The sequence below is a fragment of the Zingiber officinale genome, chromosome 8B (genome assembly GCF_018446385.1).
Source record: "Zingiber officinale cultivar Zhangliang chromosome 8B, Zo_v1.1, whole genome shotgun sequence".
Classification (NCBI taxonomy): Eukaryota; Viridiplantae; Streptophyta; class Magnoliopsida; order Zingiberales; family Zingiberaceae; genus Zingiber; species Zingiber officinale.
The window spans coordinates 112,352,481-112,496,659 of record NC_056001.1 but is presented as its reverse complement, the minus strand read 5'-3'; the positions used below and the strand labels follow the sequence as shown (position 1 = coordinate 112,496,659).

Sequence of the window (144,179 nt, the reverse complement as noted above, 5' to 3'; positions counted from 1 at the left end):
AGAATTTGCATCAAGAGTATTCCATATCTCAGAGAGAATTTCTTCAGTTATATGATCATCCCTGATAAATATATTACAAACTATTTTAGTAAATTTGCAACTACATAATCTATTGCTGTAGTTAAATTGTAATTTTGCTCAAACTAGGAAGGGTCTGATGTAAAAATAAAGTTTTAACCACATAACACTTTATCGATATCAGGCCCTTTTATAGCATATACTTCTTGTAAACTAGGACCACCACTGACTAAACTCTAAACCAAAAATAAATAATTTTTAGTCTAACTTAACTATCAACGTCAGAAACTAACATGACTTAAATCGATTAAGTCTTCTATTACAGCATAATTCAGGTGTTGTTGAATATTATTCCCCCCCCCCCCCCCCCCCACACAACCAAAATTAACCATAACAACAATTTTTGCCGCCACCCTTCCCACCAATACTGTCATTTTTATTTACCATCAATACCCTAATTTACAGTAAAAAAAATCAATACATACATGTCTAAATCTTTAAATATGTGCTTCTACTAATTTCCCTCTTGCAAGAAGTTTGTCCTTCTCGGCTGATGTTCTTAACTTAATTTGTCCTTGGTCTCCTCTAGCAACTCTTACGCCATTATGCCATAAACCTAATTGGTCTATTGCAATCCCGCCAACCAGCACCAGCAGTAATGGCAAGCACAGGGTTCATATTTTTTCAAGTTTATAACACCACTCAGAGGGATGGAGGGAGAGAGACGGTGACAAGACGTGCATCCGAACCATAAATTATTTTTCAATTCTATTTTCGGCTTGGATGCTTGAAAAAATGTGTTTGAAAAAGGTGGTTGCCAGGTTATCCAGAGGGGTAATCTGGGAATAGATTTTGGTAAACTGCGCCTTTTGGTAAATACCAAATGTTGATACGCCTTTTGGTAAATACATTAAACCTAGTACGCCTTTTGGTAAATTGCTGAAGTTTTTTAGATTAATTAATTTTTTATTAATAAATATTTTTTTACTGAAATATCATAATGTAGTTATTTCATTTAGAAAATATATTTTGATATTTTTAACCTTATTGATAAAATAAATTATGTTGAACCCCGTGGTAGTTTTGATGTGATCAACCAAGTTTAGGTTAGGTCCTGTTTGTCTGATCCCTGTGTCTAAGTGTGCAGGAACTTAGGAGTGTAGGTAGTCGAGCAGAAGACGCAGCTGGCGAGAAGGACGGCAAGGGAAGGGAGCCGACGGGCTTGGTGCGTCCGAAGGACGGGAGAGCTGCGGAAGAGTACTCCGGTGGGCGAGAAGAGCGTGCGCGATGTTCGAGGGATATAAAGTCGGGATGGAAGACTGCTCGAGGAGAAGGCCGGGAACTGGGTTCGGGTGAGCCCTATTCTAGATGGTCGAAATCACGCAAAGCAAGCCGAACCAGAGCAAGTCAACTGGAAGTTGACTTGTCAAAGGTTCGGTCGACCGAACACTTTTATCGGTCGACCGAACCCCTTTGCATCAGAGGACAGCCATTGGTGACACGTCAGCATCACATCAGTCAGCGGTGAAGTGATCGGTCGACCGAACCTCCTGATCGATCGACTGAACCCAAGATAACCCGACACCAAGTTGAGCAAGATCATCGGGCCAAGTCAGAGAAGCTAATCGGTCGACCGAACCTCCTGATCGGTCGACCGAACCGGAGATAAACCAGAGACTTGGTAGAGCAACTTGATCGGGCCAGCTCAGGGAGAGACGTTGAAGGATCGGTCGACCGAATACTGAGATCGGTCGACCGAACGCATGCTCGATCCACAGAGACTGCACCTGGACAAAAGACTGGGCAGGTATAGCAGGTTCGGTCGACCGAACCTGGGGATTAGTCGACCGATCCCTCTCGAGTCAAACCTAATCCCGAAGGATCAAGTTATCTGATAAGCTCTAAAACCCCTATATAAAGGGGTCTCGGGTAGCTATTGAAGACAACGAATTAGAACGAAAACCAACTCTTGTAATATCATTCTTTGCAACTTTAGTGCTTTCAAAGTGTAAAAGGCTTCTCCGCCTTCAGAGAAGGAGTTTCTTACTGCGCTTTTCATCACCCTGGATTAACAGCCCTCTTGGTTGTAACCAGGTTAAAATTCTGTCTCTCTTTTTCTTTTATTGTTATTATAGTTGCATTAATTTAGAGTTGAAAGCTTTGAGGAGGGTATAGTTTTAACTTGCAGGCAATTCACCCCCTCTTACCGGCCCCCGCTGCACCAACAAATTATTATCTTCTCATTCTCATTATCTTATCATTGGCTCTTATAGTTATAACTCAATTGTACCATGGCTCAAATATAGCTTGGTTCTAACCTAAATAGAATCATCACAAACACGAGCACGATTTGAGCCAAGTTATGCTTGCCTAAGTAGCTTTTGGGAAAAGGGACTCAATTATTTTGGGGCACAATTAATTGACATCTATATCTATTTATATGATAACTAAAATAAGTCCCCACGGGGTGTTTAGGATGGTAAATTTATTATAATAGAGCAAATGTCCAATTCTCGATAGACGATGCATGTTTTTGAAAAAAAAAAATCATCTCTAATCATTTGACGATCGACTATGCTATAAGTTAATCTCATGATTTACCTTCTTTTGTAACCTGGGAACGAATAGTAAGAAACACCTAAGATGAACGTAATCATCTTTTACTATAATTACTACCCTGATAAATGAAATAAATATATCACGTGTTAAAAAGGGTTAATTTTCAAGATCGACCTATATTGGATATAGTATTAGATCAGAATAGATGCCCAAAATAAATATACATGTATTTACACATTCGGGAAACTTCTGTCAAGTTCCCTTCTCCAGAAATACTATGATTCTTAGTCATCCACACATTCCGTATCATGAATGTTATTGATGCGGAGGTAAGTACAAATCCACATGGCAGGCTCTTGATTGGGTCAATATAGAAGCCACGTAGAACAATGTCAGATTTACTCAACATGGGAGTCACATGGTAAAATACAATCTTCCGACTTCTCGGGTCCCAATCTACCGAGTTCTTGATCGCCCTACTGTCGACTTCCCGTGTCTTAACTCCTAAATTGTCAAGTTCCTAACTTTGAGTTGGTCCAACTTCCTGATTGGCCGAGTGCCTATTTGGTCTGATCTCACCAACTTGTCGAGCCTTCCAAGTTCTTGACTTGTTGAGTGAAAGTGTTGGTTAGTCCTGGGAAAACGTACCGGTTCCACTGTACAAAATTTTTGTACAAGTGTCGAACCTTTCCTTAAATAACCTATTGTGTTCTTTAGAAATTAAATTAGGAATCGCAGACGGAACTTAACATCATTGATTCCAAATTTAACTTATCTGTTCTTAATGGTTTAGATTTGAATCGCAAGCGGAACTTAACACTATTGATTCAAATCCACCTACGTTATTAATTTCATTAAATATTAATTTCCAAAATTGGCTTCCAGGACTGCATGGCGAGGCACATGGCCTTCTTAGATATGGGAGCAACCACCACCGCCTAGGCAAAGCCTTTTAAGGAAAGGTAATATTTAATTTTCTTAAATAACTCTAGGTTAACCAAAAGGAACAATCGAATCACAAATTCGAAAAAGAAGAAAACACAAACTCGAAAAACTAATTCGATAAACTAGATCTAATTGCCTCTTGTATTTAGAATTCTTACAAAGAAAATAACTAGTATGATGCGGAAGAAAATTACTAGTTATACCTTCTCTTTGTAAGCTAATGACCTCGAGATCTTCTGCCGTATTCCTCGCCTCTCCTTGGACGTCGTGTTGGTGACGAACCTCCAAGATGATCACCACCTAAAAGAGCTTCTCCTCCTTGCAATATTCGGCCGCCACCACCACAATAGAAAAGAGAGCAAAGGGAGAAGAGAGGGAGAGAGGGGCCGGCCACCAAGAGAGTCTCCAAGCCAAAGAATAAGAGTTGTATCTCATGAAGCCTCCTCACCCCTTCTTTTATATTACTAGCCCAAGGCAAATAAGGGAAGAAATAAAAGTCTTCCTCTAATTTTTCCTTTTCCCTTTTAATTTTTCCTTTTCTTTCCTCTTGATTGAATCAATCGCCAAAATTAATTGGATGATGATTTTTCTTTTTTTATTGGCCGGCCACATTGCTTGGGCACCAAGCAAGGGGTGGCCGACCCCTATAAGAGGAAGGAAATAATTTTTATAAAAAAATTACAAGAAGAAATCTTCTTATAAAATTTACAAGCTCTCTTTCCTAAAGTATAAGTTAAAAAAGGAAAGTTCTTAAAAATAAAACCATGCTTTAAAATTTAAAACTTCTCTTATAAAATTTCCTTTTTTAACATGATGATAGAAAATTTTAATTTTAAAACTTATCTCCCCTTTTTTTTCTTAAACCATGAGGATGGTTAAAAAAGGAAAGTTTTAAAACTCTTAAAACTCTCTATTAAAACATGTGGCAAAATTCAAATAAGGAAAGTTTTTAAAATTAAAATCTCTCTTTTAAAACTTATAGTTTTATTCAAAGAGAAGATTTTAAAAATTCAAAACAACCCTCCTATTTGAATTATTCTTGGCCGGCCCCTACAAGCTTGGTCACCAAGCAATAGGGTCGGCCCCTATAAGAGGATGTGGCCGGCCATTGCTTGGTCACCAAGCAATAGTCCGGTCCCCTTCTTGGACACCAAGAAGAGTCTTACATTTGGATGGACTTGAGGCTATAATGAGGCTACGACAGGGATCTAGAGGAGAAATTGGTTTTGACCTTCCGATGATCTTGAGTATTCCATGTTCGCCCCGAACACACAACTCAAGTTCATCGATAATAACTCATTCCACTAGAGAGTTATTATCGCACTACCGCACCAATCCCAAATTACATAATGGGCTCCTTTTTATTATGAGTGTGTTAGTCTCCCTGTGTTTAAGATTACGAATGTCTACTAATTAAGTAAGTTACTGACAACTCACTTAATTAATATCTAGCTCCAAGAGTAGTACCACTCAACTTCATTGTCATGTCAGACTAAGTTCACCTGCAGGGTTTAACATGACAATCCTTATGAGCTCCTCTTGGGGACATTCTCAACCTAGATAACTAGGACACAGATTCCTTCTATAATCAACAATACACACTATAAGTAATATCATTTCCCAACTTATCGGGCATATTTATTTATCAAGCTAAACCTCACCCTTTGATAAATCAAAGAAATAAATATTAAATATATGTGCTTGTTATTATATTAGGATTAAGAACACACACTTCCATAATAACTAAGGTCTTTAGTTCTTTTATAAAGTCAGTACAAAAAAAACTTACCTAAAGTGATCCTACTCAATACACTTAGAGTGTACCAGTGTAATTTATTAATCAAGATAAATTAATACTTAATTACACTACGACTATTCCGATGGTTTGTTCTTTTCCATCTTAGTCGTGAGCAACTGTTTATAATTTATAGAAAACTGATAACATGATCTTCTGAGTGTGACACCACACTCCATGTTATCTACTATATAAATTAATTGAACAATTACATTTAACAAATAAATGTAGATATTGACCAATGTGATTCTTTTATTTTAAAATAAATATTTACAAAGTTAAGTTTTTAAGTATACACTCTAACAGAAAGGGCATGGTCACATGGAGGTTATTACAACAACCTTGAATAGGATGCATCCTTTGTTCTTCTCTCCAACATGTATGCCCTTCAAGTTCATTTCCTATATTTGGGAGGGAGGCTCTAAGGCATATTTAATCATGATCATTCTATCTCTTGTCATCTACTTTACTTTATCATTTTCTCCGTTTATTTCTCTGCTTTATATTATTTGAGGCTCCATAATAACTTAGGCATTAGAATTACCTCATCAAGGTGGGGTAACTCTTGGTAAGTCCTCTGATGACTAAGATTTGATCACATCTCGCTTGAAGTTGATTTGAAGAATTTGACTAGATTCAACCAAAGTTAATAGAAAAAAATTCCATGAGATTTGATCCACCCCTAGTCCCTCAGTAATGCTATCTCAAGGCTTGGATAGACAGATCTCCTAGTGCATATAAAATCATCATTTGATCCTCCAACACTCCTTTGTAGACAGACATATGAAAAATAACTACCTGGCCTATCTATAGAAAGTGATCAGTTTGTTTTCAAGATAGTTCAATCAGTCTCTAATTGGGAGGCTGCCTCCTCAAACCTCCAAATGGTAATTTAAAGGACTTAAAATATCTACATTGGTTATCTTATTCACAAATTTTATCTTAAATTTTAAATAGAATAGTTAAAAAAATTTCATTAATTACCTTATCCATTTCCTAAATTTTAAATTTATAAATAGTATTTATTTAAATTTAGAGAATAGATTTCATTCCCTAACTATTATAGAAGAGAGAGAAAGAATAGTGAATCTAATATTAGTGAAAAATGGATACTTTAAGTAACTTTTTTACCTTAAATTATATATTTTGAATAAAAAAACTAATAAGGATACTCTGAGTTGTAGGTAAGTCTTACATTTGTACTGGAAAATTAATTTTTTAAAATTTGTTATAAATTATAAATGTTTTGAGTAGAATATTGATATTTTTATTTAAAAAATATTTTGAAACAAATTATTATATGTTTTAAAAAATATCTGGCTTTAAAGATTGGCTCTATCGAGGAAAAAAAAATCTTTTAGTAAAAATAATTAAGTAGATGTTTGTGTCAAATCAATTATAGTTTAAGTCAAATTATATCATTCAATTAATTTGAACAATATATATAATCTTTTTAAAATTAAATTTCCATTCGCTTGACCTGAGTCCACTTCAAAAGCAAAGTTTGATCAATTGAGAAAAGTCAGTGTAACATTTGAGAACAAAATTACAAAAAAAGAAAAAGAGGGGGGGGGGGGAGTCTCATTAGGGGAGGAAAAACAAACAAAACATATAAAATTGTGATTGAGATATTAAGTTGGGACATCTTACCCTCTTTATAATTACATGTTTTCGATAGTCAACAGATGGAGCATACAAAATATAGCAGTTGTTTGTTGTAGTTGACTGTTAGTGTATTATCAATCTATTGATATGCAATTTGGGAATTTATAAAAGGTAATTACATGATTAAGTAAATTATCATAGAAAATATAACATATCAATTTGATTTGTAAAAGTAGAGCATGATATTAAATAAATAGGCGAGTCAGCCCGCAACGGGGATTGCGGGTTAGGCGAGTCAGTCTATAAATTTATCAAAAAATTTAAAAAAATAGAAAAAAGTTAAAAAAATTTAAATTTGAATTATGGTTTAGACAAGTCAAAACCTAGGAGCTCATTGAGTTTTTCATTTAAGTTTTAAATTTTGAAGAAGAAAAAATTCTCAACTCGTAAGTCATTCTAAGCCTATCACAAGTTGACCCATCTAAGCCTGTGGCCCATATGGATGGACCGTCTTGATCCATATTAAAATAGATTGATAAAATTTTAATTCATTTATTTAAATTATTTAATGGAACGGGTCAATCCAACGTACTCAACAGTCCTACACCTCTTGACAATAATTTACAGTTAACTAAAGATCTAAAATAAATCTTTTATAACACCACTTTATCCATTTCAGAAATTCATAAAAAGAAATTTAAAAATTTGAAAAACAAATATTAAAACTTTGTAAACACATTCGTTATATGCCATTTAAAGTTTAAAATTTAAACTTTTGATGAAATAATATTTTTAATTTAATTTGTGAAATTAACCAAATTTATAAAAGTTTTTAAAAATATACCAAAATGTGTTAAACCATTTATTTTGCATTTTTTAAGTCTGAAAACATTAACTATCTTTCAAAACTTATATTTGATTTTCAAATAAATTTTTAATCATGGAGTAAAAATGAAGTTGTCATCTTAGCATCAGAGTGACCTCATACTCTATGAAATATGATAAATCATGGAGCCATTTGTTCTAGTACAACAAATTAGGCTATAATCATCCAAGATCTATTAGAATAATCATCCACCAATTAGGCTATAAATTTTTAATATGATTATGAAATCAAGTATCCATTTATCAATATGTTGGTGTTTTCTATGATTAGTTAATAATTTTGTATGATGTACACCAATTTCAAGCCTCCCTTCTCCTTCTCCCTTGAATTCCCCTATTCGTCTCTCACATTTTCCTTCTCCTTCTCCCTTGCATTTTAGCCGCATACTACGGTTGTTCTTTCTTCGTCTTCCTTTATTTTTTCTTCCTTTCCCATAGATTCCTTTTCCTTTTCCTTTCCCTAGAGATTTTTTTCTACTTCGAATTCTTTCCTTCGCCATTCCATTGTTAGTAGTAAACATAAAATAGAGACTAAAGAAATACAGATATCAAATTTGCACGAACTGCCAGCCTTGAGATCAATACATGCGCAATTCCCAAAGGGAGAGCAGGTTTTAGAATGACAAATTGTAGATTGCTTTAAGCCAGATACGTGCTTTAAATCTCAACGTCAGACAGATAAGTGCTTTAAATCTATTCATTGCTAAAGTAAACTAAGCAAATGCATGGATTTCTTTCTTCTATGATGATGAGATTCATCGGAAACTAAATTACAAAAATCAAGTAGATGGTTGTCATTATCCATTACAAACAATCAAATGCCGGAGAAAACAAAAGATAATGCTGGTAAATAGCAATCCTGTAGCTTTGGCATGACAAATGAGTCAAATATGTGTGGGTTCTCTCAGCTTTGCCGAAATGAGATTTTGAGACAATGGTAGCAATATACTCGACCTGGGATAGATGGGCTGAGTTTGTCAGCTTATTAAACGAATGTACTAATCGCCAAAGTTTGTTTCAACGTAAGAAATAATTGGCATAAAATTATGCCGTGGCCACTCGCGTATCGTCATGGTCATCAATATTGAGTGCTTCTAGCAGCTTAGGCCAGGATTCGTGGAGTCCCCCTGGCAAATCAAACTCCAACAGCTTGCTTTGCAAACGGTAGAACTCTTCAACTGGCTGACTCTGCAGAATATAACCCAGTTGCGTAAGCTGTGCTAAATTTTCATAAAAACAAGCAGACAAATTTCTCAAGGTTTTTATTCCCCTACAACTAAAGGAAAATTGAACCGTCTAAACTTCATATGGAACTATATCTATACAAACTCAAAATGAACATCTAAAAATAGAATAAATAGAAGAGGTAATTGAGATGTTGTACTCATTAATAAGTTACAGGAAGGACATAATTGGGTACATGCGTATCAAATTACAGAAAAATAGATCAGGGAATTGAAATGTCACTATAGGTTTTTTTTTTATTTAACTTAGTTTAAAGGTAAAGAATATGTTTTGCATCAATGCAAATGTTAGAATTTGTAAAAGAATACGACATTTGTTTTCAGAAATTTTTTAGGCTTACCAACATAGAGGAACATAAAGAAAGAGAATGATTACCATTTCGTTGTAGACATGCAGTCTTTTCTTTACCACTTCTTCAGTATCATCAGCACGAGTTATCAGCTTCGACATGCATTTGGCAGGGGGAAGGAGAGGTGCCATACTCATTGCAGGCCTACCATTCTCTGCCTTAGCATTGATAGAGGCCACATTAAAATTCCCACCGCACTCGCTACATGTTCTTCTTCCAAGACACTTGTCAAGCAACACATCTTCTCTGAGCTTTAGATTCACAACCAGATCTACGTCAGTCACACCATCCAGAATTTCCTGACAACAGAGGAACACAGAAAGATGATTTCTTCAGCTATGAAGCAGAAAATTTAACCTGGCAGTAAAATGGTGCAACATGCCTATACTGCCAACTGCTGCAAGAAAAGCAAATCAGTGCATCTGAAAGAACCATAAGCACATAGCATATCAACAGTGTGTGCTAGGACAACTCAGCTCCTATCTGTTAATATTATCAAGCACAACAATGTTTATGAAGAACATTGATGACTTTACAAGTTAGCTTATAGGTCACTTTTCCAGTTATCTATGGGTACCAACATACAGCCTAGAAACTTCAAGTTAAACGGTGATTCAGTGGAAAATACAGGTTTTCATTCTTGTACATTTCTATCCCTGCAAATAATGAATAACATTTCACATAAGGCAAATTGGAAAAGTCTGTTACTCTGTGTGTGGGAGCCCTTTTAATTGCGGGGGAAAGCTTCTGTTCATTAAAAAATTTATGACTTGAACACAAATCTGGATTAACATTTGTAAAGAAAAGAACTCTATTCCAATATTAGAGTTCATCTCTCCAGGAAAGCTTATGGAAACCTTTATGGAGTTTGACATGAATTTTCAGATTTTTAGCGTTGATACCAAAAAGACAAGGCCGTGGCCATATCTCATAAGAAAGAAGGCTACACACTATTTATTAAAAGTAAAAAAAATAAGTATTAAATGACTGTTTCTAAAATTAAAAAATAATAAATAAAAAGTTAAAGCAGTAACAGTTTATTTAATAAATGAAACATAAAGAAGATTAATGAAGAAAACTTATATATAATAAAAATATATTGTTATAAAATAATAAGAAAGTTTGTAATGAATGTCTAATCTCAGTGACTTTTCATGTATCCTCTTTATTAATTTATATTATATCATTACATGAGAAACTTTTTCTCCTTTACTTTTCAACACATTTTGCCATATCTCTCTCTCTATGCATGTTGAAAAAAAAAATGTAAGATGAAAGGAAAAATAAAATCTCTTACATTACTCTCTCATCTTTCCGTCTCAATTTCTTTGCTAGTGTTGATTGTTTTATAACACCCGTGATGCTCTAACTTGTTCTTCAAAGAGATTTAGATTAAAAAAAAGTATTTTATTGTGACTCCAATGCCTTTTGCTTATTTCTCTGTGCTAATTAGTTAGCTTTCTATATTGCCTTGCTAATAATCTGATTATATGGTGTAGAAGTTTTCTTTTTCGTGCCAAACTTTTATGCCAGTTGACATTTTGGACAAGAATTATTTTTCATGGGTATTTAATGCTAATGAGCTTGGAGAAACAATCAAAGATGTAAATCAAGAGTCCTTGCAAACCCATGCCAAAGCAAACATTTTTCTCAGCCCTTTTTATCACCTCCACAAGGATTTGAAACTTAAGTATTTGTCATTGAAAGCTCCACTCAAATTATGGAAGAATTTAGAGGAAAGATATAACCAACAAAAAAAGACAATCCTATAGAGTATTTGTTAGTGAAAGATCCACTCAAATTATGGAAGAATATAGAGGAAAGATATAACCAACAAAAAACAATAATTCTTCCAACAGCTCATAATCGATAGGCGATTATAATTTAATCATATTTAGAATAAGTTCTCAATTGAAATTGTGTGGTGAAAATATTATTGATTCTAATTTGTTAGAGAAAACATACCTGTAGTAGCAATATCAAGAGAGAGGTTTTAGGATGTTCTGAATTCAATTTCATGCTTAAAGTAGCTGAACAAAATGATAAGTTGATGAAAAATCATAAGTCTCGACCTACTAGTACTATTCCATTTCTTGAAGTGTGAATGTGACAAATTATGATAATACAAGAACACAATCGCAGTTCTGAACATGATCCAGGAAAGAATTGCTATCGCAATAATCATGGTGGTTGATATAATTCATCTTACCACCAGAAGTGGACTAACTATGAAGTGAAACAACATAAAAGTGGATCAAGTAAGCACTCAATAAATATATATTCCAGATGTAGGATGAAAGGACATTAGTTGCATCCCTACCGTACGTTAAAACATCTTGTCAACTGTTATCAAGATTCTAAGGAAAAAAAAAGAAAAATATTAAGGTAATTTTTTATATTTGATAGAAATGTAAAATAATCCTTTAAAGAGTCTTAAGAATTTGACACATCTAGATGTTGATTTTTTTAAAAAATTCTCATTCAGCTGAATGGTTAGAAATATAGTTGATGTCATAAGTTTTATTTGTAATAATTTGTTGATTTTTTATATAAAACTGTGTTATTTCATAATTACATCGTGAGAATTAGTAGCTTTTATGACATATTTATGTAACTTTGCTAGACTTTATTTATTATTCTTTATTTATGAAAAAAGAAATATTTATGAATGTTGTTTAGTTATTCAATACTAAGTGATTTTTATTGATTCATCTTTGATTATCCTTAGTGACTTTTGGTGTTTTCTTATTCAGATTACAAATAAACAAAAGTTTATATCATCTTATAATTGCTTTGAGATAGATACATATTTATTTATTTTAATGTTTATGCCCGTGTCTAACATATGGATGTTGTTAAGTCGGTTGGATTAAAAATCCAAGATGAGGATATGTACCTTGCACATAATGCAATAGTGCACACTATACTAAAAAACATTTTCATGATATATTTGTTAGTGCAATTGGCCCTGGTCAAGGTTAACCATAGTATTGATTGAGTTTCGATATTTGAATAATATGTTTGATGCTTAATATGTTTTGGATGAGTCAAGTAGGTCAAGATTAGCTCAATAATTGGATAGTTGAGAGTGGACGAAGTTCAAATGGATCAACGTCAATCAACTATTTGGCAATATGGAGACTTCAATAAAGAGTTAGCAAAGAAAAAGACCAAGTGGGTAAAAGTCTAACAAGGAATTAGTAAAGAAAAAGACCAAATAGGTCAAGTGGGTTAAGATTGACTAAAAACTTGGCAATGGAGAAGTTCATAATTGTTGGCAATGGAACTCCAGAGGAGTCAAGGTGGGTTTAATGTTTGATGGTTGATGGAAGTGTAGACGGGACAAAGTGGACTATCTAACAGTTGATGCTACGTCTATGCAAGTCATAGAGGACTGAATGTTTGACAATAATGAAAGTATAAGTAGGTTATGGAGGATCAAAATAGAAAGTGATGAAGTGAAAACAACTAAAGGAGGATCAAATGTTTGGCAAAAACAACTAAAGGAGGATCAAATGTTTGGCAAGTGATGAAGTACTAAAAGAGTGAACTTTAGGTAGTAGAAGTTCTAGTGAGTCAAGGGTGAGCAAGTGGAAGCTCTAATAGATCTAGGTCAGTTGGATATTAGGCAACAAATGAAGACATGGTCTTTAGACATTGGAAGTTCTAAAGATGAAGAGTCTTTTGGCAAAGAAAGTCCTGATAGATTTAGGTCAACTAGATACTAAGAAAGGATGAAGTCGTGGTAAGTCGAGATTGGCTTGTACTAGGCAAATGAAGTCTCAGAGACACAGGATCTCTTGGCACCAAGGTTGAAATTAGAGTGTTAGTCGACTGGTAAAAAGAAGCAATTGACTGATGAACTCTAAACTGCAAAGTTGTGGTTTGGTCGAGTTCGGGGTTACAACAATCTACTAATATGGATTTGCAGTCAATTGATCATACAATCAATTGATGGAACAGTCCAGTCAATTAAAGAATTTAAAACTATAAAGTCGTGGTTTGGTTGAATTAGTGATTTCAAACAATGAACTAAAGTGAGAGCAGTTACAATCAACTAGACAATAGTCAACTCAAGTTAATTGCCAACAAACATAATGTTTGCTTAGTCAACTACGTGGTCAACTCTGATAGAAATGTTTTTGTTCAGGTACTAGTCGATTGGTCAGTGTTGACTGGTGTGGTGCATCATCAGTTGACTAGCAATGGTAATATCAATCAACGATGCCACACCAAGGAGTCATTGAGTGGATAAAGTTGAAGAATGTTTGAATTCTGAGTCACTACAGTGAAGCAGTCGATTCCAATAGCTTTCAAACTCAGCTAGAAGTCTATAAAAACTTGTTTTATGGAGGGTTTTCGGCTAATGTTCTTGGAAGTTCTTTAGGCAAGCAATCCAAAGCTATTAAAAGACAAAGCAAAGCAAGATCTCATTTGTGTAAAATTTATTTACTTATATAATTTTCGTGCTTGTATTTTTGTATCTTCTTTGTATTGCTATAAGTGTTATTATAAGAGATTTCTCCGCTCCCAAATGGTATCCGAAGAATAGAAAAAATAACAACGATTCCGTGAGTAGATAGTGATCTACTGATGGATCATAGACTGTGGAATAGGAACCGAGAGTTCTAAACCATGTAAAAGCTAGTTTGTATATCTTTTTATGTTTTTATTTTTTATTTGTATTTCTGTTGCACACTAACATCTCGTAGACAAGCACAATCGAACGAAACAATGAAAATCAACAAATGATTATTCCTCCCCCCTTGCCACATTACTAGTCCCAACAATATTTTTTCCATTTAAATATAAAACAAGGAAAAATAATGTTAAATTTATACTGACATATAAATTTAATTGAAGGCTCTCGAAGAGTATATATTAACTAAATGGCCAAAATGTATAGCAAATGATGTGTTTTCCCCCTCTAAGTTGAATAGAAATTTATTAAATTTCAAAGATATTCATCTTAATAGATATTATTTAGACACAAAATGTGTGAAGCATTGAATATTTATATGTTTATGTTATAATTATAACAACAATCAAACCTTTATCCCACTAAATGAGGTCGTCTATATAGATTCTCCTACACCATTGGACTTGATCTTCTACTATATCATCTATATTTAAATGAATTTTATTATATTTTATCATTGCTAACCAAGCCTTTTTTGGTCTTCCTTTTCCTCGATTAATCTATGTATTTGTCACAATCTCATATCACCTAATTGGAGTATTTATTGATCACCTAAGTGCATATCCACACTATCTTAAATGCATCTAAGATTTTTCCCTCAATATATGCTATCCCAACTTTCTCTTTAGTATTTGCATTTCTTATCCTATCCATCCTCATATATCCGCACATCCACCTTAACATCCTCATCTCTAACTCATTTTCTACTCATATAATTGTTTCATAGCCCAATATTCAGCTCCATATGACATAGCAAGTCTATCCGTTATTTTATAGAACTTTTCTCTAACTTTTAGAGGTACCTTATGATCACAAAGAACACTTGATGCCCTCCTCTATTCCAAACTTCCTACTTGTAACTAAAGTATCTCTATCAATGCCTTTCATCCTTTTGTAAAAAGGACCCTAGATACAAAACTTTTAGTTATAGGTAATGCATCATCTCATATCCTAGCAATTGTCTTTCTACATCTATTAAAAAGGGCATGTATGACGCTCCCACCAATACAAGATCCTGAAGAAGGGTCGGACCACATTGGTCTATTTTACACAATCTCATCTTGTATTGCAAGAGGCCATTTCTTCCACTTGAAGCCATGACCTCTAGGTCATACGATGACAACTTTACCATTGCGCCAAGGCTCCCCTTCATCTTGCTATATCTATTACTAAATTAAAATTTTATATATTCAGTCTTTACTCTATTAAGCCTAAAACCTTTAATTTTCAAGTTTAAACATTTACTTTTTCAGGAATCTTATTGACCAAAACAATATATCTGTAAACAATATATACCATGGTAATTTATCTTAGATGTATCCAATGAGTTCATTTATAATTAGTATAAAAAATATAGATTTAGAACTAATCCTTAATGTAACATATGATTCGATTAATTTAACTGAAGTCTTCACTCTTGTCATTACATCATCATACATATACTTAATTGTCTCTATAAATTCTATGTTAAAAGTTTTTTAAAAAAAAAATCCACATAATTGCCCTTGGGGTTGTCATAATCTTTTTTCTAAGTTAATGAATATTGTGTAAGTTTTGCTTCTTTTCTCGATGCTTTCTAAGAAGATGTATAGCTATTATCGTCTACCTTTCAAGCATGAATCCAAATTAATTTTTGATCTCCTTCCTTAATTTTTTTCTATCACTTTTTCTCAAAGTTTCATGGTATGACTCGTTAGCTTAATGCCCATATAATTCACACAATTTTGTATATCTCCTTTGTTTTTATATAAGAGACTAAAGTACTTAGTAATCAATATTTTATTCATTTTCAATATCATATTGAATAACTTAGTAAGTCATTCAATACCCTACTTCTCTAGACACTTCTATATCTCTATTGGAATACCATCAAGTCCAATCGTTTTTTCATTTTTCATCCCATTCAATACATGTTTGCCTTTTGAAATTTAAATCCCCCCCCCCCCCAAAAAAATAATAATTAAATTTTTATACTCCGACTTGTTTAGAAACAGTCTCTTGCAATAGCTAGGATAAGGCTACGTAGAATAGGCCCTTCCCTGGGACTGTGTATTGGCGGGAGCTTCGTGCACTAGCTGTCCTTTTTTTCTATACTTCGACCTACTTAAATTTCCTTAGCTAAGTTGGTCACCTAACCCTTCACTAAAAATTTGATGAAAATATTGATTCCATTGCTCCTTTATTTCCTTCTTTACTAGTATTATATTAGATTCATCTTTATCATCTTTAATACAACAATATCATCTCTTCCGTTAAAATCCTCAATGTCAAATTGCATACCCTCCCTCAAGCAGCTCTTTGTCATTGCCCATGACCAAGTTGCAGCTCCACCACCTCTTCTCGAACAAATACAGCAACTCCACCCATGACCTTGCAATTTACTTTCCATCTAAGAACAAATCCCATCTTCCCAATACACATTCCCCATTCCTCAAAGAGATGAAAGGATCATCACTAACCAAGTCCAATCCATAAAACATGTCATCACTCAACACATAGGTTGATCCTGAGAAAAAACAACCACCTCTCTCCGCCTCTCTTATCCCGAGAGCAAGTGTAGGAGCCTTTAGTAAATGTGAATTACCTCCTCTAGTTATTTTGTCCACTTAGGGGATACCCTCATTTCTTAAGAAAAGAAAGAAACAAAAAATGGTGACAAGGTTGAGGTGTAGAGGTATATATAGAGTCATGGCCTTAACAACGTGTGAGCTTATTTGGGTTAAGCACCAAATAATCTAGATAGGATACGCTCTAATAAAGCTCATGAAGATCTATTGTGATAATCAAATGCAACATATAAAGCCTCATATCATATAGTTCATGAGAGAACAAGGCATATAAATATTGATTGTCACGTAATTAAAGAGAAAGTGTTGTCTAATGAAATCTTCCCTTTATTAGTTCTAACAATAAATTAGTAAATTTGTTTGCAAAATTGCTAAAAGGTATAGAGTTGAATATATTTGAAACAAATCGAGTTTTTATAATACAAATGAACTACCTTGAGATGGAGTGCTATAAATTCATACATATGTAGTTGGTAAGGATTTTATTTATGATAAGTCTGATTCATTAATAATACAAATATTATTATACGTAGGGGACTAATTACGGCATTGATTGGGAATATTTTTCCTTTCATAAAAATTATTGTGATTTGATAACATTCATAGTGACACTTTAACATGAGGCAAAAAAGAAAAGAGAACTCATAATTTCATGTCTTTATGTCGTAGAAAGCAACATCAAGATGAAGTTGTTAGAGTTTTCCCCATATTTTTTATTTATCACATTTTTAAGCATATTTTTCCTCCATTTTTTACTTTAATTTTATCGGCAAACACATTTTGATAAAACTCACTCACTTTTTTCCTCTTGTCTCACCTTTCTTTTTCACATCCTAAAGTTTCCATGCTCATCCATGTAATCATAATATATGAGACAACACACAAGCAAGGTATCAACCTAGACAAGACATTCTTTGAAGTTCTTACCTCTTAGGATACAATCCATCACCTATGTTCTCACAATATCGATGAATTGACTAACTTCTCTCTATCACTACCAGACCACTTGATCTCTTTTACGGATTCTCCATAAGCTTATGTTGTATTCCATGGCAATCTAGAAATATCTTGACCTTGTTGTAGAAGAGGTATGCCTTATAGTGATAGAGGCAAACATCCTTGGAGATCCACTTATTTGAGGGCAGCTTGTTAGACTTGAATCTCCACCACACTATAGGGAAGTCACAATGACACGAAAGGAGGTTTTAGGTATGGTCCTCTAATGGACTACAATAAAGGATATTGGGGAAGGAGGAACATTTTGAAGGGGAATAGATTGAATGATAAGAGGATATGTCATTTCCGTTGTTTCTCTCACAACAAATGAAATCCTTCAATTTTGATATTGTATCTATCATTGCAATGTTATCCTTACTAGAAAGGAGAGCATTACATTCGAGTGCATATACCCAATATAATACTTGATGAAATTCCCATGTGGAACTAAACTGATATGGCATCTTTTCTTTTTCCTCTTTCCTCAAATTCTATATATGTTTCACATGGTATAATTTGTCTTGGAGTCTTGCTCGATATCTAAGTTTTTCAATAGCCTTATTATGTTAGGGAATTGCAACTTGGTTTGGTAGTCTCAAATCGGCTAACCTTCTTTTTTTAAAATCAAATTAGCAGTCGATCATCAATCTGATCATGCCCGTGGTTGGCAAAGGTTCATATTTTTCCTCAATGGAATATGCTTTTAGTATCTTAAATTGCACAACATAAAGCACCAACAGGTATCACAATCCTGTGCAGTTTACACCAAGTTTCCATCTCTAAAGGGAATCAACTCCATGCTAAAGAAGAGACAACAATGATTCAAGAGATAGATTGTGTGAAGGATCAACTCTTTGAAACAAATCTTCAATCTATCCACATAAGAGAAAACAAGCCCAGAGGACCTTAATTAACTTTAGTGTCCAAATTGGTATCTAGGACCAAACTTTGTCAATGAACTGACCAGTCAATTTGTTCTTATCCTTCAAAAGTCAGGAGGTCAAGTATAGTAAAACATAATCAATTTAACAGTTAAGACCAATTCTTGCCCACTGTATATGACGGTGTGTTAAGAGTGTAAAAGTTTAGACTTAGTCCTTTCCTAATACCTCTAAAATTTAGGGATAAATAGTCAATCACATTTAACAGTTCCATTAGAAAAAATATGCAAAAGCTCTAATGATTATATATAAAGGAGCATGATCTAGAGGTGTACTAACTATAAAGTCTTGTGAACTACTTACTGCTTGCTTAACTGTGCGTGGAAAACCATCGAGAATAAATCCTGATTCACCCTTTGCTGCGCCGCTTTCAAGGCGTTTTGACAGTAAATTAATAATGATCTTATCAGAAACCAATTTTCCTTGGTTAACAATTTCAGCAAGCTGCAGGTGAAGAGAAAAGATTCACAATCATACAAAAACAAAATAAAAAGGTACCATATTTGTCAATTATGACAGTATCTCCAAAAGATGTAACTTAAACTCTTCAGACAGTTGCCTAAAAAGAGATCTTGAAAAGAAAAAAAGTTCCCTATTCCACATAGATTCCTGACTAAAGTACTTGCATTTGATTAACAAATATGCCTTGTGCAATTTATGATATCAGCATGGACAAGATCACCAGTTTCTTTGGCTTAAACAACCACCACTCAAAGGGCTTTCATCCACCAAGAAATAAATGGGAAGATTACCTGATTAGAGAGGGGTCCGGAGGAGGCAAGCTCCTCGCGGACGAGATCGCCAGTGGCAATATGGGGGACGCCAAGGAGCTGAGAAAGGCGACTAGCGAAGGTGCCTTTCCCAACTCCAGGACATCCGAGGAACACCCACTGAACGTTCCGATCCTCTCGTCTCCGCGGCGTCGGATCTGGGCCACTGCTGGCAGACAACCCAGCTGAGAAATGGCCAACTGGCTCCTCGGTGAGGACGGAGAACCCTCTCTTACCTGCCGAGAAGGAAAGAGATGATCCAAGGACGGCGGATCTGAGGAGACGATTGAGTGCCGCCATGGAGGAGGGATGAAACAGCAGCGGCGGCGCACAGCAGAATAGCAGGGAGAGAGAGAGATATTCCTCCGTAATATACCGAGGCGCCGAGGGATCGAGTGAAGCACGTGACATGACATGTGGTTAGACGGTCCAACACGTTAACATACGGTTTAATTGGCTTAATTAATCGACTAGTTAAGGGACACAAAGAGCCTTCTTAATTTCTCATATATTTAACTGATCGGGTTGCACTTTGTATAAATTTCTTTATTAGACTGCTGATGTTAAATTGATGGATAAGTTTTTTTTGTTAATTTATCCTGTAGATAAAAGATTTATATAGGATGAAATTCATCGTCTCTAAATTAATCAGTACAAATTAAATATCTAATGTAAAATAAAAGAAATCAACTCTGAGACAATGGTACAGTGCCAGATTGCATCATTAATTTTTGAGTTGTGATATGCTCAAGGAAAAAACTCAAAGAAAATTTCAAGGATAGACACATACATTCATGGTCCACTATTTCATTTTTTGTGTGCCACATCACTTTATGTGTTTATCCTTGAATTTTTCCTTGAGATTTTTTCCTTGAGCAAATCATTTCTCTTAATTTTTTAGGCATCTAACATCAAAATTTGATTTTTTTAGGCATCTAAACATCGAATCCAAATTCCGATGAATTAATTAATAAATTTTTCTTTACGATAGATCTAAGAACATTGGACTAATAAGCTATTCAATACGAGTGCTTCCTAATCCGATTACCTCAAAAATTAGTCTGATTGATACGAGTGCTGCCTAATTCAGTCATCCCAAAAATTAGTTAGGATAAATTGAATACCTGATGCTAACTAAAATTATCTTGACGGATATAACATAGTTGGTATTCAGATGACAAACTTATTATATTGGATTGGACATGATTGATTTCGAGGAATTTCGTCATCTTAAAATATGTCCTTCCACTTAAGAGGTTGTGTATCCTGATTTATTTGCATATATTTTGTTTTAGAATCGATAATATTGGACCGTGGGATGAGTGAAATTAATTTTTATTAGAATTTTTTTAAAAAAAAAAAAAAGTCTCAACATGATGCGATGGTAAATGGTGGAGTGGTATATCCACGTAACAAGTGTTTAATTCTCCTGCAAAGCTTTCGAATCTTGGTTATCTATCACGATCCATTTATGTTTTTCGAATTTATCTGATGGCTTATCCATAGCAGCATGTCTGTAGCGTCAGTCCATCTCAAAATAAAATCACATTTTAAAAATTAAATACCTACTACTACTAATATTATTATTATTATTATTATTATTATTATTATTATTAATAAACAATCTCACGAGTGATGCGTGACGTGTTTAAGCATTGGGTACTTCTTCATCTTTCCATTCTTTGTGTCACGTCCCAGGAGAATCTTTATCAGATAAAAATTTGATAGCATCTCTCCTGTACGAATGATAATCTGAAGTATTACTATATACAAAATATACATCAGCCACATACGCCTAGAATATATACACAACCATGCAATTTATACCATCAGCCCACTCGGCTGGAACAAAATAAACACAACCACGCAGTTTAATAAGCCTACACGACTGAAAGTAAACATGCACGACGGAAAACACAGAGAAAACCCACAATCCACAACCAAAGTTTACTAGCCAATTAGGCTTACACAACCACAAGAGCGCGGAAGCAAAACACCACAAATCAAACTCCAAACACAAACTAATTCATACCATACCAAAATCGATGTATACTAAAAATACACGTAAAGCGAAAATAAAACCGATATAACGCAGGACCCAGAACTGGCAGCCAGCATCTCTCCAAGCATCCATGACTCATCTACCAGTTACCTGACGAAAGAAAAATCAATTTGCGAGGTGGTGAGTATTGGAACTCACCGGGTAAAGGCAAGATAGTGCATGAACAAATAAACCAATAGAAAATGCTAAAAGGAATACAGTCTCATAAGAAAAATAGCAGATACTAAAATAGAACCATAATAAATGCTCATACCTGAAATTATATCCTAGGCTAGGTATAGAAGGTTAGAAATGGCACAAATTTGCTACAATACTGCTCATAACTACAGAGGTAATAAGCAAGGCATATACAAATTTCCAATGAATAAACCAATGTCTAAACCTCTACACTGAGAGTATATCTTAACACAAGTAAGCATATCAACATATGTGAACAACAGTAGTAAGCAATAACAACATATATAAACAGCAATAGCCAAACCAAGTATAATAACAGCGTATGCACGGATGGTCACTCCCGCTCACCTCTCCGCACCATGACCCCTGTATGGTCGAGAGGTCGGGTCAGTGACAGACTGTGCACTACTCCAGCTACCACTCTCTTGAGTGGACGAGGGGCAGTTGCATAGTAGCTAACTAGCTATATCTGCGATGGGGGTCCCTGCTGCTCGTAACTCCAGCTACCACTACCTATGAGTGGCCGAGTGCGGCACGACATCAACTCCAGCTACCACTCTCTCGAGTGGCCAAGGATGCGGCGCTAGTCAACGACTCTCTCGACCGTAAGGGAGAATTGATTGTTGACATGCATGTCATGACATGATGCGTCAAATGCAATAATCATCATATAAATATAAGCAAAATTTAGGTATGCTACATGAAGCCAGCATGCTCAATATAGTACATAAATAATCAACAGTCAAAGCATACAAGCATGATATCTAATATCTGCTACTTATCATGGACAACAACAAGAGACTGTATAGATATGGAAACGAATATCTCAAAGATCACGTGGAAGTATCAAGCACAGGAAAAATAAGAGTGGAGTCAAGGTAAAGCACTCCTTATCCAAAATGGTTCATGCACCAAGGTCAAAGTACTAAAAGAAAATAAAGCAAGAAGTACCCGCCTTTATACGTAGATCGTGTCACGTAGTCTCGCGTCGAGACGCTTGTCTCGAATCAACGTCCTGCAAATAATATGATATATATATGATTTAGTTAGCCACACATACAACAACTAGCTAAACCCCAAAACTCAATCCTAATTCGATTAGGTAATTGTTTAATTTCACCTAATAATCCAAATCCAATCAATAAGCTTATCTTTAATCCACCAATTAATTCAAGATATACTCAAATTCACATATCACAATAGAATAATCCAACGCATCAACTACTAAGCATTATGAATCCAACGTGCGAAATTCTTCCACATAATCAATCCCTAACCACCACATCTGATAATCCAACCAACCACCAATCCAAAATCCCTAATCCAGTATCAACATGGATTCAACAATACATGCTAATATATCTAAACAAGAACAAAAACCCCTACAATCCATAGAAAACCTAATTGCGTAACATACTAACGAATCCAATAGAAATAACTCATTGGAACATCATTTACCTTGAGGTTTGGCAGCAATTTAGCAGCTCACCTCCCAACAATCCACTGTCCGAAAGTTACAAAACTCTACAACCAATTTCTTTCAAAAATAAATCTAGAATTCAATCATACAGCAAAGGATTTGCTGAAACTCTAATTCACAGTACAAAACTCAGCTCATCAACCCTCCTTGCCCGGAATACCACTACTGTGAGGAGAAGACCAAAGCCCGGAGCTAGGGCACGGCATGGTGGATCCAAGCCAGCGATGCAGAGGAAGGTCGGGGCTAGGGCTAGGATCTCCCTTTCTAATCGGAAATCCGCTCACACGAAGCAGCGTTCCGAAGTGCAAAAGCACCGACGTTGGAACTAAGGCACGGTTCAGAGAGATCGAGCTCCAGAGCTCGGGAGAAGAGAGGAGGAAGAGGAGGCAGCGTCGGGCGTGGGTGAGGAAGAAGAGAACAGGCCCGGGCGACGTCGGGCTTAGGGCACGGGAACGAGAACTCACAGGAGATTGTAGTCGGCGGGTTTTGGGGAGAAGAGTTCATGAGAGGGAGAGGGCTCGGGGACGAAGGAGGCACGGCGCCGTGTGGAGAAGAAGGTGTCGGGTAGGCAATTTAGAGGTTGGAGGGCTTTTATAAAAAACTTAGGTTTAGTGCAATTAAACCCTAAGTTGATTCCTTAATCAACTCCTACATCCGGATATTTCTAACAGGCTTTTATTGGGCTCATTAGTGCATTCCCTCTAAATGAGTCATACGAGCTCCGATTAATTCCAGAAAAATTTCTAAAAATTCCAATAAGATTATTTGTCAAATAACCCTATTTTTAATTATTATTTTGTTGTCGTATTTTATATTCTCCCCCACTAATAAAAAATTAGTCTCCAAATTTACTACTAACTCAGGAATCCTCATCTAAGAATGACAACCAAATAACAAACCCATATACTAGTCCATCATAGTGTCATGATCAAATCCTTAACCGAAAAGGATGCTTCTGTGGGTTATGGACTCATCTTGCTTCCACTGCGCCATTCTGATATTCTACCTTCACTTGTTGACACACAGAGAATCAGACTTCAAAGTTCACAATGTCATCCTCTGCATTTTCCCTTTCCATAATTGCTATATATACAGGGAGCCTTAGACCTATGAAAGAGTAAGTCGGTCTCCTACCGATCAAGCTAATAAGAGTAAATCAGTCCTCTACTAACCAAACCAACACGAGTAAATCGATACTCTATGCATCGGGTCCATAAAAATATCTAGGGCACTGTAAACCTAAATAGCAATATCAAGGACTCCTCATGTCCGTACAACAAACATACCTAAAAATAAGATCACTGGCACAAAGTCTGTAATCTAATCTTCAACTAAAATCACCAACTCCATAAATATCAAGGCATTATACTCTTTAAGTTACTATCAACACCAAAGACTAAATAATAAACCATCAAGTCTAATATCCATTAATAGATCATCAAAAGACAACATATCACCATTTCTGATCTAACCAATGACTGACCACAAATCATACATGGTATAAACACATGGTACAAACAACTAAACAAGTACACATGGTATAAACAACTAACCAAGTACTAATAAACATGTATGATAACAATTTACAAACATACCTCATATAGCTTGGAGAAGTCTTGTCGCTGCCTGATCCCAAAACTCAAAAGTCACATCGAGGAACCAAATTACAAAGGGAAAATAAAACAACCGAAATACCAAAAATAGGCATCATAAAACTGTTAGAGTGTATACTGAAAGCCTAAGCTTTTGTAGATATTTATTTTAAATAAAGAATCACATTTGATCAAATTATCTACATTTATTTGTAGTTGTTCAATTGATTTATATTGTAGATAACATAGTATGTGGTGTCACATACAGAAGATAATGTTATCAGTACCTTATAAATTATAAACAGTAGCTCACGACCAAGATGGAAAGGAACAAACCATTGGAAGGTCGTAGTGTAATTAGGTATTAGTTTATCTTAACTATATAATTGCACTAGTACACTTAGAGTGTATTGAGTAGGACCATTAGATGTCGTTTCTTTTATACTGACTTTATAAAGGAACAAAAACCTCAGTTATTATGGAAGTGTGTGCTCTTAATCCTAATATAATAACAAGTACATATATTTGATATTTATTTCTTTAATTTATCAATGGGTGAGATTTAGTTTGATAAATCAATAAGCCTGATAAGTTGGGAAATGATATCACTTATAGTGTGTGTTGTTGATTATAAAAGGAAACTGTGTCCTAGAAATCTAGGTTGAGAATGTCCCCAAGAGGAGCTCATAAGGATTGTCATGTTAAACCCTGCAGGTGGACTTAGTCCGACATGATAATAAGGTTGAGTGGTACTACTCTTGGACTAAGATATTAATTAAGTGAGTTGTCAATAATTCATTTAATTAGTGGGCATTCATTATCTTAAACACAGGGAGACTAACACACTCATAATAAGAAGGAGCCCAAAAATGTAATTTGAGATTGGTGCGGTAGTTCAATAATAGTTCTCTAGTGGAATGAATTATTATTGATAAAATTAAGTTATGTGTTCGGGGCGAACATGGGATGCTTAATTTTATCGGGAGACCAAAACCAATTCCTCCTCTCGGTCCCTATCGTAGCCTCTTAATTATAGAGTACTATACCCACCAATACCCACCTTCACACCCATCTAAAGGGGACCGGCCAAGCCTTGCTTGGAGCCCAATCAAGGGGCTGACCAAACCATGTTTAGATAGGATTGGTGTGGCCGGCCCAAGCATGGGTTCAACCTATGTGTGGCCGGCCATTAAAAATAGAAAAGGAATTTTAATTTAAAAATTTTTCTTATATGGAATACATGATTTAAAAGAGAGTTTAAAAATTAAAATATTTCCTTTTATAAGATTCTACAAAAAATTAAGAAAAGAGTTAAATCTCTTTCCTTATTTGTAGATTAAAAGGTTGATTTTAATTTTGGTAAAAACTTTCCTTATCATCCACATGTTGAAAAGATAAATTTTAAAATTATAGAAATTTCCTTTTATAGCATCAACCATGAAGGGATTATTAAAGAGAATTTTTTTAAAAAAAATTTCCGGAAGCAAATTAGGAAGCTTTAATTTTTCTAGCGAAAAATTTCCTAGTTTGCTTGCCTTGATGTGGCCGGCCATATGCATTAAGAAAAGGATTTTAATTTTAATTAATTAAAATTTTCCTTTTCAATGGCAAAAGAATTAAGGAAGGTTTTATTAAATTTTCCTTATTTGCTAAGGCTAAGGATTATAAAAGAGGGAAAAGGGTTTGGGTGCCTTCATGAGACACAACCTCTATTCTATTTTCTCCCTTTTTTCTTCCTTGGTGTGGTCGGCCCCTTCAAGTTCTCTCCTCTCCTTGGTGTGGCCGAACCTCTCATCCTTCTTGGAGATCAAGTGGTGCTCGGATCTTAGCTTGGAGAAGAAGGAGAGAAAGCTTGCATCCCTTGGAGCTTGGTTGGTGGAAAAAGTTTTTCATCCTTTGGAGGTTTTGTGCTTGGCCGAAACTTGAAGGAAGGAGAAGAAGGTGCTAGGTGGTTCTCGTCTCGGAAGATCGTTGCTCATACAACGTCCGAGATTAGAAGAGGAATACGGTAGAAGATCAAGAGATCATTATTCACAAAGAAAGGTATAACTAATAATAGTTTTCCGCATCATGTTAGTTTTGTTTCTTTGTAAAAATACCAAATACAAGAGACATGTGATTCTAGTTTTTCGAATTAGTTTTCAAAGTTGTGTTCTTTTATTTTTTCTTTTCCTTGTGATTTGATTGTTCTTAGTGGTTAACCTAGGGTTACTATGGGAAGGTTAAATATTTAATTTTCTTAAAAGGCTTTGTCTAGTCGGTAGTGGTTGCTCTCATATCCAAGAAGACCAAGTACCTCATCATGTAGTATTGGAAGCCGATTTTGGAAATAGATATTTAATTATCTTCGTGACCTAAGTGATTTGGATCGAACGTGTTAAGTTCCGTAGAAGATCCAAGTCTAAACCTAAAAGAACAAATAAGTTAAACTTAGGATCAAACGTGTTAAGTTCCGCAGGCGATCCAAGTTTAATTTAAAAGAACACATGGTAGCTAGGAAAAGGTTCAGACCTTTGTACAAAATTTTTGTACAGTGGAACTGTTAGGTTTTCTGAGTAGCAACCAACAAAAACATCGCTCTGATACCACTAAATTGGTATCAGATTAACTCAAAAATCGTAAATCGAAACAAGATCGAAATCCCAAAAACACAAAACCCACCATTTGACTCGAACCATGCTCTGATACCATAAAATTGGTATCAGATTAACTCGAACAAAATCGTAAATCGAAACTGAGTCGAAATCTCAAAACACAAAAATAGGCTTCGCAAAACCTGAGCTCTGATACCACTAAATTGGTATCAGATTAACTCGAAACTCCCAAAATGCAAAAACAATATACATCGAAAACCTACTCTGATACCAAAATTTGGTATCAGATTAACTCAAAAATCATAAATCAAAATAAGATCGAAGCTGCTCTGATACCACTAAATTGTCACGCCCCAAAGGAGTCCTTTCTAGACAAAAATCCGACAACATCTCCCCTGTACGGGTGACAATCTGAAGCATTACTACATACAAAATATACATCAGCCACATACGGCTGGAATATATACACAACCACGCAGTTTATACCATCAGCCACTCGGCTGGAACAAAATAAACACAACCACGCAGTTTAATAAGCCTACACGACTGAAAGTAAACATGCACAGCGGAAAACACAGAGAAAACCCACAATCCACAACCAAAGTTTACTAGCCAATTAGGCTTACACAACCACAAGAGCGCGGAAGCAAAACACCACGAATCAAACTCCAAACACAAACTAATTCATACCATACCAAAATCGCTGTATACTAAAAATACAAGTAAAGCGAAAATAAAACCAATATAACGCAGGACCCAGGACTGACCGTCGACATCTCTCCAAGCATCCATGACTCATCTACCTATTACCTGGCGAAAGAAAAATTAATTTATGAGGTGGAGAGTATTGGAACTCACCGGGTAAAGGCAAGATAGTGCATGAACAAATAAACTAATAGAGAATGCCAAAAGGAATACAGTCTCATAAGAAGAATAGCATATACTAAAATAGAACCATAATAAATACTTATACCTGAAACTATATCCTAGGCTAAGTATAGAAGGTCAGAAATGACACAAATTTGCTACAGTACTGCTCATAACTACAGAGGTAATAAGCAAGGCATATACAAATTTCCAATGAATAAACCAATGTCTAAACCTCTACACTGAGAGTATATCTTAACACAAGTAAGCATATCAGCATATGTGAACAACAGCAGTAAGCAATAACAACATATATAAACAGCAGCAGCCAAAGCAAGTATAATAACAGTGTATGCACGGATGGTCACTCCCGCCCACCTCTCCGCACCATGACCCCTGTATGGTCGAGAGGCCGGGTCAGTGACAGACTGTGCACTACTCCAGCTACCACTCTCTTGAGTGGCCGAGGGGATAGTTGCATAGTAGCTAACTAGCTACATCTGCGATGGGGGTCCCTGCTGCTCGTAACTCCAGCTACCACTACCTATGAGTGGCCGAGTGCGGCACGACAGGACAAGCGACATCAACTCCAGCTACCACTCTCTCGAGTGGCCAAGGATGCGGCGCTAGTCAACGACTCTCTCGACCGTAAGGGAGAATTGGTTGTTGACATGCATGTCATGACATGATGCGTCAAATGCAACAATCATCATACAAATATAAGCAAAATTTAGGTATGCTACATGAAGCCAACATGCTCAATATAGTACATAAATAATCAACAGTCAAAGCATACAAGCATGATATCTAATATCTGCTACTTATCATGGACAACAACAAGAGACTGTATAGATATGGAAACGAATATCTCAAAGATCACGTGGAAGTATCAAGCACAGGAAAAATAAGAGTGGAGTCAAGGTAAAGCACTTCTTATCCAAAATGGTTCATGCACCAAGGTCAAAGTACTAAAAGAAAATAAAGCAAGAAGTACCCGCCTTTATACGTAGATCGTGTCACGTAGTCTCGCGTCGAGACGCTTGTCTCGAATCAACGTCCTGCAAATAATATGATATATATATGATTTAGTTAGCCACACATACAACAACTAGCTAAACCCCAAAACTCAATCCTAATTCGATTAGGTAATTGTTTAATTTCACCTAATAATCCAAATCCAATCAATAAGCTTATCTTTAATCCACCAATTAATTCAAGATATACTCAAATTCACATATCACAATAGAATAATCCAACGCATCAACTACTAAGCATTATGAATCCAACGTGTGAAATTCTTCCACATAATCAATCCCTAACCACCACATCTAATAATCCAACCAACCACCAATCCAAAATCCCTAATCCAGTATCAACATGGATTCAACAATACATGCTAATATATCTAAACAAGAACAAAAACCCCTACAATCCATAGAAAACCTAATTGCGTAACATACTAACGAATCCAATAGAAATAACTCATTGGAACATCATTTACTTTGAGGTTTGACAGCAATCCAGCAGCTCACCTCCCAACAATCCACTGTCCGAAAGCTACAAAACTCTACAACCAATTTCTTTCAAAAATAAATCTAGAATTCAATCATACAGCAAAGGATTTGCTGAAACTCTAATTCACAGTACAAAACTCAGCTCATCAACCCTCCTTGCCGGGAATACCACTACTGTGAGGAGAAGACCAAAGCCCGGAGCTAGGGCACGGCACGGTGGATCCAAGCCAGCGATGCAGAGGAAGGTCGGGGCTAGGGCTAGGGCTAGGATCTCCCTTTCTGATCGGAAATCCGCTCACACGAAGCAGCGTTCCGAAGGGCAAAGCATCGGCGTTGGAACTAAGGCACGGTTCAGAGAGATCGAGCTCCAGAGCTCGGGAGAAGAGAGGAGGAAGAGGAGGCAGCGTCGGGCGTGGGTGAGGAAGAAGAGAACAGGCCCGGGCGACGTCGGGCTTAGGGCACGGGAACGAAAACTCGCTGGAGATTGTAGTCGGCGGGTTTTGGGGAGAAGAGTTCGTGAGAGGGAGAGGGCTCGGGACGAAGGAGGCACGGCGCCGTGTGGAGAAGAAGGTGTCGGGTAGGCAATTTAGAGGTTGGAGGGCTTTTATAAAAAACTTAGGTTTAGTGCAATTAAACCCTAAGTTGATTCCTTAATCAACTCCTACATCCGGATATTTCTAACAGACTTTTATCGGGTTCATTAGTGCATCCCCTCTAAATGCATCATACGAGCTTCGATTAATTCCAGAAAAATTTCTAAAAATTCCAATAATATTATTTGTCAAATAACCCTATTTTTAATTATTATTTTGTTGACGTATTTTATACTTTGGGTAATTATGGTGTCTAAATCTAGATACAATACATTTATTCTTCTTCTTTGTATCAACACTATTTTTTTTTAATCCGTATATTTAACTTTTCAAACGGATTAATTATGAAAATGACCGATTCAATTCTATAAAATTTTATTTACTAGTTATCAAGATAAATTAAGAAATACATAGAAGTCCATTCAAATGGTCAATATTTTTAGAGTTATTATCTCATTGAAAAAAATCTCTACAGTATACTTTAATTAACCATTTGAAGAACATAACCACTACATCTATTTCCTTCAAATAAGGGGCGTAATCTAAGGATGTTGAGTTTCTAGGTTGGTCGTCGCGTGCGTTTTCTGATTTATCTTGGTAACCGATGTAAAACTTCCGTAGAACCGAATCGATCATCCCAGAGTTAGTCAATTAAATTAATTAAAATTATCATTTTTATTTTTTTTTGAATACTTTGCATCCACACTCTTACAACTTAGTTGAGATGAAATAATACATAATTCACCAAAGAAATTTATTTTCTTTCTCTTTCTTATCTTTGTTGGTGGTCATTTGGCAAGTGAGGCGTGCATAGGGAACGTTCTTATTTTTATTATGACTTCACAAAACTTACTTAAAGGTTAATTCAATTAGTTCAATCAAAGCACACCGAAAAAAATGAAAAGACAAGCAAACTAAAACACCTTGTCCTTAATGCGGATCACCCTCGAACATACAATAACATTTCTCCTTTATAGAAAAGCAGAGAAATCTCTTACCATCATTTGAGGATTTACAATCGAGAACAAGTTAAATGAAATATTACAATGAGCTTAAGAACTTCTTATGATATTGATGTGAATACTTTTCAATTTCACTCAAACTCTCCTTTAATAACTTTCATTTCGGTTGGTTACTACTAATGTTGCTAATAGTCAACTAGAATTCTCCAACACTAGATTGTTCCAATTTTATCATAGTAGATCCGATTGTTGTTGTTTTATCAATGACTCCCTTCATGCTGACATTATAGTGGCAATCAATTGATCTATAATCATCCGACTCACAAATCGACTTATGCATGAATCGAACAAGTCTATTCACTATCTGATTTGGTCTAATTGACTACATCAGTCGACTAAGTCTACCATTCAATCAATAACCAATATCAGTCTATAAGAATTATCACAAATGATCATAACCCAAAATCTATTCATTTAGGATTTGAAGTTTTATCAATGGATCGGACCAGATACTACAAATCGAGCACACAATTCTAGTTGACCACTAAGTCCACAACTCAGACATCAATCAACTAGTATACAGACTTCGACCATGACTAAAGTCAACTTCGCCTATATTAAAGATCTTGCTCTCGCCTATGTACATTTGAATTCTCAACACTGACTCTCATAAAATTATGTCTACCTTAAAGCCATCTTCCGGTGGTTCCACGTCTTTTAGCTACACCCTAGCCCACAACTCCTCACCAATCACCATGTCATCCATCATGCCTTTCCTTTGGAAGTCAACTTCTCTCGACTCCACTTCGATATTCCTTGTCCTATCGTCTTTCAGATGTTTTATGTCATCTTTCATTGATTTTCTTGGACCTTGAGCCATCGGATGACCATTGACCTAGATCATCGAGTCATCTTCATGTGTATTGCTCCAAGTCTTGCAAGACTCTAATACACATCAAAATCAAAGATAAGCCTAAACTCTTTGTTAATATAATGCATCAAAATCTATGGTAGTTTCTATACATAGCATTAATAATTTCCTTTTTATATGTTACAATATATTTAAGTTGGATAAATATAAAGTAAGGGCATAATTGAAAGAAATGACATAATTGATGAAATATGAGCAGTCAACTAATAAATTATAGGGAGTTGATTGTTGATCATAAATCGAACATAATATATTTAAAAATCGATGAACTCAACTATTACATAGCAATTGACGACGGGCGTTATAAGTCGATTGATCATAAAGTAAGGGCATAATCGAAAATGGTTAAATTTTGATAAATATAAAAGTTGAATATAAGTTTTGGGTATTACAAATTCAGTAAATTACTGAAATCTTTTTATTCCGAGTCTCAACCAAGGACTTCTAAATCGTCTATTATAAGCACTTTTCGATTTATCCTAATGGTAGATGAAATTTTTTTTAGAATCGAGTCGATCATGTCAAACTCTTATCTAACCTAATGAATCATCATTTATATGTATTTTTTTTTATTTTTGGATTTATTACTAATATTAATTTTATTATAATTTTCTCCCTTTTATTATTTTTTGTTACATCCCATCGCGTTACATACGTTCACGGTGACAACGTGCATGAGTGATCGAGCTGCGTGTTCTTCCTTGGATTTCTCGTGGCCCCCATTCCCCGAATCATTCCCACCTCTCCCTAATTTCTTCCTTCATGATTAAGATCATGATCATGATAATCACTCTTCTTGTTCTTCAATTCGTCAATGGAAGGAATGTGCGTGCAGGGGAAGAAGGGGTGCGTGCACCGGATCCGAAAGTGCGTGGTGGAGCTGCTGTTGATGGCGGAGGAGGATCAGGAGCTGGCCGCGGACGACGAGGAGGGGTGGGAGGTGATGGGAAGCGACCTCTGCCTGAAGGCCACCTTCTTGTACTGCGATCTGAACCAGCTGATCGCCGCCGCCGGCGCCAGGGAGGAGCCAAGGAAGCTTCAGGCCCTCGCCGACGTCGCCAACAAACTCTTCGCCTACGTCGAACAGGCATCGATTAATTATATTTATTCATCTTCTTTTTTTTTTCCTAATTAAATTTGTATAAATTAATTAATTGATTGTGCACGCAGCTGGAGCAGGCGGTGAAGAGGCGAAGCATGGCGTCGACGCAGGACTGCTACAAGGAAACGGTCCATGTGTTGCAGCAACTCATGGCTGCGCTAATGCCCATGCACTGATATCATTGACGACATCTAACCATATCACCTTTTGTTTTGTTTTTTTAATTTTTATCTTTTGTTTTGTTTTCCTTTTTGAAGATTTTGTTTTTGAAGATGGAGTTGTTCTTGTTACTCGACTCCTTTTACAGCTTCAGTCCGAATACTATCATTTGTTGATTTAGTGATCATTAGTCAATTGATCATTACGATCTCTTAAATCTTATCCAAATTGTGTCTTTGAAGCTTCTATTAAGGTCTATGCTTAAGGGATCATACGCTGTGGGCTAGAAGCATGGGGACTATTGAACAATCTAAATTATTTATCACTATGGTGTGATATGTGATATGATATGAGTTTTTTTTAAAAAAAAAAATGTTTTCCACACCTAATTTTATTTTGTGACTTTAGGATTTAGGGCTTAGGATTTACAGTTGAAAATATATTTTTTTTTCTCTTATTGCAATATCAACAAATTAGAAACTATATATAGAAACAATCACATAACACACCATACCCACGTACGGCTAATCACTTAAGGATAACTGCACTCGGCTACGACTCAGTCCACCTCTAATTTCAAGATCGATCCTTGATTCCATTGTGACAAAAAAAAAAAAAAATGAATACGCTCGCCCCTAGCACCCCCGTCAATCTGTCCCAGGCCCAACACGGAGGAAGTAAATCACGGACGGCTACTAACCTTTGGAATAATGACTAGTACATAAGGGAAGTATTTATCTCGACTTTGCTAGTAACTAGCACATAAGGGAAGTATTTACCTCGACTTTACCTAGATTCGAACCTCAGACTTCATTGTGACAACAACTCATGCGCTAGCCACTAGACCTATCCGAGGGGACTCGATCCTAAGCCTCCATGTGTTTATATCAAGTATCGTTAAACACAAATCAAATACAAATCCAAATACAAATCCTAACTTAAACTGCTCCCTATCAAATAATAACTTAATTATGTTTGTGGCCTCTTGACTCCGTTTTAAAACTCCCTTCATGAATTACTTTGCTGACACAATCTTATTGACGTAGCACTGGTATGACACCAAGAATCGTCTGATCCCGACGGATTGTAGCACATTTCGAACGTCTTCTCCGTTTCCCTCGAAGACAGCTTCATCTCTAATTCACCAGTTGACTGATTGAATGCAGTAGCTCGCGTCTGTTTTATTTGATTTATTGTATAACTCCAATATAGTAGACTCATCATAAATAACCAATCGTCTAACCAACAAAAACATGGTATATTAAATTGAGTCAAAATTCTACTTGCGTACTTTGCTTTCCAAACACATCCACATCTAATATTACTCCTCCCTCAGATGTCTCATATCACCCGTCTCCAATCATCTATGGACCTTAAGCCACATTAAAATTCCTATTACATCAGACCACTCAAAGATTGAAAACCATTTTATTTGATAATGTGTTCAAGATAGGAGGGAAAGCATATATAGAAATAATTCTAAAAAAATATTAAATGCAAAATGAAACCAAATCTAATCCTATTCTAGTTTATTTAATTTCCTACAAATAACAATTTTATTCTCCATTCTTTCATTCCACTCAACGAACTAAATGAGGAAGACAAACTGTCACCCAAACTGCGTAAAAGGAAAAGCAAAAAAAACACAAACGTATCCAGAGCTGTCACAGGTTCTGTACAAGTCAGATGCGGACCAAGTTTCTTCTTAACATGGCAGACAAACATCAAATGAATTTAAACAACTTTGTACCAGTTTGTAGACTTTCTTTAACTTAGACAACCTGCAACCGTTTTGCAGGCAGTTTTATTCTCATTAGGAAGGGCGAGAAAATATCATAGGATCCAAGGATCACTCAGAGTAGTGTTCATATGTTTTCCATTGCAAAGTAGCAATCATGCATCACTCTTTGGGCACCTAGCAAGTCAGCTTCAACAGAGGTCTAAAGGTCGATTCGGTAACTTAATTCTTTGCATCAAGTAAATCGAGGCCAATTCCACTCGCCCATAGCATAGGAAACTATATTTCTCTTGAGTGGAGCTATGTACTGAGCGCCATGTAATGCAGCAGCTCTTAGAAGGTTTATTGGTCCAAAATCAATAGAATAAGCCTTTTGAAAACCATCAAGTATTGCCATCCAAGGGATGTTTGCAGCTTTCCGTTCCTTCTCATACCTTTTCAGCAGAGCAAGCTGCACAAGCTCAATGTTAAGCAAAAAGTAGGAGAAAGTAGCTGGGTCGAAATGAGATAATAAATCTGGAATGTGATGTGTTAAACTATGCATTACAGAGATTGTTTCAAAAAATGAAATGATAATGCTATCAACTATAGAAAAGAAGTCTCGGTAAATGCCACAAGTGGTGGAATCACTGCATCAGATAGCTTGCGTTATATCAAGATGAACTAAGATATTAGTGCGTAGACAGAATTACATGTAAATATAAAGTTTGATGAAGTTTGGTCCATTTATTTTGAAGACTGCAATGATTGGACAGGATACTTACATCAGCAAAGTCAGTGCCCATTGAAATGCCTTCAGAAATGACCTTAGTCAAGGTTGATGCATCTCCAAATCCTAAGTTCACACCTTGACCAGCTAAAGGATGTACAGCATGTGCAGCGTCGCCTATAAGCACAAACTGGCTTGATGAATACTCAAGAGCATGCATTAGTGACAAAGGAAAAGCCATTCTTTCAGAAACCACATTGATCACTTTTGGAGGTGCCTGAAAGCTTTCTTTTATTGATGTTGTCCCTGATCCCCATGGCAATCTCCCAATGTAATTATCAAGAAAGTTTGATTGTGGATGCGGACCATAACCACAATCTAATGCATAGTTCACAGCTTTTACAAAATCATCCTCCGACATCAATTTGTGCCGATTTGCCTCATTAGAGCTCATTGTCCACACTATATTACTAAAATTGTCCCCGATAGGCAAAAGTGCAATTGGACCAGATGGAAGGAATCTTTGCCACGCACAATGGTTTTCCCCAGTGTGCTCAACTGTACATATAAGTCCACTCTGTGAATAGTCCCACCCAGTTGTTTTAATTCCTGCCATCTCCCTAACACGGGACTTTGCTCCATCAGCTCCGACCTACAGAGATGACAAATGAGTATTATGGTATGCTCATTAACAAAGACGAGTGGAAGCCAAGCAGAATAAGAAAATCAGAAGCTTTGTCGCTCACACCTTGCAGTGTCTCATTCAAGTGAAAGTACAAAAACAACAGGAAGTGAGAGCCCAGAACAGGGGAAGATGGATTGACAATTACCACCAACTTTGAATAAATGTGCTGCCCATCACTCAGCTCCAGTCTAACTAAACTTTGCAGATGCATCGGTTCTGCAGTTTCTTCCGAATTATTGGTTCTAGACTTGTCCAGTGTATTTGACTGACCACTGGATACTCCAGAAGATGACCTTCTTGATGAGACAGTCATTGAGGTTAGTTTGGCAGGGATGATTGTCTTTTTAAAGTCCTTTTCCTGCTAAAGAGAAACAACTTGAGAAAAGATCAGCAAACAAGCAACGCAACTTTCCAAAGCAAACAGGAGGGAAATGTAAAAACTGAGAAGCAATTAACAGGATTGAACAAACAACAGAACACCATAACAAGTAGTAACATGTTATTTCATGCAACAGTTAATCTAACGGAGGAACAAAGTGTTCATTCTAGTATTTTCTCATAATCAATCATATCTCCAATTTTCCCAACTTTACTCAACCACAATACTGAATTACCTGTGATCCTAATGTCAATTAGCCTTAAGTAACCCACTGCTAGCTCCAAGAACTTAGTATTTGACAATGCAATTACAAACATTCCGTTGTGCCAATTGAAGATAACAAGTTGAGGTTATTGCGTCGCCAAACCTTCCTGGATTATAACATGCTTAATCTATCTTTTGGAATCTCTAGTTTTCAATATATGAATTTTCACAGTTTACCATCCAGTTGAGTTTCTACCTTCAGTTAGATGACTATAATGAAGCGCCAATATGGCAAAAGAACATCTACAATATTTGTAATCAGAGCCCATATTTGCCATGGGAAAAACTATTTCACCATTTTTATTTCTAATCACTAAGCTGTTCAATTGGATGCTAAGAACAGGCTCAAGAGATAAAAAAAAAATGTATATAGACCAAGTGTGTGTGTATACAAGTTTGATACCCTGCACAACTTACCTTGGGCAGCGGTGGGCAGCAACCTATGCGGCCACCTAATTTTTTAATACCTCTCTCATCTACATGCAACTCTCTTCTCTCTCCTGCATGTAAGTCTCTCTCTTGCATGTGAGGTGGTGCTAGTTTTTACAAACCAACACTAACGTGATGCTGACTAGCTCCAACGTTTGCTAGTTTGTATAGTTGGTCTTCTATTGGTGTTGGTTTGCGTAAACCGGCACTACTGTTTGTGTTGGTCTTTAAAAACCAACACATTGGAGCTGGTAAAGACTAATACTACGTTGGTGCTGGTTTGTAAAATCAACACCACCTTGCATGCAGGAGAGAAACTTGCATGCAAGAGAGAAGAGAGTTGCAGGCAAATGAGAGGTATTAAAAAAATTCAAGTTTAGGCCGTGTCACACATAGGCTGTCGCCCACAACTGCTCAGGGTAAGTTGTGTTGCAATTAATAATTTACTCGACCATTAGTCATTGATAGATCAAAGATATATCTTTCTTTGACGGAAATAGCATGAAGATTCATTTGATCTTGATCCTCGTGGAGCAAAAAAAAAACACTATACTAGATCTGCACGAACCTCTTATTAATATCCATAAATGACTTGTTTTTTCTTATTAATATCCATAAATGACTTGTTTTTTCTTATTAATATTCATAAATGACTTGTTTTTATTAATAGATGAGTATTACTATGTGTATATTTAGGTGCACAGTGTGTGCAGCAGTACTCCAGTGCATTTCTCCCTCTGATTCTTTACCATCTCTTTAAAATAAAAAGTGGGCATTCCCGTACAAATTTAAGATTTTTGATTCTACATATTGATTATTTTAAACTAAAAACAAACTCTTTAGTGGAATATTTACATTATATATATATAATAGCATATCTTCCTAGCAATGGTGCTTCTAAGTATGTCTCATTAGTAGAATTTTTTGCTCATGGAAATATGAAGGTCTATATTGGATGAGAGCATCATTGGTTCATGTAGCATCAAAGTGAAATCAACTCCATAATATTCCATGAGCTAGATTAGCATTGTATAAGGACATTTGGAATTGAAATTGATTTCGACACATGATATCTCAGTTGACCATTTGGTATTGAAGGACATTTGATATTGAAGCTGAATTTGGACTTGCAGAACTAAAACTGGAATACACCCGAAGCTCTAATGTGACTGATCACTATAAGATAAATCAGAACCATAGTAGTAGAAGACTTTGAGCATGAGGAACTCAATAAGACTCGATCACAGATATACATTCGCTAACCATGATTTAGCCCATATCTGAAGGCTATTGCTTCCTCTTTCTAACAAAGCCTCTAACAACACATAGCACAGCATGACTGCTCCTTAGCATATACCCTAATTAACCTATTTTAGGATCAGCAATGAGATTCTCGAGTGGTACCATTATTCCCTATGTAGCACGGACACTCCAAAAAATATTTTTTTTTGGAGGTGTCAGACACGGACACGACACAGACACGGACATGACACGCAAATACGTGTCGGACACGGCAAAAACCGTGTCGTTGACTTTTTACAAGTTTGACTAGCTAGACACGGCTAGGACACGGATGAGACACGTTTTCGGACACGTTTGGGCACAATTGCAAAAAAATTAAAAATTTCGAGAGTAAAATTGAAAAATAATAAAATTACGAGGACTACTTATTCAAATGAAAAAAAGTCCTAAATTACTCTCCCCACTCCCGATTCTTTTTTTCCATCACGATAAAACTTTTTCACACGACCATCTCTTGCGCTTTCGCCACCAACACTCTCCACTGTTCGCCAGCGTCTTCGTCGCCTGCCGTTGCTCGCAAAAGTCCACCATAGCGCCACTGCTCGCAGAACCCAGCAGCAGCTCGCTGCTGCTCGCAGAAGCCCGACGTTGCCTGCGCTCTCTGCTCAACAGAAGCCCAGCGTCATCGCCGTTGCTCGCAGAAGCCCGACGTCGCCTGCTCAACAGCAACCCTCGCAGAAGCCAGCAACAGCCCGATGCTACTCGCAGAGCCTGCCGCTACTCGCAACAGCCCGCCGTTGCTCGCAACAGCCCGCCGTCGCTCGCAACAGCCCGCCGTCGCTGCCCTCTTTCTGGTAAGTTTACTTTTTTGTTTTTTCTTCGGAGATCACGAATTTGTTTTTGCTTTTGGTAAGTTTCTAGTAAGTTTAATAATAGGCTCCCCTCCGTTGCTTTTTAATTGTTATTTTCAGCCTATTTGCCATGAAAAGTTTTCAAAATGAGAGTGCACAGGAGGATGTTGATGATTATTCTCCTTTGTGGAAATTTGTAACCAAGGTGGAAAAGGCAGTTGAAGGAGGAAATGTCACTTGGTCATGCACTATATGTAGTAAAGTGTGCAAAGGATCATATTCAAGGGTGAAAGCACACCTGTTAAAACAAAAAGGTGCTGGAATTGCAGGTTGTACGGCTGTTACAATGGATCAAATGAAGCGTATGCAACAACTTATTGATGATGCAGAATTGAGAAAGAAGAATTCTAAACAGAAAGAAGTTCCGCTGCCTTCGTCATTTGCATCATCAAATATGGCTTCAAAATCCTCATTTTGTTCTAGTGGTATTTTGCAAAATGATGATCCAACAAAGAAGAGGAAAGGACCACTTGGCCCGCTTGAAAAATCTTTTAACTTGAATGCCAGAGATGAGCTCCACTCTGAAATTGCAAGGTTGTTTTACACTTGGGGGATTATCTTTCAATATTGCTAGGAATCCTTATTATGTTCGTGCTTTCAGTTTGGCTACTCAACGAACAATTCCAAATTATCTTCCACCTGGATACAATTTATTGAGAACTTCACTTCTTCAAAAAGAAAAAGCTCATATTGGAAAGCTTTTAGAGCCAACAAAAGCTGCTTGGAAACAAAAGGGAGTTACTATTTGTAGTGATGGGTGATCGGATGTGTAAAGAAGACCGCTAATTAATATCATGACCGTGTGTGAAAGTGGTCCTATGTTTTTGAAGGCGATAAATTGTGAAGGCGAGTACAAGGATAAAACTTTCATCTCTAAGTTGCTCATTAATACCATAAATGAAGTGGGACATCAGAATGTTGTCCAAGTAGTCACCGATAATGCTCCTGTTTGTAAAGTTGTTGGGCTACTCGTTGAGGCAAAGTACCCACACATATTTTGGACTCCTTGCGTTGTGCACAGATTGAATCTTGCTTTGAAGAATATTTGTGCACCAACTGACTCTCTACAAAACAAAGAAGCCTTTGATGAATGCAAGTGGATAGCAGAAGTAGCAAATGATGCTTCAATGATCAAGAATTTTATCGTGAATCACAATATGGGATTATCCATGTTCAACCATAACTCAAACTTGAGGATGCTATCACTTGCGGATACTCGATTTGCTTCCACGATCATTATGCTTAAAAGGTTCAGACAAATCAAGAAATGTCTTGAAAACATGGTGATTAGTGAAAGATGGGATTTGTACAAGGAGGATGATGTAGTGAAGGCCAGAGTAGTGAAGTACAAGATATTGGATGATCAATTTTGGGAAAAAATTGATTATATACTTGCTTTCACAAGTCCAATTTATGAGATGCTAAGGAAAACAGACACTGATCAACCTTGTCTTCATTTAGTTTATGAGTGGTGGGATGAAATGATAGAAAAAATGAGAGTTGCTATCTCAAAGGGGCCTCATAGTGGAGATTCAAAGTTTTACGAGGTTGTTCATAATATTCTAGTGGAGCGATGGAATAAAAGCAATACACCTCTTCATTGTTTGGCGCATTCTTTGAATCCAAGGTAAATCTCTAAAAAATTTTAACTTTCTAAGTTTTAGCAAATTAGAAATATTAGTTTATGAATTATGTTAAACTATCAATCTTTTTATGTAGGTATTATAGCCATGAGTGGTTTTAAGAATCTCCCAATCGTCTTCCTCCTCATAGGGACATTGAAGTTTCAAGTGAAAGGGAAAAAGTGCATTGAAAAATATTACTCCAATTCATCTGAACGAAGAAGTGTTAATGAAGAGTTTGCCTCTTTTTCAGCTGTCATTGATAATTTTTCTGATAATGATTCAATGCGTGATCGAGGTTTGATGTCTCCAACTAAGTGGTGTTATCCATGGTGCTTCTACACCAACTCTTCAAAGTTTAGCTTTAAAGCTACTTGGGCACTCATCTTCTTCTTCTTCTTGTGAGAGAAATTGGAGCACCTACAATTTCATACACTCATTGAAGAGGGATAAGATAACACCACAAAGAGCGGAAGATTTGGTATATGTTCACTATAATCTTCGTCTTTTATCTAGGAGTCCACATTATAATGAAGGAGAAAGTAAGATGTGGGATGTTGGAGCAGATGGATTTGATTCCATGGACATGAAGGGTGCTGCTATCCTTGAAATTGTCAATTTGTCTCTTGATGAATCTGAATTGGAGTCAGTCTTATTTACTAACGAAGGCGGTGTTGGCGATGAGACCGATATGGATGTTTGATTTTTTTTACTTGTTTATTTAAGATGTATTTGGTGTGTTGCATTTTGTTATGTTTATTTTTTGTTTGTAATGGATATTATGGTTGATCTAATATGAACATAGTTTTCTATTATAGGATTTTTAATTTTTAATACGATATATATATATATATATATATATATATATATATATATATATATTTTTAAATAATCATCGTATCCTAGCCGTATCGTATCTTATATTTTTAAAAATTTTCGTATCGCCGTATCCGTGTCGTATCCAATAAGATACCCGTATCCATATCCGTGCAACATAGATTATTCCTCAACAATATCCATTAAGATCCACTCTATCTCAGCGTGCACTAGAAGTCTCGGACAAATACTAGTGACATTCCCTCTAGCTTGATTGATACCACCTGAAGCGTAAGGAATACAAATTGGTTCGCAACATATTAGTTGACAAAGGGAGGGCAAATACTAGAAATAACTTATTACAACAATGCCGATTTTAATCAGTAAGCATAATGGTAGGTTGAAAATTCTGTCTGCCAATTGAAAAGAAATGGCCAATACATGAAAGCTGTGAGCAAATTAACAACACTCATAAAAATAAGAGACATCTTCACGTGGTAGGAGAAACCATTAGATTTTCACATCTCTATATAAGGATGAGAACTAAGATTGACTTTACTTGGCTAGAAAGTTAGACGGGGGAGAGGAGGGGCACAAAAAAAGCTTCATCACTCATGTATATTTTTGTCAGTTTCTCGCTTGTCTTCTCTTCCTATCTTTCTATCGAAATAAACCCCCTTAAATTTATGATTGCAGCTATAGACATAAAAGTTCCAGGAAATGATCAAAAAGTATCAACCAAAATGAGACCCATACCTGTAAAGATAACAAAAGAGAGTTGCAAAGGACCTTGTTTTCCACCACACAACTACAAGAAATAACAATAAAAGCATTATCATATATTATAGCTTATTTTTTGAACATTAATACTAAGAAAAAACAACCATACCCAAGATATTCCTTTCCTACATCTCTGGCACAGTATCTTGTATAACCCAAACCGGTATAATCCCATACCTATGGAAAAGTGGATACATAATCATACCTCAAGTAAAGGAGGCTTTTCAAATTTACATTTTTCACATCTGGTTTATACATTCAGTGATAGGAGATGAAATTATCATAGGTTTGATACTTGGAGTATCATAATAGAAACATTTCCTATTGGCTTGGACTAAGGAAAGAATATTTCTAAGGATTAACAGAAAAGAGTACTAAAGCAGAGAAATATAAACCTGGATGAAATGTTGAAGTGGAGATTAATAAAAAAAAAGCCAGATTGATTAGATAAAAAGACTATCAATGCTAATGTACATATTTCTACATAGCAAACCAGTAGCACAAATATTAGGCTATCATGGATATATTTTCACTATCTACAAAAATGCAGAAAATCTAATAGTCGATGATATAGATTAGGAATGACAGCATATATTACATGCTTGTTTTGTAACTCAATTCATGTGAATAACCAAGTATTTGCAGAATATCCTCTGCTGATACATGTACATGGAGAATGTTAGTAAAATTTTTTTTGAAACATCCACAATATGGCATGATCTTGTAATCTCAACTTCATTGTCAAAATTAAGCTGCGCTTGCCCCAACACTATTTGGGGTGTCTACTATGAGAACATATCTCTCTATTGAGCTCTATGCAAGACCATCATAGTAGTATTCAGATGATTTGTAATCCCTAACTTATCCAACATCTGCCCAAGTCTGAATGTTGCATCTGATGAAGTCATATTAAGTTCATCCGCAGTTGACTAATAAGCATTTTGGTAAACAGAAAGAAACAATTGATGGTGTACAACTCAAACAATTTCAATGGACGCAATCTTAGATGACAAGAGTTGCAGTTAGAGCTTTTTACCTGCATTTGATCGAAAAAAGCATGCCTTTGGTGTTTAACATGCTCCCAAGCACCAATATCTGGAATTTTTGATACATTAACATAAAAAAAAATACACTGTTCAAATCACTTAGCTAGAGGGTTATATAGAGTTAAGTCCTTGTTCATGGTTATATAGATTATGAAATATATGATCAATTCAATGAAATGTAATATAAAAGGCAAACAAATTTAAGAAAAATGACAATCCTAAAAATTCTAAAAAAGGATACTCAATTAGTGAGATTGACCTGTTAATTGATCAAAGCAATGTTGAGAATTATAAAGGGTAGGTGCAAGCTACTTACAAATTATGGGGAAGAAAGTATTATTACCTTTATTGATAAATCAATAGAATAACCAAGACATACAAAGCAAACGAATTAAATTCAGCTCAAGTACCAACAATTGCTGAATAGTGAACCCCTTCTTATCAATGCATGTTGGATCAGATCTCCATAAAAGCGAGATAAATTTTGGATGACATTTTTAGATATCAGAAGATTAAAAACCAATAATGTATTTCAAACTTCCTTTACTTCGACTTCAAGTGTCAATAAAGCAGTTACAATATCAAATTAAACAAAAAAGTCATCAAACATAATGCAAAAGATGAAATTGTGATGATGCAATAAAAAATGAGATTATTATAAAATTCCTTTTTTGAAACAAAGCAATTCAACAATGTAACCCATACATAATCCAAAGGGAAGATAGTAAATCTATGTGGATCTCTTGTGTGGGAGATCCTGCCTAGTCAGAATCTATTTGACAATCTAAAGGTAACTTCGATCTTGATACAAGAAACATCGATTGTCAAATGACAAAGAGCCTTAAAAAACTAATAAGAAATCATATTCACTAGTGGTGATGTTTGGTCTTGTAAATATAAAGTAACTTAGTTTCCCAACATCATTTTATGTTCCTAACCCAGCGAATTTTCCATTATTAGACATTCAAATTTATAAAAGAATCAACAAATTACCGGTAATAAATCAATTTCCTTAAGCATATAAGTGGACATTTCCGTATACATATATGCCCCTAAATTCTTTGAACCAAATAAGGCTACTTCTGACGACCGCCGATATTTTGTTGAAATGGGTCAATGTCCCTGTCTCTCTTGCCGTATAATTTTAATGATACCAACTGTGATAAGAAAATACTCTTCTAATGACTTAAACTTTGATTCTTCTGACAAATATGGCGAAGAAATAAACCGCTATAAATGAGAGGGATGGGCAAAAGAACAAGCACCAAGTGCATACAACAGCAAAAAGAAATGGCACCAGAGTCTAACAAACAAAGATGCATCAATATCATGTCCCTATGCTGATTTAAGTTCCAATAGTGGTAATCCAAGACCAATTATGAGTAATTAACCAAGATAAATTTATATATGTTTGGAAAAACTAATTCTAATACGAAATGTCATTAAGCGTATTATTTAATTTAGATAATGAAGATTACAACATTGGTGTCATTAAGATATTACTAGACCCAATATAAGCATATAATAAACAACAACCAAATCTTGTCCCACTAGTTGTGGTTGACTATATGGATCTTCCTACGCCATTGAGCTATATCCCCTACTAAATCATCATCTATATTTAAATAAATTTTTTCTTATTTTATCGTTGCTAACCAAGTCTTTTTTGTTTTCCTCTTCCTCATTTAGTATGCGTCTTCGTCATAATTTCACATTGCCTAAGTGGAGTATTAATTGATCATCTAAGCCCGGATAAAGGAGGAGGGTTGCGTTAGGCTGTCAGCCAGCGTCAAATTATGGCAAATATTCAATAAATGAATCCATTAAACTATTGTGTTAATGCTAGGTTGTTCCCCGGAAGGAACGCGTTGCAGGGTCTGACTGTAACGTCTCGGCAATGACTGCTACATCTCCAGAACTCGGGTATAGTGATAAATATGCAAGAGTTCGTGTTACAGGGTCCGACTGTAACGTCTCAGCAAAGACCGCTACATCTCCATGAGAACTTGAGTGTAGTGTTAAATAGGCAAGAGTTCTCACACCATAGGTTAGATAAGGACAAATATGATAGGAAAACTAATAATCTAAGATTTGGAAAACATAGGAACTCTCATTGGTAAATCAATGGAGATAGTAGATATGATGATTAGAAGAAAAATTAGTATTTTGTGTGTACAAGAAACAAAATGGACAGGTGAGAAGGCAAAGATGATAGATAACTCGGGTTTTAAGTTATGGTATACTGGAAAGAGTAAAGCAAGAAATGGAGTGGGTATTATTGTAGATAGTTTGTTAAAGGATGAAGTTGTAGGAGTAGTTAGAAAAGGGGATAGAATTATAACCCTTAAGATAATAGTGGCGAAAGAAACTATGAACATAATTAGCGTATATGCACCACAAGTAGGATTAGATGAAGCTACCAAATTAAGGTTTTGGGAGGACTTAGATGAAATATTACAAAATATTCCACCAAATGAAATGATTTTAGTAGGCGGTGATCTAAATGGGCATGTCGGAGTGAAAAATGAGGAATATGAGAGAGTACATGGGAGTTATGGGTTTGGAACGAGGAATGAGGAAGGGAAAACTATATTAGATTTTGCGATAGCATATGACCTTATATTAGCTAATACGTTTTTTAAGAAAAGAGAAGAACACTTAGTCACATTCAAAAGTGGGAATAATAAATCGCAAATTGACTTTCTTATGGTTAGGAAGAAGGATAGAAAGATTTGTAAAGATTGCAAAGGCATCCCGTAGTAGTGTTGTATATACGCCTCAAACATAGTATCAATAGAAAGAAAATATATACAATTCCTAGAATTAAGTGGTGGAAGTTAAAGGATGGGAAGCAACATATATTTAAGGAGAAGGTAGAAGTATAAGCATTAGGTGAAATATACGATGACTCTAATACAACATGAGATAAGATGATATCAAAGTTGAAAATAGTAGCTAAGAGTATACTCGGTGAGTCAAAGGGACATGCACCACTAAGTAAAGAATCTTGGTGATGGAATGAGAAAGTACAAGAGAAAGTGATGGAAAAATGAATAGCTTATAAGGAATTATATATTTGTAAAAACGAGGAAAACTTAAAAAAATATACAATAGCCAAGAAAAAAGCTAAGAAAGTAGTGAGTGAAGCAAAAAGTGAAACTTTTGAACGGTTATATCAAAAATTGGATAAAAAAAGGGGAAAGAGATATTTATAGAATAGCTAAAGTGAGAGAAAGAAAAACAAGATATCTTATCAAATAAAATGTATTAAAGATGAATGTAATAGGGTATTAGTAAACGATGGAGAAATAAAAGAGCGGTGGATGAGGTATTTTCATCAACTTTTTAATGAAGGTTTAGGTGACCAACTTAACTTAGGTACTTTAATTAGGTCAAATGAGTATAGAAATTTTAATTTTTATCGTATAATTCAAACTTTAGAAGTAAAACAAACTTTAAATGAGATGGACAATAGAAAAGCCGTTGGACCAGATGATATTCCGATAGAGGTATGGAAGTGCTTAGGGAAACAAGGTATTGAATGACTTACAAAATTATTTAACATGATATTGAAAACGAAAAAAATGTCTGATCAATGGAAGATAAGTACTCTAGTTCCCGTATATAAGAATAAGGGAGACATACAAAATTGTGTAAACTATAGGGGTATTAAACTAATGAGTCATACTATGAAACTTTGGGAAAAAATAATAGAAAAAAGATTAAGGAAAGAGACCACAGTGACAGAAAATCAATTTGGTTCATGCCTAGAAGGTCGACAATAGAAGCTATACATCTTCTTAGACAATTAATTGAAAAATATCGGAAGCAAAAACAAGATCTACATATGGTATTCATTGATTTAGAAAAAGCTTATGATAGAGTCCCAAGATAAATTATATGAAGAATTTTAGAAAAGAGAGGTGTTAGCGTAATATATATTGAACTAATTAAGGATATGTATAAGGATGTAACGACCAGAGTAAAGACTTCAGGCGAAGTAACTGAAGCATTTCCAATAAAGATAGAGTTACATCAAGGATCAACTCTAAGTCCCTATCTTTTTACAATAATTATGGACGAACTCACTGCGCACATTAAAGACACGGTACCGTGGTGCATGTTATCTACAGATGATATTATTTTAATAGATGAGACACGTGAAGGAGTAAATGCTAAGCTAGAATCTTGGAAGGAAACACTAGAAGGGAAAGGTTTTAAGCTTAGTAGATTGAAAACAAAATATATAGAATTTAAGTTTAGCAATATTAGAAGTAATGAAACAATTGTTAAGATAGGAGAGGACAAGTTGCCCGGAATCGAGAGATTTAAATATTTAGGATCATTTTTACAAAATGATGGAGGGAATGAGAGAGATGTCTTACATAGAATACAAGCAGGATGAGTGAAATGGAGGGGAGCGTCGAGTGTTTTATGTGACCGTAAAGTACCTCTTAAACTTAAAGGTAAGTTCTATAAAATCGCAGTTAGACCTGCTATGTTATATGGAATGTTCTAAAAAGCAGAAGATGAGAGTTGCAGAGATGAGGATGTTAAGGTGGATGTGTGGACATACGAGAATGGACAAAATAAGAAATGAGAGCATTAGAGAGAAAGTAGGAGTTGCATCTATTGAGGAAAAACTCAGAGAGACACGTTTAAGATGGTACGGACATGTACTTAGACGACCAATAAATGCTCCAGTTAGGCGATGTGAAACTATGATAAACATGCATATAAAACGAGGAAGAGGAAGACCAAAAAAGACTTGGTTAGCAACAATAAAACAAGATAAAATTTATTTAAATATAGATGATGATATAATAGGAGATAGAGCTCAATGGCGTAAAAGGATTCCCCCCACCTAGTGGGAAAAGGCTTGGTTGTTGTTGTTGAAGTGTATATCCATATCATCTTATACAAGTCTCTCGAAGTTTTTCCTCAATAGGTGCAACATCAACTTTCTCTCTAATGTTCTCATTCATCTTTTTATGTCCACATTCCCTTAACATCCTCATCTCTGAGTCTCATCTTCCGCTCATGTGCTTGAGCCATAGTCCAATATTCAACTTCATATAACATAGTTGACCTAACCGTCGTTTTATGAAACCTCCCTTTAAGTTTTAGAGGCATCACAAAAACCATATGACGTTCTCTATTACAAGCTTCCTTTTTTTGATAAGAAAAATATCATATCATATGTCAAGAGTACAGAAAATTGTTTATAGCATATACTTAGGTCTAACATAACATCAAATCAAAATACACCCCTAAAGGCATGTATATAGGCTTACACTCCTGAATATCCTCTCAACATTTAATTGCTTATCCTCAAAGATACATTTATTTCTAGCTTTCCATACATAGTGTATTAATGAAGACAAAGACAAGTGTCGATCCTTTGTTAATACCCTATTCTCACGGTTACATCTCCTAAACACCCTTAGAGTCATCTAAAAGTGGACATGTCCTGCCGCATATGAAGCTAGTCTCTGACCCTCCTCCATAACTTAGCAAGAGTGGGTCACCTAAAAAAACAAATGCTTATGCATCTCCAACACCTGACAACAAAATGTACACTGTCTATCCTCCAAGTACTCCTGCTTATCTTTGGTGCGAAGACGTCCTAAGGCGAGCATCTAGTAAGTAGTAGCGTGACTAAGCTGCAAGTAAGTCTTCCACACCATTCGTGCCCCTACCTTCTTTGGACTAGGATGTTTAAAAAAGTCATATGCCCAAGCCACTCCACCGTCCTGTGTGAACCAACCTGCCCGTCTTTGTCCAGCAGCAGTCGGTGAGCCCGCAGTCGACAAATTCAATCCCAAATCAACAATAGCCTCTTAATCAAGGAGTCTGTAGAGGCTACTTCATGCCTCATATACTTGTGGTGGATGATCCAAAGAGCATCTGCTTTCACCACAATCGACCAAAGCACTTTAGTTAGCAAAGCTAAGTTCCAACTCTTTTAACTCTCGGAATTCCAAGCCTCCTTCCTCCTTAGGTTTACACATATCAACCCAAGAAACCGAAGGATGCTTAGATGTCCACATGAAAGACCTATAAATACTATGACTTCCAGAGGCACGGACAAGATAGACATCCAGAAACATTCCATGTCTTGAAACACCGAGGGAAAAAGTGTAAGTACCCTAAGGTAGTTTTGATGTGATCAACCAAGTCAGGTTAGGTCCTGTTGGTATTTAACCCCGGTGTCTAAGTGTGCAAGAACTTAGGAGCACAGAAAGTCGAGCGAAAGACGCAACCAGCGAGAAGGACGACACGGAAGAGAGTCGACGAGCTCGGAGGTGTTGCGAAAAAGTACGCTGACGAACGAGAAGGAGGCGCGCGACGTTTCCGAGGGACGAGAAGTGGGAGTGGAAGACTGCTCGAATGCCGGAAAATGGGTTAGAATGAGCCTTATTCCGGATGACCGAAATCACCCAAGTGATCGGAACAATGGAAGAAGCTGATCTGCCTTATGGAAGGCGCTTTCGATGAACAGTGTGAAGGCACCTTCATGCCTTCAATGGCTTGAAGGCGCCTTCCCAGTGACTGTTAGCGAAGATAAAACTTTATCTTCGTACGGATAAAATTGCCACGCTGGAGGTGTCTTCCAACCTCGGATAAAATTTTCCAGGAGCTATAAAAAGACCCCTAGAGCTAGAAATAATTTAACAACTCTTGTATTCAAACCCTATCCTAAACTCCAGCCAAATAGATGCGGTTTTTCAGTCTGTTAACCCGAAGACCAGCCCAAATTCGTGCAAACATATAGATAATGCAGCAATCGAATTCTCATCACCTTTACTGAATAAAAGGAGATCATCAGCATAAGCTAGGTGAGTTAGTCCTAGAGGCGCACACTGAGGATGAAATTGGAAGGTCGAACCAACTATGCACGGCTGGATTTGCCTCCCAAAGATTTCTATACATATTCCAAATAGATATGGTGACAAAGGTCTCCTTGCCGCAATTCCCTTGAATAGCCCAAAAGTCCCACTATTAATGGCAAGTGAATATGAGATAGTAGTCACACATTCCATAATTCAATCTATAAACCTTCCTAGAAACTACAACCCATGAAGAGACTCCTTCAAGAAATTTCAGTGGACCGAGTCAAAAGCCTTTTGCAAGTCAATCTTCATAATGCACCAGCTTGTGACGGGTGGACAAACTTATCTATAATATCTACTAGACGACTTGCTAATAACTTTAAGATGACATTATAGAAAACTGTACAATGGTACAACGGAAGATAGGTTTATAATCTGTCACTTTGCTAGCATGAGAAGACTTCAGGACTAGAGAAATCAAAGTATGGTTCCATTTCTTAAGTAGCTTCCCGTTGCTGAAGAAAAATCTCTTCCAACAATATCCTGTGCTCGATCCATAGTCATCTTAGCCCAGGCACGCTGATCTCCTATGTCAAAGAGCACCTCCTTTATCTCCTTGACCGTAGGAAAATGGACTAGCTGATCATGCTGCGATGTTTGAATGAACTGACCAAATTGCAAGCAAGATGTTGGAAATTCAATCCAACCCACTCGCGTGTTAAGTTGGTTCTGAAAATAATTAATAAATACTCCAACAACCTCCCCAAATGATTCAATAAGATTGCCATCCTCCATCTCCACCGTTGTGATTTCATTGTGTTTGTTATTTCTTTTTACAAGTGCATAAAAAAAGAGGAGTTATAATCCACCTGTCTAAATATCCTAGCTTGGCACTCTGTAGGCAGAAACTGTGTTCAACAGCACTTAAAAGAGATGCAACTTGTTGAATTTCTTTGTAATTGGCATCCATGGTGCCACAGTCGAGCTTCTTAAGCTTCCTCCAATCTCATTTGTGCAACTACTGCTCGTGCCAAAATATACTGAAAGTGCAAGGCATTCAGAATTCTCAAGCCTGATTTCAAAAGTTTTAGAGCCTGCATAATTCTATACTGCATTTTTCCTTAGCCAATCTGCTGCTTATAGGTTCTCCACTTGGTTTTAACCAAGTCCGAGAAGGTGGTGTTGTGCTTGGCCCACAGATTAAAAAACTTGAATGGCTTAAGAATTTGAATGCCACTGTTCAGAATACAGACAATGCAGGCCAAATGATCTGACAGATAGCCTTGAGGTGTTGAGGCAAAATTCTGTAACTCAACCTCCAGCCAACATTATTCACTAACACTCAGATCAAGTTTACTACATATGTGACTGTTGGACCATGTGTATCTACATCCTGTATGGCTTAAGTCCAGTAACTACAACAAAGTTCTGAAAATCACTAAAACTGTTCTGTGAGAGAGGGAGTCCTCCAACCGTGTCCTCCATTGATAGATAAGCATTAATATCCCCCCTAGGACAACCCAAGGCAAAGTCATATCATCTAATAAATGCTGTAAGTTTTCCCATAATGGTCTCCTTCCCATAGTAGTCTACCATACACAAAAGTGACAGCTATGAGTCTGTGTGTCAATTTGCAGGTCAGTTGACAATGCACAAACTGATCATGCCATTCTCGCACCTCAAGTTCAGCCCTTTGTTCATCTCAGATCAACAATATTCTACTCCGACCATCTGGAACATCCATTTGTTCCATCTAGAATTGCTGAAACCACCTCAATTTCAAATTCTGATAACTATAATTTAGTTTCCAGCACTTGTAACACTACCAATTTGTTGTTACAAAGGAAGTTCTCCACTCCTTTTTGTTTGAGGCCTTTATTGAGACCTCGTATATTCCAGCTAGCAATCTCCATTCTTGTTGTCGAGCTACTCGCGCCCTTTCACCTTGTACCCTCCTACATAGTTTAGTATCATAAATGAGACTCTCGCAGAGATAGTTCTCGTATTGTTGTATGATGTATCTTACTGCTGTTTGTTTTCCCTTGCTGACCATTTCTACTTGCTTGCCTGACATCCAGTGCCCTGCTCATGCTCCTGGTCATAGGGGCTGTCTCGTGGAATTCCCCAGTTTCTGAAGGGACAGTTTCTGAACCAGTGCTAGTTTTCATTGCTGCGATAGTTTCCAAACCTATGCCTATTTGTGCCAATCCATATTGTTGTTTCCTGCTTCCTTTCTTTCTTCCATATTGCTGAACCACCCCTTTCTCAGTTACAATTTCCTTGCCTTTATTCAAATGAGCTCCATCTTGTTGGAACTTCAATGCTTCCTCGTGGTTTGTTATTTGGCCAACCTCCTGCTGCCCCAAACTGATATGAGTGTTGTCAGAAATGTAGCCTCTAGATTGAGCTGGTGTACTCCCGAGCCAGTTACAATTTCCTTGCCTTTACTCAGATGAGCTCCATCTTGCTAAGACTGCAATGTTTCTCTTTGATTTGCTATTTAGCCAACCTCCCACCCTAAACTGACTTCACGATTTTCAGGCAATGTGGTCTCTAGATTGAGCCGATAGACTTCTGAACCATTGACAGCATTGAGGGTGTCCCCATGTGGCCTGGAACACGGCTGAGTTGAATTACCACACTGAGAATCTTACAGTGCTCTTAATAATGACCCATGTGTTGATTCGAATTGAAGAGGTAGAGCTACCTTAATACCTCCTGGTAGCATAATGGGGATAGAATCCAGTGGTTCTTTGGTCATACTAAGTAAATGTATCAACCCCTCCATCCATTTGCAAAACCTATCCTAGATACTTAAAACTTTTAGTACAGGTAACTTGTCTTCTCCTATATTAACATTGCCACGTCTACCACTACTAAACTAAAATTCTATATATTCTGTCTTTATTCCACTAAACTTAAAACTTTTAATTTTCAATGTCACATACCAATATTCAAGCTCAACATTTGTTCCTTCACAAGTATCATCGATCAAAACAATATAATCCACAAAAAAACATGCACCATAATAGCATGTATTGTATGTGTCTAAGCGAATTCGTCCATGATTAATGTAAAAGGATAGAGACTTAGAATTGATCTTTGATGTAACCCTATCTTTATAAGAAAACTTTGGTTAATCCACCTCGAGTCTTCAATTTTGTCAACATCTTCTTTGTTTGTTTTTATATAAGGGACTAAAACACTTACTCCCCACCTTCCTTGAATAGACATTGTTTTGTTTTCAATATAAGTTTGAGTAACTTCATAAGTCATTTAACATCTTGCTTTTTGCTTCCTTAGGCACTTTCATACCTCTATCAAAATATCATCTGATTCAACTACTTTTTCATTTTGTATCTCATTTAAAACTTATTCTACTTTTGAATTCTACGATAAAAATTTTAATTTATATATTCCTCTGACTTATTTAAATTACCTAAGTTAAGTTCTGAACCTTCATTAAAAATTTGATGAAAATATCTCTTCCTTCACTCTATTATTTCCTCATCATTCATTAACGTCCTATTGCATTCATCATTAATGCATTTTATTTGGGTAAGTTATCTTGTTTTCCTCTCTTGTTTTAATTATTCTATATATGTCCCTTATAAGCATTTAAAAGTTTCATTCTTAACTTCACTTATCACTTTTTTTTTTTGGCCTCTTTCTTGGCTACTGCATACTTTATTAAATTTTCTTCATTCTTACAAGTGTATAATAACTTGTAGGTTGTTCATTTTCTCCTAATACATGTGCTCTTACCCTCTCCTTAAATATATTTTGCTTCTATCCTTGAACTTCTACAACTTGATTCTAAGAATTGTCTCATTTTCCTTCTATTAATACTATACTTAAAGCGCATATCTAGTACTACTAACCTATGCTAAGTAATTAAATTTTCTCCAAGAATAACCTTGTAATATTTACAAATATTTCTATTCTTCTTTCTAACCATAAGAAAATCAATTTGAAACTTACTCTTCTCACTTTTAAGCATAACCAAGTATTCTTCTATTTCTTAAAAAATGTATTAGCTATTATAAGTTCATATAATAACAACAACAATTAAGCCTTATCCCACTAGATGGGGTCGGTTATATAGATACTTTTATGTTGAACTCAATCTCCTACTATATCATCATCTATACTTAAATAAATTTTATCTTATCTTATTATTGCTAACCAAGTCTTTTTTAGTCTTCCTCTTCCTCGTTAGATATGTGCATCTGTCATAGTTTCACATCGCTTAACTAGAATATTTATTAGTCGTCTAAGTATATGTTCGTACCATCTTAAACGTGTCTCTCGGAGTTTTCCCTCATGCAACTCCGATTTTCTCTCTAATTCTCTCATTTCTTATTTAGTTCATTCTCGTATGTCCACACATCCATTTTAACATCCTCATCTCTGCAACTCTCATCTTCTGCTTATGTGCTCGAGTCATAGCCCAACATTCAGTTTCATATAACATAGCAGGTCTAACTACAGTTTTGTAAAATGTTTCTTTAAGTTTTAGAAGTACTTTACGGTCACGTAAAACACTCAATGCTCACCTCCATTTCAATCATCTTGCTTGTATTCTACATAAGACAACTCTCTCAATCGCTCTAAGTGCAAAATGATCCTAGATATCTAAAGCTTTCAGTTCTAGGCAACTCATCATCTCCTATCTTAACAATTATCTCATTATGTATAATATTGCTAAACTTAAATTTCATATACTCTGTCTTTATTCTACTAAGCCTAAAACCTTTCACTTCTAATATTTCTCGCCGAGATTCTAATTTAGCATTTATTCCTTCACGTGTTTCATATACTAAAACAATATCATCTGCAAACAACATGCACCACGATACTGTGTCTTGAATGTGTGCAGTGAGTTCGTCCATAATTAGTGTTAAAACGAGAGGAACTTAAAAATGATCCTTGATGTAACCCTATCTTTATTGAAAATGTTTCAATTACTCCGCTTAAAGTTTTTATTCTAGTCGTTACATCCTCGTACATATCTTTAATTAGTCTAATATATGTTACGCTAATACCTCTCTTTTCTATAATTGTCCATATAATTTCTCTTAGGACTATCATAAGCTTTTTCTAAGTGAATACCATGTGTAGATCTTGTTTTTGCTCCCGTTATTTTTCAATTAATTGTCTAAGAACATGTATAGCTTCTATTGTCGACCTTCCAAACATGAACCTAAATTGATTTTCGGTTACTGTGTCTCCTTTCTTAATCTTTTTTCTATTACTTTTTTTCCAAAGATTCATGGTATGACTCATTAGTTTAATACACTTATAGTTTGCACAATTTTGTACATCTCTCTTATTCTTATATAAGGAAACTAGAGTACTTATCCTCTGATCAACATTTTTTTCATTTTCAATATCATATTAAATAATTTTATAAGTCATTCAATACCTGTTTCCCTAGACACTTCCATACCTCTATCGAAATATCATCTGGTCTAACGACTTTTTCATTGTGCAGCTCAGCTTATTCTACTTCTAAAGTTTAAATTCTACGATAAAAAAAATAAATTTCTATACTCATTTAACCTACTTAAATTACCTAAGTTAAGCTGGTCACCTAAACCTTCATTAAAAAATTGATGAAAATACTTCTTCCACCAATCTTTTATTTCTCCATCATTTACCAGTACTTATTACATTCATTTTTAATAAATTTTATTTGGATAAGATATCTTGTCTTTCTTTCTCTCACTTTAGCTATTCTATAAATGTCTTTTTCCTCTTCTTTTGTATCCAATTTTTGATATAATTGTTTAAAAATTTCATTTTTCATTCACTACTCTCTTAACTTCTTTCTTGGCTATTGCATATTTTTTTAAGTTTTCTTCATTCTTACAAATATATAATTCCTTATAAGTTATTCGTTTTTCCTTCACTTTCTCTTATACTTTCTCATTCCACCACTAAGATTTCTTACTTAGTAGTGAATTTCCTTTTGACAAGTACACTCTTAGCCAAGGTTTAAAATTTCGACTCGTGCCGAGGTTTCGGTTCTGGACCGGAACGATACGATTTCGGTACCGTATCGTGTCGTGCCGAAATAGTTTCAGTATTTTTTTAAATATAAAATATATTAATTAAAAACTAAAATATTTAACATAAATATTTAAAAAATAAACAAGATAAAAATAATCTTTTTAAAAAGGAAAATATATGAAAATAGATAAATAAATAAATAAATAATTTGTCATAATTTTTAAATTGAAATAAATGAAATATAAGATTAATTAGATAATTTTATTAGAGTTTAATAAAGTCTCTTTAGATTATCTCCATCATAGCTAGGAGTTGATGAAAATAATTAACCTAAGTTTAATTAAAAAAAATCTGAAATCCGACACCACTTGCGAGCCCGCACGACTTCGGTGCTGTCACGGGGTTGCGCGACCAGCCATGGCCACGGGGATTGTGTGACTCCTTCGGCGCGACCACGTTAGCCGTGCGACCCCTCTGCAGTGACCGCAGGGTTGCATGATGCCTTCGCGACGACAACGGAAGGGTTATGCGACCCCTCCGCTACTGTTGCAGGGTCGAGCGACCCCTCTGCTATGACCACGGGGTCGCGCAACACGTCACACCTGTCGTGGGTCTGGTGTCGGGGTCGTGCCGGTGCTGATCGCCGAGCGGAACGAGACGTTTTGCCCGTTTCGACCGTTTCGGCACGGCACTTTAAACCATACTGTTAGCTACTACATGTTGTATTAGAATCACCGTATATTTCACTTAATACTTGTACTCCTACCTTCTCTTTAAATATATTTTGTTTCCCATCTTTTAACTTCCACCACTTAATTGAGTCGTATATATTTTCTTTTTATAGATACTATGTTTGAGGCGTATTTATAAGTTCATATGTTATCACAAAATCCAATATAATTTTTCCTTCTTCATTTTTTGTCTCAAAATGATAACTTTCATACATCTTATCATATTCCTCATATCTTACTCCTCCATGTCCATTCAAATCTCCTATCAAAATCTTGTTTGGCATAATTTTTTATACTACCTCATCTAGTTCTTCTCAAAACTGATATTTGGTGTCTTTATCTAATGCTACTTGAGTTGCATACATGCTAATAACATTAATAATTTTTTTCACCACTACTCTTTTAAGAGTTATAATCCTATCCCCCTTCCCAATTACTACTACTTCTTCGTTTAACAAACTATCAACAACATAGCTACTTCATTTCTTATTTAACTCCTTGTGTGCCATAATTTACAATCTGAGTTCACTGTTATCTGTCTTTTCTCCTACATATTTGTCTCTTATAGATATAATATATTAATTCTTCTCCTAATTATCATATTTATTAACTCCATTATTTTACAAGTAAGTGTTCATATGTTCTATATTCTAAATCTAAAATAATCAGTACTCTTATAATGTTTGTTCTTATCCAACCTATGGTATGAGAACTCTTACATACACTTAAGTTCTCATAGAAATGTAGGGACCCTTGCCAAGAACCTGCAGTCGAACCCTACAACGCATTCCTTTTGAAGAATAACTTAACATTAACACAATAGTTTGGTGAATTCATTTATAGGACATTCGCATGTGTTTGATGTTAACTATCAACCTAGCGCAACCCTTAATTTTTTTAATTCAAGCTTAAGACCGGCATTGGTAGTTTTAATATAAGTATATAACCACATAATGTAAGATAATAATTCTAGTTATTAAGGCATGATCATCAATTCAGGAGTTTATTATATTTGTTATTTTAAAATTTCATTATGGAAACTGATTATATAACTAAACCTTATTTGAGTTAATCTCGATGCACTTTAAAGTGTGTCAAAGTGAGTCTAAATGATAAGGTACTGAAATTGTATTGCTATATTAAAATACAAAGACTCCACCACATAATAACAATTTATGCCTTGCCCTAGTCCACTATAAAATAAACTGCATATTAGGGACATCATATCAAAGGTGTTCTAAAGAATAGCGAATAAAATGAAGAATTTTATTAATCATTTTTTGAAACATTACAATAACATGATTCCTAACAAACAGTACTAGAATACGTATATTGGGACAACCAAAAGAGCTTGTGGAATAGCAAAAAATCATCAAATAGAATGTGAAAGATGATGGATTTATTACCCACCTCTCAGAAACGAAATGGTTGCAGGAGTAACTGTGCTAACCCTTGAGCCGGGTATCTCATTTTTAATGTAGTAGCTGCTGCACCCGCCCAATGCTGGATTTGGATCAACAATGGCAATATTTAAATGCTTTGTAAAAGGTGTACTTGCTGCAAAGTCAACAATAGGATTTCTTAGGGATGTAAGATTAATTATAAGCACCAAAAGCCCTATCAAATCTAAAATATATCCACAAATCATAACAAGTGAGAAGCTAATACTAACTGGATTTAAAATACTGAAGAAGAATTGACATCCTAATATATGCAAAGTCTGGCTTTAGGCAGATCATCCATCAATCAGAAAGATGATGAGACCAATATGAGCATATACAACAATACATTTCTTGTCAACTCAATAAACTACAGCATTAAAAAGTTTGGAGGTTCTCTATACAATGGAACTAGAAAAATAAACCAAAAGCTAACCTGGAAAAGCTATATTACATTAGTAAATACCTACACAGGGCACTTGCAAGGGCCAGTCCAACCATTCCACCACCAATGATGGCCACATCAAATGGTTCAGAATTAGTGGTTACACCATAATTCTTTTCACATACCTAGACAATCACAACATAACATTACTTTCATCCTACAAAATCTTAAAAATGCAAACATAATATGAAAGATCAGGTATTTAAATAATAATCAAAGTATGCAGTATGAAAGACACTATACTATAGTCCAAAAAATAACAACAATAATCAACCAGAATCTGCAGTATAAGTAACAGCAAAATAGAAGTGAAATGTAACATGCTTGAAGCTTTGAAATCTGTTTTTGGTGGCAGGAAAAAGGTCGTGACAAGAAAAATATCACTGGCAATTATGATAAGCTTTGTTAAGGAATTTGCTCTGACATCAATTTGTAACACTGAAAAATAGAATTATTATACTAATGGAGGTGAATGAAGGGGTCATCCTAATTGTGGTCAGCCCACAATTTACATAAATATTATGCTAGTTATTGTTCTCTGTCAAATTAAGCTCATTGACACTTGTCATCCAATTTATGGTTTAGTGGAAGGCAGATCATAAATATGCCATATCAGGTGTTATTTGACAATATTGGCATGGATTTAGCAATTAGCAAATTGCCTAAAACTCTTCATAGAAACAAGGAAAAGGAATGGATTTTAAATTGGTAATTGATTTTAGTGGTTGCCTATTTTAATTGTCAAAAGGTTGATAATTTTTAATTTGGTAATATTATATTTCCCAACTAGGGTATTGCTTTCACAGTTTAGGTAAGGTTGTTTATAAAAGTTATCAGTTCAATGTATAGGGTATCATTCAACTAATAGAATTCTAATTTGATTAATTTTTAGAGTTTTAATTCAATTTTTTTGTTGCATTAATTAAGTATCAGAGTCGAGTTCCTGAGTTCCTATTAGGTTTGTTCATGTATGAGCTCCATCCATCAGATCTCTCCTTAAATATAAGGTTTGTTCCTCTTGGTGAACAGTTGCTCTCTTCATCCTCGACGTAATAGATCATGAATAATTTGTAATGTAAGTATTTTTATTGTAAAACACGTCCAACAATGAATACCCGAATAAGATGAGGACTATTTACACTTTGGCTCCATAAATCACTATAGACACTCCATAAATACCAAGTGGGTTTTCATAGCGTGATTTGTTCTAAAGCAAGGCCGCTTGCTTATTTATTTATTATTAGGACTTTCATCCCTTTTGTCATTCAGACAGCTAAAGATTTTGATGAGTTAGGCAAAGGATTTAAGTTAGATACGTGGTCGACCCACACTAGGTCTGCCATCCAACAAGTAGAGATGAATACATGAGCCCCTAAAAAAATAAAAAACCCTAAGTTTCAATTGTCACAGTAATGGTCATGTGGCATCTAAGTGCCCACAAACTTGTAGCCTTTGAACATGAACCCAATCCTAAGGACAAAGTGACATACTTTCCCACACCAAGAAATTGACCCTCTTGACGAGCACCATGAAAATGAGCAAAGTGAAGAACAACCATAGATTTGAAGCAGTGCATTGTACCCTTTCCACGCTCACACTTGACAACACATGGAAACATACTACCATCTTCTACACATGCAAAATGATGGAGTAATTCTTGCATAGTCATGATCAACAATGGGAGTTGCATGAATGTAGTTTCACACATACCCTTTCAAGAGTTCAATCCACCTCTGAACTACACCCGAGTCCTATGACGTGGCATTGGTAAATCAAACCTCCCTTTCAAGACCTCCCTCCTAATTACGCACAATGGTTAAAATATCCATTACTATAGACGAGAAAAAAAAACTTTTTTAAGCACAATGGGTAAAATATGTTACCATACCTAGCAGCAAAGCCTAGCAAACTTGAGTCCAAACCTATGCCACAGCACAATGGTTAAAATATCCATTACTATAGACGAGAAAAAAAAACTTTTTTAAGCACAATGGGTAAAATATGTTACCATACCTAGCAGCAAAGCCTAGCAAACTTGAGTCCAAACCTATGCCACAACCAAACCAACATCTTCAAAATTATCCCTCCACCTTCTGGCATAGCCCCAATTGGAAGAAGGAGTCAAGAGTCATGATAGCATCAATAATCTAGAGCCAGAGCCTCACAATTGGCCCTAGAGATTCGCCAAAAGATTTTAAATGAATTCCAAGAAATAACTAATGAAGAATTACCCAACGAACTCCCACCTATGCACACAATCCAACAAATCATTGATTTCATTCTAGGATTAAAATTTCACAGCATACTGAACTATCATATGATTACATTAGAGTGTGTTGAACTTAACAAGCAAATCAAAGGACTTATAAAGCTTTTATTAGAGAATGCATAAGTTTATGATCGTTCCAACCTTATTAGTCCTAAAAAAGATGGCTCTCGGAAAATGTGCATAGATAGTGATGCCATCAACAAGATCACGATTAAGTATAGGTTTCCATACTGAGACTTAATGAAATGCTTGTCTTGATAGAAGGAACTTGTTGATTCTCCAAGATCAACTTACGTAGTGGATATCGGCATCTTAGAATTAGGATTGGCAAATAATGGAAACCTATCCTTAAAACTCAAGATGGACAATATAAGTGGTTACTAATGGCCTTTAGACTTTCATATGCTTCTAGTACCTACATAAGGTTGATGAACCAAGTCCTAAAACCTTTCATATGAAATTTTTTTGTGGTCTATTTTGATCCATAACGTGACATATAGTGACCAACTTAAGCATATTCACCTCATTCTAAAGATCCTTACGATTAATCTGCTCTTGCCAACAACCTCATTCTTTTAGGCTTATCATTTCTGTAGAAGGCATTTCAATAAACCTAGAAAAGATTAAGGCAATCCAAAAATGACCAAGCCACAAATCCTTTCAAAGGCTCAAAACTTCATAGCTTTGCAAGCTTCTATCAATGGACTTTAATACCATTATGGCTCTCACAATGAAATGCCTAAAAAAAGGAGTTTCAATAGATTAAATCCATCTCAACAGCCTCTAAGGAGATCAAGGATGACTAAGGGTCCTACTCTTAAACATCCTACCATCTCTAATTCATGTAAAGTGTCTTGTGATGCATCAAGAATATATTAGGAGGCACAAGGTCACCTAATTACATTCATTAGAGAAAAATTCAATGAGACTCAATAAAGTTATTCTACCTACTGATAAAGAGTTTTATGCTTTTATTCAAGCTCCGAGGCATTTGCATTATTATCTACTGCCCCATGAGTTCAGTCTTCATTTAGACCAAAAAAATGTTAAGTTTCATTCAGTTTCAAAAGAAAGTGCAATGATGTTAGGTAGGTTGAGTTCCTACAAGAGTACACTTTTTTTCAAAAACATAGTTCTAGTGTGGATAACAAACTACTTAATGCACTAAATCATGTTGTCACCACATTACACACCACAAAAATGATCATAGTAGGATTTGATTGACTCGAACAAAATAGGAACCATATGATTTGGTAGATTTTGTGATCTTAAGATAGATGCCTATTTTAGGGCACATGCTTTTGCATTGCTAGAACTTCAATTTGAGACTTTCTTATTTGGGAATTACATGCTAGCGGCCTAAATACACTTTAAAAAGGAGACTATTGCCCTTGTATTAGATCAATTTTATTGGCTCTCATAATGTCGAAATGCTACACAAATAGTATCACAATATCACACATTGTAAACAACAAAGACAACTAAGCAAAATATAGGATTGTACTCACCGCCACTACCTATACCCTATGAGCACTAGAAAGACATTAGCATGGACTTCTTACGATTACCCTGGACCAACTAAAGCCATAATTAAATTTTGGTAGTAGATCAATTTTCGAAAATAGCATATTTTATTTTATGCAGTAAAACAAATGATGCATCCAAGTTGTTCTCTAGGAAAATTGTTCGGTTGCACAAGTTGTCCATGTCTATAGTGTCACCGTAAGGATAATGAAATTTATTAGCTATTTTTGGAAAACCTTATAGAAATTATTTGAGACCCAACTTAAATTTTCTTCCACCTTCTATCTCCATAAGACCAAGGAGAGGAGGTTGTTAATTGGAGTTTAGCAAACTTATTAAGGTGTTTAATGGGTGAAAAAAAAGGTATTTGGGATTCAATCTTGCCACTAGCCAAATTTATTTATAACAATTCAGTAAACCGACCTACAATCCATTTCAAATTCGTTAACCTTATAAACTTAATAATTTTAACTATCACTCCTCACTCTGGGATTCAATCTTGCCACTAGCCAAACTTATTTATAACAATTCAGTAAACCGACCTACAATCCATTTCAAATTCGTTAACCTTATAAACTTAATAATTTTAACTATCACTCCTCATTCTTTTGAGTCTGAGATCCATGTCGATGTCATGACGAAAATGGTACTAAACAATAAGGCTTATAAAATTCAAGTTGATGCACATTGTAAGTTTAAAGAGTGCAATGCAGGATCTATCTATTATGCATTCACCCAAAATGTTGGTGCAAATATGCCCCAAGTATGAAAAAAATAGCTTTCAAATGTCAAACTAATGGATAATTTCCATATTTCTCCAACTTATAGTAGAAAATATTAAGTACAAAAAAAATTATACCAAAAGATGATCGTTATCTTTTGCCATCCAAAGGCATTTTGCATTTAAATAAAACTATTTTACAACAAAGAGAATATTATAATATACAATTTCTTCCCGCACTAGTTTAGCTATAACAGTAAAACTAAATTGGCATGGTGATTAATTCATTACAGAATAGTCATTAATTATCATAAAAATAACCAATTAAAGGAATTTTGGTTCACATACCATTTCAAAATGTATGCATCTATATTTTGTATACAGAATCAATTCATTTCAACAAGAAATCAAAAACACAAACAACCTTTTCCATGAATCAAAATATATCACCTTAATTACAACGTTATCATCCAATATCATTTATGCAAGTAGAATTTTAAGTTTCTCGAGGGAAACATATGTTGCCTATTAATCTATATATTGGGTCTTGATTAGTCACTTGTCAAACTCAAGATCTAGATTACTCCTCAAAGGAAAGAACTCCATAGTTCAAATCTCCACTTAACCATTAAATGCATAAATTCGAGGGCAAACTAACTCGAATGCAAGATCTAAAGGAAAATAGCAAAGATCAACCAAAATCAAAACTTGGAAGGTTCTCTCGAGTACTTCACCTAATTGAAACGATTGACACACGAAAATCAAATTAGCATTATATTGAAGACAAAACTATTGTTTCAAGGTAACGAAAGAAATGAAACTCACAATTACTACAAACAATTCTTCGCGACCTCCAACTCTAAACTCAACTATTAGCCCCTGGGAGGGGGAGGGGGAGGGGGAGGGGAAGGGAAATATCACCATAGAAGATTAGGATGAAACTCTAGGATGATTCCTTTTTAAAGACACTATTAGGGCAAAGTGGGTTGGGCTTAGAAATCCTAATGGGCCTAATTGGTGTTTAATTTTTTAGAAACTCTCCATTTGTCACTTTAAATTTATATTTTCTAAAGAAAATAAAATTTAAAAAAAATAAATATGTAATTTTTTAATAAAAATATTGCAAAATAAACACTCTAAATTTATATTTTCCATAGAAAATTAATTTTTAAAAAATAAATATTTGTCAATAATTTTTTAATAGAAATATTGTATAATAAATACATGATGAGGTAAAACAAAAATAATAAAGTCATTTAATTACTTTAGAACTTTCATGTTTCTGTGAAATAGATTTCTACAACACAATTTAATTTAAAATTTTTTGCCAAAAATACTTAAGTCATTTAATTTCTGATATAAATGTATCAACATAGGTAAAAAATTTCTATTTTCTATTTTATAAAAAAAATAAATTCTATAATATTTCTAATTATATTTAACATCTATTCCTTTTCTATTTTATTCCCAAAAATATTAAACCATTTGATGAAAAAATTATTATTCTTAATAATATAACTCTCTTTAGATGACATTCTTTAAACTCTTAAAGTACTTTTTTTATTTCTCCTTGAGAAAGGTTCAATTAGGAGGTAATGTAAACACTAACAAATTCATGTTTATTTTGTTTGAAGTGCAATATAAAAATTAAATTTTAATATACATAAAGCTAAAAAAATGATTTAGGCAACGAAATTAAATAATCTATATACTTTTTCAAAATTACTATTTTTTAATTTTATCCCTAAAATCCTGTTTAGGCAATAAAATTAAATCATTATCAAGACTCATTCTTTATTTTAAGGTTATGAAATTTATTAGTTTTTAGAGAGTTTAGTATTCAAAAATTCATATAATTTTTAATTTACTCCAATTGACCATATAATAATTTGATTTGTTATTAAATAAGAAGTCCAACATGCAAGACATACAAAAGACACTCAAAATAATGTGATTCACTAATAATTCATTTTTTATTTATTTCTACAATAATATTATTATAATTAATTCTATAAAGTCTTATAAAAATAAATATTAAAATTTAGTTTAAATTGAATTTTTATTTCAGCATTAATAAGGTGTGAGAAAATTCTTAAGATCCCATAATTTATAGTCTAATCTAAAATAATATTATAAATTTTGATGTGATATTGATTAAATTAGGTGCAAATTAAAATTGTAATTAACGTGTTGTCTAATGAAATCTTCCCTTTATTAGTTCTAACAATAAATTAGTAAATTTGTTGGCAAAATTACTAACAGATATAGAGTTGAATATATTTGAAACAAATCACTTTTATAATACAAATGAGAGCTATAAATTCATACATATGTGGTTGGTAGGGGACTAATTACGACATTGATTGGGAATATTTTCCCTTTCATAAAAATTATTGTGATTTGATAACATTCATAGTGACACTTTAACATGAGGCAAAAAAAAGAGAACTCCTAACCTGTGGATGGAGAGCTATAAATTCATACATATGTGGTTGGTAAGGAAATAAGTCACATTCATTAATACAAATGAACTACCTTGGGATGGAGAGCTATAAATTCATACATATGTGGTTGGTAAGGAAATAAGTCACATTCATTAATAATACATATATTATTATATGTAGGGGACTAATTACGACATTGATTGGGAATATTTTCCCTTTCATAAAAATTATTGTGATTTGATAACATTCATAGTGACACTTTAACATGAGGCAAAAAAAAGAGAACTCCTAACTTCATGTCTTTATGTCGTAGGAAGCAACATCAAGATGAAATTGTCAGAGTTTTTCCCCTATTTTTTATTTATCACATTTTTTTAGAATATTTTTCCTCCATTTTTTACTTTAGTTTTATTGGCAAACACATTTTGATAAAACTCACTCACTTTGTTCCTGTTGTCTCCCTTTTCTTTTTCGTATCCTAAAGTTTCCATGCTCATCCATGTAATCATAATATTATGAGACCACACACGAACAAGGTACCAACCTAGATAAGACATTCTTTTAAGTTCTTACCTCTTAGGATACAATCCATCATCTATGTTTTTCACAATATAGATGAATTGACTAACTGCTCTCTATCGCTACCAGACCACTTGATCTCTTTTACAGATTCTCCATAAGCTTATATGGAATTCCATGGCAATCTAGAAATATCTTGACCTTGCTGTAGAAGAGGTATGCCTTATAGTGATAGAGGCAAACATCCTTGGAGATCCACTTATTTGAGGGCAGCTTGTTAGCCTTGAGTTTCCACCACAATATAGGGAAGCCACAATGACACGAAGGAGGTTTTAGGTTTGGTCCTCTAATGGACTACAACAAATGATTTTGGGGAAGGAGGAACATTTTGAAGGGGAATAGATTGAATGATGAGAGGATATGTCATTTTCGTTGTTTCTCTCACAACAAAATGAAATCCTTCAATTTTGATATTGTATCAATCGTTGCAATGTTATCCTTACTAGAAAGGAGAGCATTACATTCGAGTGCATATACCCAACATAATACTTGATGAAATTCCCATGTGGAACTAAACTGATATGTCATCTTTTCTTTTTCCTCTTTCCTCCAATTCTATATATGTTTCACATGGTATAATTTGTCTTAGAGTCTTACTCGATATCTAAGTTTTTCAATAGCCTTATTATGTTAGGGAATTGCAACTTGGTTTGGTAGTCTCAAATCGGCCAACCTGTTTTTTTAATCAAATTAGCAGACAATCATCAATCTGATCATGCCCGTGGTTGGCGAAGGTTCATATTTTTCCTCAATGGAATATGCTTTTAGTATCTTAAATTGTACAACATGAAGCACCAACAGGTGTCACAATCCTGAGCAGTTTACACCAAGCTTCCATCTCTAAAGGGAATCAACTCCATGCTAAAGAAGAGACAACAATGATTCAAGAGATAGATTGTGTGAAGGATCAACTCTCTGAAACAAATCTTCAATCTATCCACATAAGAAAAAACAAGCCCAAAGGACCTTAATTAACTTTAGTGTCCAAATTGGTATCTAGGACCAAACTTTGCCAATGAACTGACCAGTCAAGTTGTTCTTATCCTTCAAAAGTCAGGAGGTCAAATATAGTAAAGCATAATCAATTTAAGAGTTAAGACCAAGTCTTGCCCACCATATATGATGGTGTGTTAAGAGTGTAAAAGTTTAGACTTAGTCCTTTCCTATTACCTCTAGATACAACAACAACAACAACCAACCCTTATCCCACTAGGTAGGGTCGGCTGTATAAATCATTTTACGTCCTACTATATCATCATCTATATTTAAATAAATTTTATTTTGTTTTATTGTTGTTAACCAAGTCTTTTTTGGTCTTCCTCTTCCTCATTTGATATGCATGTTTATCATAGTTTCACATCGCCTAACTAGAGCATTTATTTGTCGTTTAAATAAATGTCCGTACCATCTTAAACGCATCTCTCGAAATTTTTCCTCAATAGATGCAACTCCGACTTCTCTCTAATGCTCTCATTTCTTATTTTGTCCATCCTCGTATGTCCACACATCCACCTTAAAATCTTCATCTCTGCAACTCTCATCTTCTGCTCATGTGCTCGAGTCATAACCCAGCATTCAGCTCCATATAACATAGCAAGTCTAACTGTAGTTTTATAGAACTTACCTTTAAGTTTAAGAGGTACTTTACGGTCACATAAAACACTCACCGCTCCCCTCAATGCTTGTATTATATGTGAGACATCTCTCTCAATGCCTCCATCGTTTTGCAAAAATTATCCTAAATATTTAAATCTCTCGGTTCCGGACAACTCGTCCTCTCCTATCTTAACAATTGTCTCATTACTTTTAATATTGCTAAACCTAAATTCCATATATTCTGTCTTTAATCTACTAACCTTAAAATCTTTCCCTTCTAGTATTTCCCGCCTAGATTCTAGTTTAGCATTTACTCTTTCACGTGTTTCATCTACCAAAATAATATCATCTGCAAACAACATGCACTACGGTACTGTGTCTTGAATATGCACAGTGAGTGAGTTCGTCCATAATTAGTGTAAAAAGATAGGACTTAGAGTTAATCTTTAATGTAACCCTATCTTTATTATAAATGTTTTAGTTACTCCGCCTGAAGTCTTTCATAACATCCTCGTACATATCATTAATTAGTTCAATATATGTTACACTAACACCTCTCTTTTCTAGAATTCTCCATTTAATTTCTCTTGGGACTCTATCATAAGCTTTTTCTAAGTCGATGAATACCATATGTAGATCTTGTTTTTGCTCCCAATATTTTTCAACTAATTGTCTAAAAAGATGTATAACTTCTATTGTCGACCTTCCAAGCATGAACCCAAATTGATTTTCAGTCACTGTGGTCTCCTTCCTTAATCTTTTTTCTATTACTTTTTCCCAAAGTTTCATAGTATGACTCATTAGTTTAATACCCCTATAGTTTGCACAATTTTGTACGTCTCCCTTGTTTTTATATAAGGGAACTAGAGTGCTTATCCTCCATTGATCAGACATTTTTTTCGTTTTCAATATCATATTAAATAATTTTGTAAGTCATTCAATAACTTGTTTCTCTAGGCACTTCCATACCTCTATCGAAATATCATCTGGTCCAACGGCTTTTCCATTGTGCATATCATTTAAAGTTTGTTCTATTTCTAAAGTTTGAATTCTACGATCAAAATTAAAAATTTTATGCTCATTTGACCTACTTAAACTACCTAAGTTAAGTTGGTCATCTAAATCTTCATTAAAAAGTTGATGAAAATACCTCCTCCAACGCTCTTTTATTTCTCCATCGTTTACTAATATCCTATTATATTCATCTTTAATACATTTTATTTGATAAGATATCTTGTTTTTTTTTCTCTCACTTTAGCTATTCTATAAATGTCTCTTTCCCCTTCTTTTGTATCCAATTTTTGATATAATCGTTCAAAAATTTCATTCTTTGCTTCACTCACTACTCTCCTAACTTCTTTCTTGGCTATTGTATATTTTTTTAAATTTTTCTCATTCTTACAAATATATAATTTCTTATAAGTTATTCGTTTTTCCTTCACTTTCTCTTGTACTTTCTCATTCCACCACCAAGATTCCTTATTTAGTGATGCATGTCCCTTTGACTCACCAAGTACACTCTTAGCTACTATTTTCAACTTTGATATCATCTTATCCCCTATTACCTCTAGATTTTAGGGATAAATAGTCAGGCACGATCACATTTAACAGTTCCATTAGAAAAAATATGCAAAAGCTCTAATGACTATATATAAAAGGAGCATGATCTAGAGGTGTACCAAATACAAAGCCTTGTGAACTACTTACTGCTTGCTTAACTGTGCGTGGAAAACCATCGTGAATAAATCCTGATTCACCCTTTGCTGCGCCGCTTTCAAGGCTTTTTGACAGTAAATTAATAATGATCTTATCAGAAACCAATTGTCCTTGGTTAACAATTTCAGCAAGCTGCAGGTGAAGAGAATATATTCACAATCATATAAAGACAAAATAAAAAAATAAAAAGGTATCATATATTGCAATTATAACAGTATCTCCAAAAGATGTAACCTAAACTCTTCAGACAATTGCCTAACAAGAGATCTTGAAAAGAAAAAAAAGTTCCCTATTCCACATAGATTCCTGACTAAAGTACTTGCATTTGATTAACAAATATGCCTTGAACAATTTATGATATCAGCATGGACAAGATTACCAGTTTCTTTGGCTTAAACAACCACCATTAAAAGGGATTCCATCCACTGAGAAAGGAATGGGAAGATTACCTGATTAGAGAGAGGTCCGGAGGAGGCAAGCTCCTCGCGGACTAGATCGCCAGTGGCAGTATGGGGGACGCCGAGGAGCTGAGAAAGGCGGCTAGTGAAGGTGCCTTTTCCAACGCCGGGACATCCGAGGAACACCCACTGAACGTTCCGAGCCTCTCTTCTCCGCGGCGTCGGATCTGAGCCACCGCTGGCCGACAACCCAGCCGATAAACGGGCAACTGGCTCCTCGGTGAGGACGGAGAACCCTCTCTTCCCTGCCGAGAAGGCAGGAGACGATCCAAGAACGGAGGATCTGAGGAGACACCTGTGTGCCGCCATGGTGGAGGGAATGAGGGATGAAACGGCAGTGGCGGCGCACGGCACAATAGCAGAGAGAGAGAGAGAGAGAACGATTCCTCCTTAATATACCGAGGCGTTTGGTTAGACGGAACGTTAACATAAGGTTTAATTTGCTTAATTAATCGAAGTTAAGGGGCATAGAGAGCCTTCTAATTTCTCATCGAAGCCAAATTAACATAAGAATTTTTCTTCGTACACAGTTGACTGTGAGGGGTTTTAAAAATTTTCACAGGACCAAGTTCAATAATTCCTAAAATTAGCTGATGTAATTTGAATATTAGTACTAATTAAAAAATATTATTCTAGGATAATAGTGTGTAAGCGATGTCTCCTTAATTTCCTAAGTATTTAAGGATCGTATTTTAATTTTGAATGAATTTTCTTCGTGATGATTGATCAAAGAATATTAGGTTGATAAATCGTCTGATATAAATACTTTCTAATTCGATCATCTCTATAATTAATCGACGTAAACTGAATACCTACTACCAATTAAAATTATCCCCACGCAGTATAAAACAATTGGTACTTAGATGATAGATTTACTGGATTGGGCATGGGTCGATTCGTAGGAATTTCATCATCTTGACATATGTCCTCCCACCTAAGAGGCTGCATATAGTGATTTATTTACATGTAACTTACCATGCGATTGTTAGATCGTAGAGCTCGCTAGAGGGGACGAATAGCGATTTAAAATTTTGAATTAAGTATGCAGTGGAAATACGAACAACAATGCTAACACAAACTGTTTTTACTTGGTTCGGAGCCTTCGTCGACTCCTACTCCAAGGCCCGCACTCGTCGAGTGCTTTCGTTGGGCAATCACTAATAATTCGCAAGATGTTACAAATGTAAGTACAAGAATAATCAAAACAATACCGACAATAGAGAAAAGAAAATCGAGCACAGGTTGTCGGAGAGGCTTCGTAGCGTCGCAGGAGCAAAGCGCAATGGAGCAGTCGTAGAAGAAATTGTTGTTGTAATGTTCCGTGGGAGCCTTCTTTTATAGGCATGCTCTTGACGCCCGGATCACTTCCGGACGCCTGGACCATGACGTCGGCCAACCAATTAGCGCTCGCCTAGCTGTCGAGATAAGAATTACACTCCGGGCGCTCGGATCCCTTCAGGGCACCCGGACCACCATTTTCCAGCAATCCATTTCCTATAAGATAATGTTAGTCTGAGACAAATGCAAATTTATACTACCCTACAAAACAAAGTATTAGCACAATTATAATAAAAGAGTAATAATTAGATTACATCTCACCGAGACCGAAATCTAGTCACGATCTCAACTTAGATTCCCGAAATGGTTCTAAGTTGGATCAACACCTACTGTCCCCTCGAACGAGGAGCGCGTCCTCACCAAGTCACTCCCCTCCAGTGACTTACCTTAACTTACATGCCAGACATTCTGCCAGCCCGTCGACCTGTTTGGACCTGTCAGACATCAGGTTAGCCCGTCGACCTGTCTGGACTTCGTGTTAGCTATCAGGCCAGCCCGTCTACCTAGCTAGACTTGCCTGCAACACTGAGTTAGCACAATAGATAAAACAGTACAGTAAAACAGTGTTAACAGAATTCAAGATTCGCTGGTCTGGTCGACCGCACGCGGTGGACCGGAAACCAGTCGGTCACATATAACCTAGGTTTACCTTCCTAGGGTTGTCTAGTTTCACTCACTAGGACTTCCATTGCTTGTCTTCACTCACCAGGACTTCCTCCACCTAGCTTTACTCACTAGGGTATGACTTCACTCACCAGGGTATGACTTCACTCACCAGGACTTCCACTTTGTCTAACCTTTGGTTAGGATTTACCTTTGCTAGTCCTGACTAGACTCCTCTCTCTCAAACATCAAGTCCTGTTTGGGTCAACCCTTGGTCAAATTGACCAAACTTAGGTATATTGTCAAACATCGAAACCCTAGAGGTCGATTGCACCAACAGGGACCGATAATATTAAGCCACTTAAGGTGAGTGAAATTAGCTTTTGTTGGAAAAAAAATTAAATTAAAAAAAGTCCCAAGACGATGCAATGATAAACGGTAGAGCGGTATATCCATATAACGATTATTCGATTCTCTCGCAAGGCATATCAAACACTCACAGTGTTGCCTCTAATATGCATGAAACACAAGATAAAACATGTAAACAACTCATAGTGATCTCCCGAGACGATATTTATCTCTACTTGATGTCGGAAGCACGATCATGAATGAAACCGTAAAGCCCTTCGAGTTTCACGAGTCAAATCCCTTTCCACAGGATGTTCTCCTTTGCCTGAGATCACTTCTAGTCCCTCTCATTTTTCCTCCTGTTCTGGATCTTCAAGGCTTGGACGCACTTATATATAAGATGACTAAGGAAGATGAAGGGGATTAGGAATGCCCCTTCATCTCCTTGACGTTTGCAGCAATGAGAGAGATGAAGGAGAAGCGATGCCCCTTCATCTCCTCAACGTCCAACATCTCTCACTCGTCCATGTCAATCCATATAGGTTATATGGTCACAAAGATCATGTAAGTCACATAAACTATGAGATGAGCATGTCACAAAGACCAGAATAAAATATTAGTTAATCACAAAGATCAAATAAGTCACATAGATTTTATGATGATCATGTCACAAAGATAAAAACATCAATTAATTAGTTACAAAGACAAATAAAAATATCCATTTCATACATTAGGGGAAATAGTTCATACGATAGCAACACACTGAGCATTCATTGCTAAGAAGATTTACATAGTTGCTCCATAAAATCAGAGACATCAAAACTTGTCTTTACCCCATATTAAATTATTTACATCAATATAAACATCTCTAATCTCTCATAATGACTATTATGTCAAGAGCTTATTCAACATCTCCAATCAATACAATTATTTACAATTATATTTTATGTATTGAACTAAAAATATAACTAGTACTAGTGAATAAATGTCATTGATGTAAATTAATCTTAATCTTCCTTTTTAGCTAGAATCAATTCATTCTAATCAGTCGCTTTCCTAGTTATGCTCCATAGACCGAATCACCCATAATCAATAGGAAACATGCTAAAGTAGCAGACACTGATCAGAACTTCAAGTAGATAGCTAAATAGTCACTTAGGGTAAGATTGAAATTAACTTATAATCTCAAAGATCTCACATAGTAGAGAAGCATGGATCCATTCTCCTATTACTCTTCTTGTCGCCATAGCACATGTGGTATGAATTACATACTACAATGTTATTCTCTTTACTAAAAAGAGTGCATATTTTTTCCAAAATTTAACATCGTACAGATTTCAATCTAGACATACCTAATGTCTAATCCTGAATTCAACATATGAATTGCAATCTGACTTTAAGCAGATTCAATAAATGATGGATTTATTTACTCTGATCATTACATAAATAATCTCATCTTGATACAATTATCAAGACGACCTTAACTTATGGGTATGTCTTTATTCATAGCTATATAAGTTGTCTCATAAACAATGGTCTTACTTCTATTTATACTTAACAAACAGAGATGATTGTCCATGTGAGTGGACTAATTTTAATTTGCCAATATGCTTATCAAGATTTTTATTCGAATGCAACAAAGACATATACACTGAATAGATTATGACATTTTCATTTATCTAAATGTCTTTATAATATGTTATATTCTCAAAGACTTCACATGTCCTCGAAATGACTCTTTAGTCAATGACTTAGTAAAAGGATCGACAAACATATTTTATGTAGGGATATACTCAAGAATTATTTTTTTTCTTGTCAACAATATCCCTTATAAAATTATAATTTTTATATGCTTATCTTTGCTGTGATATTTGGGATCATTGGAAAAAGCTATAGTAGTTTGATTGTCATAGTACACTGTAACATGTCTCCCACTGTCCTCAGCAATGTTCAGATGCTTTAGAAACCTTCTTAACCAGACAACCTCTTGCACAACCACTGCACAAGCCACATACTCAATTTCCATTGTCGACAAAGCTACACAAGCCTGCTTCTTGCTGTTCCATGAGATGATGACACCATTCAGTAAGAAGGTATAGTCAGATGTAGATTTTCTGTCATCAAGGTCTCCTGCCCAATCTGCATCTGTGTAGCCACTAAGGCTCATATTTAATCCTTGGAAATAGAGGCAATAATATGTTGCCCCTTTAAGATATCTGAATATCCTCTACAATTCTTTCCAGTGTCTTGATTCTAGGTTTGACTGAAAATGACTAACTAAGCCAACAACATACCTTTTATTAAGCTGAGTACACAAGATAGTGTACATTAAACTACCAATAGCACTAGCATATGATTTTTTTTTTTTCATTTTGAGTATTTCCTTAGGAGTCTCAAGATACATACTTTTGCTGAAAACAGTACCTCTCACTATAGGTGTCTGTTCAATATTGCAATCTAGCATATTGAAGTGTTGTAGCATCTTAGTGATATAAGTTTATTAAGACAAACTCAAAAGCATTTTTGATCGATCTTTAATGATCTTTACTACTAAGATGTACTCTGCTTCTCTCATATCTATTATGTCAAATTATGATGAAAGTTATAATTTAGCTTCTATCACACACTTATGTCACTTTTAGCTATTAGCATATCATCGACATATAATGATAAAATGATAAACTTTCATTTTTTTTTTCTTAGATAAACACAATTATCATCATTGATCATTTCGAAACCATAAGAGAAAATGACTTCATTAAATCTTATGTTCTATTGTCTTGACGCTTGTTTTAGCTCATATATAGACTTCATAAGTCTACATACTCTATTTTCTTAGCTTTTAGCAATGTAACCTTCTAGCTGTGTCATATAGATTTCTTCATCAAGATTACCATTCAGGAAATCTATTTTTATGTCCATTTGATATAATTCAATGTCAGATTGTGCTACTATAGTTAGGATGACATATTGATACAAACTTCATAACTGGAGAGAATATCTCTTCAAAATCAATACCCTCCATTTGAGTATATCCTTTTGCAACTAAACGAGCCTTGTATCAATTAATCGATCCATCTGCTTTCCTCTTTACTTTGAGAATCCATTTTTTCCCAATAGCTCATCGGCCCAGAGGAAGATCGACTAAATCCCAAACTTGATTCTTTTTCTCATTGACTCTATCTCTTCATCCATTTCAATTTTCCATGTTTCTCTTACTAAGCTTCATAAAGTTTCCTCAACTGTTAGAGGTTCCTCATCATCAACTGGAAGAATCATCAATGTCTCATTCTTAATGTCAAATTTTTTCCGAGGAATAATCTAACGACCACTTCTTCGTAGGTTAGACTATTAAGAAACTGACTCATTCAGTGACAAATTACTCCCACTAAGTCGATTAGATTCAAGCATCTCCTGATTTATTGATAAAGGAACATTATCCTTCTCCTCTATCTCATATAGAGAAATAGTCTTATCAACTTCACATCGTGTTGGGAATTCAGTTTTAAGAGAAGTAGCATCTCTTGACTCTATTTCAGAGATGGTTCCATCTTGTCGCTCACCAATGAAGACATAACCCTTAGAAGTCTCAGAATACCTTATAAAGATACACTTCTTATCTCTGGGTCCTAATTTTTTATATTCGTGTTTTATTATAAACGTAGGCAGCTAACTTGTAACGACACACCTTCTGGGTACTGGCTGTAAGGCCGGTCGCTACAATTACTGCTGTCTATATGCTGTGCGGAAAACTGGGTTTATTAAAATTTTGCTAACCTAATTGCTGGGAACACTGAAACTGATTGTTCTACATGTACCTAATAATTGCACACATGCTAGGGGAGGTATTTACCACTGATACCGGACTTCTGATCGGTCCACGGACCGGTCTACTGACACTGGCACGGGGAAGAACCTTTGGATCGGTCGACTGACCGATCCATGATTCACTAGAGTTTCTGTACGCACCTGGATCGGTCTGCCGATCGATCCAGGACCTCACTGATCGGTCGGACTGACCGATCCAGTGGCTCACTGATCGGTCAGCTGACCGATCAGTGGTGTGCTGTTCGCGATCCAACTATCGGGATTCTTTCGCCGAACGATCCAGCTGCGAACAGAGAGTTAGGACTGCCGAAACCAGCTCCCTGATCGGTCTACCGACCGATCCGAGACCCCCTGATTGATCTGCTGACCGATCAGGGGTTTCTGATTTCGTATCAGAAACTTTGATATCAGCACTGATATGTGCCAAAATCATTATACAACACTATAAAAGCTAAATGAACGTTCTACTAGATAATGGCTAACATACTAAACATGATGCGAGATATGATTCATCACTTCATGACAAGTAACCATGCTAAGTGCAGGAAAACAACTAACAATGTTCTGATAGTTAACTCTCTAAAGTTGTAAGACAGTAAACTTGCTAAATATTCCAAAACATAAGATAATTTGCTAGATCCCTCAGATATTTATTCCAGGTTCCTTCCACACACATCTTGATCTGCATTGCCCTCCAGCCTCCCCTAGTCCACTTTTCTTTTACCTGTATCTGCAATATAAGAAAAGTAGCATCTGTAAGCTAAAAATTTAGTAAGAAACCATCTACCTCACAAAAACATGCATACGATGCAGATATGGTTTTTAAAACATGCTATTTGAAATATACTGACTAGGCTAAACATGGCATGGCATGTGATCATACAAGCATAGCAATCAAGAACTGAACATAAGCTACCATAATGTATCAACAAGGAAGAGCTAAACTGAAGCTGAAACTGAAACCAAGCTGATCTCACATAACTGATTGTGAATTTGAAAAGCTATACATATAATAAGTGAAAATACTAAACATACTGCTGAGGGGCCCTGGCAACTGTACTTGCTGTGCGCGCATCCCTATCTAAACCCGGGATTGCAAGTTCCAAATCTAGTAGGGTTTACTAGTTAGCTAAACCTAGGGATGACTATGGGAGTCCAACCCAGTGGATATCTAATCCAGTACAGTGTCACTGCTGAAAGTAAAATACTGAATGCTATATACTTATTTTGCTGAATCTAGGTTATCTGAACCTAGAACTAGGTTGTCTGAACCTAGAGGCTACTGTGGTAGCCCACCCATTGGACTGTAGTCCTACATAAGTTGAAATAAAACTAATTTGCTGTTTTAAATGCTTCTAGTGCATTTAATAAGTTAATTAAACTGTCTATTACTGAGCTAGACCTTTAATCGAGCACCTAGGATGCTCTAACTCTTCTCCCTATTAGGGTGACCACCTCTAGGCACCCGACAACGTCTAACCTCCTATCTGAAGAGGGAAAACGTGCCCGGCCCATCTAGAGGTGCTCATCTAAATCCCTAATCTTCGAAGAGAGTTAAATACACCCTAGATATCGATAAAAATCTGCATACATTCTAACTAAAGCATAAGAACTCAAACGGAAGCTATTATACTGCAGGTGAGGGGTTTCTTACCTCGTATGCTGGATTTCTTACAAATCTAATCGCTAGAAATTCCGGTGGAGACGACTTCTCGACGATTCGCTCGCGTCCACGTGCTCTACTCGCGGAGGGAAACGTCCTCGTGCTGAAATCGTCGCCGGAAAGTGACCTAGGGACCCTAGGGAGAGAACCCTAGGTCTTCCTTGATGTGGCGCCGAGAGAAGGAGAGAAGAAGGGGTTGGCGTCGGTGAGGGTTTTGGAGGAAAAGTGGCGTGAGGCTTTGTGAGGAGAGGGTTGCTGAACCAAATTAAACCAAACCCACACTTAAGTTTTTCCTAATATATTATATTAAGTGGATAACCCGATCCAACTCTAATATAAATTTAATTGGTTCTCCTTTCTTTCAGCACGGCCCTGCTGGGTTCACCGATTACTAAGACTAACTAAAGGTTTAGCGGACCCGAGAGGTCCCGGGTTCGATTCCCGCTTACCTTTTTATTTTTATAATTGTTTTTGCTACTTCCGCTACTCGGAAAATTCCGGAAAAATATCTAAAAATTCCAGAAAAATCACAGAATAATTCTAATGCAAGTTTGAGAATTTTCGGGCGCTACAATCCCCTATACCTTATAAAAAGTTTGTCCTCGAACTTAGAACAATTCTGGGTACTTCTGTCTCATGCTGGCTTCTGTCTCCCAAGTTGCCTCTTCTGCTGTGTGACTGTGCCAAATGACTTTGACTAATGGTACTTCCTTGTTCCACAATTTCTTAACTGCTCGGTCTATTATCTGAATAGGTCGACTATCATAGCTGAGGTCCTCGCGGATCTGTACCGACTGGGGATCAATCACCTGGGTGGCATCTGGGGTATGCTTCTTCAGCATAGAGACATGAAATACGTTGTGGACAGCTGACATTTCCTGGGGTAGCTCGAGCTCATATGCTACCTTGCCCACTCTTCTGCTGATAAGGTATGGTCCCACGTATCTGGGACTTAGCTTGCCCTTTTTCCCAAAACGCATTACTCCCTTCATGGGAGCCACTCTGAGGAATACTGAATCCCCAACTGAAAACTCTAAGGGCTCACAGACAAGATAGCTCTTCCGGCGCCTCTGTCTCTATCCTCCGGATCTCCGTATGGTCTGTGGTATCTGCTACTAGATCTGTCTGAAGTTCTAGTTCTTTCTGTTCACCACTCTCATACTAGCAGATTGGAGATCTACACCTCCGCCCATAGAGAGCCTCGTAAGGTGCCATGCCGATAGTGGCCTGATAGCTATTGTTGTATGCAAATTCTGCTAAGCTCAGATATTTGCACCAACTTCCCTTGAAATCTAGGGCACACGCTCGGAGCATATCTTCGAGTACCTGGTTTACTCGCTCCGTCTGACCATCTGTCTGAGGATGGAATGCTGTGCTGAACTTTAACTTAGTGCCCAATGCTGACTGTACACACTCCCAGAAGTGTGATGCGAATCTGTTGTCTCTGTCTGAAATGATGGTTCGTGGGACTCCATGTAGTCTGACAATCTCTTGGAGATACAACTGAGCTAGCTTCTCCATGGAGTAGGATACCTTGATAGCTAAGAAGTGGGCTGATTTAGTCAACCTGTCGACTTTGACCCAGATGGCGTCAAAACCATTCGTGGTTCTGGGCAGTCCCACTATGAAATCCATAGAGATATCCTCCCACTTCCATTCTGGAATCTGTATAGGCTGCAGAACTCCTCCTAGTCGTTGATGTTCTGCCTTGACCCTCTGACAGGTGAGGCAGATGCTAACATATCTGGTGATGTCTCGCTTCATCCCGGGCCACCAAAAATGGTTCTTCAGGTCTTGATATATTTTGGTGGAACCTGGATGCATCGCATAGGGAGTCTTGTGAGCCTCATCTAAAATCTGTCTCCGTAGCTTCTCCTGATCTGGAACACAGAGTCCATCACAACACCCCGCTATCGGACACTCTGAATTCTGTACTTTCTGATTCTGCTAGCCCTTGCTTGATTTTCTGAATTTCAGGGTCCTGCTCCTGAGCTGACTGAATATCACCAAGCAAGGTAGACTCTAAGGTCATAGTAGAGAGCTGTCCAACGACGAGTTCGAGACCGAAATCCACGATCTCCTTCTGTAGGGGCGATGACATGGCTGTAAGAGATAATAAGGTAGCACTGGATTTTCTGCTAAGTGCGTCGGCTACCTTATTGGCTTTCCCTGGATGGTAGAGGATGTCTATATCGTAGTCTTTGACCAGCTCAAGCCATCTGCGCTGTCGCATGTTCAGATCCTTCTGAGTGAAAAAGTACTTCAGACTCTGATGATCTGTATACACTCTGCACTGAGCTCCATATAAGTAATGTCTCCAAATTTTGAGAGCGAACACTACTGCTGCAAGCTCCAGGTCATGAGTAGGGTAATTCTTCTCATAATCCTTGAGTTGTCTAGAGGCATAGGCGATCACCTTGCCGTTTGGCATCAGTACTGCTCCTAGTCCCAACTTAGAGGCATCACTATAGATGTCAAAGCTGCTGGTGTTGTCTGGTAGAGCCAAAATGGGAGCACTGGTCAATCTCCTTTTCAACTCGCTGAAGCTGTTCTCACAATCCTCTGTCCACTGAAATTTCCTGTTCTTTCTGGTAAGAGCTGTCAGTGGGGAGACTATCCTGGAGAAGTCCTCTACAAACTTTTTTTAATATCCTGCTAATCCCAGAAAGCTCCTGATTTCGCTGGCGTTCTTAGGTCTCTTCCAGTTACTTACTGCTTCTATCTTGCTGGGATCTACCATAATACCATCCTTTGAGATGATGTGGCCCAGGAAGGACACCTGATCTAGCCAAAATTCACATTTCGTGAACTTGGCGTATAGCTGGTTCTGCTGAAGAGTCTGCAATACTAGTTTCAGGTGCTCTGAGTGTTCTTCCTGAGTTCCTGAGTAGATAAGAATGTCATCGATAAACACAATAACAAACTTATCTAAATACTCCCTGAATACTCTGTTCATGAGATCCATGAATGTAGCTGGAGCATTCACGCTAAAGGGCATGACTACGAACTCGTAGTGTCCGTGTCCGGTCCCGAATGCCGTCTTGGGTATATCTCCTTCTTTAACCTTTACCCGATGATAACCGATCCGAGATCTATCTTAGAGAACACCGCTCCCTTCACCGGTCGAACAGTCATCGATTCGGGAAGGGATACTGCTCTTGATCGTGACCGATTCGGCTCGTAGTCTATGCATAGCCGTATGCTTCCATCCTTCTTCTTCACGAACAAGACAGGCGCTCCCATGGTGAGTGACTAGGCATATGAAGCCCTTGTCAAGCAACTCCTGTAGTTGCTCAAGTTCCTTCAATTCTGCTGGAGCCATGCGATATGGCGCTTTGGAAATAGGATTGGTGCCGGAAGAGCTCTATCTCAAATTCAATCTCCCGATCGTGCTAGGCCCGGTAACACCTCGGGGACTACTGGTAGTCACATACAACTCGGACCCTGCTAGCTGGTCCTTGTCCTGGCCGGTATTGACTACATGTGCTAAGTACCCCACATCCCGAATCCATCAACTTCGTGCCTTCATAGAGAGAAATTTTCTGTTTTCTCTTTGGTTCTCCGATGTACTTGAACTATGCTGCCTCGGGTTGGAATACGACTTTCTATTTACGACACTCTATGGAAGCGTATCCGATCAGAAGTCCATTCCAAGGATGACGTCAGAGTCACCATCTCCAGCAGGATCGATCACAAAAGAGTTCCCTGCTATAATGACCCAGACCGCCCGAGCGTGGATGCCATGATATCTCCTGAAGGTAGTGCCAAACTGACCACCGAGTACCCTGAGGGTATTTCTAATTTTTCGAAGAACACCGGCTATATATGAATGGGTTGCCCCAAGATCAAATAGAACAGAGCACTATACCGAAAATGCTAATCGACTGTGACAACCGCCGAGGCATCGCTACGCCCTCTCCGTGAGTGAGTAGATCCTCGATTCGCCATAGCCGAGGGGCTTCTAATCGCCATGGCCGATAAGTGGACCTTCTAGAGCGGCCTGCATCTGATGGCTGGCCGGCATACCGAGTCTGCTGTGGCCGAGGAAGACCGGTCTTGTTCGGACCCTGGCCATGTGCCCTTCTTGTCCACATTCAAAGCATTCTCGTGTTCCCTTGCAAACCCTGGGTGAAATTTTCCACAAGTAGCACACTTTGATAACCGGGTCGCTTGCTAGATGGTCCTCCCTTTGGGTCACTCCCGATTTGCGTTGCTTGAGTTCCCTTTCCAGTTAGAGTTGTGGCCTTGCTATTTTTGAGTGTGAGGGTTTCCTTGGCCTTTGGACTCTGAGGAGACCTGCTTCTGCTGCTTTATGCTGTTCTGGTAATGCTCTGTGGTCAAGGCACTGCTCACTAACTCCTCTGTGGTTTGTGGCCTATGTATGCCACCAGCCACGTTCACTGCTATCTCTGGCCTCAGCATCTTGAGCATCAACCGGATTCGTTCCTTCTCTGTGCTGACTAGCTCTGGGCATAGACGAGCCAACCTGTTGAATTTCTTCACGGCTTCCTCAACTGAAAGGTTGCCCTGACGAAACTCAGTGAACTCGTCATAGTGGCGGTTTGTAACCCGTATGTGAAAGAACTCCTCGAAGAATTCCTTCTCGAAATCAGCCCATGACATCTGGTTCACTGGGTGCTTCGTTCTGATTCTTTCCCACCACATGCGTGCGTCTCCTGTCAGGCAGAAGGAGGCACACTTCACCTTCTCGTGTTCTGGCCAGTCCAGAAGCTCCATCGTGCTCTCCAGTGTTTTGAACCAGGCTTGTGCATCCCATGGTTCACTAGTGCCTGAGAAGTTCTCTGGCTTGACTCGCTGCCACTGGATCAGATAGACTTCCTTTCTGGGCTCAGCTGCTGGGACTGCTGGTGCTGGTACTAGTGCTAGCGTTGGCGCTATAGGCTGAGCTGGTGGAACCTCTAAGACTTCTGGAGTTGTCAGATTCGGTTCCGGGGTGACTGTGGGGGGTATTCTGCTGATTAGCCTTTAAGGTGGCTAATTCCTGTTGCTGTTCAGCTAGCTGCTGCTGTAACTGAGCCACTAATGCTGTAAGGTCGGGAGGAGTCACTGAACTGCCTGCCTCTTGTTGGGGCTCAGTAGCTAGTGCCCTTTTAGCTGGGCGTCCTCGTGCCATTTCTAAAGACATAGAGAACATAACATAACTAATGTAATCACAGTTATATAACTACTGATATCATGTTTAAAAACCATCACATACTAACAAGCAGTAGGCATATAAACATGAACTGTAATAACAAAACAAGGAGCATAAATTAAGTATAGGTATTCTTACTTGGAAGCTGCAGGTTCAATGCTGATGTGTGTGTAGGAAGTATGGAACTTTGCTCTGATACTACTCTGTAACGACCCACCTTCTGGGTACTGGCTGTAAGGCCGGTCGCTACAATTACTGCTGTCTATATGCTGTGCGGAAAACTGGGTTTATTAAAATTTTGCTAACCTAATTGCTGGGAACGCTAAAACTGATTGTTCTACATGTACCTAATAATTGCACACATGCTAGGGGAGGTATTTACCACTGATACCAGACTTCTGATCGGTCCACGGACCGGTCCACTGACACTGGCACGAGGAAGAACCTTTGGATCGGTCGACTGACCGATCCATGATTCACTAGAGTTTCTGTACACACCTGGATCGGTCTGCCGACCGATCCAGGACCTCACTGATCGGTCGGACTGACCGATCCAGTGGCTCACTGATCGGTCGGACTGACCGATCCAGTGGCTCACTGATCGGTCAGCTGACCGATCAGTGGTGTGCTGTTCGCGATCCAACTATCGGGATTCTTTCTGTTCGCGGCTGGATCGATCTGCCGAACGATCCAGCTGCGAACAGAGAGTTAGGACTGCCGAAACCAGCTCCCTGATCGGTCTACCGACTGATCCGAGACCCCCTGATTGATCTGCTGACCGATCAGGGGTTTCTGATTTCGTATCAGAAACTTTGATATCAGCACTGATACGTGCCAAAATCATTATACAACACTATAAAAGCTAAATGAACGTTCTACTAGATAATGGCTAACATACTAAACATGATGCGAGATATGATTCATCACTTCATGACAAGTAACCATGCTAAGTGCAGGAAAACAACTAACAATGTTCTGATAGTTAACTCTCTAAAGTTGTAAGACAGTAAACTTGCTAAATATTCCAAAACATAAGATAATTTGCTAGATCCCTCAGATATTTATTCCAGGTTCCTTCCACACACATCTTGATCTGCATTGCCCTCCAGCCTCCCCTAGTCCACTTTTCTTTTACCTGTATCTGCAGTATAAGAAAAGTAGCATCTGTAAGCTAAAAAACTTAGTAAGAAATCATCTACCTCACAAAAACATGCATACGATGCAGATATGGTTTTTAAAACATGCTATTTGAAATATACTGACTAGGCTAAACATGGCATGGCATGTGATCATACAAGCATAGCAATCAAGAACTGAACATAAGCTACCATAATGTATCAACAAGGAAGAGCTAAACTGAAGCTGAAACTGAAACCAAGCTGATCTCACATAACTGATTGTGAATTTGAAAAGCTATATATATAATAAGTGAAAATACTAAACATACTGCTGAGGGGCCCTGACAACTGTACGTGCTGTGCGCGCATCCCTATCTAAACCCGGGATTGCAAGTTCCGAATCTAGTAGGGTTTACTAGGTTAGCTAAACCTAGGGACGACTATGGGAGTCCAACCCAGTGAATATCTAATCCAGTACAGTGCCACTGCTGAAAGTAAAATACTGAATGTTATATACTTATTTTGCTGAATCTAGGTTATCTGAACCTAGAACTAGGTTGTCTGAACCTAGAGGCTACTGTGGGAGCCCACCCATTGGACTGTAGTCCTACATAAGTTGAAATAAAACTAATTTGCTGTTTTAAATGCTTCTGGTGCATTTAATAAGTTAATTAAACTGTCTATTACTGAGCTAGACCTTTAATCGAGCACCTAGGATGCTCTAACTCTTCTCCCTATTAGGGTGACCACCTCTAGGCACTCGACAACATCTAACCTCCTATCTGAAGAGGGAAAACGTGTCTGGCCCATCTAGAGATGCTCATCTAAATCCCTAATCTTCGAAGAGAGTTAAATACACCCTAGATATCGATAAAAATCTGCATACATTCTAACTAAAGCATAAGAACTCAAACGGAAGCTATTATACTGCAGGTGAGGGGTTTCTTACCTCGTATGCTGGATTTCTTACAAATCTAATCGCTAGAAATTCCGGTGGAGACGACTTTTCGACGATTCGCTCGCGTCCACGTGCTCTACTCGCGGAGGGAAACGTCCTCGTGCTGAAATCGTCGCCGGAAAGTGACCTTGGGACCCTAGGGAGAGAACCCTAGGTCTTCCTTGATGTGGCGCCGAGAGAAGGAGAGAAGAAGGGGTTGGCGTCGGTGAGGGTTTTGGAGGAAAAGTGGCGTGAGGCTTTGTGAGGAGAGGGCTGCCGAACCAAATTAAACCAAACCCACACTTAAGTTTTTCCTAATATATTATATTAAGTGGATAACCCGATCCAACTCTAATATAAATTTAATTGGTTCTCCTTTCTTTCAGCACGGCCCTGCTGGGTTCACCGGTTACTAAGACTAACTAAAGGTTTAGCGGACCCGAGAGGTCCCGGGTTCGATTCCCGCTTACCTTTTTATTCTTCTAATTGTTTTTGCTACTTCCGCTACTCGGAAAATTCCGGAAAAATATCTAAAAATTCCAGAAAAATCACAGAATAATTCTAATGTAAGTTTGAGAATTTTCGGGCGCTACATAACCCCCAAGGTCTCAGATTTCTCAAATCTAACTTTCTGCCTATCCAACGTTCATGTGGAATAAATGGAACTGACTTTGAAGGTACTTTATTAAGTATATAGGTCGTAGCTAATAATACATCTCCTCAATAGGAGATTGGTAAATTAGCCTGCACCATTATTGACCTAACTATTTCAAGAAGAGTTATATTTCTTCTTTCAAAAACCTCATTTTGCTGTGGAGTTCTAGGGATAATTAGCTGTCTAATAATCTCTTTCTCATTACACATTGTTTTAAACTGATCAGACAAATATTCACCTCTACGATCAGTGAGCAAGGTTTTAACCTTTTGTTCCAATTTATTCTCAACTTCATTCAAGTAACGAATGAAGCAATCTAATGCTTCAGATTTGTGTGAAATCAATACATATAACCAAAACGTGTGAAGTTATTAATAAATGTAATGAAACAAGAACTCCCATTTCTAGCCTTCATATTCATTAGACCACAAATATCCAAAATGAATTAATTGTAATGGTGATTCATCCCTAATAACCTTTCCAAATAGTTTCCTAGTTGCTTTTCTAGTAAGACAATGCTCACATATAGACAAGTTAATTTTAGCATGAGTGCCTAAAAGACTCTCTTTAGCTAATCTATTCATTCGTTCTTGTCCTATATGTCCTAGTCTAGCATGCCAAATTTCATCATTAACATCATCATTACTAGTAAGAGCAATGTTTGAAAAACAACCATCATTATTATTTGGTTCTACATCAAGAACCATAAAATCATTTGTTATATAACCATGCCCAATTAATACTGAGTTAATCCGAAGTTCCACACAACGGCTATAAAAATTTACACAATAACCTAAATTAAGAAGACAAGTGACGGAAATCATATTTCGTCAAATCTCAAGAGCATACAAGACATCATGTAGAAACAAGGTTCATCCACCACATAGGTTGAGCTTGCAAGTGTCAATTCCTTTGACTTCAATTCTTGCATTGTTTCCCACATATATCCATTTGCTGTCAATTGGTATCCAATGGTACTCCACATATGTAGCTCGATCATGAGCTACATGGTTCGTTGCTCCTGAATCTACAATCTACAAAGGATAAGAATTAGCTAACAACATTGTACTTACAACATGATACTCATGGAAAGAAGATAGAGATGGATCTACCTTTTATGCTCAATACAATCTTGAGCAAAATGACCCTTTTTACTACAGTTGTAGCAAGTCAACGTGCTCTTAGGTCTTTGTTCATATTTATATCCTTTCTTATTGATTTGTTTTTTCGCAATAATAGCACTAGCCTCCTTTCCTTTTCCCTTTCTTTTTTTTAAATCATTTTTTCTTATTCTTAGAACTAAAATCATCAGCTACAAAAGATTGACTAGAAATCCTTGCAGATTCAATCCTCTCCGCTTCAATTTCAACATGGCGTGAGACATCAATGAAAATCTTGATACTTTCACTATAAGTCAGATTCTGTTTTATCGTTTTCCAAAAATCAAGAAGAGAACAAATAACTACCTGAACCTATTTTTCATTAGTCAACTCATGACCGACATCTTTTAAGTCTCAAATCATGTTACCCATTTCCCTGAGATGTTGGTCATGGTAACATTCAAGCGTTTTTTACAACTATCAAATTTGATTGTTAGCCGGTGGAGCTTACTTAGACTTACTCCATTGTACTTCTCTCTTAGGACTACCCAGACAGCATGAACCGATGGGAATGACTCATATTCAAATACTAGTTCATTCACCATTAAACTAATCAATATTCTCTTAGCAGTAGAGTCCTTCCTTTTCCATGTCTTATAGGCATCAAGGTCACGTTTGTGTTGTAGAACAATCAATTGGTTCATCCATGAATTGATTTACAGCCTCTAGAACTTCTTGTTCTTCAAGAACGTATTATATCTTGAGGTGTCATAATTTTATAGTTATCCCCATATAATTTTTCACCTTTATTGAGTTCAACTATGATGTTTTTAGTTATCATAATCTATATAAATAAACACATTATTTATTATTTTAGTATATTTTATATGCATGTAATTAATTATTGACTCAATATAAATTAGAATTTGTTAACAAAATCAAGTGATAACTATGTTTCCACTCATCATTTGTATGTGTCAATCTAATCAACATTGATCAATTATATCACACACATCTCATCTAATGAACTAATCATATGTAAAATGAGCTAATCATTTTCATATGAACTAATCATTGAATATGAACGAATTAAACATGAACTAATCATGAAATGAATTAATCATTGAATTGAACATGAACGAATCATGAAATGAACTAAACATTTTCAAGTTTGTTAACACATAGCATAACTCTGTTCGTACATGACAACAGAAATTATTATAGGCTCAAAAACTAAATGGGCTAATACTGTTCGTACATAACAATATTAACAGAACACTAATAAACTAGATAGGTCAACATCATTCCCACTAGGACAAATACTAGTGTAGTGGGCAATTCTATTCCATTCATCCCAGACTCGATGATGGGTGAATTAGCCTTAGATGTATCCATCAGATCCATTTTTGAATCCTCCACACACTCTTCCGAATCCTCCTCTGATTCTTTATAATTCATCTCTAGATCCTCTGTGGGATCTATTCTTGGATCCTCCTCAAATTCTTTGAGGTTCATTTCTAGATCCTCTACAAATTCTTCGAGGTCCATTTCTGCGGGATCTAAATCCTCTTCAGATTATGCGGGATCCATTTCTTCGGGATTGTGATCCTCTTCAGATTTTTTAGGATCTCATTCCAATTAAAGTAATTGTCTGTACATCTTTGAATATGAGATGCACCCTTTAAAATAATCCTATAGTTAGTGTGCTATATCACTGAGATGTTCCAGTAGTGATTGAATAAGAGCCCATCTTCTGTCTTTGTCCTAGACTGGATACCATTCTCATTCGAGTCTCTAGATATCCAATCGAGCCGACCAATAAGTCAACTGACTTCGTAATCCGGGTCATTTTTCAACTCCTTGATCTCTTCCTAAAGTTCATGTTATCGTTCATAGTGACTTGTCATCGTGTATATTGTTCGTGGTATCTGGAATTAAAAATAATGATGTTAGTACAAAACTAACAAATCAGTAACAAAACTGGTCAAATTCAATTTCCACATATATATAGAACAAATATATACAGAATACATAAGCAAAAAAGAAAAATAAATTTTCTTTATTTGGGGAGTCTCAGTTGACTGACACATTGGACCGGTCGATCAGGAATCTAGATCTTAAACTTAGTTCATTGTCCTTATTAAAACTAATCTAATTGGATAGGGATTTCTGACTTATGTTCTGTTATTGTTTAAATCTAAGCTCATTTAAGTCAATCTTAGGCTTATTGATCAAATTCAAGTTCGTTTGATTAATTCAATGTCCATTGGATTAAGTCTAACCCATTAAAATAAATCTAATATTTGTTTTTGATCAAATCTGACCTATTAGGCAATTTGATCAAATTTGATCAAATCTGGCCTATTAGAACGAATCTGATATGATTTTATTAGCCCAGCTCATGCAATCAAATTGCCTCAATTAATTTAATAATAAATTAATCTAGTTAAACCAACTAATGGTTTGAACCAGATCTAGATATTATTGAATCAAACTGGTTTGATTAAATCAACTAATAGTTTGAACATTGGACCAAGAGTTGATTTAATTTTTAATTAATAAATCATAAATTAATTAAACATGCATTTAATTAATTAAATATGTCCAAAAGCTAATCAAAATGTCATTTACCTTGTTTTAACTAATAAAAAAACTTGATTAACGTTGAAAAAATATTTTCTTTTTGATTTATAAAATCAAACAATTTCGCAAAATTATTGTGCCTCGTCAAAAGCACTGTTCATCTAATTAATTAAATGAATTGATTGATTAATTGATTAAAACATAACAAGAAAATTTTAAGACAATGAATCGATTAAGCACATGAATTACTATGCCGTGAAATTAATCAATTCAAAATATTTTTTAATCGATTCAAGTGAATGCATTGATCTTGTAATCGATTAAAACATGAAAAATTTTCTGTGCCATCAAAAAATACTATTCATCTTCCCCATTTTTCCTTTTTTTTTTTTTTTTTTTTTTTTTTTTTTGCCTATGCTCCTTTTCCCATGACAAATACAATGGCCAACTGATCGCCATTCTTTTAAACATGGTTATTTGAATTTGTCGGCCACGAAAGTCGGTAGCCTGCCAACGTTAATCGCAAATCGCGATTATGTTCAGCGGCGACAGATTACAATTTTGTCAACAAAATTGAGGGCAGAACAGAAGAATTCCAAAGATTTTTCATGCATTTAGAACTAATGGCTCTGATACCATTGTTGCCTCTAATATGCATGAAACACAAGATAAAACATGTAATCAACTCAGCGATCTCCCGAGACAATATTTATCTCTACTTGATATCAGAAATACGATCACGGATGAAACCAAAAAGCCCTTCAAGTTTCATGAGTCAAATCTCTTTCAACAGTGCATTCTCCGTTGCCAGAGATCACTTTCAATCCCTCTCATTTTTCCTCCTCTTTTGGACTTCATGGCTTGGACACACTTATATATAAGATGACTAAGGAAAACGAAGGGGATGAGATGCCCCTTCATCTCCTTGATATTTGCAGCAATGAGGGAGATGAAGGGGAAACGACACTCCTTCGTCTCCTCAACTTCCAACTCACGATGCCTGAATCACTTATAATGCTAGTCACCTATTAGGATCTATTTATGCTTTTTAGATTTTTCTGATGGTATAGCTTGACTATAGTGTCGAATTGTCCCCCTCAAAATTAATCAAATTTTAAAAATTAAATATCTCCTCCTCCTCCTCCTCCTCCTCCTCCTCCTCCTCCTACTACTACTACTACTACTACTACTACTACTACTACTACTAATAATAATAATAATAATAATAATAGCATAAGAATAATAAATGACATGGTTAATGGTTAGGTACTTCTTCATATTCCCTTTCTTTGGATAATTCATGTGATAGTGATATCTATATCTAGACACATAAAGTAAATGATTTATTCTTCTTCTTTGCAACAACACCCTTTTGTTTTATTTTTTTTTAATTCAGATATCTAATTTTCGATTAATTCGAAAAAAAATTTCACCTTAGAGATCCATCTAAATAGTCAACATTCTTAGATCCTTGATTAATCATTTAAAAAGTCTAACCGCTGCACTATAATCCTAAAAACTTTGCATCCACACTCTTACAACTTAGTTTAGACAAAATAGTACATAATTCACTAAAGAGATTTATCTCCTTTTCCTTTCTTATCTTTGTTGGTGTTTATTTGGCAAGCAAGAGGGGTGAGTAGGGATCGTTCTTATTTTTATTATGACTTCACAAAACTTACTTAAAGGTTAGTTCGATCAGTTCAATCAAAACACAGTGAAAAAAAAATTAGAAGGCAAGCAAACTAAGACACATCTTGGTTCAATAGCTTGTCCTTCCGGTGGATCACCCTCAAATATACAATAACATTTCTCTTTCGTGGAAAAGTGGAGAAATCTCTTACAATTATGTGAGGATTTGTAATCGAGCACCAGAAAAGTTAAATGACATATTACAATGAACTTAAGAATTTCTAATGATATTGATGTGAATATTAGTTTTTAATTTCACTCAAACCCTTTTGTTATAGCTTTTTCATTTCGATTGGCAGTAATTAATGTTGCTCGTGCCCAATAGTCAATTGGAATTCTCCAACACTAGATTGTTCCACTATTGTTGTTGTAGCTCCAATTGTTGTAGTTTATCACTGACTCCCTCCACGTTGACATTGTAGTGGCAATCAATTGATCCATAATCAATGGACTCATTAATCGGCTTAGCCTTGAATCGAACAACTCTATTCACTAGCTAATTTGGCCTAGTTGACTATATCAGTCGACTAAGCTTACCATTCGATCAATAACCAATATCAGTCGATAAGAATTATCACAAATGGTCATAACCCAAAATCTCTTCATTTAGGATATGAAGTTTCATGAATCGACTAGACCAGATACCACAATCGAACACACTTCTATTTGACTGCTAAGTCCAGAACTCAGACATCAATCAACTCCTACACTGACTTTGACCATTACTAATGTCGACTTCGCCTAGAGTAAGATCCTACCCTTGCCTAGGTACATTGAATTCTCAACCCTCTCACAAAGTTATGTCTGTTGAATCCGGGTAGCTTCTGGAGTATGCAAACTGATCGTCGAGGCTAGTGTTCGACACTATCTCCGTAAACGATATTGCTCCGCTACGGTGCTTAACGGATTGTTGCAATTCGTTCCCAAGATACAACGACGACGAACGTCTCGGAATCGTAGCACTCCGACTTCCGAGACCAGCGAACCTTTAGTAGACTTCTTGGACTCTTGAATGCACAAGATGTGATGAATGTTTGAGGAAGAGAAGAGAAGATTGAGTGAGTATTCCATCATCTGGAGGATTCTATTTATACTGAACAAAGAGGTTGAGTGTCCTTTGGGTGAGTGGATGTGTTCCTTGGGCTGGATCGATCTAGATCATCTATTCTGAAGGGTTGTAACCCTTCACCAAACCCACTTCAATCTCATCCATCAGATCTGAGGAGTTGTGACCCTCAGATCCCGCCTATTGTCATCAGTCATCGGATCTGGATCCATTGATTCGATGCTTCAGATCAAGCCTCATCCCAGGCCGTCAGATCGTTACTCTTTGCGATCCAACGCTCTAGATCGCATCACAAGCGATCCATCATATCTATTTGATCAACGTTGATCAACGGTAGCCATCCATTCCCTAAGTCAACTGTCCAGTCATGTCCCTTTGCCCACGAGGATGTCACATAGGCACTGCCACGTCAGGTAAGAGCCTGACACGTCACCCGAGTGCCACGCAGGCACTGCAATGTCACCTGGAGCATAAATTTAAGCTCCTCAATGCTCCTCGCGAAGTACAAAGTGCAAAGTGCAAAGTGCAAAGTGCGCCTACAAAGCGCCCATTGCGCACGTGGCGGGTGGCGGGCTCACAGGTGCGAGCACTTGCTCGCCCTGGGCTAAAGGGTCACCTGTCCTTTTATTTTTTGTGTTAACTCCATTAACACATCTTCATTAATAAGTAGAGAATACACATCGAGAATTTCCGATGTGGGACTATTCTCCTATGCACTTTATTAATGAATAACAAATGTTATTTTGGGTTGACTTTAAACATCAATTTCTCATTCACCCTTAATCGGTTTTGAGCAAATTAATAGTCTAAATCTATCTACGCGAATCGTAGATTTCAATTTTGAAGTCAATTACGACTTTCAACAATTGATGGCTTCCTTCCTCTAAATCGTTTTGGTCCATTTAAGGCCCCAATATCCAACAATCCCCCACATGAATGGAAATTAATGCAATGCGTGTATGCATGCTGACATTTTACAAGAGTCCAATCGATAAGTCACTGCATCGGGAGAGGTAGCTTGTGGCTTTGAACCTTCCGTAGTGAAATGCTATCGAGTATACTAGGCTGCGCAGTGAACGTGATGTCTTGAACTGCTCAGCTGTTGGTGTATACTTAGACAATAACACCCACACAGAGATCTATCTCACCTACTTTAGGTTCTCATGGTTGGTTCCGTTTGGCCATGGATACCATCTTGGATTCATGAGTGTTTCATTGAGCGGCCTGTCTTCACACTCACATAGGTGACACTTCTATCAAGAGTATCCTACCATACTCCACCTTATCAGGTATAGAAGTCACTAAAAGCATAAGCTTAACCTCACTACATGAGGTAGGACAGCACAAATTCATCCTAGGATTGGGATAGAGATAAACTATCTAATGTGTTGGACCACAACTTCAGAACTTCGTTGTCCCATTGAACCAAGATCTTGGGATCTCCAACAACAAGGTTGGGTTACCGCTACAGATTTTTAGTTGTAGATTTTAATCTCATTCCTCTTGATGAGCAATACTTGATCTCGACTCAACCCTTCGTTAGAGGATCCGCCAAATTATCTTTGGACTTAACATAGTCGATTGCAATCACTCTATTCGAGATCAACCGCCTAATGGTATTATCTACGACGTATATGTCGTGACTTCCCATTATACATATTACTCTGCGCCCTTCCAATCGCCGATTGACTATCACAATGGATTAGTACGGCAGCACAGGTTTCACCCAACTAGGAAATTCCGCAGCCATTCAACTTCCTCACCTGCTTTGTCTAGTGCTATAAACTCCGATTCCATAGTTGACCGAGCAATGCAAGTCTGCTTAGTGGATTTCCAAGATACTGCTCCCCACCGATCATGAATACATATCCACTAGTGGATTTGGAGTCTTTGTATCGATATCCAATTAGCATCACAATATCCTTCCAATACAAGGGGATATTTTCCATAATGTAATCCATAGTTCATAGTATATTTCAAATATTTGAGAACTCGCATCAATGCTTTCCAATGGGTGTCGCTTGGATTACTCGTAAAACGACTCAGTTTGTTGACCGTACAGGCAGTGTGCAGTTTGTGAGATACATCAAACCGCCTATTATCCGAGAATATTCCAATCTGCGATATGGTCTCACCATGATTTTTGCTAAGTGTTGACTTAGATCCATAGGTGTTTTCACCGAGAGAGATCGTATGCATTGAATTTTTCAATCTGATTCTACATAATGAGATTGTGTTAAAACTATCCCTTCGATGTCCCGAGATTTTAATTCCCAATATAACATCTGCTTGACCCATATCTTTCATATCAAAATTTCTGGTCAACATTTTCTTTGTAGTCATGATTACATCATGATTACTGCCCATTATTAGCATGTCGTCTACGTATAGACAGACAATTACATAGCCTTCAGGTGTGTTTTTGACATAAATGCATTTGTCACATTCATTTATTCTGAATTCGTTTGACAGCATTACTTTGTCAAATTTTTCGTGCCATTGTTTAGGCGCTTGCTTAAGTCCGTACAACGACTTAACAAGTCGACACACCTTTTTCTCATTTCCAGGAGCCATGAACCCTTCGGGTTGCTCCATATAAATTTCTTCTTCCAACTCACCATTTAAGAATGCAGTCTTAACATCCATTTGATGTATTTCAAGGTCATACAGTGCTGCAATGGCTATTAGCACTCGTATGGACGTAATCCTTGTCACCGGTGAGTATGTATCGAAGTAATTAAGGCCTTCCTCTTGCTTGTACCCCTTGGCTACAAGTCTGGCCTTATACTTGTCAATTGATCCATCAGCTTTATACTTACGTTTTAGTATCCACTTACAACCTAATGGTTTATTACCAGAAGGAAGGTCTACTAATTCCCAAGTATGATTATTTATGATAGACTCAATTTCACTATTGACAGCTTCTTTCCACATTGGAGCATCGGGTCTAGAGAGCTTCACTTAATGTTCTTGGTTCCATTTCCGACATGAAAGTCATGAAATCGCCCAAACGATTTCTCAACTCTAGCCCGGTTGCTACGACGTGGCTCTTCACTTTGATCGTCAATAGTCCTTTTATAACAGCTAAGTTCGGTAACGTCATTTTTGTTTGAACTTCCGTTGTTATCACTTTCAACGTTTCCCTTTTTATTTGGGAATACGTTTTCAAAGAATATCGCATTTCGAGATTCTATGGTTGTTCCCACATGTATATCAGGAATATCTGATTTGTGAACTAGGAAACGATATGCACTACTATTATGGGCATATCCGACAAATATCGCATCGAACGTTTTAGGTCCGATCTTTACTTGCTTTGGTTTAGGTACTTCGACCTTTGCCAAGCACCCCCATACTTTCAGGTATTTGTACGATGGCTCGCGGCCTTTCCACAGTTCATATGGAGTTTTATCATTTTTCTTATGAGGGATTCTGTTGAGAATGTGATTTGTCGATAATATTGCTTCCCCCCACAAGTTTTGAGGTAAACCTGAATTTATCAACAAGGCATTCATCATTTCTTTTAGTGTCCGATTTTTACGTTCGGCAACACCGTTTGATTGAGGTGAGTAAGGTGCCGTTGTTTGATGGATAATGCCAGATTCTGTACAAAATTCATCAAACGGTGCACCATATTCTCCACCTCTATCGCTTCGAATTATTTTAATTCGTTTGTCAAGTTGGTTTTCAACTTCTGTTTTATAGGTTCTGAACGCCTCTAGGGCTTCGTCTTTACTTCTTAAAAGAAAGACATAACAGAACTTTGTGCAGTCATCGATAAAAGTAATAAAATATTTTTTACCTCCTCTAGTTTGCACAAATTTTAAGTCACATAGATCACTATGTATTAACTCTAGAGGAGTTGTCGTCCTTTCCACCGAATGAAAAGGTAGTTTCGTCATTTTCGCTTCCACGCACACTTCACATTTGAGTGTTCCGTCAACATTGACGTTTGGTAATAAATTTAATTTGACGAGACGTTTGAGAGTATTATTATTCACATGTCCGAGTCGATCATGCCATAAATTAAAACACTCAACAACATAGCTGGAAGCATTTATTTTATTACCATCAAAATTTCGGAGTACAGGCATTACAACCATTTTGAATAGACCCTTTTCTAGGTACCCCTTTCCTACGAAGACACCATTCTTCGTAAGTACAAAGTTGTCTGACTGGAACACTAGCCTAAATCCGGCCTTTACCAATGTCGCTCCAGAAACTAGGTTCTTACTGATGTCGGGAACATGGAGTACATCAATGAGTGTTAGCTCCTTTCCGGACGCCATCTTCAGAACAACTTTCCCGAGTCCAACAATTGGCGACGTCGTGGAATTACCCATATAGAGCTTCCTGCCATTTATCGGAGTATACTTGGAGAACATCGCTTTATCGAAACAGATATGACGAGTTGCTCCAGTATCAATGAACCACTGCTTCGGGTTGGTATCCACCAAGTTGGCTTCAAATACAACCGCAGTGGGATCCAAGTCCTCAAGAGAGGTTGCGACATGATTCGCAACATCCTTTGGCCCCTTGGTTGGCTTCTTTGGGCGTCTGCAGTCTTTGGATAGGTGTCCTGCCTTTCCACAGTTGTAGCAGGAGCCTTTGAACTTCTTTGCTTGAGCCTTCCTTTTGAACTGCTTCGGCTTTTTGGCGTTCGGCTCGACCAGGTTGGACATTTCGTCTATAGTCCGCTTGGTTCCTCTGGAGTCGGATAACTTTCGATTATCCTCTTCTATTCGTAGCCTCAGGATCAGGTCTTGCAGCCCTATTTCCTTTTGCTTGTGCTTTAGGTAATTCTTGAAATCCTTCCATGACGGAGGGAGCTTCTCAATTACCGCAGCAACTGCGAATGTCTCGTTCAGCTTCATGCCTTCGGCGTCCAGATCATGCAGTATTAATTGCATATCTTGGACTTGAGATGAGACGCTTTTTAAGTCCACCATCTTGAAATCCAAAAACCGACCGACGATGAATTTCTTCAATCCAGCATTTTCGGTCTTGTATTTCTTCTCAAGGGATTCCCACAAAGATTTTGCCGTCTCCAGAGAACAATATACGTTATATAACGTGTTGTCCAAGGCGTTGAGTATATAATTGCGGCACAGAAAATCTCCATGAGACCACGCATCGCTAGCAGCCTTACTTCCTTCCGTAGCGGCTGGCGTGTCTTCGTGCAAAAACCGTACAAGGTTTAGCGTTGTTAGATAAAACAACATCTTCTGTTGCCATCTTTTGAAATCGGTTCCGGTGAATTTCTCCGGCTTTTCTCCGTGCGGAATGGTTGTCGGAATGGCGGTCGGAACGACGGTCGGAACGGCCGTCGGGATGTCGTTGGTATCCATATCAGTTTGCAGGAATCCGGGTAGCTTCTGGAGTATGCAAACTGATCGTCGAGGCTAGTGTTCGACACTATCTCCGTAAACGATATTGCTCCGCTACGGTGCTTAACGGATTGTTGCAATTCGTTCCCAAGATACAACGACGACGAACGTCTCGGAATCGTAGCACTCCGACTTCCGAGACCAGCGAACCTTTAGTAGACTTCTTGGACTCTTGAATGCACAAGATGTGATGAATGCTTGAGGAAGAGAAGAGAAGATTGAGTGAGTATTCCATCATCTGGAGGGTTCTATTTATACTGAACGAAGAGGTTGAGTGTCCTTTGGGTGAGTGGATGTGTTCCTTGGGCTGGATCGATCTAGATCATCTATTCTGAAGGGTTGTAACCCTTCACCAAGCCCACTTCAATCTCATCCATCAGATCTGAGGAGTTGTGACCCTCAGATCCTGCCTATTGTCATCAGCCATCGGATCTGGATCCATTGATTCGATGCTTCAGATCAAGCCTCATCCCAGGCCGCCAGATCGTTACTCTTTGCGATCCAACGCTCTAGATCGCATCACAAGCGATCCATCATATCTATTTGATCAACGTTGATCAACGGTAGCCATCCATTCCCTAAGTCAACTGTCCAGTCATGTCCCTTTGTCCACGAGGATGCCACATAGGCACTGCCACGTCAGGTAAGAGCCTGACACGTCACCCGAGTGCCACGCAGGCACTGCAATGTCACCTGGAGCATAAATTTAAGCTCCTCAATGCTCCTCGCGAAGTGTAAAGTGCGCCTACAAAGCGCCCATTGCGCACGTGCGCACGTGGCGGGTGGCGGGCTCACAGGTGCGAGCACCTGCTCGCCCTGGGCTAAGGGGTCACCTGTCCTTTTATTTTTTGTGTTAACTCCATTAACACATCTTCATTAATAAGTAGAGAATACACATCGAGAATTTCCGATGTGGGACTATTCTCCTATGCACTTTATTAATGAATAACAAATGTTATTTTGGGTTGACTTTAAACATCAATTTCTCATTCACCCTTAATCGGTTTTGAGCAAATTAATAGTCTAAATCTATCTACGCGAATCGTAGATTTCAATTTTGAAGTCAATTACAACTTTCAACAATTGATGGCTTCCTTCCTCTAAATCATTTTGGTCCATTTAAGGCCCCAATATCCAACAATGTCTACTTTGAAGCCATCTTTCAATAGGTTCCACATGTTTTAGCTACACCCTAACCCACAACTCCTCACCATGTTATCCATCATGTCGTTGCTTTCGAAGTCAGCTTTCCTCAACTTCACTTCGATGTTCTTTGTCCTACAGTCTCTCAAATGCTCCATGTCATCATTCACTAATCTTCTCGGACCTTGAGCCTATTGGTACAATTATCCTTGGGTCAAGGTTGACCAAGTTGGTTAAGCTTGGGTTGACTCGAGCTTAAGTTTCGATGTTTAACAATATATGAGAGAGAAGTCAAATAGGTCAAGAGCGGATTGAATACTTGTCTGAAAAGTTCTAACTAGAGATTAGGTAATGGGAAGTCCTAGCGGGGATAGGCCGTTAATGGCCTATTTGGAACTAGGTAATGGAAGTCCTAGAGGGGCTAGGTGGTTGAAGATCCAGTTGGGAACTAGGCGATGGAAGTCCCAGTGGGGTTAGGCCGTTAAAGACCTAGTTGGGAATTAGACGATGGAAGTTCTAGCGGGGCTAAGAGGTTGAAGACCTAGTTGAGAACTAGGCGATAGAATTTCTAGCGGGGCTAGGCAATGGAAAAGTCCTAGTAGGTCAAAGGTGTACCTAGGCAAATTAAAAGGTCCAAGTGGGTCAAAAATTGACTGGATACTTGGCGGTCGGAAGTTCAACATAGACTTGGCATGCAACGAGAAAGTTTCGGTATATCAAACTTCCGAAGGGCATAACTTTTGACTTGGATATCAGAATGAGATGATTTTTATTGCTAAACGAAGCTTGTTTAGAGATCTATGTTTGTCAAAGTCAAATATTAGTCGACTGATAGGTTTGATCAGTCGAGTGATGAATTTAGAAATCGAACAGAAGTAAGTCAATTCAGTTGCTAGATTCAACTGATGGAATCAGTTGACTAATGGGTAAGATCAGTCGATTGATAACCTTAGAAATAGAATAGAAGCAAATGAGACTCACTTGTTCTGTTCAATTGATGAGATCAGTCGACTGATGTCGAATAGAAGAGCACAATAGCGAGTGGACTCGCATGCTCCATTCGATTGCTGTGATTAGTCAATTGATGTTTTCATCAGTCAACTGATATTTAACTTGAGACAAAACCAAATAGATTTTAGAAGCATCAGAGACCGTTCAACAGTCAAAGACCACATCAATCGACTGATGGGTAAGATTAGTCGACTAATATGTGAAAATTAGCCTCGACCTAATGGCTTTAAAGGAGGGGGTTCGAGGAGTTTTTTGGAGCCGATTCTTGGTGAAAATCAGAGTGAAATGTTGCTGCATTTTTGAGTCTACAAGAGGCTATTCCAAGTAAAAAAACAAGTAAAACAAGGTTCATAGTTGTAATCATTTTCAATTTCTTATGTAACCTAGTTTGCATTTCTTGTTGCATTTTCTTGTTGTGAGCGTGTTCGAGGCTTCGCAACCTCTAGATTATTTCTGAGAATGAGTGTGTTCATAGTGGAGCAGTGTGCACCATGTGGATCCTTGGATTAGTCATCTCAAGGAGGTGAAGACCAACTAAATTAGAGATCTTAGCATTGTGGAGTCTTCACTTCGAGTATCCATTGCAAATCATCATGGAAGAAGTGAACGAAGTTATTCACCCCCTCTAGCTTGAACAAGTCCTAACAAGTGATATTAGAGTGAGGTTACTCTTCATCAGATTAACCTCTGTCAAAACGCGAGCTAGAGGAAGGAAAAGAAGTTAAAGTTTTTGAACCTAAATTTCAACAAGTCAAAGGACTAACCTTTAAAGGAGCTCAACTTCAAAATAATACCTTGAGATGGATTCAGATACAATATTCGGGCACCTCCACCCTTCGAATTTGGAAGCTTCGATCTTTGGAAGTCAAGGATGAAATACTTTCTCTTGATGGACATAGAGCCATGATTTATTCTAACGGAAAGATTTAAAGCTCCGAGAGATAGCCAAGGAAAACTTTTCAAGAAGAAGAAATGATCTAAAGGGAAAGTTCAAAGATTCGAGGCTCATGAAAAGGCAACTAAAATTTTGGTTAGTTTTATTCCTAATAATATTTTGTGTAATCTAGGTGAATACAAGGATGTTAAGGAGTTATGTAGTAAATTGGCCAAGCTCCATGAAAGTCCTTCCTTAATGCAAAATGAAGACAAATTCAAAAATGTGACTCTTTGAGTGAAGAACAAGAAAATTCATAGGTTGAGAGCCATTCAACATCCGAGGAGGAAATTGAAGAAGCATCTACCTCAAGGATTGAGGAGAAGAGGTCATTGACACCGGAACAAAAAGAAGTCTCTACATCCGGAACCAATGGGGATGAATTATGCTCCACTTTTATAAGTCAAGGGAGGACAACTTGTGAAGGTATATCAATTTTAATTAACAAAAATAAATATCATATCACATACTTTGAGTGTAGGGAGAAGGGACATTATAAAAGCAAGTTGCTGGTGCAGTTGACACAAATGATCAAACTTGAATTTTGATGAATGACAAGTGGATTAAAATTAGATGTGTTGTTGATTTAATCTTGTAACTGAGTGGGCAGGGTTGACTAACTTGACGGGTCAAGAGGATCAAACACTAGGCAGGAAGTCTAGTCGGGATATGCGATTCCTGATTGGCAAAATCTAGATGTTGGATTCTGGCAGGAGGTCGAGATGTTCAATTCCTGATGGGTTGAAGTCCGGATGTGTGATTTTGGTAGGAGGTCGGGATGTTTGATTCCTGATTGATGAAGTCCAGATGTGTTATTTCGACAGAAAGACCTGGTGGGTCAGATTAGACGTCAAGAAAGTAACTTAACATTTGGTAAGTGGATGTAAGTCACTGGAGAAGAGTAACTTAGTGAGGATGCATCCCGTTTGAGGAGGCAGTAGTCAGTCCAATTTAGAAATCCTATACTGAGATCATGACTGGATCCAGGTCTGGAGGACAGAATCTAATTAACACTAAACTACTTATTTTTATCATGCTAATTTTGTTTTATAGGTTAGATATTTTATATTGGACTAACACATTTTACAGGATAAAATGAGCATAAAATGTCTCAGGTGAACAGTATCTGAGGCACCTTCAAGATAATAGAAGGTGCCTTGAGAATTGTTCATGAAAGGCACCTTCGGTAAGATAAAATTAGATTTAGTTGACGATAAGAAGCGAGCTGTTCGAGATAAAAGTTTGTCTATGGAAGGCACCTTCAGTGCTATGGAAGGCACCTTCCATCCCCTTTAAAAGAGTTATTCAACCAAGGCTTTGTACACACCTCATTTACAAGCTTCTACACAATCGTGTGACTTTCCGACTACTCCAACTTTGTTCTGCTGCTCCGCTATGACATTGCTATGCCTGATTGCTGCTAAGAGGCCATCCAACACCGAGCTCAATCCTAGAAATTACAAGTGTTGGGTAACTTTTATTTACAGTCAATTTTTTTATTACTGCTTAAAGGAAAGTGTAGCTTGTTATAATCTTCCTATTCTCTCGATTGTAATCGATCCCCTCTTTCGGTAATTCTAGAAGAGGTCTTTAGTGGATTACACATCGATAGATCCGTGAGACTTGGGTCTTGGAGTAGGAGTCGCCGAAGATTCTGAACCAAGTAAAATCGATCGAGTTTGCGTACTTGTGTTTCTGCTTCTTTTTTCTGTGTTTAATTCCACTGCGTACTTTTGATTTCAAAAGGAAAAGAAAAGTTTTTAAAATCATGTGATTCAGCCTCCCCCCCCCCTTCATGTGCGTTTCAATCCCACACAAGTGTCCTGCATTGATGAAGAAGAAGGTTCTAATTAGACCTGACCACGGTTCGGAACCGACGGTTCGACGGTTCGGAACCGCCGGTTCACGGTTCAGAACCGCCGGTTCACGGTTCAGAACCGCCGGTTCACGGTTCGGTTCACGGTTCGTCACGGTTCGTCACGGTTCAAGATTAATATGTTAATAAAAATTAAAAATTAAAAATTAAACATTAAACATTAAAAATTAGAAATTAAAATTTATTAAAAAAAGGGCTTGCACTTATTTAAGTTGCCTACGTATCCCTTTAGGGGAATCAAAGCCCACGTAGTTCTTTTACATTTTTATCCTTTTACATTTTCATTCACTTCCATTTCCTGTTCCTGTCGTATTTGTTCCTTCAGTATCAAAATCTTCAACTTCGTCATCTGAAAGTTGCATTCCTTGGATTCTTTTCTCCGCTCTGGTCCAATCGTCCAGAATGCTTGGGCTTCCAATGAGTCGAGACAAAGTTGATCGTCGTTCATCTAATATGTTGCAGCTTGACACTACTCCACAGCAACAGTTGACATCGGACAAGCTAAAATTTCTTTTGCGATCACGAGAGAACGGAAAGCTTTGAGCCTTCACCACCACTTTAAGATATCAAGTTTTCGCTATCCGCTTCATTAAAATCAAAAGAAGTCGAAAATAATTCTCAAGTTCCTGTGGAACTTGAGGATCCCCGTGACGCTTTTGTCCGTTCTTTTAATAAGAGTTGTGCTTTTGTAAGTTTTAAATTACTACTAGTAGTTTGTTGAATTTCGTAAATATTAATTTGTGTTCCATATTTTGCATAATATTGATTATAAATATCATATAAATAAATTCTAACATTATATATAATATTAATTGGATCGGGGAAGAAGAATCTTTAATTGGAATTAAAGCATCATAATATAAAGTTAACATTTCTTGTAAAACTTCTAATTTAAATCTAGGATCTAAAGCAAATGCAATTAAATAAATTTCAGGAATTAAATAAAAATATTTTTCCCATTTAGTTTTCATAGCTAAGATGCAAGGAGATAAAGATTCATTATTAATATGTTCATTTAAAACTAATACTATATTAGAAAAATTTTCTAAAACTAATTGAGGAGAGGGATAATAAACAGGAAAGTTGTTCGATTGCATCATTAAATACTTTTAAAATTTCACAAATACTACTACAAATATTCCATTGTTGTGAAAATAAATATATATTAGCATTAGTGTTTTGTGCAAAAATGAACATAATAATTCTTTATATTGAAATGAATCTTGTAATAATTGGTATGTTGAATTCCAACGTGTTGGTACATCACGTGAAATTTTTAGTCTCATTCCATTAATTTTACAAAACCTACCCCATTGTTTCATTATAGATGGATGAGACCATAAATAAGAAATTGCAATTCTAATTGGTTTAATATAACTTTCTAAAATTTTTAAACCATCTTGAACACATAAATTTAAAACATGGCATACACAACGAATATGAAAAATAAACCTCCAATAATAGGTTGACAAACAAATTTTAGATCATCTATACAAGCGGTATTAGAACTAGCATTATCTAATGATATTGAAAATATTTTAGGAGTTAAACCATATTCTTCTAAAATTAAACATAATAATTGTGCGATATTATGAGCATTATGTGATTCATCAAAACTCTATAAGCTAATAATCTTTTTGGAGATTCCAAGAGTTATCGATCCAATGGCAAGTCACACCCATATACGAATGTGTTTGCCAATGATCACTCCAAATATCGAACATAAAGAAACTTTATTATCTAATTTACTAAATTCATCAATTAAATTCTTTTTCCTTGTTTTACTAATTTTTAATTATACGAGTAAGTGTAGTCCTAGGAACACGTTTAGCACATGGATTAAGAGATTCTTTACAAAAATCTTCAAATGTGCATTTAGATCCAAAACTAAAAGAAAGATGTTCTACGGAAACAAATTTAGCTAATGATTCTCTTAATTTATTATCCGAATATAAAAATAAACTAGAATCACTACTGCTACTAGTTGAAGAAAATCTTGATAATTGTGTTTGAGCAATTCCATATTCCGTCGGGTGCTTCGTTTCTACATGTCGTTTCAACGACCCATAGTCACGCCGGCTTGGAATTTGTAGGAAGCATTGCAGTGTTTACATTTTGCACGCATTTCTCCGACGGAAGAGTGACCTTCTCAAATGTTTAGTAAAAATAGAAGATTTTAGAGGAGGAAGTTCCTAAACCTTAGAAGTAATTGCATCGGTACTTCCTTGTGTGGGTGTCGATTCGGAAGATGCTCGATCTCATCATCGGTGGATTGAATGTTGGGGTCCTCCTCCCGCGGATTCATTATTTGCTTTCCCTTCCGAGCTCGAGATGATGCACCTCCGCGGCCTCCTTCCATTGTAATTGAAAGCAAAGCGTGTAGAGATTAGAGAATACGAAAATGAGATTAAGAGTAGAGAAGATGTGTGTGAAAATGATGAAATAAGCTCTCTATTTATAGAGTTTTGATAGTAACGGACACTAAATCATAGCCATTAATCAAAAACGGTCAAATGATCCTAACCGTTGAAAAAAAATACCTAAAAACCCTCCCAATGGCTACGAACCGCCGGTTAATCGGCGGTTCCAACGGCTGAACCGGGTCAACGGGCAACCGGCCCGGCAACTTGCCGGGCCGGTTCCGGTTCGACCCGGCGAACCGGGTCAACGGGCAACCGGCCCGTTGACCCGGTTACGGGCCCGGCCCGGGTCCGGGCCAGACCCGGCCCGGGGTCGGGTCTAGTTCTAATGGCACTCAAGGTTAAGGAAAAATCAAAAGAGGCCGGAACTTAGATAGAAAGAGAAAAGAGCACATTATGTGCTTCTTATGTAATCACAAGAGACATTATCAAAATCAACGTCCAAAAAGGAGACTTCAGAGTAAGAACAAGAAAAGAAGTTCAAGTCAAGGGGAGCTTCCAAGAACAAACCCAATGCACTATTAGTTAATCATATTTCTCCATTTCAAGATAAAAAGCATGCTAGAAACTTAAAATACGACACCTAAATATAATCTTAAGGGAATTTTTCAGAATTTTTAAAAAAAAATTGACAATTTTTCGAAGCTCATATGATAAGTTTAAGGTGGATCAATTATTAGGTTATGGTAAAGTCTGTTTAAACTACCCATTTAAACGAGGAAAAGTTTTATTTTTCTTTTCCTTTTTCCCTTTTCTTTTCTTCTCTTCATCGCCGAACCCGTGCCTCTTGATCGTCGTCCCTTCTTCTCCCCTCTTCTCTTCTTCTCCACTTCGCCTCCTCCAACCGACACCGCGCGATGCCTCATCTCCTCACTGATAAACCCATCGACCAAGGGAAGACATGAAGCCCTAGCGTCATCTTTCCCTCCCCTGCCGTCGCCTCCTCATCGCGGAGATCTTGATTGCACTGATCACCACGAGATCACCGCCTGCAGTAGTCTTCCCCTTCCGTGTGCCTCACCAACGTCAAACTCTCTTGGCTACCAGGCGGCCCGATTTTCTTCTTCTTTCCCCTCTCGCACCTCTGCTCTTGACACAGTCTGCACCATCGCATCCGACCACCAGATTGTGCTACTCTAGGTAGTCTGCGCCCTAGCTTCGATTCCTCGCCCGTCGCCACCTCATCGTGCCAGCGCCACCCGATCACCTCTCGCTAGAAGTCGAGCACCCAAATCCTTCACTCTGTCGCGCCCTAGCTCCGGCTGTTGCAGCCACCAGCAACCACTGCTAATTTGGGTAAGTCCGTTGACTATGGGTTCTAGGTTTTGTAGAGGTTTGGATTTTAAACTCAGGATAGGATGTGTGTTAATTGGGTAGTTGCTATTTGGCAGTGACTGTTGGGAGACATCGGCCACAGGTCTCTGGCAGCAACCTTCTCTGGTAGCAAGGATCAACAAGAGTGGTTTGGTGAATTGAGGTAAGGCCTAATTGGGAATTTAGATTTGTGATTGGGATCCTGTGCTGAACTTGTTGGCTGATAACTATGGTACTCGTCACTGTTTTCCCACAGCAGCTTTTCTAAACTTCGGCAGTGGGTTCTTCAGGATTGATCAGCAGCAGCTGAGGCATCAGTTTCGGGTGAGTTTTGGAGTATGATCCATGGTTAGCCTAAACCTATATGATGGAGGAATTTGGATCCAAAGTAGTGGTGATACGCCTTTGGTTAATTATTAGGTTTGTTGCAAAAAAGAAAATTTGTAAGATCAATAGCATTTATTTGAGCCGAATCATAATATGCATTTTTATTGAAAGGGTAAAAACTTTATTCTTTAAGCTACTGATCATCTCAAAATTTGTAAGATAGGATAACTTATCCAAAGGGAGGTAATTGGGATTAAAACATTATATCTAATCTAAGTTTCGAGTTAGATCCGATTTATGATGTTAACAAGAGGGATTAGCTAATCAAGTTACATAGTTTCTAATCGGATTAAGATTTTGTTTAGGTATAATGAAACTTAACTAAAATTATATGATTTATTACAGAACTTTGATTCAGGACGAGCACTTTGACATAGCGATTGTTTAGCTCGATCTACATTGAAGGCGGGTACCTTGACTTATCTTTTAGATATTGTCATTTGATATGCATAGTGGATTTTAATGAGTAGTAATAATTATGTTATATCTGCATCGGTATATCATTGTTTGATTTCTTCAGTATGCTTATTTATTTCCTATTTTGCATCCATTACTCTCTTGATTATTTATGCTCATGGAGGTAGTGACATACTATACCTTATGATATACCGGACTAGACATTTACCATATCTGATACGTGTATCTAGATCTTCTTATTTGAGCCATTTTATTTTTGATACATGTTTTATAGAGGTAGCTATGGTCAGAACTTCCATGCTTGGTGTCATGCACCATCTCACATAATTGTGTTGGATTGAGACGCGCTAGAGGGGAGGTGAATAACGCTCGTGACTTTCACTTTTCGTATTCGAAACTATCGAGTAAAATGCAGCGGAAATTTAAATAAAACATAGAAGGACGTCAAGATTTACTTGGTTCGGAGTCTAGAGCGACTCCTACTCCAAGGCCCACGCTCGTTGAGTGTTTACTTTGGACAATAACTATAATAACGCAAATGTTTACAAAAAATGATTACAAAATAATATTAAAAGCTATACTGACAACAAAGATTTGAAGTTTCGTAGCTTCGGGTCGTCGGGATCTTGTTGTAGCTTAGCCGGAATGTTTCGTTAGTAGCGTGCTGAAGAAAGAATGCTTTAGACTTGATTGCTTCAATTGCTGGTCGAGATTGCCTTTTATAGGCCGTTGAGGGCGCCTCCAAGAACCTTGAGGGCGCCTCCAATCCCTGGGTCAGCTACGCGTAGATAAGCTCTGAAGCCGTCTTCGCCTATCCACTTGAGGGCGCCTCCAATCCCATGGAAGGCGCCTTTAATGCTGTCCGAGGCACCTCAAGCCTTCATGAGGGCGCCTCCAGCCTGACTTCCTGCGTAGCTTCTGCCTTGCACTCGAGGCGCCTCCAAGCTCCATGGAGGACGCCTCGAGTACTGTTCATCCGAGGTAAAACATACTATTTTGTCCCTACAAGATAGGTTAGTCCACAAAACAACAACATATCTTGTAAAATAAAGTTAGCACATAATTAACATAATAACAGAAATATTTTGACAGTGTTCGGACTATCCGGTTTTGATTTCAGATTTCCGACTGGACACCTTAGGTCGAACCGACGCCTACTGTTCCCTCAGCGGGGAACGCGTCCTCACCTACTCCTCTCAGGAGAAGTTACATTTTGCCAGTTCGGTCCTCCAGACCGATTGGACTTTTGCTCAGTGTCTGATGCTTCCGGTCTTCATGTTAGACGCCCACTCCACGACCCGTCCAAATTTCCACCTGGTTCGCGACACCAGGATTCCAACCAAGGGTTATCGCCCCCTAGGATTTTTGCCCAAGCCTCCTACCCGTCAAATCTTTCCGCCTAGAGTTACCACCCCCTAGGACCTAGGATTACTGCCCCTAGGTTTTTTCCCTTTGCCTAACCACAGCTAGGGCTTTTCTTCACCTAGGGTTTCCACCCCCTAGGACCGAGGGTTACCACCCCCTAGGATTTTCCATCTGCATAACCGTAGTTAGGGCTTTTGCCTAAGTACACTTAGGACTTTCTTACAAAGCTCTTTCAGCATATCAGATAATAAAACACCTTAACTTTGAACCCTTTGCCATAATCAAAATATAGGTTCGATCGTCGATGCTTCCTGCACCAACAGATTGCATGCTGAGCGATTGGCAACCCCAATATTGTTGAGCTCATCGCCAGTTACATGGATCTTCACACACAACCACTCATGGGTTAGTGGTTTTTATTCAAGCATGGGGTGTTACAGCAGGTTGCTCTGTCAGTGGTCCGCTAGTCCACTCATGGGTAGCGTGACACAGCGTGGTAGCACGACAAGGATCCCTCCTCTGGATTGTCTCAAGGAGATGAGAGCATTGAGATCCCTTACTTATAATTTGGGGTAGGAGGATAGGTGTACTCCGACAGCATCCTGTCCACTCGATCACTCATCAGGAGCAATGATGGAAGAGTGCATAATTGTCATAGCCTTACCCACTCAGTCTCACCATTACGTGTGAGATGGCTGATTGGCGTCAGGGGTGACCAGGACATTTCATTAGTATCATATGCATGATTGCATTTATTGCTTGTATTTGCTGCACTTTGTTTACTGCATATTTGGTAGATGCATATGATTGACATGCATACAGGAGATATGATATTTTCGGTCTAATGACCTTATTATCCTGATAGGAGGTCCCGGTGAGTACAACTTCTCCCATTCCTTCAGTTTTGCATTTTCCATTATTATTCCAGGAGACTGTATGCATAATTATTACTATTAGTTATTTCTTACTATGCATGTCAACTTGGTATCCGCTGAGTGTTGGACTCACCCCGTTGATTATTACTATTTCAGGTTGATGCTATCAGGAGGTTCCAGTCGCTAATCTCCCACCACTTGTCGCGACGGGTTCACGTATTTTTGGCTTTTGGGTTTCCTTGTTACATACTTATGATGTGTGGTTGTACTCGAGGATTTCTATATCGAGTTTTGGTCTACTGCCTTTGTTTTCTACGTTGGATTTTTGTTGTGGGTTTAAGTTTTCCGTCGTATTAGTGGAGTAGGTTTTATTTAAATAAATTGTGTGGTTATGTCAGCCAGAGGCTGAGTTAATATAGACTGCGTGGATTGTTAGTTATTTTTATTATTATTGTCCGGTCGTGTTGGCCGAGGTTTGTGTGGCCTTGAGGGCTTGCAGTGATGTTTCAGATTGTACCGGTACAGGGGAGATGCTGTCGAAATTTCCTCGATAAGGACTCTCCCAGGACGTGACAAGAAAAAATTGTTATCATTTTAATACTATTTATCATGAAAATAAGAGACATTATAATTCTAATGAGAATTATAGATCATATCAAGCTAGAACAACTTTCCCAAAGGATAGGAGGGTAGAAACTCAATTAGGCAAGAACTCTAAAGATATTAGATATGTGCCTAAAAGGAAAAATGCTCAAGGAAATAATAGAAAATCTAAGTTTGAGGATTTAATGATAGAAAATCAAGTTTTGAATTCAAAATTTGATAACTTAGAGAAGACCCTAGAGAAAATGACATATAATGTCAAAAGACGCAAGAAATAAAACATAGGTTTAGGAAGATAAGAGTTATCTATGAACAAGAAAGGTTTGGGATATAACATAAGTCCAAGGAAAACATGGACTCATACTATAGAGTTCCATATAGCTATGGAACTACTTCTAGGTCTAGGAGTCAAGCTAAGGTTACAAGGGATGTCATTCCTAGAGTTGACCTTAAGGAGATTAATGTAATCAAGGCTTCTAAGAAGCCTAGGAAGGTCATTAGGAAGGTATCAAAGGAAGTTATCCCTAGTGAATACCTAGAACACCCAAAGAGCATCAATAGATTTTGGGTTCCTAAGAGTGTGTTCTCTACATCTTAAATGGATTTAGAGTGTGTTAACTCTAATAGAAAGGGTAGTTAACCCAAGCTTATTGAAGTTGACATTTTGGGGCATTTTCAAGATATTGTTACACCTTGAAAATGAAGATTTAGATCTTTACTCTTGAAAGAGTAAGAATGTGCTAATAAAATTTAAAGATTTGAACTTAATCAAATTAACACAAAAAGGATAAAATTTAAAGAAATGTCAAGTTGGAATCTTGACATTTTCTAGGGTGAAAAAAGTAAAATTATATTTACTTTTAAATTTAGCGATGAGTTATTGATACTTAGATAGATAATCTAGGTATTTTCTTTATGTTAAAATTGTCATGATTGTGTGCCATATTATATGTTATGACATCATTATTTTTACATTCATATGTTTATGAAAAATATCATATGTCATATCATACGTGCATCATTATTTTTGCATTCATATTTTATGAAAAATATCTAGCTTTTCTTTTAAAAAATACTCATTTTATGTATGTCATCATCATTCTCATGCATTAATTTTAAATTTCTTGTAATTAAGAATAATGATATTAATTGACATTCTAGGTAGAACGATCAAAGTTAACAATGTCTAATTAGAGATACGTGATCTCTTAGTTTAGGGAAAACCCATTTTATATTTATCTCACAAAGATTATAAGTTGACTTTTATGTGTATTGAGATACATTATATACAAGTGAGATGTTAGGAGGATAAACAAGACTCAAGATATTGATTTAGTACATCTATTTGAGTTTTAGTTTTATCAAAAACAAATAATTATATAAAGTCCAATTATGGGGAAAACTAATGTGCAAGTCATGTGCGTTTAGCCCATAGATCATAGTTAGAAATTATTTTTAAAATTCATTTCAAAAGTATTTTGGAAAACATTGGTGAAGTCTATTTGTTGATAGAAATCACCATTACTTAGTTAGATACAAAGTTAGAGTGGAACATTGAACTTTTCAACGATTTTTAATTTTGTACCATTTTTTGAAAATAAGATGTATTTTCATAATAAATTATTTTTTCCCTAATAGTATTTGTCATAAGTAATGTCTATATGAAATTTTATGATTTTTCAAAAATCATAGAATTACTTATGCATGTCTAAAATTTAGTCTGAAAATTGTAATGCAGTTTTTCAAAATATAGTGGACTGATGCAGAGCATCAATCAATTGATGACTATACTTTTGCTGAAATAAATTATTTTAGTCATTTAAACTCAATTCTAGGCATGTTAACCGTCTATAACCCTATGAAATGCTTTGATAAGTATTTAAGGGTAATATTCTCAATGAAAATGTGAAAGGAATGGTAAAGTGAACTTATTTGGAGTTAAAGAGGAAGTTTAGATTCAAGGTTGAATTTTTACCTTCACGACTCAAAATTTTGAGATTTCCTAAAATTTTAGGAACTCAAAACCATTGTTGGTACAATGGTTAAGGATAGAGCATGCTTTGAGGGGGAGTTACACTCTAAATGCATGATCTGGATAAAGTTTTGATGATGATGAATGTATGTTCAAGGTTGCACATTGAAGACAATGAAGGGTATGAGACTTTCATTGGGACGTTGAAGGTTAAGAAGGACAAGTCTTGGGAAAAGATTTTTGATGTGTATCAAAAGAGAAGAATCTAGGGTTTAAGTTAGGAAACACTCATTAATGTTTTAGCATGAGATGAAGAAGGAAGTTGGGTTAATAAGTTAGCCGGACTTAAACATATTATCAAACATCAAAAAGGGAGAGATTGTTGGTGCAATTATCCTTGGGTAAGGTTGACCAAGTTGGCTAAGTTCGGATTGACTCTAGCTTAAGTTTTGATGCTTGACAATATGTGAGAGAAAAGTCAAGTAGGTCAAGGGAGGACTAAATACTTGTCTGGGAAGTCCTAACTGTAGGTTATGCAATGGAAAGTCTTAGTAGGACTAGGTAGTAGAAGTCATAACGAGGCTAGATGATTGATGGTCTAGTTGGGAACTAGGCGATGGAAGTCCTAGCGGGGCTAGGCCGTTGAAGGCCTAGTTGGGAACTAGACGATGGAAGTCCTAACAGGGCTAAGAGGTTGAAGGCCTAGTTGGGAACTAGATGATGGAAGTCCTAGCGGGGCTAGGCAATGGAACAGTCCAAGTGGGTCAAAGGTGGACCGGATGCTTGGTGAAGAAATCCTAGAAGGACTAGGCAAATTGAAAAGTCCAAGTAGGTTAAAAATTGACCAAACACTTGGCAGTTGAAAGTCCAACATGGAATTAGCATGCAACAAGGAAGTTTTGATATAGCAAACTTCTGAAGGACATAACTTTTGACTCAGATATCAGAACAAAACAATTTTTATTATAAAATGAAGCTCATTTAGAGATCTATGTTTGTCAAGTCAGGTATCATTCAACTGATAGGTTTGATTAGTCAACTGATGGCTTTAGCAACCGAATAGAAATAAGTCGATTCGATTGATAGACTCAACTGATGGAATCAGTCGACTGATGGGTAAGATCATTCAACTGATAACCTTAGAAAGAGAATAGAAGTGAGTGAGACTCACTTGTTCTGTTCGATTGATGAAATCAGTCAACTAATGTGGGACATCAGTCGACTAATGTTAAATTGAAGAGCACAGAATTGAGTAGGACTCGCGTGCTCCATTCGACTATTATGATCAATCGATTGATATTTTCATTAGTCAACTGATCTTCAACTTAATTGAGACAAAATAGACAGGTTTCAGAAGCATCAGAGATCATTCAATGATCAGAGACCACATCTATCGACTGATGGGTAAGATTAGTTGATCGATAGACAAAAATCAACCCTAACCTAATGGCTTTAAAAGAGGGGTTTTGAGGAGTTTTTCGGAGCCCATTCTTAGACAATTTAGAGTAAGTGTTGTTGCATTTCTGAATCTACAAAAGGCTATTCCAAGCAAGAAGAGAACAAGCAAACCAAGGTTCATAGTTATAATCATTTTCAATTTCTTATGTAACCAAATTTATATTTCTTGTTGCATTTTCTTGTTGTGAGCTTGTGTGAGGCTTCTCCGCTTCTGGATTGTTTTCGAGGAGTGTGTTCATAGTCGAACAGTGTGCACCATGTGGATCCTTAGATTAGTCACCTTAAGGAAGTGGAGACCATGTAAATTAGAGGTTAGTATTGTGAAGTCTTCGCTTCGAGTATTTGTTGCAAATCAATATCGAAGAAGTGAATGAAACTATTCATCCTCCCTAGCTCGCACGGGTCCTAATGGAAATATCAAATGGTAATTGACCTTGACCTCACCAAGCCATGAAAACCAAAGATAAGTCTAACTAAACTCTTTGTCTATACATCAAAACATATGATAGTTCCTATACACCATGGTGATACATTAATAATCTCTTTTTTGATATGTTACAATATATTTAAGTTGGATAAATATAAAGGGAATAATTGAAAGCAATGATATAATTGATGAGTTACGAGCCGTCAACTAATAAATCATGGGAGGTTGATTATTGATCATAAATCAAACAATACATTCAAAATTTGATGAACTCAATTGTTACATAACATAGCAATTAACTGCCGTTATCAATGATTGATCATAAAGTAAGTGCATAATTGATTGAAAATGGTTACATATATTTTGATAAATATAAAACTTGATTAAGCGTTTTGGGTATTACAGATTCAGTAAATTACTGAAATCTTTTTATTCTAAGTCCTATATGTATTTTTCCCCCTTTTTTGGTTCATTACTAATATTAATTTTATTATTATTTTCTCATTTTTATTATTTGTTATCGCATCCCCTTATTCTACTTCATTTGATTTGGTTGTTGCAGCCTCAGTTGACTAATTAGTGCTTAGTTCACTGCACTAGTAGACTCCAAAACATTTTGTACTCTTACAACATAACTCAATCAACTAAAAATTTTTCTGTTCATTTCAAATGAACCTCAGTTATGCTACTTGACTGAAAAACTTTCTATTAGTTTATTAAGATCTAAACCATCAATTGATTGATCCTTTTGTGTAAATCAACTGATTCAACTATAATACTCCAATCAAACATAATTTGAAGTATTTGGACCACCAATTAATTAGTTCTCATTTATTAGTCGATTGGGTCAAACCACGAACTCCAAACCAGGGGTATTCATCCATCAACCACCAGTCAATTGATAGAAGACCAACAATATACATTTGGGGTGTTCTCTTATCCACCCATCAATTGAATCCCAACATTTGACTAATTCTCTTGACTTCGACTAATTCTAAAGTTGAGTCTTAGTTTTTTATCTACCTTCAACCCTTATGTACAAGTCACTCCACTCACATCTCTATCGAGTTTCCTCAACTTTGTGACTTTGGTCAAATGATCCTCACAAAACCTTAACCATCATTATACTCATAGTATAATTTTATTGTATATCCTTTTAAGATATGGTTCTCACATAGAAAAATTCTATTTTTCTTTACGAATAACTCTCACATTACTTGAGATTCACTTTTAGATGCGCTAGGACATCTTTTGATAGTAACCTTAAAAGATACATTTTTTTTCAAGTCATACAGTATTTTTTACTGTCATCGCTTGAAGACGATTAAAGATAATTTCTCCAATTTCTCTCCAGTATGAGTGGGACCCACGGTTGCCATAACCACCAATATCATCTTAAGATTGTTGGATATTTTTCTTTAAGAAAAATATAGGTACATTGATCTTCAGTGTTGAGATCCAATAATTGGGCCCGGTTAATCATCTCGACAATAAGTCGATGACTCTAACTAGTAGAGCTCGGTATGACGATGTCGACCTTGTCCCATTTATACTCTCGATATCCCCTTTCTGTTATCAAAGTACCCTTTCGGGTAAGAGACATACCCTGATCAATCTAGAGACCTCAGATTGCAACCATTTCAGGTCCTCTTGATTTCTAAAATTACAAGGAGTCCAAATATATTCTCCATTGTTATTTTCGATATTCCTAATGGTGGACCAGAAGTTTTGAAAAATCAAAATTCTCTTTCTTTCTTTTTTTTTTTCCTTTTTTGTTTTTTTCCTATTGTTGGGCCTAATATCTCCCCATATCAGGCCTACATTCGGCCTAATATGGGGAGATATCAGGCCCAACATGTACTTAATATGAAAAGATATCAGACAAACGTGGACCTAATATGAAGAGATATCAAGTCCAACGTGGGTCTTATATCTCTTCACATCAAACTCAACAACAGGAAAAAAAAAAAAAAATAAAGAAAGAGATATTTAGGTTTTTTAAAATCTCTGATCCACCATTAGGAATGTCGAAAATAATAATGAAGAGCATATTTAGACTCCATGCAATTTTAGAAATCCACAGGACCTGAAATGGTTGCAATATGAGGTTTCTAGGTCGATCAATGTGTTTCGGTCAAAATTCACTGATCGACCTAGAGACCTCAGATTGCAACCATTTCAGGTCCTGTGGATTTCTAAAATTACAAGGAGTCTAAAATATACTCTCCATTGTTATTTTCAGCATTTCTACTGATGAATCAGAGGTTTTGAAAAACATAAATATTTATTTATTTTTATTTTTTCTATTATTGGGCCTGATATCTCCCCATATCAGGTCCAGATTAGGCTTAATATGAAGAGATATCAGACCCAACGTGAGTCTGATCTCCTATAACAGGGTTGAGAAAAAAATTGAAAAAAAAAAAGAAAATAAAAAAAAGAACAAAAAAGAGAAGATACGTTGCATGTATAAGAAGAAAGAGAAAAGAAAAAAAATGATAAAGAAAAGAAAAAGAAAATCATTTAAATTTATCAAAAGGATAGAATAGAAAGATACTTGTAAAAAGATATGCTCTTTGGTAAATACCAAAATAATGTACCTCTTTTGATAAATTCAAAAATTTAAATAGACCTTTTGATAAATTGCCGTTGATAAGTTGACCTCAACCCATCTAATGGTCGAGTCTGCATAAGTTGAAAGCCACCAGGTACTGACAACCTCAGCCACCAGGTACCGACAGCCTCAACCAAGTAGTCTCCATGTGTCTATACCTAGGTCTAGTTAAACACAAATCAAATACAAATACAAGACCTAATTTAAACCCCTCTTAACTATCAAATAATAACTTAATTATGTTTGTGGCCTCTTGACCCCATTTTAAAACTCCCTTGATGAATTACTTTGCTGACACAGTAATAAGATCGTAACACCTATCAGTCAATTAGTATGACAACAATCTCTGTTCCCAACGGATTCCGACACATTGCCATCGCAATCGTCTTCTCCATTTCCCTCGACAGCTTCATCTCTAATTTACAGTTGACTAATTGAATGTACTGAATCACGACTGTTTCTTTGATTTCTTGGATAACTCCAATATAGTCGACTCATCATAAATAATCAATCATCTAACGAACAAAAACATGGTATATTAAATTTCAGGGTCAATACTCTACTTGTGTACTTTGCTTTCCAAACACAACCACATGCATCTAATATTACTCGTCCTCCCTCAAGTGTTTCATACCGCCCTTTCCAATCATCTATGGACCTTAAGCCACATTAAAATTCGTAATTACATCGGGCCACTCAGAGATTGAAACCGTTTTATTTGATAATGTGTTTTGATACGGTGCATCGATGTGGGGTCTGTGAGATGATCTGACAAGGAGTCAAAGTTACAGAAGAGTCAGAAGTCACGTCAACCTGGAGGTCAAAAGTCTAGCCCTCGTGGCTAGTCAAAAGTCATGTCAGCTTGGAGGTCAAAAGTCTAGCCCTCGTGGCTAGTCAAAAGTCACACCATCCTGGATGTCGGAAGTTTAGCCTCTGGGATAACGCTATCGTAAAGCTCAGGGATCAGAAGTGCCAAGGGGATTGGAGTTGACCCCGAAGGGAATCAGAAATGGATCCGACCCATAGGACCAAGGTTAATCAAGGATCAAACCTAGGGGTCAGATATAATCAAGGATTGGGCACGACCAAGGGATTAGCTTATGGATCGGATGGATATAACGAATACGATTTACTTGGAGCGGACACAGGTCAGAGATCTGACCCAACATGCAGGTCAGGAAGATCATACGTGCAGGTCGGGACGATCATACCATGGATAACAATAGATGGGCACAGGTCAGAGATCCGACCCAACATGTAGGTCGGCGGACACAGGTCAGAGATCTGATCCAACATGCAGGTCGGGGAATTATACGTGCAGGTCGGGTCGATCATACCATGGATAACAATAGATGGACACAGGTCAGAGATCCGACCCAACATGCAGGTCGGCGGACACAGGTCAGAGATCTGACCCAACATGCAGGTCGGGAGATCATACGTGCAGGTCAGGACGATCATACCATGGATAACAATAGATGGACACAGGTCAAAGATCCGACCCAACATGCAGGTCGGCGAACACAGGTCAGAGATCTGACCCAACATGCAGGTCGGGAGATCATACGTACAGGTCGGGACGATCATACCATGGATAACAACAGATGGATACAGGTCGAGACAATCAAGGATTGGACACAACCAAGGAATTAGCTTATGGATCGGATGAATATAACGAATACAATTTACTTGGAGCGGACACAGGTCAGAGATCTGACCCAACATGCAGGTCGGGAAGATCATACGTGCGGGTCGGGACAATCATACCATGGATAACAACAGATTGGCACAGGTCAGAGATCCGACCCAACATGTAGGTCGGCGGACACATGTCAGAGATCTGATCCAACATGCAGGTCAGGTCGATCATACCATGGATAACAACAGATGGACACAGGTCAGAGATCCAACCCAACATGCAGGTCGGCGGACACAGGTCAAAGATCTGACCCAACATGCAGGTCGGGAGATCATACGTGCAGATCGGGACGATCATACCATGGATAACAACAGATGGTCACAGGACAGAGGTCTGACCCAACATGCAAGTTGGAAGGATCATACACGCGGGTCGGGATGATCATACTATGGATAACAATAAACGAAATCAGATCAGGGAGTGAACTCAGTGTGATGGTCGGGAAGCCGACCCAGGGTGCAGGTCGGGAATCAATAGATCGTCGAGATGTACATACTCTGGATGACACAAACGAAGGGGGGTCCGGGAGGCCAGACGCTACATGACAAATAGACCTGCAAGGAATCGTAACCACCTGTCAGAGAACAATCATCACATGTCAGGGAATATTCTAACAGTGGGAGGCTCCTACTCCTCTGGGTTTCTCCGCCGGCCTATGAGAGAAAGCCACGTGTCGATCACCGTCAGACAGAGCCTGACACCCGACATTCCCTGACATTCGCCAGGTTCCAAAAGCCCCAGTTGCAGTATAAAAAGGGATGCTTTGTCCCTTACGCAGGTACGCTCACTCGTCATTTCTTACCAGTTTTTCTACTTTTTCAGGCTTTTCTTTGTGATTTCTGGGGAAAAAGTAACTGACTTGAGCGTCGGAGGGCCTGACCCGGGAACTTTTTCCCTGGTTTCTGGTCTCTAACGACGTTGTGATTTGTCTGAGTGTGTGCAGAACGATAGTGCCATCATCCTGAATCTTTCTTTCCTTCTGGAGACTGCCCGTGTGTACATGTCCGTCGGGTACCTCGCTGACTCAGCACCCCGTCGACTCTTCGTCAACCTTTAGCACAACAAGGCTCGCCTTCATCCGACTCAGCTTCCGGACGGGATCAAATTTGGCGTCGTCTGTGGGAACACAACAACTTGATCCGGAACGTGATGATGGAGGAGTCTGGCCGCATTCACGTTACTATGACCGCTGGGGAGTATGAGCTCTTCAAGGAGGCCAAAAGATTGGCAGCCTCAGAAAGACAGGCAACTGTCTCGCGACCACGACAAGCCCCTGCTGATGCTTCCAAGGAGCCCCTGCCTGCTTCAGATCGGGGTTCCAAAAGAAAGCAGCCTGAGGTGTTTCCTCAACATCCTTATCGTGAGCCGGGCATCGGATATTATCAGCCAGAGCCCCAAGTGCAAAGCCTAAAGAAGGAGCAACCTCAAGCATCTGTAGCTGAGAGTTCACAGCCTCGGGATTCTAAGAAAGGAAAGGCCCTAGTCATACCTGAGGTATTCCCCGAAGATCCAGACGAGAAAGTACCTTTTTCAACCAGGATTCTAAATGAAAGATTGCCTAAGGGTTATAGAGCCCCATCGATCGGAGAGTATGATGGGAGCAAAGATCCGGAAGATCATTTGCGAAAATTCAAAAACGCAGCCCTGCTGCACCAATATAGCGATGATGTTAAATGCAGAGCTTTCCTGAATATTTTATCTGGTTCAGTCCTAAAATGGTTCGATGGGTTGCCTCAAGGGTCCATCACTTGCTTCTTGGATTTCAAGACAGCTTTCCTGCGCCGATTCGCTAGCAGCAAGAAATATCAGAAGACAGATCATTGTCTTTTCGCCCTAAAGCAGGGGCCGAATGAGCCCCTGAGAAGTTATATCAATCGCTTTAATCAAGTGGCTCAGGATGTCCCCACTGCCACTTCAGAGATTCTTATGAGCGCCTTCTCTCATGGATTGGGAGAGGGAGAATTCTTCAGAGATCTTATCAAAAATCCTGCTTGGAATTTTGATGAGATGGTGGAAAAAGCTGCTTCCTACATCAAGGTGGAAGAAACACAAGCAGCTCGAAGGAAGGCCGAAAGACCACTTCCTTCCAATAACAAGTAAGAAAGAAGAGCACCTCAACCAGCCCCTCAACCTCTACCGCGAGTCCGGGAAGCCAGACCTGCCTTTCATCCCGGGTCGAAAATTCGACCTGCTCCTCGAGTTGCTACTGTACATATCCCCCGACCCGGTACTGCACCTATCATAGATCTCGCACACATGATACTAACAGATGTTTTCAATTTGCTCGAGACTCTAGACGAGCTGCAGAGATGGGTTTGCCCCCGCCTGAGCTAGCGCCTCAGTTGATCAAGATGATGGAAGAACAAAGGATGACAGGGTAGGCCGGATCATCTCGTCCCGACCTAGTGGGACCTAGCACTCATCAGCCTGGCCGGGGAAAAGAGCTGGAAGGAGCACGAGAGGTCAAAAACAGAGGTAACGCAACTGTTAGAGAGATCGGCATGATTTCTGGAGGGCCGACCGACGGAGATTCAGGGAGAGCACGTAAGTCTCATGTTCGGCGGTTGGAGGTTCATGCTGTCGGATGCAGTCAGGAGCAAGTTGCTGGCCCTGTTCTTAGCTTCGGGCCTGCAGACCTAGAAGGTCTGGAGTTGCCTCATGACGATGCGCTCATCATCAAAGCCATCATTGCCAATAGTCGAGTAGCTCGGGTTTTTGTTGATACCGGGAGCTCGGTTAACATTCTATTCAGGACCACATTTGAAGAGATGTAGATTGATGTTGCTGAGCTTCAACCAGTGGCCACCTCTCTATATGGATTCACGGGCAATGAAGTGAAGCCTATGGGTCAGATTAAGCTGGCTATATCTCTGGGCACCGAGCCACTAGTGCGCACAAGGAGGAGCACGTTTATAGTGGTGGACTCCCCTTCTTCTTATAATGTTATTCTAGGAGGCCCGCTCTGCATGAATTTATGGCCGCTGTCTCGACCTTTCACCAGAAAATCAAGTTTCCTGTGGGGGAGCAGGTCGGGGAAGTTAGAGGAGAACAAAAGGTCTCTCGGCGGTGCTATATCGATATGGTCCGAGTAGAGGCTCGGAAGCATCAAAGGATGCAAGACGGAGGTGTTCATGTTGTTCAAGAAGAGCCTCTTCCTATAGCTGAGGAACCCATCCCTTGGGAAGAAATACAACTACATATTGATAGACCTGAGAGTCTGACCAGGGTGGCTAGTGACCTTCCCCCTTTCCTCAAAAAAGAACTAATTCAGTGTTTAATCCGCAATCGGGATGTCTTTGCTTGGTCTACTGAAAAACTTCCTGGGGTCAAACCAGAGGTGGCTGAACACAAGTTGCATCTACTACCTGACTCCCGACCCGTGAAGCAAAAGAAAAGAAATTTCTCAGCTGACCAGAATAAAATAATAAGAGCTGAGGTAGATCAACTCAAGAAAGCAGGACATGTCCGGGAGGTTCAGTGTCCATCCTGGCTCTCCAACGTAGTCTTGGTGAAAAAGCCTAACAATAAGTGGAGAGTATGTATTGACTTCCGGGATCTCAACCGAGCTAGCCCCAAAGATTGCTATCCTCTGCCCCGGATCGATCAAATGGTAGATTCCACAGCTGGATGTGAAAGAATATGTATGCTGGACGCCTACCAGGGGTATCATCAGAGATACCTCTAGCCCGGGAAGACCAAGAAAAGGTTAGTTTTATTACGGCTGACGGTACTTTCTGTTATACTGTCATGCCCTTTGGCCTCAGGAACGCTGGAGCCACATACCAGCGAATGATGGACAAAATCTTCCGGGAGCAGATCGGGCGAAATGTGGAAGTCTATGTAGACGATATACTCATCAAATCCCCGGTGGCCGAAAATTTGATCAAGGATGTGGAAGAAACATGCAGGACTCTCCGACAATATGGGCTGAAACTCAATCCCCTGAAATGTCTATTCGGAGCTAAAGGAGGAAAATTCTTGGGTTACCTGGTGACCGAGCGAGGGATAGAGGCCAATCCGGAAAAAGTTCAAGTGCTCAAGGATATGCAGCCTCCTCAGAATTTAAAAGAAACCCAGAAGCTGGTCGGCAGAATAATAGCCCTGTCAAGATTCATTTCTAGATCTGCGGACCGGGCCGCTCCTTTTTTCAAGGTGTTAAGGAAGGCTTCCAAATTCCAGTGGGATGAAGAATGCACTAAAAGCTTTTGAAGAGCTGAAGAAGTACCTGGAGACCCTGCCCTCTCTTTTTAAGCCAGTTGTAGGAGAACCTTTATGGGTGTACTTGTCAGCCACCCCTGAGGCTGTAGGGGCAGTGCTCGTTAAAGAGCATGATAATGTACAACGACCAATGTATTTCTTCAGCCATTTATTGAAAGGAGCAGAGTCCCGATACACGGCGCTCGAGAAGTTGGTTTACGGATTGGTTCTTATGGCTCGGCAGTTACGACCTTACTTTTTATCACATCCAATCACCGTCTTAACTAACAGCACCATGGGAAGAGCACTAACCAACGTAGAAGTTGCAGGTCAGCTTATCAAATGGGCCACAGAATTGGGAGAATATGATATTCAATACCAGTCGTGCACTGCTATTAAGGCACAAGCCCTGGCAGATTTCTTAACAGAAGTACATCAAATCTACCCTGAAGAAACATGGATGATCTATGTGGATGGGTATGCTAATCATCATGGAAGTGGGGTTGGGGTCTTAGTAATATCTCCTCAAGGCGATATACTCCATGTGGCAGTGCGACTGAATTTCTGAGCCACGAACAATGAAGCAGAGTACGAGGCTTTATTGGCTGGATTGCAAGCAGCTCGGCATGTCGGGGCAGCTCGGGTAATCATCTATTCGGATTCCCAGTTGGTGACTCAGTAGGTTACAAGCAACTTTATTATAAATTGTGATAAATTGTAAATGTATTAAGAAGATTACGAGAAGATGAAGGCAGAATTTGCAGAGGTCACTGTCACAAAAATACCCCGGTCGGAGAATGAGCGGGCAGATGAGTTAGCCAAGATGGCCAGTTCTTTAACTACTTGGGTGCTGGATCGATCAACGGCACAAACCTTTTTAATAGCCCAGATAGATTTGCAAAACAATACAGAAGCAACTATTGATTGGCGAACACCCATGAGCAGCTATCTTAGGCATGGTATCTTATCGACCGACCCCGAGGAATCTAGGTTGATAAGAAGGCAGGCTCATGCTTATGTAATGATCGGGGACCAGCTCTACAAGAAGTCCTTCTCCCGACCCTTACTTAAATGCCTGAGTATAGAGGAAGCTGATCAGGCCCTGTGAGAAATACATCTGGGATGCCGTGGCAGTCATGTGGGAGGTCGAACATTATCTCGCAAGGTGCTCTTGGCTGGGTATTTCTGGCCTACTTTACAGAGGGATGCGCACAAGCTGGTAAACACATGCTTGTCCTGTCAGAAGCATCAAAACTTGAGTCATCGACCTACAGCCCTGTTGAGAACATCTATAGTGTCATGTCCTTTTGATCAATGGGGCATGAATATCATGGGGTCATTTCCAATGGCATCAGGTCAGAAGCGCTTCTTGTTAGTGGCTGTGGATTACTTTTCTAAATGGGTAGAAGCAGAAGCCCTGGCCCAGATTACGGAAGACGCTGTTATCCAGTTCCTGTGGAAGAACATTCTTTGCAGATTTGGTGTGCCTCACAAGCTGGTGTCCGACTGTTGGAGTGTATACTGAAAGCCTAAGCTTTGTAAACATTCATTATGAATAAAGAATCACATTTGGTCAAATTGTCTACATTTGTTTGTAGTTGTTCATTTAATTTATATTGAAGATAACATAGTATGTGGTGTCACATACAGAAGATGATGTTATCAGTACCTTATAAATTATAAACAGTAGCTCACGACTAAAATGGAAAGGAACAAACCATTAGAAGGTCGTAGTGTAATTAGGTATTAGTTTATCTTGACTATATAATTACACTAGTACACTCAGAGTGTATTGAGTAGGACCATTAGAGGTCGTTTCTTTTATACTGACTTTATAAAGGAACAAAGACCTCAGTTATTATGGAAGTGTGTGCTCTTAATCCTAATATAATAACAAGCACATATGTTTGATATTTATTTCTTTAATTTATCAATGGGTGAGATTTAGTTCGATGAATCAATAAACCCGATAAGTTGGGAAATGGTATCACTTATAGTGTGTGTTGTTGATTATAGAAGGAAATTGTGTCCTAGAGATACTAGGTTGATAATGTCCCCAAGAGGAGCTCATAAGGATTGTCATGTTAAACCCTGCAGGTGGACTTAGTCCGACATGACGATAAGGTTGAGTGGTACTACTCTTGGACTTAGATATTAATTAAATGAGTTGTCAGTAACTCACTTAATTAGTGGACATTCGATATCTTAAACACAGGGAGACTAACACACTCATAATAAGAAGGAGCCCAAAAATGTAATTTGGGATTGGTGCGGTAGTTCAATGATAGTTCTCTAGTGGAATGAATTATCATTGATAAAATTAAGTTGTGTGTTCGGGGCGAACACGGGATGCTTAATTTTATCGGGAGACCAAAACCAATTCCTCCTCTCGGTCCCTATCGTAGCCTCTTATTTGTAGAGTTCTATACCCACCTATACCCACCTTCTATTCCCACCCAATAGGGGCCGGCCAAGCTAGCTTGGGAACAAGCTAGGGCCAGCCTAAGTATGAATTTGGGTGGCCGACCCTAGCTTGAACCCAAGCTAGTGGGGGCCGACCAAATTAAATTAAAAAGGAATTTTAATTTTAATTTTTATTATGAGGAAGAAATAATTTATTAAAGAGAATTAAAATTAAAATATCTCTCTTATAAAAGATCTATAAAAGATTAAAGAAAGATATTAAATCTCTTTCCTTATTTGTAGATTGGTGAGATATTTTATTTTTCTCTTTAAAAATTATTCACATGTTATAAAATTAAAATTATAGAAATTTCCGTTTATCAACCATGAAGAGATTTTTTAAAGAGAAATTTTATTTTAAAATTTCCGGAAACAAATTAGGAAGTTTTAATTTGTTGATTGAAACTCTCCTAAATTGCTCTTTTGATTGTGGCCGGCCATTGGTTTTGATTTGGGAAATTTTATTTTATTTTTCTCAATTAAATCATGTCAAGGAAATTAAGGAAATTTTATTGTAATTAAATTTCCTAATTTGCCTAGGCCAAGGAATATAAAAGAAGGGGTGAGGGTGCCTTTAAGAGACACAACCTCTATTATTTTCTCTCCCTCTTTTGTTCCTTGGTGTGGCCGGCCATCTTTTCCTTCTCTTCCTCTTGTGGTGGCCGAACCCCTCTCTTCCCTTGGAGCTATTGTGGTGGCCGGATACTACTTGGAGAAGAAGAAGAAGAAGGAGAGGAAGCTAGCATCTCTTGGAGCTTGGTTGGTGTTTTCGTTTTCTTCCTTGGTGAAGCTATTTCTTTTGTGGCCGAACCTAGCTAGGAGGAGAAGAAGGTGGTTGGTGGTTTCTCATCTTGGAAGATCGTTGCCCACACAACGTCCGAGGTTAGAAGAGGAATACGGTAGAAGATAAAGAGGTTTTTCTACAAGGTATAACTAGTAATTTTTCTTTCCGCATCATGCTAGTTATTTATGGAAATAATACCAAATACAAGAGACTTACGTTCTAGAATTTCGAATATGTTTTTCGATGTTGTGTTCTTTTGTTTTTTCTTTTCCTTGTGATTTGATTGTTCTCTTTGGTTAACCTAAAGTTATTTTAGGAAATTAAATATTAGCTTTCTATAAAAGGTTTTGTCTAGTCGGTGGTGGTTGCTCCCATATCCAAGAAGGCCATGTGCCTCGCCACGTCAGTACTGGGAACCAATTATGGAAATTAATATTTAATGGAATTAATAACTTAAGGTGACTTGGGTCGAACGTGTTAAGTTCCGCAGGAGATCCAAGTCAAAACCTAAAAGAACAAATAGATTAAGTTTTGGATCAAACGTGTTAAGTTCCGCAGGCGATCCAAAATTTAATTTAAAAGAACACATGGTAGCTAGGAAAAGGTTCAGACCTTTGTACAAAATTTTTGTACAGTAGAACCTATATGTTTTCCGAGTAGCAACCAACAATTGGTAGTGTAGCTAGGTTTCAGTGTATTTGGTATTAGGTTAATTATGCACATGTCATACATAATTTAGGCAGGTTAATAGTAGGATGTGCTAACTTTGTGGATGCAGGATCCAACTATTATGGCTTTTAGTTATTATGTGTGTGATTGGACCCTTGGACATGTCAAGGGCATTTATATGTGTGTGCATGATTGTATTAAAATACAGCAGGAGCTGTATTTAGTTTTATTAGGATTTTATTTTTGATCTAGATACATGTACATTCCTTTTATGGAATATAGGATCAAAATGTAAAATTCTATTTATGTCGCGGATCGAATCTTGCAACGTGTGGAACCTTCTAAGGACCAGAGGCACAGCGGAACTAGGAGCAAGATGGATGCGACAGCTAGACCCGGTGGCGGTGGCCAAATATGGCAGCAGCTTGGGATGACAATACACGGAGGACAACTAGAGACAAAAACCATAATAGTTGAAAATTAGATTTTTTCTATTTATTGCTTTTATATTGTGCTGTGTGTGCATGTTAGTTTACAAGTAAAGTAGACTAGCATAGTTAAAATTCCTCATTTATAAATAACTAAGTGGGAGAGGGAATTTTAAATAAATCCCATGGTCTCCATTACTGGTTTGTAAGTGATGCAAACAAGCTTGCGCGTTGGCTCTGAGTGCCTTCCTCCATAACGGATGAACTTGTTTGCGGATCACTAGAACAGACTTCCATTTTTGGATGACTATAGGAAGTTAATTAAGAGCGTGTGATCTTCCCCAACGGAAGGGGCATAATCTTATTAATGGACTTAGTGTCAAGTAATGGTGTACACTTAGACACATCTAATAGTATCCTCCCCAACGGAGTCACTGCTATTATTTGTGTGACCAAATAATACCAACTATTAATTTTATTTGTCAAAAGTTAGGTTGACAAGATAATAAAATTAATGGGTTAAAACCCTCCTTTACAAATGTTGAATTTGTATACGTCCACACTAACGTGGCATACAAAATTCACGGTGTTATGAGGTGTTGGTTAATTTAAAATAGTATTGTTTGAGGAATCAATATTATTCTAAATTTAGAGTTCGACCAAAAGTTATTTGTGATTCTTAGGATGACTTTCAACCCAATCGTCCATCATACTTCAACAAAATAGACTTCTGGACCTAATTACATAGATTGGAAAGGAACACGGACATTGTTCTCGATTGTGAAAGCTATAAATTTATCTTGACCGAACCTTGTCTGATGCACCCATCGGTGAATCTACCCAAGAGGAGATTGAATATCATAAGAGATGGGTAAAGGCGAGATGAGATGGCGCGGTGTTACATTTTGGCTTCAATGTCAAATGTATTGCAACATCGATCAAGATTTACCAACGACTTATGATATTATGAACAATCTCAAGGAACTCTTTGGTCACCGGATAGGGCTTCTAGACAAGAAGCTATGAGAAAGATAATGACCACCATGCAAGAGGGTACTGCTGGAAGGGATCATATCCTAAAGATGATGGCTTATCCGAACGAGATACTGAGATCCTTGGAGGAGAAATTGATGGGAAACCCATATCGATATGATCCTCCAAACGCTACCTAGAAGTTTTGAGCGGTTCCCTTTGAACTATAATATGAATAAGAGGATTTATTCATTAGGGGAACTCCTGACAGAGGATAAATGGTTATTTCACATAATTCTCAAATCACTTTTGTTGAAAATGGTTCTACTTCTAAACCGAGAGGAAAGAAGAAGAAGAAACAAGTCGGCTCAAGAAAGAAAGTGAATAAATCTCAGTGTACGGGATTTAAAGTTGGAGTGAAGAAGCAAGGGCAAGTGCTTCATCCGCAAGCAGTCAGGACATTGAAGGCGGATCGTCCTCGTAGGAACCAAAACAAAGGTAAATCTCATGCTCTAGTTGTTGAAACATGTTTAGCGGTGTTATCTACCAAAACCTGGTGTGTAGATACGGAGCCATCGATCATGTCTGCAATTCCTTGCAGGGTTCCGAGAAACCCGACGACTATCTGATGGGAGATTACCGTCTCATGGGCAATGCTACTAAGGTGGCATTGCTGGGAGACGTCTACTTATCTTTTAGTAGAAATAAAAATTTGATTTTAAGAAATTGTCTTTATGTACCCAGTTTTAGAAAGAATTTAATTTTGGTTTCTAAACTGTTTTTAGATGGATATTCAGTTTCTTTCAGTAACGATGTAGTTATTAAAAGAAATAAAGTGATTATCTGTTCTGGTGCATTAGTTGGCAATTTGTATACTTTAAATCCAATTTCTTCCACAAAGCAAAACATGGAAATTTATAACTCATCTTCTAATTCTAATAAGAGAAAAGAACCTTCGGAAATGAACCAAGCATATCTTTGGCATCTAAGGCTTGGTCATATTAACTTAAGTAGGATTCAGAGACTTATAGCCGATGGACTTTTGAGTTCATTAGAGTTGGAAAATTTTCCAACTTGTGAATCCTGGTTAGAAGGTAAAATGACCAAAAGGCCGTTCAAGGCCAAGGGGTATAGAGCTAAAGAAGTGTTGGAATTGGTTCACTCTGATTTGTGTGGTCCTATGTCTGTCCAAGCGAGAGGAGGTTTTGAATATTTTGTCTCTTTCATAGACGATTATTCAAGATACGGGTACATTTACCTAATGCGCCGCAAGTCCGAGTGCTTTGATAAGTTCAAAGAATACAAGGTGATGTGGAGAAGCGATTAGGTAAAGTATCAAGACACTACGATCGATCGTGGTGACGAATACCTCTTAGGAGAGTTTAGGAATTACTTATCGGAGGTCGATTCAATCCCAATTGTGCACTGGAACACCCCAATGTAATGGTGTAGCGAGCGAAGGAATAGGACTCTTATGGAGATGGTTAGATCGATGATGAGTTATTGAATTACAAATTCATTTTGGGGATATGCTCTGGAAAGAGCATATGTTCCGAACTTAGTACCTTCTAAATCGGTTTCTTCTACTCCCATAGAATTGTGGAATGAGCGAAAACCTAGTCTAAGACATATTCGGTTGGGGTAGTCCACACATGTGCTAAAACAAGATCTTGATAAGTTAGAATCTCGTCTGAAGTTCGGCGTGTTTGTAGGATATCCAAAGGAACGAAAGGAGGTTTATTTTATAGTCCTAAAGACGGAAGGTCATTGTTAGCACCAATGCCCGCTTTTTAGAAGAAGACTATATAATGGATCACAAGCCCAGAGTAAAGTTGTTTTAGAAGAACTTAGAGAGGACATGTCTACTTCACCTAACGACAAGATGAAGTACCACAAGAGACGCAACACGTGTCACACATGATACACAACCACAAACAATGCCTCGTCAGTGGGAGGGTTGTAAGGCACTGATAGATTCATGTTTTGGGAGAGTCTTGGACTTGATCCCGGTAAACATGAACCTGATCCTGAACATATGAAGCACTCCAAGATATAGATGCAGCATCTTGGCAAAAGGCAATGAATTCTGAAATAGAGTCTATGTACTCTAATAAGGTCTGAGAGCTTGTAGAACCACCTGATGGTATAAAAGTCGTTGGATGCAAGTGGATCTACAAAAGGAAAAGAGGGACAGACGGGAAGGTAGAAACCTTCAAAGCTAGGCTTGTTGCGAAAGGGTACACTCAGAAAGAGGGAATCGATTATGAGGAAACCTTTTCACCGGTAGCCATGCTTAAGTCTATCCAGATACTCTTATCCATTGCTGCTCATATGGATTATGAGATTTGGCAAATGGATGTCAAGACAGCTTTCCTTAATGGAAGTCTTGAAGAGAACATCCATATGAAGCAACCAGAAGGGTTCATTGAAGTTGTCGCAAAGCCCCGTCAGCTTCGTAGATAACAGATGTGGAAAAGCGATGTCCCATCTGTGCATAAAATTCTGGAGAACGCAGATACTCGGCTCGGCGTCGCAAATAACGATCATTTTCGCCTTCTCTGTAAAGGGCCAAAGCTGTGGACACACCCTCTGTGATAGCCCTAGCCTGAACTAGTTCGCTTCTGTCAGTGGCCAATTCTGTTGCTTGGGAAGTCAGTTGGGTCTCTTTAGATTTCAAGAGGGCCTCCTACGATTTTAACTGTTGGTCCTGGTCTTGTATCAGAGTTTCAGCCGCGTGCAATTTCTGAACCAGCTGGTCCATGGCTCTCTGATACTCTAAAGCCTGCTGATCCATACTTTGTTGGTGCACATTATCAGCCTGACTCTGCTTCTCCTGAAGCTCTGTAAGTTCTTGCTCAGTTAAGGCTAGGGACACTTCTAGACTATTTTTCCTACTGGTCAAAGATTTTATCTCTGCTCGCAGAGCATGGCTGGCCTGGGCAGGATCATTCAGTTGTAATTTCAGTTCAGCAACACGGTCTTGTAACATCTTATTTTGATGATAAGTAGCATGGAAGGAATGGTTTATTATCATGGATTCTGCACAGGCCTGAAATATGCAAGAAGTATCTGATAAGAGCAGGGACAACAACAGTTGGAAAAGTTTTGAGGGTTACCTATAACTCTGCAAATTGATCCATTTGGGCTGGGGGAGGCAAAGAATCCATATGCCGCAGGCTTTCTTCCCATCGGGTGGCCAGACGACTTTTTATTTTCAGAGAGCTGGTGGGAACATCTGTCTGAGACCCTAACTGTGCCTCAGAAGGAAAAGTAGTGCAGTAGCCCTGTTAAGTAAGTGGAGGAGGTCCTGAAGGACTCGCGGCTGAGCCGGGAGTAGCTGAAGGCTCGGCGGTAGCACCCGAGGGAGCAGAAGACGATCCCTGAGGGGCTCTGCAGGGGGGACAGCCGAAGGGCGTGTTGAAGGGCCAGCTTCATCACCTGGAGTGTGTGGCGTACGGAACGGTTGAGCCGACGGGGGCACGGCCTGATTACTGGATGGAACAGGAGGGTCGTCTGCATGACTCGGGATTGGAGGTGGAGTCATTTGATGGGATTGGGTAGAGTCAGCTGCATGTGGAGGAGAAGGAATAGAGGAGGGACTCGAGTCTGGTATCATGCGAGGGGCTCGGTGCCGACGCCTCTGAGATAGTGGCTGGTCGTCAGAATCGGAGTCATCTGAGGGTGATCGAGGCCTGCGCCTAGAAGGACTGTAAACATTCTGGTTCAAGCGATCATTCGCAGCACGGGCTCGACGAGCAGCTTGATAAGCATCCCGAGAGGCAGAGCTGGTAAAGGGAACGTTGCCTGTACCCCCACCAAGGTCCGTCACTCTTTCGCCGAGCTCCCGACCGGGGATATAAGTGGATCTAGGAGCACTAACAGAAGATAATAGAGTAGATGAAGCAGGCCGGACCGTACGTGGGGCCCGGGGGCGAGTGGGAGCCCGAGGACGAGCGGGAGTATCCGGCCGAGGTGGAGGAGCAACCCGAGGGCGAGAGGGAGTGGCTGATCGAGGGGCTCTAGCCGTCCGAGAGCGAGTAGGAGGAGTCAGCAAAGAAGGTAGAGCAGCAGGAGACCCTCGCCGAATGGGTCTGTGCGGAGGATGAGAAGAGGAGGCCTAACCGATAGGGGGTGAGAATGAGTGGGGAAGTGCTCTTCTTTCCAGGATAATTCGCTCTCGTCTCATTATCTCCATGTCACTTAGAGGGAGGGGATGAACCTTTGAAGCATAGGTCAGGATTTCAGCTGCACCGGGTAAAGGGTGAAATTATTTTCCCTAGGCCCCTAGGAGAAATGAAATGTTTATGCAGTAAGGTCAAAACAGAAAGAAAAGCTTACCCAGGGAGCGAGGTGTCTCCTGAGTCATATTACTCAGGCGGAAGTAGGATAACAGTTCTTCGGATAGAAGACGTGTTAAGTTAATACGCCATCCAGCTAGGCGAGATGAGGCTTCCAAATAAGAAGCGTCCAGATGAAATTCACCTAGCTCGAGAGAGGGGGGGAGTGATTGTTGCCATAACAGAGGCCACTCCACGTCGCGAGGAAATGCAATAAAGAAAAATTGATTTATCCAGCTAGGGTCGGAAGGCGGTAAGGAGGAGAAAAAATTAGTGCGAAGACAGGGTCGAAAATGAAATACGCCTTCTTCTTGGCGCTGTAGGGTGAAGAAACAATGAAATAAGTGGGCGGACCAGGATATTGCACACACTTCGCACAGAATTACGAAGCCACAAATGATTCTTATGGAATTTGGTGTCAGTTGCCCCAAAGAAATATGGAAATAGCGGCCTATGTCGGTAAAGAAAGTATGTATAGGAATGCGAAGGCCAGCCACAAATTGCTCTCTAAAAAAGGTGCTGGAGCTAATAGGGGGATTAGAGAATCGATGTACTCCAGTAGGGATGATTACTTGCACGTCATCCCCGACCCCATAGGTGTAGCGTAGGTCATCTCGGGCATATTCATCGAAAGAAGAAGAGCCGGGGTAAAAAACAGACACCAAAGAAGAAAGAAAAGAAGAAGACGCCATAATAAGTGTAAACGAAAAGGAGGGTTAAGTGAAGAAGGATCTGGTCGAAAAGGGCAGGAGCAGGAAGGATGCAAGCGAAAGGAAAGAAAGGGATATCAAGCGTGACTAGCCAAGAGGGAGAAGAATATTTATAGATGCCTATCAGAGGGGTAATTTAGTCAGACTATCATCTAGCGGTGCCAACTAATAGGCGGGAACAATGAGAGTCATAGGATCTGCCTCGGAAGTCACACCCAAGGGCATGTTCGAAAGAGCGCTAGCACGGTATACGAGGAGGACCTCGGGAAAAGGCATCTGCAGTTGTTAAAGTGCTCAGGCTTTCCCGAACTGGAGATAATTATCAGATTCCTCGGTCTGCGAATTCAGACCTGGATCTATGCATCACTCCTACTTTCTGACCTTTGATTACACAGACTTGGAATAAGACATGGCCGGAGTTAGATAGAGGCTGGTCTGTGGTTAATCAGGCCTGGGATGAAAGGCAGGTTGGGAGTAAGACCGAGGCTGAAGGTTGGTCAAGGATAGGATGTGGATTGATGAACTAAAAAGATTTCCAATCTAAGGTGAGCGGGATCTAAAATGGACAGTCAAATTGTAAGCCAAGCATTGAAGTTATCAGCGAAGGAGCCGCATTACGAATAAAGTTAGAATCAGCAGATGAGATATCACGAGGTACATAAGCATGTTGGAATAAAGAAAGAGCATTGAATTAGTTACCAAGAAAGTTGATTGATACATCAAGAAAAAGTACTTAAGAAAGCAGTACATACAACCAAGTTAAAGTTTTTTGTCAAGAGAAGAAGGATGATCTTTGGTAGGGCCAGCTATATTCTCAGTAGGGCCAGAAGCAGGCTCAACCGGAGGCTCGGGTAAGAGGAAGAGGTCATCGTCATCCTTAAAAGAGGGGAAGGACTCATCAGGAATATCATCCATGATGCGACCTATGTCTATAAAATCCTCTGTAGGGACGGATAAAATCATGTTGTGTTCCAGCATTTGACGAGCTTCTCCGCCCACTCCGTTGCATACCATGGAGTGCATTATATCTCCCATTTTCTTTATGAAGAAGGGGGAGGTGACATATGCTTGTTTGTAGGCCCTCAGTCGACCCACTTCGCCTGCTTGGTACTTGGCCAGCTGTGTCTCTGCTTTCTTCTGGTCAGTTTGGGCTTGAATCAGGGCCTCTTGACCTTGAGAGACATCCTTTTGAATCTTCAAAAGGTAGGCCTGCACAATTTTGAGAGTTGCCTGGTTGGCCTCTAATTGGCTTTGTAAAGCCTTCTCCCGGCCGGTGATAGAAGCCAGTTGATTTTGAACTCCTGCCAGAGTCTTTTGGAGACTTTCCTGGGTTTCTTGTGAGATAGCCAATTGGGCATCTCTCTTCTCCAGCTCAGCCTCCAACCCTTGGCGCTTTTCTATCTCGGAAGTCAACTTCGACTCACTGGTCTGTAAGGCTAGTTCCAAAGCCTTAATCTTGTCAAAAGCCGCATAAGAAATATCGCGGGCTGATCCGGCAGACTCCCCTATCAAGCGAAGATAGTAAGCCAGATCCCCGGGAGTGGGGTTGAGAGGATCCCGAGGAGTCAGGGGTAACTCTATTTCCTCCAAGCGAGCTTTCAGCGCTTCATTATCCCTCTGCAAGCCACAGGCGTACTGAAGGGCACTCAAGTTGGCGGAGCAGGCCTGGATCAGGTGTCAAATATAAAAAGAGAAGAAAGGTTGTAAAAGATTGCAACAAAGAAGCATGGGCGCAAAAAGGCTTACAGCGGCCATCAGACAAGCTGCTTGATCTAGCCCTCCCAGCGGAGCGTTTTTATAAAACTTGCGATGACCAGATCGCCAAGAGGTTGCTAGGTCTCCCTCCAATTCGATTAAAGCAGTAAGAGGAGGAGCCCCACCAGTGGTGTCTGTGCCTACCCCGGAGCCTGTGGATGAAGGCACGCGCCAGAAATCAGTAAAGGAGTATTTCTTGCGAGTTTTCCTCCGGGATCTAGAAGTAGATGCGGGAGCATCCGAGGGAAGGGGGGCAAAGGGAGTGTCAGAGCTCCCGGGCTGGTCCATTAAGTGTAAAGATGGCTGACCGGGAGAAGAGGTTGGTGCTTGTGGAGAAGCCTGCGCTGGAGTTGTGCCTCGATCAGAAACCGGGATTGATACGTGAGATGACGCGATGGGACCTTCAGGCCCCGTAATGCTCTCTCGAGCAGAAGTGGTTGCTTTGAGTTCCATGGGACGGAGAATAGCAGACGAGCGACAACTAGATGGGATAGGTGGAGGTGACGCTTGAATAGCGGGAGTCACTCTCTTACGCTTGCGTTGAAGTTTCAGGCGCTCAGCCGGTAGAGGGAATGCCACTTGCATCTCTTCAAGTTGCTCTACGGTGGCCTCCCCGGCCTGTTCTCCCGAGGCTTCCTCTATCCGCCCTATCATGGATGGGTCAACTTGTTCTACAACGACCGGGTCTTCAGCAAGAGCGGCATCTAGGGGAAGTGCTGAGGAAGTTCCCTCATGGGTCACCGCTGACATAATGGTAGAGGGAGTAGGAGCAGCATGTGAAGCAGAGGGGCCATACCGGGAGGAAGCCGCTACACCCCGTCTAAGCTCTTCGCCCAGATTTTTCAAATAAGGGGAGGACCGGCGCTTAACGTCAGAGGAGTAGGCTCCATATAGAGCAGCTTCTGCGATAAAGAAGAAAAATACCTCAGTTAGCGAATAATAGGTAAAAGGAAAATGGGGTCTTACCAAACGGAGCCCTGATGTCCTTCGGAACAGGGTTGAGCCCGAATAAAAATAGAAAGCCCTCCAATAACAACACGGAAAGGTTAACCAGTATGCCTTGCAGCGCTTCGGAGGCTGGGATACAAGCGGGCTGGTGCTGGTGCGAAGGAAGGTTATCAGGGAGGTCTGGGCGCCATTGTATGGGCCCGACCAGTGGTTGGGGTAGTCTAACAAAGAAGAAGCGGGATTTCCACCCCTTGTTCGAGGAAGGCATATCTGCAAAGAACTTATAGCCGAGCCTAGCTTGTACCATGAATACGCCTGGCTCCGAACGTTTGAAGGAATAAAAGTGGTGAAAAAGATGAACAGTTAAGGGAAGTTCATATACCGGACAGAGCATAATGGTACCGCAAACTGCCCTAAAGAAGTTAGGAGCAAGTTGAGAAAGGCAAACGCCAAAGTATTCGCTTAAGGCAGAAATGAATGGATGGATGGGAAAACGAAGACCTCCTAGAATCTGGTCTCTAAAAACGGTCACGAAACCTTTTGGAGGGCTAGCCGGATGATCTTGCTGCGTGGGAACTCGGAGTTCATAAGTGTTATCAAGATGCAGGTCCGAGCTAATCACCGACAGGTTATGGTCGTCCATATCAAAAATGAAGCAGGAATACCAATGAGTGGTCTTACCATCAGCCATTATCAGAGTAAGAGGGGTCGAGGATGAGATTAATCGAAGAGGGGAAGAACGCTATGCTAGACGGAGAAGCTTGGAAGAGGAAAGGAGCGGACGCCGGTGAAGTCTAAGTGACAGGAAGCAAACGGTCAAAACGCGCAAGGCAGTGGCGGCGGACGACCTTTAGGGTTTATAAAGGGAGTGTTCATAGGGAATATCGAAAAGAGTATCTTTTTGGGCGAATCGCTCAAAACCGTCTGATCATCAAAGAACATGCTCTTATGGGTAAGCGTGTACAAAAAGGAATGGTGCAGACGGCGTCACTCTGCATAAGCAATAAAGGCCGAGGACAGGTGTCGACCTTCGAGGAGCCATATTAATGAGGGATGTGATAAGGAAATCATGATATGAAACAAGCGTACGGAAACGCTTACCACATGCTTTTCTGGGGAACCATGAAAGAAAAGTGGCGGGAAAGAAATTCAAACACCGCGAGGCCCAGGCTAAGTAAAGTGTTAATATGGCTATCCCTTCAACACTACTAATAATATTTTTTGATAACAGATGAAGCTCTTCGAATGATTCCGGGTCGGGAGTTCGACTCTCAGGTCGACAACTTTCATCCGGATCAGAAAATTAGACCCCCAGGTTGGTTGCATGTGTCCTGCTTGGTGGAGCGATCCACGAGTTGGCAACATTTATCAGGACCAGTGAAAGAGCTGCTCGGTCGGCTGCCCCAGACTCTTGGCTCAGTGCAAGTTATAAGTGAGCTCTGCTCTCACGCCCAACGACCAAGCTGCTCGGTCGGCTACCCCAGACTCTTGCCTCAGTGAAAGTTATAAGTGAGCTTTGCTCTCACGCCCAACGACCGAGCTGCTCGGTCGGCTGCCCCAGACTCTTGCCTCAGTGCAAGTTGTAAGTGAGCTCTACTCTCACACCCAACGACCGAGCTGCTCGGTCGACTACCCCAGACTCTTGCCTCAGTGCAAGTTATAAGTGAGCTCTGCTCTTCCGCCCAATGAACGAGCTGCTCGGTCGGCTGCCCCAGACTCTTGCCTCAGTGCAAGTTATAAGTGAGCTCTGCTCTCACGCCCAACGACCGAGCTGCACGGTCGGCTGCCCCAGACTCTTGCCTCAGTGTAAGTTATAAGTGAGTTCTGCTCTCATGCTTAACAACTTTTCTGGTTGGTTTAATCATTCTCTCGGTCAGTATCTTTATCTCTTACATATAAAGCAAAGTACCACATGCCTTACAGGTACTACGGTTCACTACTGCTTTGGCCCGGCGTAAGAAGAAAGTGAGGTACGCAAAATGCTTTTGTTATATTTTCTAATAAGACTAAAAGAATTTAGATGTTTTATAGATAGAGATACAAGCGCAGACAGGAGAAAGGAATACAGTCATAAAGTAGAAAATTGACTTCATTTCATAAAGAGGGATTCGTAGAAAGAAACATTTAATAGTGTGCTCAATCGCTATCTGATCCAGACGCTTGAGGTCCTTCCTCTAAGTAGGCTCTAGCTCGAGCCAGTTCTACCTGGGCAAGGTCAAGATCGGTTCGCAGTTGATTAATGGTGTAGTTTTGCAGTCGATTCTCCTCTTTTAAAGATGTCACCTCATCCTCATGCTTCAACTTCAAATAGAGGATATGATGGAGTTGAGCATGAAAGTCTGCTTGTGCTTTCATCTTCAGAGCCATTTCTGCCCGAGTCCTGCATTTGGCCGCACGTCATAACTCTTCAAGTTCCCTGCAGAGAGAAGTCTGTAGGTCCCAGTCTCAGGGTCATATCATGTAAAGCCTTCTCGGTAAGAGCCAGCCGCCGACGCAAAGCAGACAATTCGGGGGATTCCATGAACACGTTCGCAGGGATAAAGGGAATATGTGGATAGGAAGGGTGAAATACCCCCAAATCTTTTATACAGATGAGGAAGGAGAAAGGACTCTCTCGAAGCTGGAAAAGGGGCTTGGGAACTGGTGTCATAATAAAGGCAGATTCAACTCGGAAGTCGAAGGGTTAATGAGATCATGAGGGGCGGTCGGTTGTCTCACAGCTAGACGGGCACGTCTCGCACTGACTGAAACATCTTTAAATGATCACGTCAAGCAGCCAGGTGATTCTCACAACAGACCAAATGGGCAAAGGGAATCAAGCAGAATGGACCATTCAGAGGAACGAGCCTCTCCAATTAATAAACATCAAGGCCACAGGCTAATACAACAGCATAGTTCAATGAGCGTACAAAATATTCATTACAAAACCAGCACTCGTTACGCAAGCTCAATAGCTGAGTTATTATTTACGAGTTACATAAGAGAAGGGACACAGGCACTATTACAGAAAGGAACGTCCTACAAGTTAGAAGTCACTGAAACAACTGGAGCCCGGCAAAGAGCCACTGAGATAACTAAAGTCCGGAAAGGAGTCACTGAGACAGCTAAAGTCCGGAAAGGAGTCACTGAGACAACTAAAGCCCGGACAAGAGTCACTGAAATGACAAAAGCCCGGGTAGGAGTCACCGAGACAATCAAAGCCCAGACAAGAGCCACAAGAGTTAGCTAAGGTCTGTGGACACTGCCTTGGGAAGGAACATCCTGGGGGTCAAAAGCCGCTGGGACGTTGTAAGCTTGAGCCAACTTTGCTTGGAGGAATCGGATGACGGTTTGTTGCCGAGCGATGGTATCTTGTTTATCATCAAGGCACGTACGGAGGAGGGATAACTCGGCCTCATGTTCTCGCTGCAGACGATCCTGGAGGCTAAGTTGGTGCTGCAGGTCAGACTGGTATTTTTCTTTCCTCTCCTTTTCAGCGTGAACGCAAGATTTAGCAAGGCGATACAAGGTGTCTGCGTCCCGCCGGGAAGCAAGTTGACCGTCTAGCTCCACGGTCAGGTTTTTCAGTTCGCGCTCTTTCTCTGCAAGCTGTTGGATGAGTTGATGTATCCGCATTTGTGGGGTGGGCTGATCGACCTCGTAGGAGGAGGACGAATGCATTGTGTCAAGTAGAAACCGGGAGCAGGCAGAGGGACGAAAAATAGGAAGAAAGCAAAGGAAAGGAAGGATACGAGAAGGGAACGTATTGAGGCCTTTTTAAAGAGGAGATTGAGTACTCAAGACAAAGCAACTACTCAGGCACGGTACTCTAAGCAACCATTAAAGCAAGTGTGCAGGCACCGTACCACAGGCAACCACTAAAGCAATTATGTAGGCGCAGTACCCCAGGAGACGAGACATAAAGAGGGGTACGATAGGTAAGGCAGGAGGCAGAGAGCACAGAGGGATGTATGGGTATAGTCAGTCAGACTTGCGTCCTCCTTCGACTAGACTTGAGGGGGAGACTTGTGATACGGTGCATCGATGTGGGGTCTGTGATATGATCTGGCAAGGAGTCAAAGATACAGAAGAGTCAGAAGTCACGCCAGCCTGGAGGTCAAAAGTCTAGCCCTCGTGGCTAGTCAAAAGTTATACCAGCCTGGAGGTCAAAAGTCTAGCCCTCGTGGCTAGTCAAAAGTCACGCCATCCTGGAGGTCGGAAGTTTAGCCTCTGGGATAACGTCATCGTAAAGGTCAGGGATCAGAAGTGCCAGGGGGATTGGAGTTGACCCCGAAGGGAATCAGAAATGGATCCGACCCATAGGACCAAGGTTAATCAAGGATCAGACCCAGGGGTCAGATATAATCAAGGATTGGGCACGACCAAGGAATTAGCTCATGGATCGGATGGATATAACGAATACGATTTACTTGGAGCGGACACAGGTCAGAGATCTGACCCAACATGCAGGTCGGGAAGATCATACGTGCAGGTCGGGACGATCATACCATGGATAACAACAGATGGGCACAGGTTAGAGATCCGACCCAACATGTAGGTCGGCGGACACAGGTCAGAGATCTGATCCAACATGCAGGTCGAGGAATTATACGTGCAGGTCGGGTCGATCATACCATGGATAACAACAGATGGACACGGGTCAGAGATCCGACCCAACATGCAGGTCGGCGGACACAGGTCAGAGATCTGACCCAACATGCAGGTCGGGAGATCATACGTGCAGGTCGGGACGATCATACCATGGATAACAACAGATGGACACAGGTCAAAGATTCGACCCAACATGCAGGTCGGCGGACACAGGTCAGAGATCTGACCCAACATGCAGGTCGGGAGATCATACGTGCAGGTCGGGACGATCATACCATGGATAACAACAGATGGACACAGGTCGAGACAATCAAGGATTGGGCACGACCAAGGAATTAGCTTATGGATCGGATGGATATAACGAATACGATTTACTTGGAGCGGACACAGGTCAGAGATCTGACCCAACATGCAGGTCGGGAAGATCATACGTGCGGGTCGGGACGATCATACCATGGATAACAACAGAAGGGCACAGGTCAGAGATCCGACCCAACATGTAGGTCGGCGGACACAGGTCAGAGATCTGATCCAACATGCAGGTCAGGGAATTATACAGGTCGGGTCGATCATACCATAGATAACAACAGATGGACACAGGTCAGAGATCCAACCCAACATGCAGGTTGGCGGACACAGGTCAGAGATCTGACCCAACATGCAGGTCGGGAGATCATACGTGCAGGTCGGGACGATCATACCATGGATAATAACAGATGGACACAGGACAGAGGTCCGACCCAACATGCAAGTTGGAAGGATCATACGCGCGGGTCGGGATGATCATACTATGGATAACAATAAATGAAATCAGATCAGGGAGTGAACTCAGTGTGCTGGTCGGGAAGCCGACCCAGGGTGCAGGTCGGGAATCAATAGATCGTCGAGATGTACATACTTTGGATGACACAAACGAAGGGGGGTCCGGGAGGCCAGACGCTACATGACAAATAGACCTGCAAGGAATCGTAACCACCTGTCAGAGAACAATCATCACATGTCAGGGAATATTCTAATAGTGGGAGGCTCCTACTCCTCTGGGTTTCTCCGCCGGCCTATGAGAGAAAGCTACGTGTCGATCACCGCTAGACAGAGTTTGACACCCGACATTCCCTGACATTCGCCAGGTTCCAGAAGCCCCAGTTGCAGTATAAAAAGGGATGCTTTGTCCCTTACCCAGGTACGCTCATTCGTTATTTCTTACCAGCTTTTCTACTTTTTCTGGTTTTTCTCTTTGATTTCTGGAGAAAAAAATACCTGACTTGAGCGTCGGAGGGCCTGACCCGGGGACTTTTTCCCTGGTTTCTGGTCTCTAACGACCGTGTGATTTGTCTGAGTGTGTGCAGAACGATAGTGCCATCATCCTGAATCTTTCTTTCCTTCTGGAGACCGCCCGTGTGTACCTATCCGTCGGGTACCTCGCTGACTCAGCACCCCGTCGACTCTTCGTCAACCTTTAGCACAACAAGGCTCGTCTTTATTCGACTCAACTTCCGGACGGGATCATGTTTAATGCTCAAAAAAAAGTATTAAATGCAAAATTATACCGAATCTGATCCTATTCTAGTTTATTTAATTTACAACTAGTAACAATTTTAAACTATGTAAAAGGAAAAGCAAAAAAACACAAGCGTATCCAGGGCTGTCACAAGTTCTGTACAAGTCAGATGCGGAGCGAGTTTCTTCTTAACATGGCAGACAAACATCAAATGAACCTAAAACTGAAACTTTGTACCAGTTTGTAGACATTTTTAACTTTGACAACCTGCAACCATTTTTCAGGCAGTTTTATTCATTAGGAAGGGCGAGAAAATGTCATCGGATCCAAGGATCCCTCAGAGTATTGTTCATATGTGTTTCCATTGCAAAGTAGCAATCAAGCAAGTCAGTTTCAACTGAGGTCAAAAGGTCGATTCAGTACTCGGTAACTTAATTCTTCATAAGTAAATCGAGGCCCTTTCCACTCGCCCATAGCATAAGAAACTATATTTCTCTTGAGTGGAGCTATGTACTGAGCGCCATGTAATGCAGCAGCTCTTAGAAGGTTTATTGGTCCAAAATCAATAGAATAAGCCTTTTGAAAACCATCAAGTATTGCCATCCAAGGGATGTTTGCAGCTTTCCGTTCCTTCTCATACCTTTACAGCAGAGCAAGCTGCACAAGCTGAATGTTAAGCAAAAAGTAGGAGAAAGTAGCTGGGTCGAAATGAGATAATAAATCTGGAATGTGATGTGTTAAACCATGCATTACAGAGATTGTTTCAAAAAATGAAATGATAATGCTATCAACTATAGAAAAGAAGTGTCGGTAAATGCCACAAGTGGTGGAATCACTGCATCAGATAGATTGCTATATATCAAAATGAACTAAGGGGGCATTTGGTTTAGGAGAATAAGAGTAGGGAATGAGAATAACAATCATTGATTGTCATTGTTGATGTTTGGATTATAGGAATGAAAATGTAAATAAGGGAATGAATCCTTATAATTGGGTAATGACTCATTCTCATGTCTCTCCCCTTCAATGAGTCATTATCCTATTTTCAACAATCAAAATATTTCCTTATTCCAAAAATATCCTGGACCAAAAACTAAATTTTCCCCCCTTAAAATCAAATATCAAAATATATTTAATTAATTTTTATTTCATATCACTTTCTCTTTCCTTGTTCTCTCTCAACATATTTTCTTTCTCCTCATTTTATCACTCACTTTCTCTCTCCTTAATTTCTCTTATCACACTTTCCTTTTTTTTTTTTTTCTCATTACACTTTCTCTCTCATCACACTTGCTCTCTCCTTAATATCTTTCATCACACTCTCTTTCCTCTTTTTTCTCATCACACTTTCTCTCTCATTATATTTTCTCCCTCCTCAATCTCTCACATCACACTCACACTTTCTATTTTCTTTTTTCTCATCACACTTTCTCTCTCATCATACTTTTTATCTCATCACACTTTCTCTCTCCTCAATCTCTCTCATCACATTCTCTCCCTTTTTTCTCAACACACTTTCTCTCTCATCATACTTTATCTCTCATCATGCTTTCTCTCTCCCCAATATCTCCCATCACATTCGCTTTCATATTTTTTCTCATCACACTTTCTCTCTCATCACACTTTCTCTCTCATAATACTTTCTCTCTCTTCAATTCTCCCATCACACTTTCTCTCTCATCATACTTTCTCTCTCATAATACTTTATCTGTCCTCAATCTCTCCCATCACACACTCTCTCATCTTTTTTCCTCATTACACTTTCTCTCTCTTCATCCTCTCTTATTATATTTTCTCACTCATCATATTTTTTCTCTCATCGTATTTTCATGCTCTCTCCCATCATACTCTCTTTTCTCATTTTCTCTCATCGTACTTTCTCTCTCTTCATTCTTTTCTATCATACTTTCTCTCTCATTATTCTTTCTCGTCATATTTTTCTTTCACATTTAACTTTCTCTCACATCTAATTTTTTCTCTTATTTTCATTTAAGGGTAAAAAAAAAATTTTGATTGATTCCGATAGAAAATATTCAACTAACCAA

The 144,179-nt window shown here is 38.3% G+C and overlaps 3 protein-coding genes, 1 long non-coding RNA gene and 1 pseudogene across 6 annotated transcripts; 2 read left to right on the top strand and 3 right to left on the bottom strand.

The window, feature by feature from the left end:
- Window positions 1–8,521: 8,521 nt before the first annotated feature.
- LOC122016952 (probable adenylate kinase 1, chloroplastic) lies at window positions 8,522–19,728 on the bottom strand. Its single transcript, XM_042574394.1, has 4 exons — window positions 19,357–19,728; window positions 18,908–19,048; window positions 9,428–9,700; window positions 8,522–8,995 (listed from the first exon to the last, which is right to left on the bottom strand). Exons 1-4 carry the CDS (start codon window positions 19,672–19,674, stop codon window positions 8,852–8,854), a joined length of 876 nt encoding a protein of 291 aa, XP_042430328.1. The 5' UTR covers window positions 19,675–19,728; the 3' UTR covers window positions 8,522–8,851.
- Window positions 19,729–32,960: 13,232 nt separating this feature from the next.
- Window positions 32,961–33,424, top strand: LOC122014202 (photosynthetic NDH subunit of lumenal location 3, chloroplastic-like). The gene is made up of 2 exons (XM_042570379.1): window positions 32,961–33,233; window positions 33,317–33,424. The coding sequence occupies exons 1-2, from the start codon at window positions 32,961–32,963 to the stop codon at window positions 33,422–33,424; spliced, it is 381 nt and encodes a 126-aa protein (XP_042426313.1).
- A 1,537-nt stretch (window positions 33,425–34,961) lies between these two features.
- LOC122016950 (ubiquinone biosynthesis monooxygenase COQ6, mitochondrial-like) lies at window positions 34,962–71,171 on the bottom strand. Of its 2 annotated transcripts, none has more exons than XM_042574391.1 (10): window positions 70,787–71,171; window positions 70,329–70,469; window positions 59,514–59,613; window positions 59,015–59,161; window positions 44,019–44,077; window positions 43,092–43,159; window positions 42,959–43,010; window positions 36,685–36,900; window positions 35,910–36,506; window positions 34,962–35,596 (listed from the first exon to the last, which is right to left on the bottom strand). In XM_042574391.1, exons 1-10 carry the CDS (start codon window positions 71,102–71,104, stop codon window positions 35,381–35,383), a joined length of 1,914 nt encoding a protein of 637 aa, XP_042430325.1. In that variant the 5' UTR covers window positions 71,105–71,171; the 3' UTR covers window positions 34,962–35,380. The 2 variants fall into 2 exon arrangements, with proteins under 2 accessions (XP_042430325.1, XP_042430326.1); XM_042574392.1 differs by having other exon boundaries at window positions 36,685–36,897.
- Window positions 71,172–106,412: 35,241 nt separating this feature from the next.
- LOC122015960 lies at window positions 106,413–107,762 on the top strand. 2 transcript variants are annotated; one of them, XR_006121013.1, is made up of 4 exons: window positions 106,413–106,948; window positions 107,044–107,129; window positions 107,226–107,290; window positions 107,699–107,762. It is a non-coding gene; the product is annotated as an uncharacterized LOC122015960 (long non-coding RNA). The 2 variants fall into 2 exon arrangements; XR_006121012.1 differs by having other exon boundaries at window positions 107,223–107,290.
- Window positions 107,763–142,527: 34,765 nt separating this feature from the next.
- LOC122014201 overlaps window positions 142,528–144,179 on the bottom strand; it is a 20,348-nt pseudogene continuing 18,696 nt past the window's right edge.

Bases quoted from the DNA above. Each gene is read 5' to 3' on its own strand.
- LOC122016952 (XM_042574394.1), bottom strand. From the start codon at position 19,674: ATGGCGGCACTCAATCGTCTCCTCAGATCCGCCGTCCTTGGATCATCT. The intron at 9,701-18,907 runs GTAAGTAGTTCA...CTCTGTTGTCAG, and splicing joins CACGCACAGTTAAGCAAGCA to GAAATTCTGGATGGTGTGAC. The intron at 8,996-9,427 runs GTAATCATTCTC...TATATTCTGCAG, and splicing joins TGCATGTCTACAACGAAATG to AGTCAGCCAGTTGAAGAGTT.
- LOC122014202 (XM_042570379.1), top strand. From the start codon at position 32,961: ATGGAAGGAATGTGCGTGCAGGGGAAGAAGGGGTGCGTGCACCGGATC. The intron at 33,234-33,316 runs GCATCGATTAAT...TTGTGCACGCAG, and splicing joins TCTTCGCCTACGTCGAACAG to CTGGAGCAGGCGGTGAAGAG.
- LOC122016950 (XM_042574391.1), bottom strand. From the start codon at position 71,104: ATGGCGGCACACAGGTGTCTCCTCAGATCCTCCGTTCTTGGATCGTCT. The intron at 43,160-44,018 runs GTAAAAAGCTCT...ACTTTTCCATAG, and splicing joins CTTTTTTCGATCAAATGCAG to GTATGGGATTATACCGGTTT. The intron at 35,597-35,909 runs GTAAGTATCCTG...GAGCTTGTGCAG, and splicing joins TGGGCACTGACTTTGCTGAT to CTTGCTCTGCTGAAAAGGTA.